This window comes from Leiobunum rupestre, chromosome 8 (genome assembly GCF_980474605.1).
Source record: "Leiobunum rupestre chromosome 8, qqLeiRupe1.1.hap1, whole genome shotgun sequence".
Taxonomy (NCBI): domain Eukaryota; kingdom Metazoa; phylum Arthropoda; class Arachnida; order Opiliones; family Sclerosomatidae; genus Leiobunum; species Leiobunum rupestre.
Window position 1 is genome coordinate 36868390 of NC_143391.1, and position 144179 is coordinate 37012568.

Sequence of the window (144179 nt, forward strand, 5' to 3'; positions counted from 1 at the left end):
GATCGATAGTATGAGAGATAACAATTATGGTTGTTTTTATTGCCTAGAGATGGGGGAAAGCAACTGGTGATTAGAAGGGGTGAAAGCAATGGGGGGAAAGGAGCTGGTGAACGAGAGATAAAGTATCCAGTGAATGGGGGGTTGGGGGAAAGCAACCCGTGAACGGGAGAATCTGGTGATTAGAAATTCTGGTGATTGAGATGGGGGAAAGCAACCCGTGAACGAGAATCTGGTGATTGGAAATTCTGGTGATTGGAAATTCTGGTGATTAGAAATTCTGGTGATTAGAAATTCTGGTGATTGGAAATTCTGGTGATTGAGATGGGGGCGCGGGTGGGGGAGGAACGGGAGAGGCGCGGGTGAACGGCGGGAGCCAAGCTCTTTGTGTCCTTCCGGTGATTGAGAATGACCCTTCTCTCTTTAAAAGAACCTTTTGTAACAATTCCAATATGTAAATATAGGTATAAGGATTGAAAAAATACTTAAAGTGGTTTTACTGATAAACTCTAAAGGAATTTAACTTTAAAGGGTATCTTAGATTATTGTTTTTAATTTTATTCAAGTTGAAAACGTATTAAGAGTCCTTCAAAGTACTATAAAAGGATTTTATTTACGAACTTAATTCATATTTTCTTCAAACTTTCAATTCGCTTTTATTACTATTTAAATACGGTAAAATATAATTCTTATACACAAATATAGTCAGAAAGATACTATAAAACACAAAAATTAAAATTAAATTAAATTTGTGTGGATAAGATTTGTAAATATCATTTTGAAACTAATAACTTTCACGCTTTATTTAAGTCAAGCCAATAAAAACAATTACCTATATTTTAAATACGGTAAAATATAAATACATTTCCGATATGTAAATAGGTAGAATAACACTATGAAAAGTTCCTTTTTCTTCTTTTAATACGACAACACACAACTCTGATACGCAAATATATAAAGAAAATATAAAAAAAAAATTACTCTACGTTCGATACGTTAAAATACATTTCCGAAACACACAAATATAGATAAAGAAATACTATAAAATGTAAAAAGGTAGAAAAATACTACACATTAACCATAATGAATTTAAGCTTACAACATCCTTCACGTATAGAGCATAACATATATGTTCAGAGTTAACTTGTTTCCTCGTTATCTTTATCGCATGTGTTTTAAATAGCGTATGGAATAAGTTAAGAATGTACTGAAATGGTGTATGTTTAAACCTCGTAGAATAAAGAGTAAAACATATGTTCAGAGTCGGCTTGATTACTAAAGCGAATAACACAGAGACGTTTCCGGTGTAGTCACGTAGGAAGAAAAATACTACAACACTCTCTATACTCTACATTCAACACGTTAAAATATACTTCCGAAATGCCAATATAGGTAGTAAAATACTACAAAATCTCTATACTTTACCTTCAATACGTTAAATTACATTCCAATATGTAAATATAGGAGGAAAAATACTACAAAAGCCTCTTTTCTTGGCGTTCAATATGTTAAAATAGATTTCTGAAATGCAAATGTAGGTAGTAAATACTACAAAATCTCTATACTCTACCTTCAATACGTTAAATTACATTCCAATATGTAAATATAGGAGGAAAAATACTACGAAAGCCTCTTTTCTTGGCGTTCAATATGTTAAAATAGATTTCTGAAATGCAAATATAGGTAGTAAATACTACAAAAGCCTCTTTTCTTGGCGTTCAATATGTTAAAATAGATTTCTGAAATGCAAATATAGGTAGTAATTACTACAAAAGCCTCTTACTCTACGTTCAATACGTTAAATTAATGATATGCCTCCGATCGAATCGTTCATTTTTTCCTATTTAAATATACGCATTTAAATTAGAATTGCTTCTAGTGTTCGGCAGTCGATTAATTATTATCCACAAATTTTCCGATTTATTTAAAAAACGTTGGTAAAATAATATCATTTTAACTTATTTAATTGTGTTTTTTACCCAACCAAGCATTTATTTGAATAAAAGTGGTATTTATTTAAATAACCAATAGTTAAATAAAAATTGTTAAATGTTTAAATAATCGAAAGTGAACAAGCCTATTTTTTAAATAAAACAAACAGACTTTAGAGTTGATAAGATTTGTAAATATCATTTGAAACTAATAATTTTCACGCTTTATTTAAGTCAAGCAATTACATTTTTAAAAATGAAAGAAGTTAAACAATATAAAAATTTGTAAATATTGTAAATATTTTTAGGTAATAAAGAAATTAAGAAATGTTTTAATTAAAATATCTTTCATTTTCTACTACATTTTTAAAAATGAAAGAAGTTTAACAATATAATTATTCAAATATAATTTCAAAATCAGGTATTATTTAAAGTACAAATGCATAATTTAGTGAAGCAATTCTTATTTAAATACTTTTATTTAATTAATTTGTGTATCTGAAATGTATTTATTGAAAAATAAGTGGGTTTTACTATTTATCACGAGAGCATGTACTCATATAACATATTTGTGTGCGGCTTTGTTAGAGACGTGTTAGTGAAAACAATTGGACATTGATTATGCTGTTCGCTTTAGAGAAGTAAAAACTGTCACTGGTATTGCAGCATACTGGTCTGTGCCTGTGACAAAAAAAGCTTCATATTCTGAAATTTCCAAAATGAACCTCAGTGCTGCGTCCGTAAAAAAAAACCAACTAGATGGCATATTAGAAGATGCCATTAATGTTCTTAAAAAGTCATGCGTGTTAAAGCAAAACTCTGTTCCTTTAATAACCAAAGAAGAGCACTCGAAATTAGAAGATGAACTGTTTAAGGTAGGGCTTAGTTGCTCTTATTTTAGCATTCACCGAAAGTACCAAAAAAGCTACATCCCAAAGTGTGTTAGCGTTGGATTTCCAGTTGCTCTAACTGAACTTTATGATCAAACTAAGTGTGGGTTAAAATTTAATCAACTACTTAATGAATGTGAAAAACTAAAATTTCAATTCACCGAAGATCAAGTAGAGCGGGTGGAGAGGGAAACAAAGATGCAGGCAGCAAGCAAGTCATGGCATCGCTTTCGGGCAGGTCGCATAACTGCATCCAACTTTAGGAAATCATGCCACAGTGATCCGGCTATGCCGTCAGCTTCTTTGATAGCTTTAATTTGCTACCCAAACACGAAAACATTTGAAACTGAGGCTACAAAATGGGGAAAAATGCATGAAGAAACCATGCGAAGAATTTACAAAACGGAAATGGAAGCCAATCATCAAAACTTCAAGGTAGAGCTTGCGGTCCTCTGCTTAAATGTTACATACCCTCAACTTGGGGCATCCCCTGATGCATTAGTACAGTGTGATTGTTGTGGCAAAGGAGTCGTCGAAATAAAGTGCCCTTATACAATGAGAAATAGGTCATGTAAGACTTTCGATTCTAAACATTGCTTAGAAAATACAGATTCTAATAAAATACAGTTAAAAAACAAACATGAGTATTTTTACCAAATTCAAGCGCAGTTGTTTATAACGGGACGTTTCTACGCCGATTTTTGTGTATGGACAAATGTGGATTTTCATATTCAACGCATTTATCGAGATGAACAGTTTTGGAATACCATGGCACCAAAAGCTGAAGCTTTCTTTAAGTTAGCAATTTTGCCTGAGCTTTTGGCCAAATTTTTTACAAGAATCTCAAATGCACCTCCAATTAACCACGGTTCCAAAGATGCAGTGAATTTTGACCCTACTACCGCAAATATATCAATACCAAACCGGCTACCGCAAATATATCAAAACCAAACCCTGCTACCGCAAATATATCGAAACTAAATCCTACTACCATAAATATATCAAAACCAAACCGTACTACCACAAATATATCAAAACCGAAGTTAAATAACGCTACCATAAAATCAAGCCTGACTAAAGCTACCATATCAAAACCCAATTTAACAAAGCCTACTATGTCCAAACCAATCCTAACTACGGCAGCCAAATCAAAACCCAAGTTAACTACAACTACAAAATAAAAACCAACTTCCACTTCAGCAACTGCACTCAACTTAACCAAGACTTTCATCTCAAAATGTACACCTTCAGGTAGCATTTCCAAACCCATTCAAACTTTACCTACCGTATCAGAACCTGACCGTCATGTGGCTTCTGTATCGAGAACTCAATTAACCTTGGCTACGGTATTGAAACCAACAACTTACAGTAGTATGGCCATTTTATCTCCAAGTAAACAACCCAATAGTTGTTCATCACCGAATAAAATGGGCAATTCAAAGAGGTCACTACAATCAAAAATAAATAGACATAAACAGAAAGTTTCGCATTTGCGGTATTCTGTACCTTTCCCTTTGGTTTCCATGAAATCTAAGGTGCAAACCCCCAATGCTTCCCACCCTTTGAGTGCCACCCAATCAGATCGCCTGTAAAGCATTGGAAAATTTTGGTCGGAAATTTGTAAAAGTAGTGTTTCGCGATGCTAAACACCCTGGCGGGATTTCCTATAAGCTCTTTCGATCGTCCGCTTAATTTTCAGTTCTAAATGGCTCGGAAAAAAACCCCAGCATTAATGCCAGAAAACTCTAAAAACCAGGCAAGTCAATGTAATTTATACATAAAAGAGTTGCATACGACTGGAGTTCGAACTGAACTCGTTGAAATTGAAAACAATGAAGATATTTAAAAAAAAAGCAAAGCGTTAGAAGACCTAGATAAGGTAGACCTAGGCTTAGTAACTGAATATCCAAAATCTGTGGAAGAGAAAGAAACGAACACTGAAATATTCGGATTTATAATTCCTTTAAATAAATGGGATGAAATAAATACGTTTACGTCTTCAGCATAATTCTTAATAATAACATCCATAACTCTCCGAGAATTTTCCATCATTATAACACAAAACTAAAACATTGAGTTTTGATTTCGGTACACACGTGCGCGCGGAGACTACGAACTTAGCTGCTAGCTATTTCGCGGAGAGCGACGTTTTTAAAACCAGTTTTCGCATGTACCTCGTGCAATGCCCTAAATTTGTAACGGTCCGCGAAGGGGGTTGGCACCGCCGAAAGGGGTTAAAGTAGTTTCTCAGATTACATGGCGCAAACTTTGCCTCCAATGCGAGACTTTCTGTTTATGTCTATTTATTTTTGCTACAATATATTTTATCGCCTGTCAAACAGGTCTGCCATACAGACAATTTATATCACAGGAAATGGTGCGAAGGAGATGAAGATGGGGAAATGATTTTTTATGAAGGGGAAAATTGCAGAAATAATTGGTTTCACACAGAGTGTTTGAAAATTAAAAGAATCCCCAAAGGGAGATGGTTTTGCCCAGACTGTGCCAAAATTAACAGAGAAGTGAAAAAGAAAAAACTAAAAACTGCACCAAAAACTTAAATAAACGATTTGGATTTTAATGACAATTTTTATTACTAAGAACTCATGAGACAAATAAAAAAAAATCTGGAATAGTAATTGACTCTCATAATTATTCTATACATTTAGTACTAAAAAAATTATTTATCAGCTAGGGGGTATTTGATATTAGTTAAGTAACAAAAATTGAATAAAACAATCTAATCAAAAGGAACAACTGATGGGGTGAGATTTGTCAGGGCAGCGCAGACTACGGAAATTTTGTCTAGAGTAGCCATTTCTTCTTCTGGGGCTACGTGAAGTAAATCAATTGGAATTTTGGTAAACAATATTGTGTATTTCTGGCGGAGATGACCTATTACCCTCTCAACATGAATTCTGACGTTGGCAAGTTTTCTAGTAGATTCGACATCTTGCGGGGATAACTGGCTCTTTCCTTTCGTAAAGGTTGGGTATTTTATAGTCGCATAATAGAAGCCTACAGAATCATCAATGTTAAATCCCCTATCAGCTAAAACAAGGTCCCCAGGTAACAACTTATTTAAAAGCCCAGAATTTTCTGTTAGGTGCTTGTCACTAACTCTTCCTCCCCATCCTTTAGAAATGAAGCTTATCGATCCTTGCGGAGTTACACCAATGACGAATTTTACGGTGTTACAACTTTTATAGTTGGAGTAAGTTTCAGCCCGACATTTAACGCTTGATGGTTTATGGGTAAAAACCTCAAAAGAATCTATGATGACAGCACATTGCTTTCCAAACTTTTCCCTAAAACACATGGGCATTTTAGCGCATAATTCATCTCTTTCAGGCCATTTTACAAATTTTTGAAGACGGTTGTACATAGCGTTTAAACAATTGTAAAAAATTCTCCCAACTGTTGCTTCAGATACCCAAAAACGAAAACCTAAATCTTTGTTTGTTAGAGCTAGTCTTAGCTTCATGATCGTTAAAATGACTTGCTGAAAATTGGTCAACTTTGAATTTACTAAAACCAGTAAAACTTCCAATGTCTCAAGACCAGTGAAGTACTTTACTTTTAAATTACCTCTATCTCCTCTAAAATAAAATTCAGTGTAGTTATGTTGGCCTAACTCGTCTTCTAGTGTGCCAAGCTCGGATACCAATTGCTTTATGTTTTCACTACAAGAGTAAAGCAAACTATTGGCTTCTTCTAATTTGACCAGAAGTTTCGAAACGTCTTCGGAAGATTCTGTATTTTTAATTTCTGCACATTCTAGCTCAAACCTTTCGCAAACCCTGATTATAGTCTGAGAAGAACCTTCCGCTAATAATGGCCCCGCTTGAGTAGAGCTGTGTATCATTTCTTTATTTATTTTATTAATAATTTCGGTTAAAGCCTTTTGGTCTAATTCAGTTTGTGTACTAATTTCCACATATTCTGGGATTATTTGAGTGCTTTTATCTATAGAACTATATAGAAAATGTTTGCGTGGCAACGCTGATTTTCAAATTTTCACCTTTGAGAACTGAACTGCTGTAGTTTTTTGGGGAGTCTAATGAACCTATGCCTTCATCGGAAATTAACACAGAGTCAAGTGTAGAGGTAGCACCTTCCCAAATTAACGAATCTCCAACTTCATCAGAGATAGAAGAAATACCAACTTCTTGGGAAATTTGAAAATCTGTAGCTTCTTCTGAGAATGTAGATGTAGATTTTGAAATGGTGCTATGATCTAAGAAAAATCGAATAATTGAATCTACGAGACTAGGGAGTTTATAAGCAAAGGCGTCCTTACTAAGTGAGTCCTCCATTTAAACACACATGCTAAGGGTGTTGATACGGCATTTGGATTAAATAATGGTAGCTTTTGTTTGGAAAAAACTGGTGTTATGCATTGAAAACGATTAATTCTTCTATTGTGCCTCTGAAGTTTTGCATTCCTATCCGCAACATCGTTGTATGATTGATTGAGTTTATAACCCAAATTCAAGTTTGGTACCCAATCTGGATGGGTTTTATCATATAGCTTTGAGGGTTTACCTACAATATATATATATATATGTATTTCTAGGATACAAAATTATAATTTTTGAAGAATATAGTTAACATACCTGAGTAAAAATGTCTTGAACATATTTTCACTTGGTCCAAATCTTTAAAAGAGTTAAGCCTTAGCTTTCTCAACCACATGCTTTGTCTATTAGCAGACAATTCTTCCGTTTGTACACCCTGGTTTTTTATAATGGCTGGTATTTTAAAAAACCCTACATATTCTTCTTTTCCTGATATTTGTTTTCCCCCTTGACAACTAGCCACATAACAACGACGATGAGTTTTACCCATTTCCTATGATCTAAGATACAAAAATTCCTCACAAAATGGCGAACTAACAACTGAGAAAAATAAACTGGAATTCGAAGGCTGGCAGTAGCGTAGATTTTTGGCCCCCCCACCAAGTGTGACGTTCAAAAATCCGCGTTGAAATATCTCTATATAGTTGACACCACTAGAGACAGATGCCGCCACGGTAGAACGATAAAGTTGATAAAGTCTCCTTATGGACAAAATTGGTCCCGCGCCAGCCAGATTTAGTTGTACCTCTATTTATTCCCAACTCAATGGATGGAAAGCGTGCTCAATTTTCTTTTTTTTGCCACCGAACTTTTGAGCCCCTTTAATTAGAAGAAAATTTCGCCTCTAGTGGCGTGACCAAAGATAATACTAGGACGTCTCAAAACCCGGAGCCGGCATTCTCGACAAAAACTTGAGCGGAGCGTTTGCGCTACGATAATCGTGAATTACGGAGTTGTCGAAGAGTTGTATAACTTTAGTAATGTCGTATTTATGTTAATTGAACATTAATACCAAAAGAAAACTAAACGAATTTTATTAAGCTACAAACAGTTTATTAGTACAAATAGTACAATTACAACATTAGTAATTTAAGTCTTTCTAGTTCTTTTTTTTTGGCGGAGAAGCCGCTCTTATTGTTTACTTTTAAAAGCCGGTCAACTCTTTATTTTTCGCTTAAATTATATCCTGAACGGCAGTGCCTTGTCAACCCCTGTCTTTTATACGAAATGAATTAACTCTGCCTCCATGAGAAGCTTTAAAATTGCCCGGTATTATAAGAATATTACAAATAATTTTAATTATTTATACCATAATAATAATATTATCTTCTTATACTTAGTTTTAGTAACATTATATATTTTACCTTAAAATATATTATCGAAAATTAACATTAGTACTGTAACGAAAATAATTCGTATATTGAACTTTATACATATTTATGGGTGTCCCCCGTGTTTTAATACATCGGTTGCCCATGGTTTTCCCCAAGTGCGCGTTGGACTCTCGCGGAGTATTGCTTCACCTGTATCAACTCTCGAGTTTTGGGAAGACTGTTTAAGATCCCGTAGTAGCGATGGCACACGAAGAGCTTAAATAGGGCCACGTGCGTGAACCTTCTCTCGACCCAAAGATGACCACAACTTGTCCTCTCGCTCCTTCGTGACAATGGCGACCGGCTCGCCGGTCCCCCAGTTCGTGATTTTCCATCTTACTGTTTCGCGGTAAACGAAACGAGTAATGTGTCGGCGACAACTTTAATTCGCGTCCGAATAGTTTACGCATTAATGTATCGCATTCCGCGTTTCGTTATGGAGCCCAGGAACTTCAGCCGATTGAATCATCGAAGGACTATTTTTCTATATGTAAGAACAATACGTTTAAACAAGAGCCATGTTCCATAAACTGTCTTCATTAGTGGGGCAATAACTTTTATATTTGTACTTGGTTACCAGCGTAATATTAATTTGATCGTTTCATTAAACCACGTGTGTATTATCTCTAATGCTGACACTTTATTTTAGGATCATTTTATACCCCTAGACAACCTGACCCTAATTCTTATTCATATATTTAAAAGTGTCACTGTACGTTCCTTATACACGTGAACCGACGCGTTTCTTATCTGACGCAAAATTCTCATGAGGGCAAAAACGCGTCTATAATGGCTTATATATGACTGTTCGGCTAGCCATTCTAACCGTTTAACCGACCAACCGGAAATAGCTCCTTCCCAGATGAATTTGGAGAGGGGAGTAAAAACCGAGTATCTTTTATTGAAGCGTCCATTGCAATATCTTTGCCACCACTAGAGACAGATGCCGCCACGGTTGAACGATATAGTTGAAAAAGTCTCCATATTGAACGAAATTGGTCCCGCGCCAGCCAGATTTAGTTGTACCTCTATTTATTCCCAACTCAATGATTGAGACCCCAGGAAAACCTATCTTTCCTCCATGAGAAAGGTATTTGCTTGAGTATCTGGCATTCCTGTAACTTACAGGAATTCCAGTTACCTTCCATCAAAAGCTTTTGCTTCCATGGAGGAATGAAAAATTATCAGGAGTTTTGGATAAAATAAATAGTTTTCATTACTTTTGAAATCTGATGTGCCCCGCGTATTATCTTAAGCTTTTTTTTTTCATTTATAACATTAAGGTTACGAAGGGAAAATAAAAAATTCCTAAAGTGGAAGCACTGCCAATACTTGCTTACAAGTTACATTCTCTTTGGTTACATTATAACACTATGACTTCTTAGCGAGGATCCAGTGTTTGTAGTGTCCAGAGTGTTATTCGCTATTTTATTCTTCGAAAAGTCCTTTAATTTTACATCTATTTCTAAGCATATGATTTTGAATTAATTTTCATTTTAAATTATTGAGTACTTCCTTTGTCTATCTCTTAGTCCTTAAAGCTAAACAATACATGGTCGAAACTATAACAACAACCTAGGCCTATGGCAAATCACCCCCGAAGAGTTCGTTGCGTGGCTAATTGATTAATTGCAGTAAGATCAACTTTAATATTCTTATTACAACCTATATTTTTGCATCTTTGGGGCTAGTATATGACGTTCCTAAGTTATACAGTTATGCAGTTTTTAACTTATTCCTTATGGCTTCGTAGTGCTCCTACGATTTTGTGTCATTATTTTTAATCTAAAAGTACTTAAAATTGTAAACACTATTAGTGCTTGCTCATCATCATCACAGTGTTCATTTCAGTACCCCTAGCCTGACCCCCACATTGGTATCAAAGATAAGTAAATCAAGACTGGGGGAGGGGGATAATTTTAGGAAACCAAAATTTTTACTTTTTAAACAATTATAAATTATATTTTTAGTCTTAAATTCATATTTTACCTGTTAAGTTGAAGCAAGTCTTGTAAAACTGGCAAATTCTTATGAAAAGGTACTTTTAGATGGAAGCCTATTTAACAACTGACCAAGTGGTAATTGAGATAAGCATTGAGAACACTAATGCATTTTTTTTGAGTTAGTGAAACCAAGGAAGCTTAACTCACCATGGTAGGCCTGCGCTAGAAAGTTAATAGACATGATGTGTAAAGTGTGCACCAAATCTTTGCCTACTATAAAATGTGCTCTGCCTACTCTCATTTTAGCTTAGGAATATCTTGTCTATTTACCACATTAATCAGTAGCTTATTTACTATGCTAGTAAATTATGTCAGGAGTTGTTTGGTTAAGTGGGAACATGTAAATGTTTCATGAGAAATCATCTTAATATCTACATTTGATATACCCATAAGACTATCAAGACCCCCCCAAGTTTGAATCGAATAGAAAGCGGGAGGATTTATTAACTAATATTCTTTAGAAGAGCTCAAGTAAAATGTCTGCTTGGCAAATGCCACTGGCAATAAGTCCTATGATACCTTAAGTAGAAACTGTTATGTGCAATGCTCCAAAGAAAAACAGTGGAATGCATTTTCTCTATCAAACTAGTGGTTCTAAAATAGACCTACTAATTAGGGAAAAACATGGAATTTCAATGGATATTAGCCTTCTACACTAGCAAGTTAAGACTAAAGTTTTAAGAACTGTTTCAACTATATATATAATAACCAGAATGTTTTTAATAGGAATTACATTATTATGATGGGAAAATGACAACAAATAATCCAAATACTGTACTTAATGCTTCTTCTGCGAATGGAATACGATCAAATGACAGCAAAAAACTTTTTCAAATACCAGTATGTTAATTTTTCAATTTTTTATATCGAACAAAGTCAAAACAATGGGAAATTCTATGTTACATGGGTAGAACAAAAATTGAGTTACATTAGCATGCTAAACAAAAAGTGATAGGCAAAAAAGAATAAACTACGCATGTTTTCAATATAGACTAGAAAAGCAATTAATAAAGGAATATGGAACAGGAATCTATACCTCAAACTTAGCATGAATTATTGTGGTAATTTTTCATGTTGATCTCATAGAGCACTTCAGCCATCCGGTATCAATTCTTGTTTATTTTTGTACGTTTCATTGATCCTCTATACTCCTATAAAAACGTTACGCCAGGCTTTAAAGCAGAATTGACTATGGAAATGTACAACAAAAAATCTAATTATCCGAACGTTTCTAAGACATTTAGTCAGGCTTCATAAAATAATTCAAATTGGAGTAGGAAACTATATTACAAACTTTGAAATTAATTTTGTATTTGAAGTATATTGATTTAAGTAACATGACCCTTGGTTTTATCAAATAAAAAAATATCCAAAGAGTCGCAGGTTAGATTGAACAAGAAGCACATATGTGAAAGAAACAAAATAAGCATTAGGTATAGAAAAGCGTGAAATTAACAATAACACCACTAATGAATTTTTTAATATGCCTATACTTAGGAGAATGACTTAGGTTGAGAAGATTTACTCTATTACTGCCATTACTAATCCCATCTCCGTCGCCATTTTGTAGTGTTTAACGTAAGATCATTAATTAGGCATAGTTAATTAATATAAAGTTTATTACTACAATTATTAATTAAGAATGAGATTTACATGGTCTACCTCTGGAGAGGTCCCGAAATAAGAGTGAGAGCTCAGACTCCTGAAACCCTATAGTATCCTGACACTCCCCCTAGTGGGTGGTGTAGCATTCTAGCGCCATCTAGCTAGTCTTATAATTAATTTATTATTGCTTGAACACAACAGTACCCTCTTGTTAGTGTAAAAGTTCTACAGTTTTAAGAGTATTACAAATTTAAACGAATAGGGGCTTTTATATACCGCTGCGGTCTTGATGTGGTTTCTCTAAGTCTAGCTTCTTTAGATATTGATCTTTTAAGAATGTTGGAACTCAACAAAGCTGGATTTTTCTGGTTAGTCTTTGCTGATGGTTGGTTAGATGGTGTCATAGTTTTCTTGGATTGAAAATTCAATGGTATTCTCACTTCCTTTTTCTTGCATTCCCATTTTTAAAGGGTTGCATAGGTCTAATCGTGTTAGTATATTTCTTCCCCCGTACATTTTGTCAAAAGGAGATTTTCCTTGAATTATCGGTGCTCTTCTGTAGTGCATCAATACCCGGGCGATGCGGGTTTCCAATCTCCCCATTTTGAAATTTCCCAAACCTTCTTCTATCACTCTTGTGGCCTCGCTTATTCTTCCAGATATTTTTCGCAAACTGGATTTCATGATTTGGACGCTTCTCTCTGCCGCGCCATTAGATGCCGGATGATAGGGTGCAGTCATTACATGTGTGAACCTATTTATCCTCGCGTATTCTTGAAAGTTTCGACTTGAAAATCATGTCCCGTTGTCCGTGAAATTGGATAATTCCGAGTGCCTTTTGTAATATGTTTCCATATCTTTATCATTTTCAATATGTTTCCACCCATTTTTCATGAGTTTGTGTAATTTTTGGAGTTCTTCATTTTCTTGAGTTACCTTGTCAAGGTCTTTGACCGTTAATGGTCCCGAGGTAATGTCTTTGATCACGAAGACATATTCCGTGGGTGCTGGAGTATCTTGTGATGTGGTGGGCAGTGGCGATCGACTCGGAGCGTCAGCATTCTGGTGATTACTTCCTTTCTTATAGCGTATTTCATATGTGTAAGCGGCTAATAGGAGTGCCCAACGCTGTAAGCGAGCTGCAGCCATTTGTGTGATCTGTTTGTCTGCTGCTAGGAGTGTAACCAGCGGTTGGTGGTCTGTGATGAGTATGAAGCGGTGTCCATACAGATAATCTCTAAATTTCTTCACCCCGTAAACAATTGCTAGGGCTTCTTTATCCAGTTGAGAATAATTTCGTTCAGCCTTTGTGAGGCTTCTGGATGCGAAAGCTATTGGGCGTTTGACTCCTGTTAATTCGTGGGAAATCACTGCGCCTATTCCTACCGGCGAAGCATCGTAGGCTAGGCTAACTTGCTTAGTTACGTCATAGTGAACAAGGATGTTCGATTCTTTGAGTGTGTCTTCTGCAGTCTAGAAGGCTAAGTCCATTTGGTTTCTTTTGCAGGAGGGAAGAATATAAAGGTTGTAAGGGACTAATTTAACTTAGGCAATAATTTAACAAAATTATTAGTATTAAAAAAAACCCTTCCAGGAGACCACAAATGAGTACCATCCCGAGGCTAAATGCCCAATTATTCTAACAAACTATATTTTCGATTATAGAGAACAATATTTATGTTCTAACCTTACAAGGTGCAAGTCTCGTTGAATTGTTGGGTAAAAATTTTCCATGATAATTTAGAAGACCAAGAAAAGATCAAAGTGTTTCCAAGTCCTTTGGAGCTGGTGCTTTGGTGATTGCTTCCATCTTTGCATTCTGCGGATGCAGCCCTATTCCTTCTGCATAAAGAAATCAAATCAACCCAATACCTCATTAGTTGTTTAAAACTTACGTTTTCCGACACATTTGAAACACATGTTATTTCCTCGTCCAGTGTTATGGGTAAATCAGACCATGATGCTTGCAGATCATCTCAACATAGTCATTCTCTGTAAGAATAAAAAAATTAATTATTAATATCCTTTAAACATAATTAATTATATTGCCACTTGGGTTTAGATGTAGTACAGGCGCACGTATGACATGATTCATATTCAATAAATAATTCATTTTAAGACCTAGGATCACTACTCTAGAATTACTGCTAAATGCACATCACATCCATACAATTTAAAAGTTTTTCTTTCTTTTTAGGCTGTTGTGGCGCCTAGAAAAATTATTGTTCCTGTAAATAACTTTGGTCAAACAGTGGCACCTAATTGCCCATCTTTGAAAAGATTTTCTAATGGTGATTGTAAGACTTCACAAACACATAATCCTATTAACTCTGAGAGGTAAGAAAAATTTCATCTAGCATATGTTCTAATGGTAACCATCTTAGACTAAAAATAATAGATTTATATAAAAATAATTTTACATTAAATCATTGTTAATTCGCTTACTAATACTAATAAATGTGTAACATTTGGATTTAATGGCCTTGTTTTCAATTATTTTATTTCATTTTTAGCACTGCAATCAGTATTTCCCAGCAAACAGTTTTAATCAATACAAATACTGTTACAGGAAAATCTCCTTCAAATATACCTGTAACATTTACTGCTTGTGGTAGTTCAACAGGTAGTGTGGTGGTAAGAAGATATTGATTTTGATCATTTTTATTTGATACCTATCAGAAAATTTAAATTTATAGTTCAAATTAATTAAATTAACTGAGAAAACTCGTTAGTTTAGTGCTTTTATGGAATAATGCCCTATTATTTTTTCTTTTTATTTCAGCCTGCAATTTTGTGTCCAAATTGTGGTCAGCATGCTAAATATTTCAATCAGTGTGAAAGTTGTAAAAAGGTTTTATCTCATCTGGGCCCTACAGTTAGTGTGATCCGCCCTGTTCGAAGTTTAACTACGGTTATGTGTTCTAATACTAATAATTCTGTGACCATAATGCCTTCAAAAACTACTGCTACCTGTGCAGGAACAGCAGTAAATACTACCACATCGATTTTAAGAACTCGACCAACTATTATAGCCGGAACAAAGAACGTGCCAGTGATTCCTATGGGTACGTTTTATGGTGACAAACTCAACTCGAACACATTATTTAGAGCAAACAGCACCTTAGAAATACCAGTGTCTAAGACTTCTATTGCAAAAACTGTAACCAAAATATCTTCAAAGTCAGCTATACTGAAACAACCAAGGCCTAGAAAACAACCAGCTAAGAAGCCAGCTGAGCCAGGCAAGTAATTTCCAACCAAGAATGTATTTATTTATACTTCGGGGTTGCTCCTAATCCCCAGTCATGCTTGAATATTAAGCTCATTCCTCCTGAAAAATATTATCAGCCTGGATTAGGGTGTTCCAAAAACAAAAAAGTTGTAAAAGTTTTAATGCTCACAGATTTTCTTGTTCTTTTTACCAAGTTTATCAGTCTTACGAAGTTTGAATATGAACAATTAATTTTAAAAGGTTGCTCAAAGGAGTTGAAGTTTTAGGAAAATTCTATATATTAAGCTTTGCGTTTAGCGCTGTGTATTTCATTATTTTTTTAATAATTAAAGAAATAATTTAGGCAAAATAGGATATTTTATTGAAATTTAAAACCAGTTACATGTATTTACAGTTTCATTAGATTCATCGTTTTTGGTAATGTTGTAAAGTTTTCTTTTTTACATCTGGAACTCTTCTCCTGTGGTCTTCGACAACTTGCAACAAATTTTGCATTTCACTCTCATTTTTTGTTATTGATTCGTTAAACGTAGACATTAACGCAATAGTTCGTTCGGCTGCATCATTAACAACTTTTAGAGAATTTATCAGCGTCTTAGCTCTTTTGTAATCTTCATTATCGTCCCATTTTTCGGGATCGGTATCGAACAAAAAGTCGTTTGATATTCAACGATTTTAAAGCCGCCATGGAAACAGGATTTATTAAATCGCTCAATGTTTTATGCGCTAGATCTTTAAAGTTTTCAAGTTTAATTCCACGTTTAACCCATGGCCCTTCTTGCTTTTTCATTTCATTTAAGATATGAAGTTTTTCTTGACTTGGGACTTTATCGGAGAACAAAGAAAATGGAACTATTTCTGGTCCTAGGTACCATAAGTGCCTTTCAAACTTTGAAATAGCTATTTGAGATATATTTTTATTGAAAGGGAGGTATTCTTTTAATTCCTTGTAAAAGTTTAAGTCGTTAAATGGAGCACCACATGTTTTTGTACAAAATATCCAAAATCGAACGTACAAAAGACTAGCAAACAAACGGAACTCCTTTAAACTTTTTTCTTCTTTTGATGTTAATTTAAATTGTGATCTTAAAAGGTATATCTTAAAACAGTATATTACTTTGGCCATCCATCGAGCCATGTGATACGCTCCGGGTATTCTAAATTTGTAAGGTTTATTTCCGGTTTTTTCTCCTAAAATGAGGAGCGAAAGATCCAATATTTCTTTGTAATCTTCTCTTGGCATACTGTCTTGGTTTTGAAGAACAGTTTTAATATCACGAACGACCAAACTTTTTAAAGTCATTAGTTTTGAACTATTTAATCTGTCATCGTTTAAGGGCGTATATTTCTTGTGGTTTAATTCTGGAAATTGTTTTTGAAATCGTTGAAAAAGTGGAATATTCGGTCCACTTGAAGGCCCTAACAACAATTCGAAAACACTAGATATTATTATTTCAAAGACGTGGTGCCTACAAGCCAAATGTAAAAGTTTTTTCCCATCATTTTTTCTAAAAGGCAACACGCTCCTTTCTTTCCTCCAGTATTTGAAGAAGTAGTGTCAAAACTCATACAACGAATATCATTTAGAACATCCCACAGTATCAGAAGTTCATGAGTAGATTTAGCTTGCATTTCTCCCGTTCCATTGGGTATTTTAACAACGCCGAGTATTTTTTTCAATACAATACCCAGTTACAACTACTGCTAAACGATCAATTTTAGACTTCTGTTTAGCTGCTGAAATATTAGTACTATCTTTCATAAGTTTTCCATCCCGATGAACCACTAGTGGAGGTTTGTCTTTGGAGCCAAACTCTTCGCGAATGCTACTTCGAGACAATGTTACTTTTGATATGTCCTCTGAATTAGCTTTGGATATTGCCGCTGCTAATATAGCAAATTTGTTGTTTGAAAGATTGATTCGATCAAGGGCTGAAGAAACATCAGGAGAATTTAAAATGTTATCAACTAGTCGTTCTTTTTTGTCTTGTAGTGTATTTTGTATTGCACTTGTGCTAGCTTCACAAATTTTTCTCTTTAAGTATAATGGAATTTCAACTTCATAGCCGTCCGATTCGGTACTGTCACTAGCAGTATCACTGTCGTTGTTGTCCGATGACGACGCTTGAGTTGATGGCACGCTTGAAGATAATTGTTGCCTTTTATTTTCTCGTTGTATTCGTTCATCCTCTTGTTTTTTGCGTTTTAGAATTCGAAGCTCTTTCTGCGTTAAATGTTTATCTTCGCCGGCCATGACCATTTTGCGATCTCCTTTCTGATCAACCAAAAAACCCTATACTAAAAAAAGCGCTGGGCCGTCTATAACGCGACCGAGAGGACAGTACCTAGCCAAACGCACCTAGTATCGTCCAACCGTCAGGTGTTCTACGTTATCTAAAAATTCGAAATCAGGAATTTTTAGTAAACATCCATTGAAAAATCTAAATTTTTAAAGTTAAATATCTCAGCCGCCGCATAATTCTTGCACCCAAATATTCCTCATCGCCCAAGGTATCAAATAAATATAACACTTGGTCGAAAATCTCGTGTGTCTGTGTACCTTACTTCACCCTAAGTTTTTACGAATTTTTATGGGCAACATTAAAAAGCTTCGTTAACTCGGTTTTAAACGTTTGCACTTTACGTATTTCTGTTTCAGTTTTCCTCTTCTTATTCTTTTTAAGCAATTTGTATTGATTAACTAGAGACTGAAGCTTTCTTAAAATATTACGTTTTAAAGCAGTTGGAATTCTAGCTAAATTCCATACATGAACAAGTTCATCCACTGTTATATGTGAACTACTAATAGCTGACTCTTTTAGTATTAAATTGTGGTAAAAAAACGTTTTCAAAACATCATTGACTGTTGGAAGGACATTATGTGGAAGTCGTGGTTGAAGTGAGCCTATCAGCCAAAGAGACGTTTAAGTCTTGTATTTGACACAATAGATGAAGTTGAAGGCTTGCTTGACGCCATATTTCTTTTAATTCTTATCTGTTATGCACAATTGCACATTCTAAACTACATAGGATTATAAGTTCGAAACAGAAATATAAAAACCAAAACATATGCACATTACCGTCGATAACTGAGTCAATCGCAATGAAGAGAAACTAGTTAAAATATGGCAAAAACTAAAAACTTTGACGTCAATGAGCACCTGTAAAAAAACATTTAAAATAAAAACCCCGATTCACTTTTTCCCTTCTCTACAAATGGAACAAATATATCAATGAGCACTTTTGCAAAGCAATTTTTTTTTCTCATCTATGGAACTCTGAAACACCCTAAGCCTGGTATCTCATTGGTTTTCTGAACTGACATCTTCTGACGCTATTGAAGCTCATGCCTGTAACGTTTCTCCTTCCCCCCTCTCATGCCAGAGAAAAATTTTACTATGATGCTCGCGAATAGTTTCAGCTTAGTAATTCTCCCTAAGTATAACTAAATGCTTTCTTGTTAAAACAAAGTTTTTTCCTTCAATTTGAGAATAATTTACATACTGGAACATTTATAGAATATTTCCAATTTTAATTTAATCTAATTCAAATAGTTAAATGAAAATTGTCTACGTGACTTTTATTAATAAGAAGCTAAATTTTGCTTGGTCCTTCTAAATTGATGGAATTTAAAACCAATTTCAATCAAACCTGTAATGCAACAAAAATTTACTATTAAAATTTTTAGAAATTATGAATTATTATTTAGCAATTAGCAATTACTGAATTTCAATAACTTTTTTTAAAATGTATATTATGTACTAGAAAAGGTGTATTGTTAGCAAAATGGTGGTAGGACCGAAAGTCTACGGGTTTTAGAGGTCATTTGAAAAATTTAAATACAAAATGTTCATGACAATGTTTCCTACGAACCAGTATTTCAGAGTTACAAAACAATTGATGTATGAACTGTACCATGACAGCAGATGCCATTCTATTTTATTAGGCTTAGTAACGCTTGTACTTTCAGGCTTTGTGTGCAGCAGAGGTTATGTGCCTTTTATTGTGTTACCTGAGTAAAAAGTCAAGCAAGTCTCTTTTTTTTTTGAGAACAAACTCATGATGTTGGCTAAAAGTCTTAGACACCAAAATACAAGTTAATAAAAATAAAATATAAAGACCAAATAAAAATAACAAAAACATGATTAGTAAAAACAAGCAACACAGATAAAAACTAAGTTAAAAGCCGGCAACCAAACTAAAACCTGGGAAGCGCAGCCAGAAATTCCACCAAAGAATGAATATATGCTGGCCAAGGGCGATCCTTGGGGAAAAGCAATTAGTAAAGAGGACAATGTATTCCCAAAATCAGGAGCCATATGAAGGGCCCTCAACGACCTCTGGAAAATATCACGGGCGAAAGCGGTCCCAGGCAAAACAGCAAATAATGACTCAGCACACAATCAGGAGAAGAACAAAGACCAAAGCGCCAGGGCACCGGTAAGCGACCCACTCAGGCCAAAGGCAAAAGACGCTCCTTGGACCACCCTAATTGACAGCCCCACACCATTGAACGAGCTAGGTGAGGTTGGATCGAAAACAAAAAACGACCAGTCGAGGAGGCTACATTTGCAACAAAGCGCTGAAACACTGCCCCTGAATGTACAAATTATTCCACATGGGAAGGTGTCGATAGCAATCGAAAAGAAGAGGCAGGTTGCTCAATAAGAAGGCAATGAAACCGCTGGACGAGCGGGTCCGTAGAGCAAACATCTGACAGCACAAAGGGCCAAGCGAGAATCGGAGCGCACAATAGCTGAGTGAATATCATGATCAAGGAGCCAAGATACAGACAAGCACAAAGCACACAGTTCCGTACGGGAAATAGAATGGTTTTGGGAGCAGTGAAAAAGCTGCCAGATCCCCAGACTGGGAATAACAAAAGCAAACCCAGAGAACTCGTAATCTGGGATACGAGCAAGTCTAAAAAACCCCATTTGTGAAAAAAGGTTTTTTTTTAATTTTTTTTGTTTTAAATTTACAAGTGTGACCAAAGTGAACTGAAAGAAAGTTAAAAATGCTTTGAAAAAATCAATAAATGAAGCGGCCTAATGTACAAAGGCTCTAGAATTCTCATTTCTAATATCTTTCAAAAGTCAGGTATCTCGACTTGCTTGACTCTCTCAGGTTGCTAATGGTTCTTCGCCATATGCCATTTCAAAATTGTTGTCTAGCTAAAAAGTCATTTGTAATTAAAACATTTTATTTCCTTAGACCAGCCTATAATTTGCTGCAATAGGAAATGAGTGTATGGCTTCTGATATTTTAGTTGTAATGAGTAGTTGTATCTTAACAAATCAGAAGTCAACAATTGATTTTTCTTGCTTTACTAAGGTGAAAATTAAAAAGGCCACTAAAATCAAGTAAAATTTAGAATTAGGCCTAATTAACATTTATTTGGCTTTAACTCACTAAAGTCATCACAATAACTAACAAATTACTCTTCTTTAAAATAACTATTACAATAACTGAATGATTGTGATGTGTAAAAATGTAATGATTGATTAATTAATAAGAAAATTCCCTCCTGTGTATTCCAGACGTAATTCTGCGCAGCGGATTATTGCAGGTCAAGAACCAATTGCTTCTCCACTTGCTTTGAATAACGTAAAAAGCATAAAAAATCTTATCCCAAAAACCTGGTGGCCATGTTCTCGGTCCCGCTAAACCAAACCATCGCTCTCCAAAGATCTCATCTAGATATGCCCGCACTAAATTAATAAGGGGGCATTCGTACATCAATTGTTTTGTATCTCTGAAGCGACAGCCTGTTGGAAAAAATGTCATGGAACATTTTTGACCCAAATGACCCTCTAGAACCCAAAGTTACTCTCTATCCTACCACCATTTTTTAAAAACCTGGTGTATAGAAGAGTAATTATGCACAATTTATAGTAAATATAATGTATTAAAAGTTTTTTTATTAATGTTTGAAAAAAATCCGTGTTTTGAACCTGGGCCATTCAATTAGAAAAAATACCTAGTTCCACACTTTTTTCTGCTACATGCAGATGCTAAAGCTTGGCCAATATTACATTCAAAGTTCTTAGGCAAAGTTAAAGTCATGCAAAATTTGCACACATAAATATCAAAATAATTTTTCCTCTTAAAGAGGCCACAGAATCATTTGAATTTTGAAGGTAATTACTGGTTTTGAGAAACGAGACTGTATGCTTGAGTCACGTGATGATAGGTTGGAGCTATTTGAAATTCATCACGATTTTTTCAAACAATTCTGTGGACCATTAAGCCTTGAAATATTGAAAAACCCCTACATTTGGTGTCAATCAGCTTTTTATCTGTCATTGAACAATTTGCAGAGAAGGGCGGGTTGCATGGTTCTACCATTACGATTCTGATGGATACGTCTTTGTTACAGAGTGTTTGACATTGTCATCTGATGAGGATGAAGCATCTTCACAGGCCTCTGTGGCTACTAACACATCCTTACTAGAAAATGAAATTTCTACTACTGGTAACTTCAATTCCGAAACAAATGAGGCTAAACAATCCTTGGATATGGATGAAAATGGAGAAAAAGTAAATTTTATTTATGACTCACATTTTATTATACACAAGATCAAGGTCACATGGCTGCTAAAAGCTACTATTTAACTAGTCCTTAACTTATCCCCAATAATCAAAAAATAATTTGTAGTCTCAACTTTTAGGCATTTTTTAATTTTAAAGAGGGGATCATAAATATTTTAATTTTTCATTACCAGTAGTACAATTGACTCTTAAATTGAAAAAGATTCCATTTGATAAATTGAACTTGGATCCTTTTTCTCTTTCAAGTTTTACATATTCAATTGAAACTGATGTGTTTTAAGTCCTTTTTGCATATTGTTAGTAAGTCACATCATAATGAGCACCTCCTTAGAATATTACTTATATAATAAATCATGGAAATCATTAATCATTATATAATAAAGTTCTGTTTGAGATTCACAATGGCATAAAAGCATTAGATTTAAAATCCAGTTTATCATATATGCCACTAAAGAGTGGGCTGACTTAAAAGTACCTGTGGCCAAACTTTGTTAAAATAAGTAAATCAACCCTTGTTTTATTTCTGCAGTACAATTTACATTGATATCTTCATTACCAAAGGGAAAAAAAGCTGCTTTCTCCAAAAAAATTAAAAATTAACTTTTAATATCTTGATTTCTCTAGATTAGTTTATCTGACTGCTCAATATCTGCTAATGAACCTATTAAAAACAATTTCCACACATATTGTCAAGACCCGGCAAATGGTGGCATAAGGTTAATGTGCAGGAGTATTAGAATAGGATCGTATAAAATACAATCACCAGATCCACCAGCTCTCGCATTGGATATCACAGAGGATAAAATATCATTTTCAGTTCCTGTTGTACCTAATGGTAAATGTTTTTATTCGTGTTTTCCTGTATTATTTACAATTTTATTGCTGCTTTTTTTTTCCTAATTTAGAAAATGAATCTGTGAATATTACAATAAACCGATCTCAACTAGCATCTATCTTAGTGTGTTTTGAGAAAAGACTATTCGTCTTATTTTTATACACAGATGCCGCTTGTGGAACTGTTATTCGAGATAAATTAAAAATGACTAAGGACTCTGTTTATTATGATCCAACTTCACCAGGTACTATTTTTCATTTATATCTAAATTGATCCGAGTGTTAAAGTTTTTTTTTCCTTCTCAATTATTCGGCTGCCTATAACCATAGAGAAAGAGAAGTGTTTTGCAAGAACGTTGGTATATTCTCAGGAACCATAAATGTAGAAATTCAACATAAGGAAGATAAACTTTGTTAAAGTTGCATATATTTAAGTTTATATAAATCTAGTAGGACTAGAGGTCTGACGTGCTAGTACCTTAGTACTGGGTGAAAAACTCGGAACTATACCTTCTGCGTAGAGTTTGCAAGTTCTCTCCCCACTGGTTAAAGGGTTTCCCCCCAGGTTCTTCAGTTTCCCCTTTCCATTAAAACTTAACGGTAATAGTTAGTGTAGGGAGCTGTTGGCTTACATGGCATGAAGGGCTTGCCACCACCCTCCTATGCATTGGAACCCGGCCACCTGTTAAAGGTATTAAAAGTCGGTAGATAACTTGGGCCTAAGGAGGTGCCTAGCTGATTATTATTATTATTATTATTTAGTTCTACTAGGTTTAATTTTTAAATAAATGAAAATGTAATTAAAAAATTAATCTTATTTTGAATTACAACTCCGAAAGGTAAGGACTCCCTCAGAATCGCGCCATGTTGTATAGAGAGTGCTCAAATAAATAGTCTCTAAGCAGAGATGAGTAAGTGCCTTCACTCTTTGAAACATCTGTCGTCTTTGAATCAATTCATATTAAGCAAGTTAAAAGAAAAAAATAGTTTTCATGGGTTTAGAAGTGTAGTAATAATTGAAATAAAACAAAAACCAAATCTATAATTATCTATAAGAACAATGTCTAAAGTGTGACTTAAAACGCCTATTTTAATAAAACACTTAAGGGTCAAAATTTTGAAATGTGTCCTGAACAGATTTCAATTTATTACCTATTTAACAGAATAAAACAAACCAAATTTTACACCATTCTGATTGAAATTGTCAAAATTATAGGATTTACTCAAAAACATTTTGTGTAACCATATGGTTATTTATAAAAAAATTCCAAAATCAATAATAATATATTTAGAACTCCGCAAATCAGTAAATAAAAACAACTTTTTAAGGGTTTTTATTCTAGACTAGTCTAGAGGTTTAGTTTTACTTTTGGATTCGAAAAAATTAGGCGAAAATGTCGCAAAATTTAAATTTGCTAACCGTATTAACCATGGAATGAAAGCCATTTTTTTTTCTTAAAAATACGGAAAAGTTTCCGGAAAAAAGACCATGGTAATTTTCCGGAAAATTTTCGTACTTAAAACTCCAGATAATCCTTAAGCATAGTTTCCATTTGCTTTGAAATGTAGAAAACACATTATTATAAGCAACAATTTAAAATTATCTTGCATTTTTCCTGTTGGCGATTTTAAGGTAATAGTGATATTACCTATTCAATGCACGCATCCTTTATAAACCTATGGTTATTAAATAATTGTTATTGTTATTATTGGCTGTGACCATAAATATAAAATTGAACTATCGATAAACTATATTGTTTTAAATTTGTAAAAAAATTTAAATTTCGTCGTTTTTTAAAAAAAGCTAGTAGCTATACTAATAAATGAGGATTTTTTAACTAGAACACTTAAGTTATTAATAGAAATAAATTTTCGGACACTTTCATTATATGCATGAATAAAATTCTTTATGTACATTTTAAAATGTATATAAAGAATTTTGTGAATGAAAGTGTCTGCAGCATGAAGATTCACCTATTTCGCTTATTACTTTAAAATTTAATCTGATTGAATCTAATTTTTTCAGAGGAAACGAAAAAACGAATTACAATTTTACCTGCAAATATATCAGATGCAGAACGAAATTACCTCAGGAAGGTTTTCGAAAAACCAAAAATGGTTGAGTTGGGACAGAACAAAGCCAATGAAATTCTAGTTCGATCAACGCCAGTTGGAGTGAGTAGATTGATTATAACTTATTTATGTCTGGCTTAAGTGTATTGAATATAGGTTTCAGACAGCTAAACTTTTGAGTTATGGTTGAGATGGTCTATATTAAAATATTAGCACTAGTGTGAAGTAAATTTGCAAATCTTCATGATGATAGGTAGGTGCGGTCTGTAACGCCAAACCTGTTAAAAATTATCAGTAAAGATGCTTTAAGTATTCGTCAATTTGGAGGAATTATTCCTCTTTCTTTATTATTTCTTTCATTGTAAACAATGTCTTTTTCCTGGTAATTAAACTTGAAAGATATTTATGTGACTTATATAAATCCTCAAGGAAAGAGGGAGAAAACACGAAAACAGAATTAAATTTAAAATATTTAAAAAAAACTAACCATATTTTAGCAATTATCTGCTAAAATACATGGAATATTTTAAAGCTGATTGTTTCAGCGGTGTTTATATTGGCTAGGTGAATGTATAGGAACATTCTATCTGGCACCTTGACTCTGTTTTTGTCCTTAAGCTGTGAAATAGGTGAGAAAAATGCATCCTCACTCACCCAATCTGGGTGTTGGTTGGGGTCATACGTAGGTGGCTGCAGCCTTCGTCTCCAGTCTTCGACCTCCAAGAATATCATGCCGACCGCAACTAGATTTTGTAGCAGACGCCTAATGTGATAATACTGCCATTTTTGAGTTTTTTGGAGACCAGAAGACATACCTTCCAGCGGAGACTGGAAGACTAGAGACCAGACCGTCCAGCTGAGACTGGAAGACTAGAGACCAGACCGTCCAGCTGAGACTGGAATATTGGAGACCAGACCGTCCAGCTGAGACTGGAATATTGGAGACCAGACTGTCCAGCTGAGACTGGAATATTGGAGACCAGACTGTCCAGCTGAGACTGGAATATTGGAGACCAGACCGTCCAGCTGAGACCATAAGACTGGATACCAGACCGTCCAGCTGAGATTGGTAGACTGGAGACCAGACCGTCCAGCTGAGACTGGAAGACTGGAGATAAAACCGTCCAGTTGAGAGTGGAAGACTGGAGACCATAATTTAAATAACCTAGTATTTTAAATTTATTTTAACCGAATTTCACTAGTGAAAGTCAGCTTGACTTTAACTAGCTTCCTTTAAGTAAAATATCTCCCATTTTTTTTGCCTGTTTCATTTACTGACTTAACTATAAATTTTATGTTTCCCTTTTTATTTGAAGGCTGGAGGATCGCAGCATATGGTCAGATTATCAGTAGCAGACAGTAACACTGTGATCACACGATCAAAAGATGTAAGCAAAGCTAACGTGTGTTTGTAGTGAAAGCTGACAGTCTAGTTAAATTAGACCTTAAATTCCGATAATTTTTAGCGTGATCCTCATTTTGTAGATAAAATAGGAAAGAAATTTGAAAATATTTTTTTTTCTTTATAATATATATATTTTTAATAGTTTCTTGAGCTTTTTTATACTAAATTCTTAGAAATAATAAGAATTTTAAGAATTTTGTTATATTTTTAGTTAGGGTAGTTGAAAAAGCAAATATTCATTTCTTAGGAATATGGCTAAACCGTTTTTGGACAACTTAACATATTCTGTTATAAGAATAAAAAGTTAAACATTTTAATCCAATAACAATTGCTGAAAATTAACAATGAAGGTAAAATTTTGTCAAATCCTCTCTACGCTATGTAACATTATAAATAAAAGAATGACATTTAGCTGAAATTGTCACCAAACTTGCCCAAGTTTAGTTAAGTGCTGATCCTCTAGTGTTAAAATATGCCCAATGGGCGATATTCTACTCAGTTGAGTTGCGGGGCGAAGTTGGAGCTGGGCATGAGTGTCAGTGTAGAAAAAAGGTTCAGTAATAAGTTAACATTAAACCATAGGAAGTGTCATACTTATGGATATTGATACTTATGAGAACAGTTCTGTGGATCTACCTTGAAATTAGGAATTCGCTTTCTTTTATTGAAAAATAAACATAAGAATAAAAATTTATAAAGTTGCAGTTCTTTGATTTTTTTTAACTTAGAAGACTTAGGACCAAAATTTAAAAAAAAAATTCCCAGCTCCAATAAGAATTTTGGGAGTTTAATAGTACATCTTTTCTTTAAACATTTTAGGTTGAATCTTCAGAAAGCACAAATGAAATTTCAATTGTAAAGTAAGTATTTTCTTCATTGTTCCTAATTTTTTATTGCTGCATTCTGTCTAAGATATATAAAGCTGTTGCATTAAAGCCTTAAATGGCTAAAGCTTTTTAGCTTTTAAGCATTTAAAATCTTGAAAACAGGTCATAATTAATAGAATGAAACAAGTAGATTGCATATCAATTTTCAGGTCAAAGTACCGGAACTTTAGGTAGATTATTATTATAATTAGTAGGGGTTGGGTGGTTTGGTTAAGCAATTCACATGGCTGCGAACCAGACAGTTGGGTATTGGAATAGAAGGCTCAGCACTAAAGAACCTAGCCTCCACACCCTCCTTGGCCAGAGTGTTTAGCTTCTCATTACCATGATATCCCATATGGCCAGGCTCCCTATTATGGGTGCGCAATTCTGAAAGGAGATCCAAACAGCTAAGAGGTGATACTGAACTGATTAAGAGCCTTAAGGGCAGTCAGACTGTCCGAGAAAATCATGACAGATTTGCCCCGATACTTCTTTTTAAGATGGAAGTCTGCACAGAAGAAAATAATAATAATAAATTTTTAATGGAAACACCTTTTCAGCTTACTCTGGTTTTCAATAGGGTCCTAATTATTGATTAACACTTAATGCAAGTGTAGAAATAAATTAAAATGGTGAATTTGATAAATTTAAAATATTTCAGTGATTTTAGATTTAAAGACTGTTTTTGATTATATTGTTTTTACACTATTTGGAAAGCTATTCCATAGGGTGATCTCCTTGTACTTTACGCTTTTATCACACAGGAAAAATAGTTATTAATTAATTAATTTCGTTTTGTATAGTTTTAAAGAGTACTGTTTTCAAATATCCTATAGTGTAATTTGTAGCAGGTTTATATTTGACTGTATGCATGAACATCAGCAGGTGTATCTTATATATTGCTTGTAGTGATTTAATCTCGCATTTCCCTTTAGCTTCTACAGGGACTTGGCAGTATGACCTATATAATACGTCACCCATGCTTTTTCCAATCGGAAAAAAAAGGTTACCAGCATGGCGGCCATAGCGAAAGGTACAGTGTGATGTAATGCTGCCAAGTCCCTATTACTGATGAACGTTTGCGTGTTTTTGTCTATAGTTTTTCTTGCTGTTATTGTAGAAAATGTCGCTATATTCAAATAGTATGGAAATCATAGTGTTATATAATTAATAGCTGAATTCTCTGCCTGAAAAACTGTGGCCAAAACACGAAGGCTCTCAAAAAATCCAAACTTCTTAGTTTGGCAGTAGACCCAAGCCCCCAAGTGAGTATAGGAGCCATCCGTGAGCCAAACAATTTCACCTTAGGTTCTGAAAACTGTGTTACCAGTCCAGTCTAAACAACTTGGCAAGTGAACACTTAACAGCTTCAATGACTGGAGTATTGCCAAAATAATTTGGTGTGGTTACATTTCTAATTAGCACACCTCCACCAACTATTATTAAGTAACCGATAGGCACCCCTTACCAAAAAATAAGCTGGTTTAAATAGCTCTTTATATGTACTAGGTTAGTACCTAGTTTTAACCTTGGATATGTCTCAAGTACCATAATAATACTATGTAAATACTACCTTTCATAACCAGCTTCATACCATATTGACAAAATAGTTTGGTTTAAAACTAGGTCAATACCTATTTGATAACCTTTACATTACAAGGTCGCTACCCAGTTAAACTAGGTCAATACTAGTCTTAAACCAGGTTGATACCAAATTTATACTAGGCTTATACTCATCATTAATTAGTTTGATACCCAGTTTATTCCAGGCCTATACCCAGTTCATTCCAGGCCTATACCCTACCTAAACCAGGTTGATACGCAGTTTATTCCAGGCCTATACCCTACCAAAACCAGGTTGATACCCAGTTCATTCCAGGCCTATTCCCTACCTAAACCAGGTTGATACCCAGTTCATTCCAGGCCTATACTATACCTAAACCAGGTTGATAACCATGTAATATACCAGGTTGATACCAATTTCATACTAGGCCTGTTACAATAGTTCATTAATAACTTTAGGCATATGGTTATTACAATAAGTGGCTTACTACAGTTGAGACAGAAATATAGTTTTATTTTTCTTCAAGAATTTTAAACACTTGCGTTCAGTTTTTTTAAAGCTCTGCGTTCGGAAGCACACTTCTCATTAATTGTAGCGGTAACATTTTCCAAGTTTATTTCACTCTCCGAACATTTGTTTCGGACAAAAACTAGAAGAAACAATAATTAAAATATATATCTCTGAGTTCTGGTTTAAATTTTTGATAATCACTATACCTGTCATGGCTCGCAACAATTCACGAGGAAGACCTACTCTTTTACTTCCTTTTTTTGTGGTTTTACCATGGGCTGTCATATTACTTAACTCTTTCTTGCTAAAAAGTGTCGTCAAAATGATTCTAATAACTTTTCCAGGGTCATCACACGGCATCAGGTCAAATATAGCCTTTTGCTTATCAGTCACTTTGACTCCTAACCCTTGGACTAAGTCGACCTATGAAAATTAACATGTGTAATTTAGTTACAGGTAAACTTAAAAATGCAGACATAACAAAAGATTATTGAACCAAATACAAAGGATTACCATTACTGGCGCACTTTCTGTAATTTCAAATCTGGGGGACTTTTCAAATGTTATCTTTCTAGCAGCCTGAAATATATAAAAATTAATTTTAATTATTTTGGTCCCAACAGTACAATAGCAGAACTAACCATTTGTGGTTGACCATGTGCCGTAGCTTCTTCTATAGATGTATTTTCAGCTTTAAAGCAATCGAGCATCAACTCCATAAACTCAATTTTAGATGGAGTAGCTGCAGTTCAAAAAAATTGTTTAGAAAATTTATATTCATATAAGTAAAACCATTTAATAGGCATACCCAGTTGTTTTAGCCGCTGAAACTTAATGTTAAAACTATGGATAAATGTTTTTAAGTTATTAAAACAATTAACAGTTGGATTATTTTTAATGAACCTCACTTTTCATCATCCTTAAATTCAGGGCTTATTTCCGCACATCTAAGATCATCACATCACAAACATTCCCATCACTTCTGTCTTCTTCTTTTATGTGGGATATTGGTACTATGCTGGTTTTAAACTCTTTATGCCAATAGACTAGTGCAAACCCTTTGGTTTTCTTTATTAAAATTGGTAGCTTATTACTTCTGTTTAACAATGCCTCAATCTCATCATCAGTTGGCTCAGCCATGATAATCAAATATACCAAAATTAATAAATTATCCAAAAACTAATCCTATTGAATAATTACGAACCGCGCGAGTCTGAAAATAGAGTAAGCAATGCTTTGCACAAGGTGATGCAATACTGGCCATGCCTGTAAAAATACAGGGCTGCCAAAGCAAACAATTTCATGTTCTTTTCCATAAACTTTATATTTATTTAATATAAATTTCTGCAATTTGTATAGTGAGAATTTCTGCAATTTTAAACAATTGCAAGTAATTTGAGCCTATGGATCCTTTTTTGCACAGTCATTTAAAGAAATACCAAATTGGGTAAAACCATCAAACGCTCGTTTTTCCCGACTTATTTCACCCTCTTCAACATTCTATGGACCATTGTTAATATAAATAAACTACTAAAAATGTCAACACCTTTCCAAAATGGTCCAAATAGGGAAAGATATTTTGTAAATCACATAAGAAAGATTGATAGCGAATTGACAATACAAGCAATCAATATTGCTGGTAATTGGAATTTTTTACCATGTTTTTTTATAATTCCTGAAAAAGAGGGAACAATGTTTTTGGTTGAGCCTGCCAATTTAATTGAAGCAAATTAATTGTATTTAGTTATCCATCAATAAAATATGAACTTCCTTTAAATCAAATGCATATAATTATAATTATTAAAATTTTAATAAATTAAAATTTTATTTTTCATATTCCCAAATTGTATTTATGTTAAGAAACTAATTTTCTATAAAAATGCAATTAATACGTACACTTTGAATAAAATTCATTAAATTAAGCTAGAGCAATATTAATTAATATGGCTCTAGATTAATTTAATTTATTTTAATCCATCAATCAAGTGTATATGTATAAATTAATTATGTCATGCTTTTTTTATTAGAAAATTAGTTATTTTTTAACATTATACGATTTGGGAATATTTATTATTAAATAACATTTTAAATTTAGTTAATTATATACGCATTTTTTAAAATAAAATTTTAATTTGCAATATGCTTATACCTTCTTGCAATCAGCAGGCATAAAATATTTTTAAATTACCAGGTGCAAATACTACGTAAAAACTAGTTTCATACAGTAATTTTCTGACCTAAAATCATTAACCAATTGAAAAACGTTATTACCATGTCGAAATCTATCAACTTGATGGGATGGTTTTTAAACCAGGTTAAAACCATTAATGTTCCACCTAATAAATTTAAAGATTTATCTGGCTAGGTAAGGATGATTTTAGTTCGAGGTATAAACCAGGTTGATTTTGTGGAAAAATCAAAATTCAGCTTCATACCATTTCAATACCAATTAACAAATAGTTCAAAAAGTATGAAGTTAGGTTGTGCCAGGTGAATACTATATAATAACCTTCTTATTTAAGGAAAACCAGGTTAAAACCTTAATAAAACCAACTTATTTTTTGGTAAGGGACCCATAATTTATAAAGATAGAGCAGAACAATATTCAGGAGCACCTCCAGATAAGCTCTTGGGGCAATTCTCATAGCTCCTGTAATGCCGACACAGGCCAGCCTTTGCACAGTGCGTAATTCTGCCTGTACTAACTTAAGGTCTACCCTGTGCCACCGTGCACTGCTGCATATGTCAGCATGGGCCTGATTATCATAGTGTAGATCCAATTAACAACTATTGGGCTAAGACCCCAAGACTTGCTTATGAGAAGCCCTAACCCTCCAGAATAACATTTTAGCCTTCCTGATACTAAAATCAAGATAAGGGTTCTTTGTTTACCTTAGGGTCGAGAATGACGCTTAGATATTTTACCTCAGTCAACAGGATCCTAAAACATCCACATTCCCTTAAAAAATTCATAAGAAACATGCATTTGTCACACTTAAAACACATTTATTTATGGTAAATGATGTTTAAGATGAGACAAATTTTCATAACCATCATTTCTCTGTGAATTGTTTATTAATTTATCTTTAGAATAGTTAATCATTCGCTTTAATTTTTGAATGATTGAATTTATAAAATTTTAGACTAGTTACTTATCCCCCACCTCCTCAAACTGGTGGAATTCTGGTTACTTCTGAAGACCTTCTATGCTTGAATGAAGGAGAATATCTCAATGATGTCATAATTGATTTTTATTTAAAGTAAGCTTTTTAAAAATTCCATTTTCACTTTAATATCCTTCAATAAATATTATTTTATAAATATAAGGTCATTTGGCTCCTGTAGTAGGGCGCTGTTTATTTTCTAATAACATCAGCCATGACAATTAGAAACATATTTATCCATTCTGACATTTATAGTTAGCTTAAACACACCCAAATGGTATTACTTGTCACTCTTTTTCTTTCTTTTATGTATTTGAACCTAGAGCAAGTGCTACACAACAGCAGTCAATCTAACAACTGTTAAAGCTAAATAGTTAATAGTACCACATAATTTATCCTTTCATAATATTTCTATCAAAAACATAATTTATCAGATAAATTTTATAGCGAACCTTGTTAAAACTATCAGGCAATGTTGGTCTATATGTTCGGAAATAAAAAATATAACCTCAGTCTCAACCAAAATTGATCTCCATGAAACTGACTCAGCAAAACCAGAAATGTAAAAACCATTTTAAAAACAACAGTGAAACCGTTTTGGTTGGAAGGGAAACTATAAATAAGTTTCTAGATTTGGAATATTTTAGTCACAGTGAGCCATAATTTTTATATAAATAATATGCTTAGAAAATTACTATACTCATTTTTAATTTAATTTGGGTGTAAATTTGGTCCATGGTATGTCAAAAATCTGTGCCTATTTATGGGTTTGGTTGATTTTTACATAGTTAAAATCTTAAATATGGATCCTGTATAACACATTAAATAGGGCATGCACAAACCATCAATTTAAAGTAATTTCTTCTGACGAATTAAAAGATGGTAAATTTTGTGCTGAAAGATAAGTATCAAATGAAAACAATGGAAAAATGATTTAATGAGAGGAAATTTAACTTAAAAAACTGATTGGAGACCAAGAGAAAAATTATTTGAACCACTCAATGGGAAAAGTGTGAGACCAAGTAAAATTCCCAAATGTTGTATCATACTACTTTTTGCACTAAAGTCCACTATTAGATATCTATAAGATTTACTATTATATATAATTCTTTTTAACATTCTTTTTAGGTATATTTACCTAGAAAAATTATCTAAAGAAGACCAAAAACGAACATATATATTTAGCTCTTTCTTCTACAATCGGCTATCGCAAACTCCAATTAAATCAACACTGAAGAATTCAGCAAAATTGAGGTAATTTTCTTTTTAGATTTAAAGTTTTGTTTCTAAGATTTAAATGAGAGAACACAGTATTTGAGAAAACTATTGTTAAGTAAATATAATAGTACAGTATGCTATTCAATGTATTTTTTCTTATTGGTGATTTTTAATCCAAAACTGGAACTGAATTTGCCATTTTTGATGTTTTTCTAGTCCAAAGGAAATGAGGCATTCTCGAGTTAAAACATGGACCAGACATGTGGATATTTTTGAAAAAGATTTTCTAATTGTTCCTGTGAATCAGCAATCTCACTGGTTCTTAGTCGTAATATGTTTCCCTAGAAAAGTTTCCGCCGACTACATTCCAGAAGCCAAAGAAAAAAAGAAAGATGTAAAATCAGAAAAAGAGCTTGATAACGTACAAGAATCTCAGGTTTCAAATAGTGATGAGAATATTGAATCCAATTCAAGTGAACCTGCTGGTATGTAGGTTTTGTATTTCTTAACGTTTTTTTCAGTGTTGGGGTTTAATATCCTGGTTGTCAAATTATGCCTAATTTTATTTGTGAACTCGCATCAAATGTCTTGGTAGCATGAAGTTGGAACTAACAAAATTCTTGATTTTCCCACTGCAAAACTTCCAAATAGCCAACATTATAAAAGTTTATTAAATGGATAGTAATAAACCTAAACATGTACAAAAATTATAATCACAAGTTTAAATATTGTTTGAAATGTTGTGCTTACCACTAATAATTAATTGAATGTCAGTATTTTGGTAAATATTGAATGATATGAAATGAAGGGTATAGTAAAAATAGATAAAAAAATAAAGATTTAGCAATTTTGAAATCTCATTTACATTACAAAGACATCTGGAAAGCTACTTTGAGTCACTGATTAAATTTTTTTTTCCTAAACAAATGATGATAATTCATTATTTGCTGTTGATGTATTTAGTTAGTGTAGTGGAATTTGGGAGATTGAAGTTTGAACATGTTTATAAAAATAAACATGTATTTTACTTTTAGAAAGTTTTTGATTTATTTAAAAAAACATTTTCTACTATATTTACCCCTTTGTTCATTTTTATTACAATTTTATAATCACCTGTTTAATACCACCAGTGGCAGTGCCAGGATAAGTTTTGAGGTAGACAAAAAGGTAGGAGAGTAATGGCAATCCTATCATTCCCTACCCTTTTTATGGAAGGGAAAATCCCTTCAACCAGGGGAGAGAACTTTCAAATTCAACGCAGAAAGAGTAGCCCAGATTTGGCACCCAGTGCCACAACCTGCGAGGCGTGAAAGTGTTAACCACTCCACCACCTCACCATAAATCTAGCTATAAGTTTTTCTAAACAGTGTATTGCATCACTGTGTACTCTGCTTCTCTAAAAATTAAACAAGCCAAAAATGCTGCTGAGAGCTCTGCTTTAAGCAGACAGCAATAAAAGATAGAAAAGTATATCTTGTAATCTTAACAAGTATATTTTTGGAATTTGGTTTTTAACCAACTTGGAGGTCCCTCACCTTGAATTTTGTACGCCCCTTCTATAACTCAAATCGTCAATGCTAGCACTGCCACTGAATACAACTTTGAAACATTGATTTGGCTGCTAAATTGTACTTCAAATGACTGCCTGTTTTAAATGCATTTAATGTAGTTATTCTCTAATTTTCACGTTGATAAATGAAAATTTTTAGAAGTTACTAGTAATATTCTTATCAACTTGTGTCTGAACCTATAAATAAAATGTTTTTTAAAACAGAAGACCCTGAAAATTCCACTGAATGTCCAACAACTGTTGCAACTGATGGTGGTACAAATAGTTCAGAAACTCCTATGAATGTTGATACAAATATACAAAATACAAGCTGTACCAGTGAAGTTTCTAACCAAAGCACTGATGCCAGTCCAACACTTTTAAATCAAGATACCAATTCTAATGACAAAATGCAGGAGTCTAAAACACCTCAAGATAAAAATGTGTATGATATATTCAAGTTTGTGTAGTTTACTCAAATTAAAAAATTTGAAAAATAATATTTAAACATTGTATACTTTGTGATTGTACGTAGTAGGCTATCAGTGTAATTGTTATTTTTACTGCTTTTAGACCTTGCATTATAATCTTTGATTCACTTCCTGGAGCAAGTCGATGGAGAGTTGTGGCATCCTTAAGGGAGTAAGTTTAGTATATTTTTAGAAGTTTTTGAGAGAAAAATCAAGTAGTCAAGTTTAGTTACTAATTATAAAATTTGGGGAGGTGGTTTATTTACATAAACAAAATTTTACCATGTTTTTCGGAAATTTGAAATTCTGGTCGAAGGGTTTATTATTGGAGTGAGCCTGCTGGACCAGTATCCGTTATTTGGTCTTCTACCAACTTAAACCATAAGCAACTTCTGTCTACTTTTGTAGACTGACCTTATATTTCAACCAACTTTCAATTACCACCTCAAGTGGCTAAATTCCAATGTTATGTCCATAAACAGGGGTACTCGAGATTTAGGAAAATAGGTGGTGTGGGGTTCTATCGTCCAGCTATCCAAGATGGCGGACGTCGAGATTCTGAAAGAGTTCATATCTCCGTTTCTGTTTGTCGTACTTCGTTGTGCAATACAACAAGCGAAAGCTATTTAGAAGTTCTACAATTCGTATTCAATGAAAGATTGTGATATATGGCGCCATCTAACGCCTAGCATTAAAAATGTGATTTTTGGTTTTTTAAAAATCGTTTATCTTTTTACATAGAAAATTACAAATAATATATTTTTTTAAATATTATATTCTGAAAGATACGGACTTTTTATATTATTTGATGCTACATTGAACTATCTTGGGTAAATAGGGGCGTATTTATAAGTCAAAATATACAAGGGGGCGACGATTTAATTTAGGGTAACTTTTTTATTCATCGTGCATGAAATAAAATAAAAATTATCATATAAATGTGAAGTTAAAATTTTATTTAACATACAATATTTAACTAATCATTTTAACTATCGGAAGAATGTGTCTTCCGCGTTTTGAACGTATTGTTCGTCTTCTTCGACCATATTTGTGCAAGTGGAACTTTTGCAAGCAGCTGTACAATTCAGATTGTTTATTATACAAGTACACTCATTTGGATGACAAACACGAGGGCACTTGCAAGCCAATAAAGTTAAGTCATCCACAGGATATCAAGTACTTCTCTGTCCATTTTCCAACCGTAACCATCTGTTGGTTCAGGAATATCTGAAAATGCTTCAAGACTTCTTTTCCATATTGTAGCTTGATAATTTGCTCTCAGTGTGTGCTGTTTTAGCGTATCAGTGCAAGGTGGAAGATGCCCCGACTCAATATTCCCTTTCTTAGCTCGAAAAGTTTGGTACCTGAGTGTGTTGACATTTGTTACCTTTGTGTTATTACAGTTCATTTGGCATGTTAGTTCTTGAATTCTGTTAAATGTCTCTTCAGATAACTTCCAATTAGTACCTAGATCATCGCACGCGTCTCTGTATTTCTCATTTTTATTAATAAGATTCAGAGCTTTTAATTTTCCTTGATTGGCTATCGCAATAACCGTATTTGATCTGCAAGCTGGTCAAACGTGTGGTTTTCGCCTTGAATTTTCTGAATTAGTGGCATCGCGTCTATGATTATAGCTCTCAGTGAAGGAACCACAGAAATGGGCGCTACTTGGCTCTCTAAATAATTTGTTGGTTTTTTTCATCGTTCGTCTGCCTTGGTTAATGTCCACGGTAACGGACCTAGTAGGTGACTAAAAACGTCTTGTTAGTTAATTTATTTATTTGCCATAAGTAGACCTAGAACTGAACTATAAACAATTTTGGTTGGAAGCCCTGTTGTTCCGCACATGTGGTACCAGAGCGTGGTTCTGGAATTTACGTCTTTTTCTTTAAACTTTGGTCAAGAGGAGCGTGTGTCTAGCGATAAGTTTTCTTTTTTTCTTTTCTTTTCTGAGATTAGATTCTAGTTCAAATCAGTTCAAAAAGTCATGAACCAGTTCATAAACTGACAAACTGAACTACTACAAGGAATATATATAAATATATATATATATATCTAATTATAAACAATTGTTTCTATCAAGTTCCCCTTAATTAGAAATTTTGTTTTTTCACGAATTCCTCAATGATATCACAGTAATCTTAATAAGATACAAAACTCTAGGAACCTTTTCTTTGGTATAACTTTTGTAAACAAATCAGCTAAATTTGCCTTAGTGTCACACACATTGAAGTACTCCGCTTAAAGCATCGTAGTGTTGCTGTGATTTGTTATTTGAGAATCTTGATAAACTGGAAATAGCATACATAATGTCCAGTCTTGTTCTTTGCACCAAATATGAAAGTGTTCCAATAAGTTGTCTATAGGGAAATTCTATTTTTCGGTCTGATGAGGAACACTTTTTAATTGAAAATTATTTTCCAATTGGTAAAGTTACTTCTTGTTTCTTCTCATTAATTGTCACATTAAATGTTGTTTGTAATTTGTCAATATAGTTTCGCTGGTGAATAATCATGTTTCCATTTTCTAAAAATTGAAATTCAACTCCCAGAAAATATCTTATTTCTCCAAGATCTGTGACTTGAAAGTTTTTCGTTACTAAGCCACATTTTCTTCATGATTTCTTGGTTTTTGGCAAGTGTTATAATATCATCAATGTAGATAATAATTACTCCTTCAAGTCCGTAACGATATGCACAATTACACCCATTTAGTTTGGTAAATCGCATTGTGAGTAGTGTTTTATCTAGTTCTGCAAACCATTGACGGCCACTTTGTTTAAGACCATACAATGCTTTCTTCAGATGCCACACGTGACTTTCTTTGCCAGGAACTTTAAATCCTTTTGGTTGAGCTACATAAATCTCTTCATCGATAGTTCCATAAAGATATGCGTTTTTTATATCTAGCTGCTTGAGTTTCCAGCCCAGACACACTATAAAAATCAATAGGAACATCCGGATTAACATGAATGTAATCACTGGAGCGTAAGTATCGTGGTAATCTTGGCCAAATGTCTGGGTGAAACCTTTTGCTACTATTCGTGCTCGGAAATGAACAATTTCTCCAGTTTCTTTCCTTTTTAAATCGTAGACCCATTTACTCCCGATTATTTTTCTTCCATTTGAATTGGCCACAAGTTCATAAACTTCTCGTTCGTTCATTTTATTTAATTCAGTTTCCATAGTTTGTGTACACTTATCTGCTTCTTTAGATATTGCAGCTTCGTGATATGACATTGGAATTTCAATGCAATGAACCTCTATATTTCCCATTGGTTTAAAATGGAACTTGTTTTCGTCATACGGGATATTTCTTCCCTTATGATATTGTTGCATTTCAGTATTCGATCTAATTCGCTTCTCATTTGCATCGTAACACTAAACATCGGTCCGTCCAGCACTCTTTCCAGTTTTTCTGACTTTCCACTCTTCTCCAATTAATTGGTGTTACCTCGTGGGTGTTTTCGGCATTACTTGTTTTATCTCTATTTCTAGGTATATTAAATGTTACTGTGTCATCATCATCTTCACAAATTGTATCTTGCATTCCATATCTCTCCATCTTTGTCACTTTGTTGTGACGTCTCGTCTTCATCCTGTTCATCATCAGTTGACGTTTCATCTTCAAACTTGTTGTACACATAATATACTTCATCTTCACCTCTTATATCATGTACTTGGAACTCATTGCTCCCAATTTTGGTTTCATCAAACTTCACATGTTTGGACTCCTTTACTTGGTCTTCTGATGGAATATAAATTCTATATCCACGGGTGTGTGATGCATATCCAACCATAATTTCAACTTTTGCTTTGTCTTCCAATTTATTTCTATATGGTATATATATATATATATTTCTATATGCCTTAAGAATGTCACCGTAGAAACAGTGTTCAATCATCTAAAATCTCTACCTTCTAGTAAAGCCTCTGGAACTGATGGTCTACCTGTCAACCTAATAAAGGGCTTAGCAATTATCATTGCTCCAGTCGTTACTGAAATCATTAACAAATCATTTAACTCTGGCGTTTTCCCAACAAGATGGAAAGAGGCTAAGGTCATTCCAATCTACAAAGCCGGGGACCAAAAAGACCCGAACAACTACAGAGGAATTTCTATTCTCCAGGGCTTATCTAAAACAGGAGAAAGATGTGCTAATGATCAACTGTTAGAGTATAGCCTTACTAATAACATCTTCTACTCGATGCAATCAGGATTTCTTCCTTTCCACTCAACTACAACAGGCATCCTAAACCTTCATGAGCGCATCCTTAGCAACCTTGAAGAGGGTAAATTTGTGGCAGTTGTTTTCTTGGATCTGTCTAAAGCGTTTGACAGGGTGAACCATAAATTACTACTTGAAATTTTAAAGCTTAATGGAATTAAGTCAGCTACACTCGAATGGTTTAAATCCTATTTAACTAACCGTACGCAAATTGTATCTGTTATTGGCAAAACTTCAGACCCACTTACAATTTAGTCGGGAGTACCACAAGGAAGTATCCTTGGCCCGCTCTTGTTTAATCTTTTCACAAGCGACATCCATAAAATTATCAATAACTCAATCTCTATGGAATATGCGGATGATGACGCACTCTTGAATTCTAATGCTAATCTCAAGGTTGCACTAAAAGACCTTGAAACAGATGTACTCGCGCTACGAGATCTTCTACAGGCTAAGGGCCTTATCCTAAACGAAAGCAAATCCGCTCTAATGATTTTCTCTCCCGACAAACAGAAGAAAGTGACTGCTGCCCCTATCTTAAATCTAAACAACACCAGCATAAAACGAACTTCCGCCTACAAATATCTGGGGTTATATTTTGATGAGGACTTTAGTTGGTCACATCATATCGACTACACCTTTAACAAAGCAAAGCAAAAGCTTTGGATATTTAAACCTTTTCTCAATAGCCTGAGTAAAAGCAATCTTTGTATTTTATATAACTCATTGGTACAATCAGTCCTTGACTATGGTGATATTTTTTATAACCACGCATCGAAGTCTAATTTAAAAAAGCTGCAAATCCTACAAAACAACAGTGCCCGTTCCATTCTACACAAACATTCCAGATCATCTGCCACAGATGCCAGGACTGAGTTAGAATGGATGAACTTAAATCAAAGAGCAATATATCACACACTAATCCTTATGTATAAAATTTATCATAAAAGTTGCCCAGTCTACATTACCGACATATTCATACAAACACTCAACACTAACCACACCTATTGCACAAGAACTTCGAAAATCAATTTCAACGTCTCCACAAAAACCAACAAATATAGTGAGAAATGCCTTAGAGTTAGTGGTATCAAGCTCTGGAATTCACTACCCCTAACATTAAAAAACGAAGATACGCTCTTAGCGTTCCAGAGAACTCTGAAAAAATATATATATGATTGTCTTTAACTTAATTTAATTTTTTAATTCAATGGACCTCTATGTAAACCAGTTACAAACTGATAAGAGATATCCAATAAAAAAGCTTTATTATTATTATTATTATAGGTTGGTGAATAAATGCTAGACAGCCATATCTTCGAAGGTGACGAGCTGATGGTTTCTTTCCTCTAAATCTTCCTAAATCTTTGTATGAGGCAAGCTGTTTGATAGGTGAATAAAAGCATGCAGTGCTTCTCCCCAAAACTGTTGTGGTAATTTGGCCTCTAAGCGCTCAGCTATTCTGTTCATTTGAGGTGTACAAACGTTTGTTCTTTCAACTTTAACTCCTTTTCTGGCATATTGCCCAAAGTAGTTGGTGCAATGTTCCATCCCATTGTCTGTTCCCAACCTTTTAAACTTCATTCCTAATTGGCGTTCAGACCAGGCCTTAAATTCCAAAAATTTGGTAAATGTATCATCCTTGGTTTTCATGGTATATATTGTTGCCTTTCTTGAAAAATCACCAATAAAACTAATTAAGTACCTCGCTCCACCTCTAGATGTCAGTGGTGCCGGTCCCCATACATCTGAATGTACCAACTCAAGTGGTGCTTTCATCGTTATAGTATCAATGATTTTTGAAGGCGCTTTTGTTGATTTTGATACTTTACAGGCAACGCAAATATCTAATTCACCCTTTACTTCTGGAATTCCTTCTAGCATCTCATATCTTGATAACTGTTTCATTTTTTGTAAACTAGGATGACCTAATCTTTGATGCCATAATTGATTATCGGCCTGACAAGCATTAGCACTTTACATTTTAAATGGGTTTCATCTCCCAACCTCGGTATTCCATTTATATCCGTTGCCACTCTGGCATTTACGACAAAGATTACTATCTCCTTGTAGATAAGCTTCCATTGTCAGTTCTTGCTGTTTATTATAAGCTTTCACGACACCATTAAAAATAACCTTTATCCAATAAACGTACCGAGAGCAAATTTCGACAATAATTCGGCAAATGACGTACATTTCGAAGGTAAATAATTTTTTCTTCGCTTCCTATTGTAACTAATAGAGCAATGTCTCCTTGACCAACTGCTGTGGAATTTCCATCTGGTGTATTCACCTTTGTTCCACTTTATTGGTAATTGAAAAACCATTGCCTTTTAAAGCAAAAATGGTGGGTTGCAGCTCAATCAAATATCCAGTCATCCATATTCCTTTCTGATAACATTGCTGATGAATAATACGATTCTACATCTGTACTCGATTGTCTTGGGTTCCTTGGTAAATGTGATTGATTCTGTTGCCTTAAATCTCTTGTTTGATATGACCGGTGTAACGTTTTGGAATGTCTATTTTGTTGAGTTGATTGTTTACAATGTCTTGAATCTTTACGATTGGCTCTGCAATCTCTTGCAAAATGTCCGGGTTTATTGCATGTGTAACACTTTTGGCAGCTACGTCTGTCTCTAGCTTGATTATCTGATATACATCTTGAATTCTGGTTCCGAGGTGAATTATTTCTCGAATACGATCTAACCTCCGAAGAAAAAACAGCTGCAGTATTATGTGTTCCGTCTTCATCTTTCAATGCTCTTCTTTGACGTTCATATTCCGCAATGAGGAATGGCTTTATCTTCGCTGTATTTTCATATTGAGAAGGAAGTCGATAGATCATCTGATATGCAAATTCATCATCAGGGAAAGGTCTTCCAGCTAAAGATAATTTTTCAGCTATTGTCATTATCCGGGATATGTACCCTGACATTGACTCCGGTGGTGTAAATCGCAGGCTTATAAATTCGGAGCGCAGTGCTGCAACCTAATCACCACCCATTATTTGACTTATATTAATTCGTCATTATGGTGATTTTAGTGACGCTTGTTGGAAATTTCTCCTTCTTCTTAATTTTAATTTAATTTAATTAATGTGTAACTGGACTCTTATGTAAAGAAGTTGTAAACTTATATGATGATCCAATGAATAAATCTATTATTATTATTATTATTACTCCAAACTGGACTGCTAAATCACGAAGCCCGGCATTGCCAAACATTTTCCCGATGCTTGACATAAAGTTGCACATGGTATGAAAGTTTCCCATTATTAAATTCCAGAAAACATTATTAGCCCATGCTATTTCGGTGCCTTCGCGTATAAAGCCTGGTCAAACACAACAGCAATGCTACTTAAATTTAGTGAAGTTTTAATATTGAAGGAATTGCGCAATATTTCCTGAACAGTGGCCATTTTGGTTGCTGGAGCGTTAATAGTAGGAAGATATCCAATTGTATTAGTGGCGACTACAATGTTATTTCTTATCAAAATATTGAAATCAGTCCAGGAGTTAATTCGTTGACAAATTTTCTCAATATTATTAAAAGTATATTAAATTAGCTTTGAAAATTCTTAACGATTAGTATATATAATAATACGTATTGACCAATTAACAAATGTTACGTTTAGTCACATGATTCTACATCTGAAGGTCATTGGTTGCCTTGCTTTTGCACACATACCCAAGCAGAGACGACAAAGTAAATTAAACAATAGAGCTAAACTTGGAGTATTGGTTGGGTATGCTTTCAATACTCGTGGCTATAGGGTCTATTACCCATATGAAAGGACGGTGATGGAAACCAATCACGTAAAGTTTAATGAGAAAATCATGGGTATGGAATATATAACTAAAACTAGGAGAGAAGAGGGTTCGATTTTTCCTTGGCCTGAAGGCGAATCCGATGAAGAACATCGTGCTGAAGTTCCTCAAGTTGAAGCCCCACAAAGGGTATATAGTCCAGACAGAGAAATAACTCCAACGGTCCAGAAGCAAGTGATAGGGGGAAGGGGGAGCATTACCTCCACAACTACCGGACAGTTGGCGCAGAGATGTAACTATTAGGAAAACTGGTGCAACGAAGGGTTTTGGCTGATGTCTACTACTATGATGCAAATGGAGAGCAGTTAAGATCAAAACCCGAATTACAAAGATATCTTACGCAGAATAATTTGAATCACGACATTGCTGCATGAGATTTTTCAAAGAAAAATACAGCAACATTATTATACACAGCAAGCAAAGATGACAATACAACAGAGGTATTTGAAGCTCATTGCGCTGAAATTATCATACCAAAGACTTATGGGCAAGCAGTAAAATCAACCCAAGAGAGGGAATGGAAGTTAGTGATGTATGTAGAAATAAATGCATTACACGAGCGTAGGGTAACAGAATTCATTGAGAGACCTAAGGGAAGAAACTTCGTAGGCTGTCGATGGGTTTATACCATTAAAAAGGACCACGAGGTCAAGATATTGTTCTACAAGGCCAGAATAATGGCACAAGGGTTCAGCCAAGTTGAAGGTGTCGATTACTATGCAACATTGGCACCTGTCATTAATTTTACCCTGATAAGATTTTTCATTTCTCTTTTCGCGATGGTTTTTGGATAGGCTCATTGTCACATAGACGTCAAAAACACCTATTTATACCTGCAGCTGGACAGAGACATATACATGAACCAAATACCAGGCTATGAAGAAGTTAATACCAGTACACATTGCTTGAAGTTACTGAAATCGCTTTATGGATTACAGCAAAGTGGTCGCCATTGGTATATGGAGTTGGATAAAGCGTTCAAGGAGCTGGGTTTCAAGAAATTTTTGGGAAAAAATTGTGTGTACTATATTCCTTACCAAGCCATTGTTTTGGTCTATGTCGACGACCTGGTCGTCCTAGCAAAGAGAGAAGAGATTTTAGATTAAATTTCTATGCGGCTATCTCGAAAATAGGATATAAAGGTCTTAGGTCCTATTAGGAAAATACTCGGAGTACAGTTGGAAAGTACAGCCAATGGAAAATTAAAGATGCACCAATCATCATACATCAAACAGATAAGAAAGAAGTTCAACATTAGTCAAGATGATCACGTTAATTTTCCAATGAGTACAGGAATCGTGTTAACATGCAGAGACTGTCCTACAACCGAAGACGAGAAGGAAAGAATGCAGAATATACCATATAAATCACTAATTGGGTCCCTACTCTTTCGTCACTCAGAGAACCCAGCCAGACATATTATTCTCTGTCATAACTCTATCCCAATTTAGCAGCAATCCTGGACTTGTGGAAAGTTACCATAAATTAAATCGTCGCCCCCTTGTATACTTTGACTTATAAATACGCCCCTATTTACCCAAGGTAGTTAAATGTAGCATCAAATAATATAAAAAGTCCGTATCTTTCAGAATATAATATTTAAAAAAATGGCAAAATTGAACTACAGCGGTCTCATGTAATTTTGCTTTTTTTGTGGAGAATGTAGCACTTGACGCGTAGATTACGAAGTTATTTTTTTTTTTGGGCCGCAAATGATAATTTTTTTAATTAACTTAATTTTAAAAAAGTAGTAATTTTAGGGAATTACCGTTTTTTGTATTTTTTTGGCGGAGAATGTAGCAATTGACGCGTAGGTTACGAAACAATTTTTTTTGGGCCGCAAATGATTATTTTTTTAATTAACTTAATTTTAAAAAGTAGTAATTTTAGGGGTTTACCGTTTTTTCGTTTTTTTGGCGGATAATGTAGCGCTTGACGCGTAGATTACGAAGTTATTTTTTGGGCAGCAAATGATAATTTTTTTAATCAACTTAATTTTATAAAAGTAGTCATTTTAGGGGATTAGTAACGTTTTTCTAAATAATAGTTCCGTCGTGTATCCGTCGACACCACTTTTTTGACGCGCCCTAGCCCCATTCCGAGCATTGACGGTGGGCCTTCTGTAATCGTACCTAGTGGCATCGTAATTAGTGAAATCGTATCAACTTAAGTAGTAACAAAAATGAGAACAGGTTTGCTTCCAACACACGTAAAAGACGTTACTAAATTCCCCGTATTGGCGCCTGACGGCGCCGCGCACTTACTTCGCTCAAGCGCTGGGGGCGCGCGGCGCCTCCCCAACCCCATACTAAAAAAAGCGATCGGCCATCTATAACGTGACCTAGAGGACAGTACCAAGCCTTACGCATCAAGTATATACTTTTAATATCAACCAGAAAAAAGCGATTGTGGTCCAAAAAACAAAACACTTAGAAAATGAACAAAAACTGTATTTGATTTTATAAAGTACCGGAATATCACGTGGAAATTATTAGGACACCGAAACTGTGGTGTCGGCGAACACACGACGGAAATAAGTACAACGAAACACGTTAAAATACCAAAAAATTAGAAATTTTTAAAATTACATTAAAAAATTAAATAATCATTTGCGGCCAATATAAAAAATACCCTCGGCATCTACGTGACAAGGTCTATCAGGCGCAACCAAAATTAATGATTATTTAATTTTTTATTTTAATTAAAAAAAAGTTTTTGGGCATTTTCACGTTTTTTGTTGTAATTATTTTCGTCGTGTGATCGCCGACTATAGTTTTGGTTGCCGACACCACATGTTTTTCAGTCCTAATATTTTCCACGTGATATTCCGGTAGTTAATAAAATAAATTAAAAGTTTTGTTAATATTGGGCAATTTCAAAGTGTTTTGAATTTTTTGGCCGCAAACGCTTATTTCATTTTCTAATTGAATTTAAAATTTTGCACTTTTTTGGCCTTTCCACGTTTTTTGTTGTTATTATTTAGATAATTTAAAATTATATACTTGATGCGTAAGGCTTGGTACTGTCCTCTAGTTCGCGTTATTGATGGCCCACACGCTTTTTTTAGTATGGGGTTTTAGAGGCACCGCGCGCCCCCAGCGCTCGAGCGAAGTGAGTGCGCGGCACCGTTAGGCGCCACTACGGGGAATTTTAAAATTTTGGATGTAATTATCTTCGTCGTGTTGTCGCCTACACAGCGGCTTGTTACTAACCGTTTGTTTCGGTTTTCACTCTTTGTTTCAGTTAGTGTTACTTTTAAGTCTTATTTTTGATTCCGTGTTACTTTTCAGCAAAATAAAATTGAAAGTTTTCGCTCTGTTGATACGATTTCACTAATTACGATGCTTCTAGGTACGATTCCAGATGGCCCACCGTTAATTATCAGAATGGGGCAGGGGGGTGCCAAAATGTGGTGTCGGCGGATACACGACGCAACTATTTTTCTGTAAAACGCTACTAATCCCCTAAAATTACTACTTTTTTAAAATTAAGTTAATTAAAAAAATTATCATTTGCGGCTCAAAAAAATCACTTCGTAAACTACGTCAAGTTCTACATTCTCCGTCAAAAAAAACATGAGGCTGCTGTAGTTCAATTTTGCCCCTACCTATTCACCCCTTGGGTTTTCTATGGATGTAGTATATAACCCGTCGTTAATAATACATGGTGTCCACTAAAAAACGATCCAGGGCCAATATCTCAGAAACCGTTTTCTCTAGGAATTTAATTTTTTTATGTTACGTAGCACGTGCAGGGGGCAAAGAAGAATGATAACCTCGATGACCTTGAACCATGTCTTCAATGTCATCCAAAAACTATCTCGAGAACCGTAAGTGCTAGAAAGTTGGTTCCAATTAGAAAAGTGTTCCCCGTCACGTTTTATGCCTACTTAGCGTGAACATGATCGGATTCGACCAATAGTAAGTCGATAAAATTGTTACCAAAATCACAAAGGTCGTAAAAGGGAAAATTGCAAGACAGCGCTAATAACTCCAAAACAAGTCGTGCTACATTATCGAAATTTGCTAGACAATCGCATCATGGTAGGATATTTTAATATTTGGAAAATTGTACGACCTTGAACCATGTCTTCAAGGTCATACTAAAATTATCTCGAGAACCATTAGGTTTAGATCAAAAATTCCAATTAGAAATTATAATTTAAAGTTCTTAATACATAAAATGTGACGAAGAACAACTTTCTAATTGGAATTTTTGCTCTGAACGTAATGGTTCTTGAGATATTTTAGTATGACCTTGAAGACAACGGTTCAAGGTCATACAATTTTCCAAATATTAAAATATCCTACCATGATGCGATTGTCTAGCAAATTTCGATAATGTAGCACGACTTGTTTTGGAGTTATTAGCGCTGTCTTGCAATTTTCCCTTTTACGACCTTTGTGATTTTGGTAACAATTTTATCGACTTACTATTGGTCGAATCCGATCATGTTCACGCTAAGTAGGCATAAAACGTGACGGGGAACACTTTTCTAATTGGAACCAACTTTCTAGCACTTACGGTTCTCGAGATAGTTTTTGGATGACCTTGAAGACATGGTTCAAGGTCATCGAGGTTATCATTCTTCTTTGGCCCCCTGCACGTGCTACGTAACATAAAAATTTCAAATTCCTAGAGAAAACGGTTTCTGAGATATTGGCCCTGGATCGTTTTTTAGTGGACACCCTGTATAGTCGTGTACCCTTCTTCATTCAATATTTCACTTTATTTTATCTACTGTTTTTCAATAAGAATGATTTTTTTTGCTTAGGGTTTTTCCTATATTAATTGCACCTCATTGATGTGGAACTAATATTACGGCCTTGCTTGGCTGACATCAATAATCAATAATCAGCTAGGCTAATACCCAAGGCACCACCTTAGGCCTAAGTCATGAAGCGACTTTTGAAGCCATTAATTCAGGTGGCCGGGTTACAATGCGTAGGAGGGTGGTGGCAAGCCCTGCATGCCACGAGAACGAGCCAACAGCTCCCTACACTAACTATTACCGTTAACCATGCACTTCCTAGAAGATTGTTCTTGGTCAGTGTAATACTAATGTCAAACACCTATCATTCTGTTATCATACTGCAGTCACTTGAAACTAACTTCTTGATTCGATTATTTGGCTTATTAGTAAAACACTTTTCAGAAAGCATTTCTCATTTTAATCTGAATATTTACTTAACCAATTATTTACTCGAATCTGAATGACTTTTTTCCCTAGTGCATCAGGAACATGAAGCAAAAAGGTTCCACTGGTTTTTTTAATAGTTAATTGTTTATGTTTAGATACCTTGAAATTGAACATCTCGTGAAGAAAAAGGTAAAAAAGTTCTTTGACAGAGAATCTATGAAAGGACTGAATGCCAAAGTTTGTCGGCAGACTAATTTTAGTGATTGTGGAGTTTTTCTTCTTCAATATGCAGAAAGTTTTTTTGAGGTAATATATTTTAAAACAATCTTGTAAATTAGTTGGCCGCTTTACAAGGAAACTATCACAGGTGCAGCGCACAAATGTTTTGCTTTGTTTACAAGCTGTGAAAGGAATAGAGAATAATTTAACCTCCTTTTTGTTTGCTATTAATTTAATGAACAAGAATATAGATAATCTGAAATATTTGATTTGTTACGAGTTAAGTGAATTGACGTTCCTTCGCAATTCGTCTTTGGGTTTTTCACTAAAAGGCATTTCATAATTTGAGTCAACCAAATTACTTAAAGAAATTATCTGATAACATGAGCTAGTACTTGTTTTTAACATAACTAGCACTAATCATCACTATTATTTGTTAAACGTGGTGGCAGAAATGTGAAATTCATTGATCCACCATAAGTATGGAAGTTCATACTTGATTTAAGGAAGAAAAATTGGGTGAACCATTTGTGCCAACAAATTTGAATGAAACTAAACTTTATTAGATTTAACGTGGTATACTTGGTCCAACCAGGCCTTATTTGCAGAAGGATCAGTTAAGACAGTGAGAAAAAAGCTTCAGTGATATCATGAATGTATTTATTTATACAGAGATAATGTAGTGCATTATGGTCTAATTTAACCCCGCATAAGAGGGGGAGAAGCAAACACAACTGGTGTGGAAGACACAAGTTTTAGAGCAACCCATTGAGATACTACTGGGTTGATTTTTTTTAGGGGGAAGAGCTTACTTTTCTAGCATGAGAGGTAATTGTAACAATGATAAAAATTGTCTCAACATAGTAATTATTGGTTGTAGATTATACTTATGATAAGAGCATAAATAGGGAAATGTTTTGATCCTTCAAACCTACTTGAGTCGGCATTGGCAAAAATCAGGATGAAAAAGTCAGTTCAGTTTTAACTAGTTTGAACTGATTAAAATGACCAGTGAAACAAGATTTTTTACAGGGCTGAAAGGGGTTACATAATTTTAATACCAAAGCTTCAATTTAAGAAACCATTTTTTCTTAGTTTAATGGTTTTTTAAAGGAAAAAATAATCTTGATTTTAAGTGTAATTTAATCAGATTATGGTGGAATTTACTTTTTACTATAGAGTAGTCTTTCAAATTAATACTCTTTGTTATGTTAGTGAAGGTTAGTTAATAATACCCCTATCGCCTAAAAATGTTTATCGGGAATCCTGGATTCAAGCGGTAATTGAAATATCATAGTTTTGCTACATCACATTCAGATTATCATCCTCGAAACGATGAGCATAAGTTGCTACCTTAGTTCCAAAACCAATCTCCAAACTGAGGGAAAAAATATTTTGTGCAATACTTTATTTTAGTGGAAAATACATTACTTTGAAACTAAAATAGTACTTTTTAAAATAATAAACTTACTTACTTTTGCAACTAAGATAGCAAAGAACAAGTTGAACCAGCTCTGCCTTTGTTTATCTTAATACTAATAATATTATCTTTTTAATTGAAATTTTTTTTTTAGGACCCATTAGAATCATTTACTATGCCTTTAAAGGATTTGTCAAATTGGTTCTCCATGGACATTATAAACAATAAAAGGGAAATGATCAAGAAATTAATTTTAGAACTTTCTAATTCTAAATCAAAATAGACACATGTGGCTATACTAAAATTCTTTAATTATACCGTAGAATAAAACTGGACATATTTTTTAATTATTTTGTGTGCAAGAAATTATTAAATGATATTTCACCACATCATTTTTCCAAAGTAAGCCTGGAAGGTTTGTTTGAGCATATCGGCTTGTTGGATTGCATGGGGTAGGGAATAATTGAAGTGAGTGGATCCTAGTTGCGACTGAAGAGAAATTTGCTGGCGTCGTTGATTGTTCTTTTTTTTAAGCCATCTGGAAATAAATGTAAATACTTAGTGTAATAAACCGTGCATTTTTTTATGTAAAATTGGTTTTAATATATAATGTAGCATGGCCCCATATAAGTTGTTTAGGATATATAACACATTTCATGAGTTTCGTATGAAATCAATAGGTTCAATAATACCACCATTTGCTGTGGTAACGTTTATTAGTTTGTAAAAACGTTAATGATCAAATTATAATTCGATTTTACATAACATAAGACCAAATGGTAACGCTGTTCTTCCACCTGTTCGGGACTTAAAGAACTATATCCCAGATTCCCTGGACAAGGCCATACTTCATATGTCTACCCTGAAAATTTCCAAACGAATTATTTTAGTTTTAGAATAAAAGCCCTTTCGGAGCAAAATCAGATACCCTGTATACCTATTTCCAAAAGGCCAACTCCTAGTTTGTAGCTGTTTTGGGAAAACTTTTATGTTTCAGAAAAACGCCGGTTACTTAGGCTTAGCTTGGATTAACTAAACACAGAGATATCCCGCTCCAATTGAAAATTTCATTTTTGGCCTAAACGACTTTTTTTAACTATATAGCGGTGGAACTCAGCGAAACAACCAAAGTGAATAACGCGAAAAGTGGATCAGATTCTAAAAAATGGCTTAGCGCTACCAGTGACAAAATTGTAATTTAGATTGTATCGTATCGTCTGGTAGTAGGCCTAGTTGGTGAAAACTTGCCATTTGCTCGAGGGGTCCGACACTCTTTCAAATTTCGTACACGCCAGTGATTTTAAAATTTCCAAATTTCAAATTTCTGATTAAATTTTAGAAAATCTTTTCAAATTTCTCAAATGTTTTTTGCAAATTTTACAATTCCGACAAATTTCTCAAATTTAATAAATCTTATGAAATTTGATGGTTTTCCCCAAATTGTTATGAAATCTTGCAAATTGTAAATTTGATTTGAAATTTTAGCAAATCTTGAGAAAATTCATAAATTTCTACGGGAAATTTAAGAAATCTTCAAATTTACAAATATACAAAAATCGCAGCGATATTTTCTCCGCCGTCGCTAAGATATCCGACGCAATATCCGAGCTCGGCTTTATAGGGTGGGTCCGAGGGTGGGTAGATGCGGTCGGCCCTCGGATCTACCATAGGCTTTGCCGAGTGTTCGTTCACATACTATATATTTGTAAAACAAATGGGATTTCTACCATCAACTTCGAGCGCTCAACTTAGTCTAACATTGTATAAATCGTAGTTCTACTTCACCCACCTATACATCGACCTTAAATTTTGCCCCGTTTTGGTTTTTGTCTCAGTTGTTCGCTCGTTTTTACACACAATCCTAAGGATTTGTGTGTATTAGTCTCACGTACAGTGTAGCCGATGCTGATTCCGCCGTGTCGCGCATATCTCTTCCACGGCTAGGGCTAGAAGAGTCAATGATATCTCGTTCGAGTGTACATATCTCGCCATTGATAGACTTTCATACTTTCATGAATTTTTGAAATTGAAGCCCAAGAAGTTGGGCATTTGCCCAATTTACCAACCGTTTTTGCTAGTTTGGCTTTGTGTGGTAGATATTTTCTTAAAAATTAAGTCCGGTAACGTTAAAAAAAATATTATTGGATAGGTTAGGATTCAACGGAACTATTCCTTCGGTTTGATCAGTAAATATTAATGTTAAGTATGGTTTCGGGGTAATTTAACGGACCCCAATGTTCGGGGTTTTATATTTCCGCCTGAAAGTCGACATACAGTTCCTTAATTTAAGTCCAATTTTCACGAAAGTTATATTTTTGAATATATATATATATATATAGTTATATTTTTTTGAATTTTTTGCCATATAACCCAGAATTGCAATTACGTTGCTTAATTTTAATTCTAAGTAAGGTTTTTTGGACAGCGTATACCTACCCCCTCAACTTCCAACATTGAAAATCCGCGTGGTTATAGCAAAGATAATTTAAACTCGTACCCTAGATTCGAATACTGAGAGCTTTCCCATTGACGGTTTTGTTACGAAGCGTTTACCCTTTTCCGGCACGTGACCTCAGAAAAATCGGGCTCCATCGGTTGCTGTAAGGCGCAAACCATGGAGCGAATTTTTTCTGCGGGAAGGGGATAAACGCGAGAGAGTGATTTCGAATCTAGGGTACGAGTTTAAATTATCTTTGGTTATAGAGACTTTACGCGAAATTCCCTCTAGCGTTTTTCAAGGCCGTTCAGAGTGTGCCGCGCTTTCAACGTACGACCAGAATTAACAATTCAGTATGGCACTGATCGACTGAGTTTTCGGCGTATGACCAGAAGTAATAAGTGTGACACTCAACGTAACAAATAAGTGTGATCAGAAGTAACAAATAAGTGTGATCAGAAGTAAAAAAAAAGAGTGACACTGATCGAAGGAATCTTCGATTCTTTCAAAGTATGACTAGAAGTAACAAAAAATTGTCTATATACAATTATGTGTGACCGTGGATATATATTGGTTATGATACCGGCGTTGCAGGTTGCTGTGAATAGCTCAAACAAACTTAAAACATTAGAAGGATTGTGTGTATTCTGACCGTCGTACGTCTTGTTCAGTGGCGTCACCAGGATGATAATAATAATAATAATAATCAGCTAGGCTAATACCCAAGGCACCACCTTAGGCCTAAGTCATCAAGCGACTAAGCCTTTAATTCAGGTGGCCGGGTTACAATGCGTAGGAGGGTGGTGGGCTGGTGGCAAGCCCTGCATGCCACGCGATTGACTAACTATTACCGTTCAAAACTGGTCGCGCTTAAGCTATAAGCACTGGTCAAGGGCGTCTCATTGAGTTATATGGGGGAGGGGTGGCTCCCTAAAAGGTTTGTAAAGTTGAAACATTGAGGGCGACTAGGAAAAATGAAATTTTTGATGCCCATTTTTAAGTCTGAAGAAACGTTTGCCAAGTTTAAAGGAAATAATTCAGAATTTTAAGAGGCGCTTTTCAGAAATTTTAGGTGGCGCTTCAGAAATTTTTCAGGTGGTTCAAGCGCCACCTCTGAAACACCCTAGCGACGCCACTGGTCTTGTTGTTTCTCGCTCGGTCCAGAATTAAAGATATTTCGTCGAATTTACAAATTAAAAAGTACTGTTAAACTCTTGTCTATCGAAAAAATACTACCTTAATATTACGGTAAAATCCGAGCGCTAAAATCCCGGACATGTTGGTAATATCGAAATGTTGATGTACTACTCTTTAGTTATAATTAACCGAGTTATACACACTTTTAGATTGATTAGTTAAGTAAATTCAATAAAATTGGCCTCTTCACATTTAAACGCAATTATTAACACACCTTTGGAAATTCAAAAGCTTATAGATATCCCTTAAAGAAATACTTTGGCTTCGTTGCTTTAAAATTATATAAATTTCAAATTTAAATAGCTAACTGCAGTAAGTTTCCTAAATACAATCAAAATTTGCGTTTCTCATAAAATTTTGGAATGGTCAATTTTTTTGAGCCACTTCGGTAGAGTGATCGTTGAAAAAATGAAATTATACTTTTCAAAATTAATTTTGATTTCTCAAAACGATCGAAAACGGTTCTCAAAGTCTCTAGTGTGAAAAAGACTTGAATCCCGTTCACACTAGAGACTTTGACGAAATCGGTTTGAAACCCCTTGAATCGATATGAGATAATTAGAGAAATGTGAACCGAGCTCGAAATAGCTATATTTTTCAAAAAACAGTCAAATTAATGAAATATTAAAATGGCGATCACGATCAAATCTAATGAAAATTTTAAAATCCCTATCAAATCTTATGAACATTTTCAAATCCGTATAAAATCTCGTTAAAATTTCCAAATCCCTATCAAATCTCATCCAAATTTTCAAATCCCTATCATATCTCATTGAAATTTGCAAATCACATATAAAATTTGGAAATTATGCAAATTTTGTAAATTTATGAAATTTCGGTCAAATCTTCAAATCTGCACGAAAAGATTTGAAGATTTTCAAATTTCGTACGCATTTTAGACAAGTGTCGGACCCCTCGCATTTGCTTCATCATTCTGTACGTTATCTTGGGGTTTAAAATACGGGCTATTTTGAAAGAATAGGTCCCTCTCCTATATATTTGTTTTGATTGTGCTATAATATTGTATTTTTCGCAAGGAATCTATTGCCGTTAAAATTATTTGTCGGAAATAGATACTTAAGGAGATATAGTTAATTCTAAATTATATATAATTGGCCTACTCTTCAAAATAGCCCATTTTGGGTTAAGTGTAGAATAGCTGCCCCACCCTATTTGTTTTATATATATTTTTTGGATAGAGGGCAAGATGGGGATTATTTTAATGTTATTTTTTGGCGGAAATAAATATTTACAAAGATATGAATTTTTAAACATTGGCCTTTTTCAGTGAATTTTCCCTAGGACGATTCTTTAAATTCCTAGATTTTAATGCGTTTTGGATAACGTGGGGCTGATGACGAAAAATAAAAATGTGGTAATGCAAAACATTACTAACTTATTTTTTTATTTTAGGTATTTCCACCGTATTTCAACGCATTTTAGGGGTTTTGGCGGGGAAAATAGGTTAGGTTAGGTTATTTATATTATTAAGTTAGTTGGATTCATATCGGGTTGACGATACTTGATGCGTCAGGCTTGGTGCTGTCCTCTAGGTTGCGTTATAGATGGCCCATAGCTTTTTTTAGTATGGGGTTGGGGAGGCGCCACGCGCCCCCAGCACTCGAGCGAAGTGAGTGCGCGGCGCCGTCAGACGCCAATACTCCCAATAAAATCGACGTTGTTTAAGTCAACATCACACAGAAGACATATAATATGACATAGTATGGTTTAAAAAAGCGTTGAAATGCGGGGAAAATTCCTAACCCTTAAAAGTGAGTACGGTTTTGCATTTCAACCTTTTTCTTTTTCATCATCAGTCCTTCGTTATCCAAAAAGTATTAAAATCTAGGAATATAAAAAATCGTCCTCGTCATCAGTCCTACCTCATCCTACACGTACACAAATCTCGAAATATGTCGTATTTTCCGTTGTAAAAATTGCTGGCAAGTAACAATTTTACATTGATCATATCTTTTTAAATAATAAATTGCGGCTATAACTTTTTGCGTAACTGTAATCCTTGACAAATAACAAACCAAAAAAGTACCTATTGTTAAAAAATCCCCACTTGAATACTCACAAGGAGAGTACCCGAGGTGTTTATTGCCGATTTTGTTCAAAGTCGGGCGTAATGTAGACCTATTTGAGATATGAAATTTCTCAAAAGGAGACGTTGCACTATCCATTAGATTTGCCATGGCAACCGAAATTGTTTTTGACCACTTAAAACCAAAAAATCTCCATTTAAAAAGCATGGGATTTTCTCGGTTTTACAGGGTCCTAACTACGAAAATTTAAAAAAAATTTAAATCACGAAATGGGTAATTTGGACCTTATTTAGGTAAATGTCCTCAAGTTTGGGTAAATTGGAACATTTTTTAGGTAAAATTGTAACAATTTTTGGATGTTTTAAGTGTTCAAAAACATTTTCGGTTGCCATGGCAAATCGAATGGGTAGTGCTACCTTGGAGAAGAGAAGTATTCTGGAGTGGAAAATCCCATAGCGGTAATAAGAACGTCCTTTCCCGCCTATTGCTGTTAGAATTACCGAGACTACCCCGGTTTTTGGTCGGACGTCAGCTTTATCTGCCATCATTCTGGCTTGATGACGTCCGACCAAAAAGTGCATGATGAGAATTTTACAAAGCCGCAGGTGGCGCCCGACTTTTCCACTCCAGAATACTTCTCTTCGCCAAGGTGCAACGTCTCCTTTTGGGAAATTATATATCTCATATAGTTCTACATTACGGCCGACTTTGAACAAAATCGGCAAAAAACACCTCGGGTACTCTCCTTGTCAGTGCAATGCTCGAAAACATAGGGAACAAAGGCTTAACTTTGAATTTCCATAACTCCACGAATTTTTGTTTCCCAACAAAAAATTGCACCATTGAATCCCTAGCATCTTAACCTTTTTTTAAAAAAAAAATAAAAAAAATTGGGCTCAGGGACCTATAATTAAAAAATCTCGATAAAATTTGACTTTAAACGGTAATGTTCCAGAAATACCTGGTTTTTATGAGATCTTTTATTAGTACAAAGGCTTAATTTAAAATCAACATGACTGGTATAAAGAGATGTGTTAAATCTAAGGGTTTAGTAATTTCATTATCTGCTTTATTCTTCCGTTGTTTTGATTTCTTTCCTGTTGGGTTTTCCTTATTCAATCTACAATTTCATCAACAAATACTATAACATAAAATATTATTTGAAATACTTATTTCATGAAATTAGATTAGTTACTAACGTTTTTCCAGGTTCTTCATTCGTGTTTTTTTTAACCTTATTACATCTTCTGCCAGGCGTTGAGCCTACGCTTATTATCAGTTTTTTTTTCATCTTAATATTGGGTAAGATTTTAATTAATGTCATCTTAAAGTATAAATTTCTTTTAATTGAGTTCTTACCTTTGACTAGGACCGCGTTTACATGGTCGCACTTTACGCGACAAACACAGCGATATTTTTTTGGGTCGTCATGTAAACGCAAAAATTCGACAGAACGTATCGTTCAATTTTTGGTAGAAATGTGCGACAGCATGAGGTAGACTTTTTCAATTGGAGCAAGTAGCGACCCGAAATCGCCATAGAGACGCTGTCGAACCCTTTCGTAGAGGTTTTTCCATAAAAAATCCTCCGCAAAAGATTTACCGATTCGGAAATTAAAGCTTTGATTAATGTTATTCATAAAAAAAGCTGCTAAGTATTTTAGAAGGGATAAGGCAGAAGAATGCAGACGTTTTTAAAAATATCGATAAAGAGTTGAAAAAATTAGGGTTTAAAAATAAGGATTGGCAACAAATTAGAAATAAATGGATCAATACGAGCATTGTTAGATTCAGGCTCTCAAGCCAGTTTTATCTCTGAACAATTCTGCAAGAAACTACAACTTAAACGAAAACGTCTCACGGTCGCCATATCAGGAGTTGGAGCCGGCGACCTTGGCACTTATCGAGAAGCGTCCAGTTTACCATCAAACTAAACGATGTAGATGGCCCAATCCAGGTTGACGCATTGGTAATGAGAACTGTTACTAACGATCTACCCAATTTTCCGAATAACATTAGTTCCTGGACTCATATCAAGAACCTAAAATTGGCGGACTCAACATTTCATCAACCTGGTCCTATCGACGTGTTGCTAGGTGCTGACGTCTATCTTAATCTAGTACGAGATGGTATTCGAACGGGACGACCGGGCACGGCCAGAGCATTTAACGCCGTCTTCGGTTAGGTGATTTGCAGTCCGACGGGATTGATGAGTCCAGAACAACGACATCCAATGGTCCAAATTCATTCGTGTACAATCGATGACAAATTGTCTAGATTCTGGGAGCTAGAAGAGATATGTCCGAAAAGAACATTCACTGTCGACGAACTTCAATGCGAAGAAAGTTTCTCAAATTCACCACCCGCAACAAGGACGGAAGATACGTAGTTCGTCGTTCATTGAAGGGTCATCAAGAACTTGGAGAATCCCGACACATGGCGGGCAGGGCCGTCTTAAGGCATGGGCTAAGTGGGCTACAGCCCAGGGCCTCCATGGTAAGGTTATCCATACCGCCTCTACTCTAGGGATAAGGGATAAGTTAATAAAATATTATTTATACTCATTTAATATTATGTATCTCTTAGTTACGTCTAAAGTAATTTGACTCATCGCCACATCGCGTATCATACGGTACCAACAATTTCTAAAACCTAACATCAGCGAGTCACTGTCAGTAAAAATCTTATTTTCAGTAGGACTATGTTATACTCATTGAATTGGGAATAATACTGCTAGAATTACAATTACGATTTCGGTTGCCATTGTTACGCGGGACCTGTTCTGAGAAGACTGTACGAAATTCATCTTTATAATTAGGCGGTAGCGCCATCTATATTTTGTAAAGTTATATGATTCGCACAAAAATTCAATTTCAATATAGTTGCCACCACTAGAGACAGATGCCGCCACGGTTGAACGATATAGTTGAAAAAGTCTCTATATGAAAGAAATTGGTCCCGCGCCAGCCAGATTTAGTTGTACCTCTATTTATTCCCAACTCAATGGTTATACTTTTGAAATTAAAAGCTTTGGTTTGATTATTGTGTAGTTCAATTTAGACAACGGACATACAAAGGCTGACCGTTGGGGATCGCAAAGGTCTTAAGAAATAATTTAGCCCATGCCCCCAAAAGGTCTTAAGACGGCCCTGATGGCGGGATGAAGATTTACGAACCAAGAGAGACGACTACAAACAAATCCTGGTGTATACGAAAAATATCGGACATTCGTGAAATAGTATATCGACCTCAGACACATGTCCTTGCTCTATGAAGAAGAAAGAACTGTTCATAAGGGATTCTATTTACCACATCACGCCATTGTCAAAGAGAGCAGTAATACTACAAAATTAAGAGTAGTTTTCGATGCGTCAGCTAAATCAACAAACGGGTCACCACACAACGACCTCATGCTTGTCAGGCCCAAACTTCAAGACGACTTAATATTGTTATCGATTCGTTTCAGGCTACACGCTGTCGTAATGATGGCAGACATTGAGAAAATGTACAGACAAATCTTAGTCCATTCACAGGACACGAATCTACAACGAATTGTCTGGCGCACAAGTCCATCAGAGCAATTACGTGACGACAAGTTACTAACAGTCACATATGGTACTGCATCTGCTCCGTTCCTTGCAACACGAACTCTCAAGCAACTAGCTCTAACTGAAGACTTCTATGTCGATGATTTGATGACCAGAGCCGATAACACCGAATGCGTCAAAACACTCGGTCTTCTATGGACACCGGCAACAGATACATTCTCGTTCTCAGTCACGGTAAATACAGAAAAAACAATTATAACTAAACGAGTCATTCTTTCTGAAGTAGCGAAGATCTAGGATCCGATGGGACTCTTAGACCCGATGGGACTCTTAGACCCGATGGGACTCTTAGACCCGATAATCATCAAAACGAAACTCTTACTTCAAGATTTATGGAAAATCAAGTTGGATTGGGACGATCATCTCCATGAAGGTGTTAACCAGAATTGGAAGGCGTTTCAGATAGACCTGAAGGAGATCAAACGATTAAACAGTATGTATACTGACCAGAAATCAGGATGGTAAAGTACAAACGCATTTGATCGCAGCTAAAACCAAGGTAGCACCCCTGAAACAAGTGTCATTACCGAAGCTCGAACTTTGTGGCGCCGTGCTTCTCATTCGTCTAATCAAGACGCACTTAAGAAAACCACCTTAGAAACTTACTGTAGGACAGACTCGATGACGGTGTTGGGATGGCTTGCTTCACCACCACAACGTTGGAAGACGTTTATCGCTAACCGAGTATCAGAGATCTAAGGTTCGGTCACCATCATGTCAAAGGTGAACACAACCCAGCTGATTGCGCCTCTAGGGCTATGTCCGCCGTTGAGCTCCACAATTATTCATTATGGTGGAATGGGCCGTCTTGGCTCAATCAGGCTACGGAATCCCACCATCAAGTCATTCCTGCACTTTCTACGCTGGGTAAGGTAAATGCATCCTTATGTTAGGTTTTGCCTGTTTAAGCCTTAGTTCTGGTAAACTAGCTTAACAATAAATTTATCTAACTCACTCAATCGTTTACTTTCAATTTTATAGGTCTTGAAACTTCTAATTAAATCGACAATCTTTTAAGCATAACAAAGTCTAACTTTATATTTGTTTAGTAGAACTTTTACTTTTAGGTTACATTGCAATGAAGGTGGCTGATCGGTTCCGTTTCTGGCGCGAGATTAGCGGCAAGGATTAATATATCAAAGAATCTAGAATGTTCTTGTATTCACAAACGTAGCGTCATCTGGTGTTATGTTCTGGAAACATGACACCTTACTTGATAATTACTCATCATTGTCCGTGTTACTTCGAGTTACGGCGTACATACATCGATTCCTGAAAAACACTCAAACGTTCAAACCTAACAGGACAACTAATCCGTTATCTGCAACCGAATTCGACTCCGCACTCAAATATTGAGTAAAGACTGTTCAACAACAAAATTTCAGTGAAGAAATAAGATGTCTAAAGACATCTTCACCAATTCCGTCAAAAAGTAAATTACTGTCATTAAATGCATTTCTTGATCCAGATGAATTACTTCAAGTTGGGGGTCCGATTCGAAGAGCAAAAATTAATACCGATCGACTCCATCCGATGATCTTACCACGAAGAAACAAATTAACAGATCTGATACTTGTCCATGAACATTTAAGGCATTTACATTCCGGATCGCAGCTGCTTATATCAGTCATTCAGCGACGCTTCTGGGTATTCGGCATTCGAGATGCAGTCAGATTTCATATTCGACGATGCGTGCCATGAGTCCGACAGAAAGCGACCACCCTCCAGCAAAAAATGGCAGATTTACCAGCAGCACGCGTCAACCCAGCTAGAGCGTTCTTACGATGCGGTATGGACTACGCCGGACCATTTCCCCTCAAGGTCATGAAAATTCGTGGACAAAGGACTTTCAAGGCGTACGTAGCTCTCTTCGTTTGTTTTGTAACCCGAGCGATTCACTTTGAAATTGTCAGCGACATGACTGCAAATGCCTTGAGACGAATCACAGGTCGAAGAGGAAAGAGCTCCAACATTTATAGCGACTGTGGATCCAACTTCCACGGTGAAAATCGAGAACTTAAGGAATTTCTAAAGTTCACGACAACACGGAGTAGTCGCAGTGCAATTTCACGGTGGACATCGAATGAAGGTATTCGCTGGCATTTTAATCCACCCAGCGCGCCAACCTTTGGAGGTCTCTGGGAGGCTGGAGTACGATCAATGAAGTTCCATCTAAGGCGAATCGTGGGACTGACTGCTTTGACGTTCGAAGAGATGAATACCTTACTATGCCAAGTCGAAGCGTGCCTGAATTCTAGACCCTTGTCAGCATTATCAACTGATCCCGACCGCCTTTTGGCTTTAACACCCGGACATTTCCTGATTGGTGACGCCTTAACTGCAATTCCAGAACCAGACCTAACGACTACCTAAACAAACCGTCTCACACGATGGCAGTTGGGACAACAACTCCTTCAGCACTTTTGGCGTAGATGGAACAATGAATACCTCACCCGATTACAACAACGCCCTAAATGGCTTTCAGTCAAACGAAGCTTACATGTCAACGATCTCGTCCTACTTAAGAGCAAAGATCTTCCTCCGACCAAATGGAAGCTGGGCAGAATACCGGAGATACATCCTGGCGCAGACGGTTGTGTAAGAGTGGCCACCGTCAAGACAACTGACCGTGTGCTGAAGCGACCCATCAATAAATTATGCTTACTACCAATGGAATAATGTAATCTGAATAATTAAAAGGAGATTTTAAGGACACCGGAATGTTCGCCACTACACGTTTTTATTATTTGTAATGTGTTTTTTAATCGCAGAGTAAGATGATTGTTATCTAAACTTTATTTTTATATTCTGATTTTCTGTATAAATATCATGGCCTTTCAATTTATGGGCAGTATTGTTTAATATTCGAAGTAGACATGAACGATCAAAAAATTACTGTTCGGTACTTTTAATTCGTGAGTTATTATTTATGTCACTTACTGGGTTGGTATGCGCAACATTATTGCGATGTTACAATTTTCAACAATTAACTTGTTGTTTTCTATGGCTTGAAACTTGACCATAATAAGTACATAGTACTGGAAATTATTTAAATATCACAAAATTATAGTTATTTTATACTTGGGTTATAACTTAAAAGTTGAATTTCCATATATAACCCCTCAAATACTTCATTACTTAGGTAATTTTTAAATAGTTTGTATGAATAGTTAAGCCTTGTCGGATTTTAGATTTGACGTCTTTTAAAACAATTTTCGCGGCGGGAAATTCGAACACTTGATAATTACTTAATGCTGAATTATATTTGATTAATGTAAAAAGATATTTATTTCATTTTTCAATTATTATTTAAAGTTGTTACATATCAATAATTTTTGTATAAATTACCCAAAAATGCCTTAGAGTTGTGTTCCCTATGGCACATCTGTAAAGGGCAAAACACCTAGAGTGTCTTTCCAGAGTCTCCTTCTGATGGGGCGTTGAGAGGCATGTGGCTAGAAAATATCTCTCGGGATAATTTTCAAATAAATGACAGATCAGAATCGAGCGTTGTATGTAGTTTACACTTTTGTGAAACAGATTACCGTAAAGGTCTTAAATTACGAAAGCTGGAAAAAACGGTAATACCTACGGTATTCCCACGGTATCCAAATTATATGATACCAAATGCTTTGAGTAAAGAATTATATAATTAGCGAATAAGTAGATTAGTCCATGATGAAAAGGGATAATAAAGCTAAACCCTAAACAAATTTGAAGAAATTTAAAAACTTCAAATTTGTTTAGGGTTTAGCTTCATTATCCCTTTTCATAATGGACTTATCTACTTATTCGCTAATTATATATTCCTTTACAATGCAGTCCATAGGTGGTTCCTTTTAACTTAATACTAATCTCCACCACTCTCCCCCTATTCGGCTTTCCGTTGCTTTGAAACTCGTTTTGAAATTTTTCATATTTAGGCTTAGTTTCTCTATTCGGTGTTATAGTCGCAAGCCAGATTTCCCGCACGGTACTGACGAGTCCCAAATAGGACGAAACCAGTCTACTGTTGGAATTTCTGGCTATTTAATTTAGTGCAGTCCATAGGTGGTTCCTTTTAACTTAACTTTGAGTAAAGAGCCTGACAGGCAACGAACCACTTTTAAATTGGCAAGTTTGGCTTACGTAGCTGGTTTTGTGGTACAGTAAATGGAGCAAGCTGAATTTTGTAGCTTGTGTCTCGAGTGCATTTCCGTACCCCCTGCTCAAATTCACCACTTTTAGACCTAATTAAAACATACGACCGAGGAGGCCTTAGTTACCCAATTAAGGATTGTGTAATGGTTCCTTCTGTAGTGTTGAGCTTCATTGAGGCAGCAGTTCCTTATTTACGAGAATTAGCGAAAATATTGAAGCTCACGTGTTGCTGAGACTTACCAGGTGTCCAATTTTGCAGTGCCTCAATATCTGCCAAATTTATCTGTGACAAAATGATACCACCCGTAGTTGATAACATAACTAGGACAATTTTATTTGAGAAAGTAAAGGAACTAGTTTACAAGCCTCAATCGAGAAAACTTCTGAAAATGTTAAGGGCTTTCATTTTCATTATGGATGTTCATATTTTGATCACCATACACCAGTGATATTTCATTGTTTTCCTGAAGTTTTCCAGGATTCTTTCATATCCACCAAAGTTGAGCATGCTTTTCATCCCCCACAACCCCTCACTCGGCCTTGGCAGAGGCGGGAAGAGTCAACCGTAAATTTCGCACTTGACTGACTTTACCATTGAATTTGGAATAATACTGCTAGAATTACAATTACGATTTCGGTTGCCATGGTTACGCGGGACCTGTTCTGAGAAGACTGTACGAAATTCATCTTTATAATTAGGCGGTAGCGCCATCTATATTTTGTAAAGTTATATGATTCGCGCAAAAATTCAATTGCAATATAGTTTCCACCACTAGAGACAGATGCCGCCACGGTTGAACGATATAGTTGAAAAAGTCTCCATATTGAACGAAATTGGTCCCGCGCCAGCCAGATTTAGTTGTACCTCTATTTATTCCCAACTCAATGGACTTTACACTCATTTTGCCACCGAACGTTCGAGCCCCTTTAACTTTTACGTCAAACAAATTATTTCATAAAGATATTAAAAGTATTTTTATGTTCGTTACACTAAAATTTTAGTTGCATCACTTTAAATATCAGTTTAATAGTTTATCTACTTGCCATCAAATAGTTTAAAATCCAACCCAAAACGATTGATGAAACATTCCACGTCGTTTTGTTTACATTCCATTCTAAGCACGTGATTTTCACTGGCGCCTGAGCGGTGGCACTTTTGGAAATAGTCGATCTCGGCGGGAAAAATGAATTATAATATTTTGAAAAGGGTTGTAAATCATGCAAAAAGGTTTATTCTACCTCTGACATCGACGAATATATCGAATAGCTTTCAATAAATTCCTTAAAGTAACGAAACACCATAATCGTTCCATTCGATTCAATGCTAATAGTTAGGTCCGGAGGGGGCGCTAGCGGCAAAAAGCGAATTTCGCTATTTTTGATTTTTTGGGCAGGCCGCCTGGTGCGAGCGTAGTGAGCTCGCGAAGTTGGCCATGCCCCTGGGAATTTTCACCCCTCCCAAACTGACACACTTTTCGCGCATGTCCGTTTCCGATTTCCGGCCGGTAGCCGATTTTCATCGAAAGAGGGTTAACGGCAATCGTTTCCGCGTTTTGGCTTCTGTGGGATATCCCTGTGTTTAGTTAATACAAGGGCTTAGGGACTGTCTCAGTCCTAAATCCCTAATATGCTTCGCCTGAAATAACGTCTGCTTATGAACACTATCTACAAATTTCGACAAAAGAGGGCGTAGCAATAGATTTTGGTTGGTTTTCTATATTATCCGGAAACTATATAGGTATACACTTGGAATGTCTAAGTAAGATTTTTACGGCCGAGATGAAGCTCGTAGAAATGGGCGTGTCTTAAAGCGGGAAAACTCACGATCTCGAAAAACTCTCGCGCCTCGCTACCCTAATTCTACGAAAACTCGTCATTAAGCCTAGTATTAGCTTACCTGATTGTCTCTTTATAACCATACAAATACATGAAATTAGGCATCACGGCTATTTTTAACAATAGGTTTTTTTTTGGGTTTTGTTTTTTTTTGTGTATTATTTGTCAAGGATTACAATAATGCAAAAAGTTTTAACCGCAATTTATTATTTAGAAAGATATGATAAATTTAAAATTGTTACTTGCCAGTAATTTTTACCTCGGAAAATACGACATATTTCGAGATTTTTGTACGTGTTGAATGAGGTAAGACTGATGACGAATTAGATTTAACGACAAGATATTACTAAATTTTTAAAACGTGAGCAAACCGAAAATGTGTTTTCTACGGCGAATTCAATTCGCTAGATACTAGGTACGATTTCACTGGATACGATGTCCGTAGGTGGGGTTAATATATGCATCCAGGAGGAGGGAAAACTCCTTCGTGTGGGATCGATTCATCTCTCAGTCGCTCTCCCTTTAATTCGCACCACAAGAGACTATACTAGGTACTGTCCTCTAGGTCGCGTTATAGATGGCACAGCTTGATTAGCAAGAATGGGGTTGTGGTGGCGCCGCGTGCCCCCAGCGCGGCGCTCAAGCGAAGCGAGTTCGCGGCGCCGTGAGGTGCCAATACTTCGTTTACGAGTCCAATTTTTTCTTTTAGTTTGGAACTTGCTTATAGGTTGTAGTTTTGCTTTAGACAGAGAAATTATGTTTTGCTTTTCCTTTCGGTTACTTTACCTAGTCAAAATTTCACTGCGGTTGTGTTGTTGTGCGTTCTTCTGGTTCTCTTTAACTAAATTTTTCTTACATTAAATTTAGTTATATCTTGCCGTGAAATATATTTCGTCATCAGTCCTACCTCATCCAACACGTACAAAGATCTCGGAATATGTCGTATTTCCCGTTGTAAAAATTGCTGGCAAGTTACAATTTTACATTGATCGTATCTTTCTAAATAATAAATTGCGGTTAAAACGTTTTGCATTATTGTAATCCTTGACAAATAATAAACCAAAAAAAAATAAAACAAAGAAAATTAAAAAATCCCGGTATGACTACACTTCTTTCGCGAAGAACATTATAATTACTTTAAAATATTAAGTACGATAACAAATTGAGGTTTTTAAATCCATTGTTTTATAAGCCTATTTTGCGCGGGAAGATCGCCTATTTGTTACCATGACGACGCATTCTTTTCGCGTCAAACCTCGAGCCAATGAATTTGAAATATCGTGTTACGTCTAAGGCTGGTTCACACGGGCAGTGTTTTCCTGATTTTTTCTATTTTCTCGTTTTACCACCTTTTCCCGTTGTTCTGGCGCACGGGAAAACGACTGTACACACGGACAAAATTTAACGTATTTTCCGCCGTCAGCGCTGCCGGTAAACGAGAAAACGGAGAAAAAAATGTTGAAATATCTCTACTTTATTTTCCCGGTTTTTGAAGCTCTTTGAGTTCAACTAATCAGCGAGCGTTTAAGGAGCGATTTTGAAAGTTTTTAAAAAGTCGCTTTAAAAGTAGGCTTAAGAATTTTGGCGTCTACCACGTGACGGCATAACGCTCGCTGACTGGTCGAGCCCAATGCCCCTCAAAAAAAGGTTATCCGTTTCCAAGGTTAGTAGACAAGCAGTATATAAGGTTGCGTAAGCTCAAGCAATAAGGAGATAAGAAATTTAAGATTTAGAAACCTTTTAGCAGACTACACAACATTGTACATTCGGTTATGGCCTCGAATGTACGAGTTTTAAGGTTCTTACATTATGGTAAGTTATTAATATTATTATTATTATTTAATATTTTCACTGAAGTAAATCAATATTAAATAATATAGGATATATGTTATTAGTTTTTTTTTTAAATTTACGCTACGATATTTATTTAGAACTTGTTTCATTGAAACCTTCAGACTGGCCAAGGACAGAGTTTAAATTAAAATTTTGTTATTGTTATTAATCTGAGAGCATATTCAAACTTCTAATTTTTCTATGTTCATTTAGCGATAAAGGGCTGAAGATATAAAATGCCTGGAACAAGGTGTGCTGTGGCTTTATGTGATAATAGCCTACAGAAGACTCGAAAAAGCCAAGAAACAGCCCACATTATTTATCACACTTTTCCCAAGGATAAAGCAATATGTAGGATATGGATTGCCAAGTGTCAACGTAAAGACAGTTTTAATCACCGCACGAGTCGCATTTGTTCGGAGCATTTTATTTCATTGATTATAAGAGAGACCTGCAATCAGAACTATTAGGTTTACCACTGAAACATCTTCTAAAACCAGATGCTGTACCATCCAAAAACCTAAGGGACTCTTTAGACGAGGTTGGGTGTCATCTACAAACAAGTAGCATTAGTAGAAAATCAAGAGCTGATAGAAAAGGTCGTGTACGTCTAGTGAATGAACTGATTAGTAATAAAACAACTACAAGTCCTAATGAAGCTATTAATGAAAACCAAAGTATTAATCTCCCAATCTCTGCTAAAGATTCAATTAAGGAAATAGCTAGTCATTCAAGTTCAACAACACCTTTAAGCAGCGAGTGCAAATGTAAAAAAAGAGATAAAATATTGGAGAATATAAGAAGGGATAAGAATAATCTTGCAAGAAGCTACAGCAATTTAAAGTTAAAGAATATAAAGTTATTGTAGAAAATAAACGAATTACAAACACAATTAGCCCAGGAAAAACTTATAAGAAAACATGCTACCAAAAGATTTAAAGCGCAAGATCAATATAGCAAGAAGACTGCAGCGGATAAGGCAGAAGCGGAAAGACTTTTGAAAAAAGTGTTTTCAGAAACCCAAATAAAGATCCTAAGTGGTAAGAAACAATTCAAGTGTTCACACGAAGACCTTTCAAAGGCATTTACGCTGCGATACTACAGTAAAAGGGCTTACAATTACGCAAGAACTGTTCTTAAATATCCCCTACCTTCAATATCAACTCTTCAAAAGTATGCGTCAAAACTTAGCATTGGTGAAGGGATTTTGAAAGATATTCTTAATATTATGAAAGTAGCTGGGGAGCATCTTTCTCCATTGGAGAGATTGGCAGTATTAACATTTGACGAAGTCAAAATTAAATCTTGGATGGAGTATGACCAAAAAAATGACCAAATTATCGGACCTCATTCTCAGATGCAAGTAGCTATGGTGCGAAGTTTGTTTGGAAAATGGAAACAACCAGTCTACATTGATTTTGACCAAAAAATGACAAAGAAAATTCTATTTGACATAATTACTAGCCTAATGACGTCGGTTACACTGTTGTATCATGCGTTAATGATATGGGTGGCGGAAATATGGGCCTCTGGAGAGAATTAAGCGTATCAGTTAATAGAAGTTGGTTTAGTTACCCAGTTTTAGACAGAAAAATCTACATGTTTGCTGACGCTCCACATGCTTTGAAACTTACTCGTAACTGGTTTTTGGACGGAGGTTTCATACTAAATAGTGTAGAAATTTCCAAATCACCAGTAGAACATCTACTAAATAGAGACAAGAATGAAGTCAAAATGTGCCCAAAATTGAGGAAAGACCATTTAGAATGTCAAGGTCCGCAACGACAAAATGTCAGAAAAGCTGCCGAACTAATGTCACACTCTGTTTCAACAGCCAGGGCTTCGACATTTAAAGGGGCTCCAAAATTCGGTGGCAAAAAAAAAGAAAATTGAGCATTCTTTTCATTCCCCCCCCCCCCTCACTCGGCCTTGGCAGAGGCGGGCAGAGTCAACCGTAAATTTCGAACTTTACTGACTTTACACACATTTTGCCACCGAACTTTGGAGCCCCTTTAAAGCCTGAAATTAGCAAGTATGAAACTGAAGAGGTCATTGATGCAACTGCGAACTTTATTTCCACCATAAACGACTGGTTTGATGTAATGAATTCATATACCAAGCATAATTCAAAACCAACAAAATGCGCGTACGGTGTTGAATTAAGAAAACAAAATTCTTCACTCGATAAAATGAAAGACACTATGGAGAAAATGCTGTGCGCCAAAAAAAAAGAGCTCGCAACTATTCCAGAAAGGAATCATAATTTCAATCCAATCCCTGAAATCATTATTTTACGATCTGAAGAGTAGTCACAACATTGAATATTTACTAACCCACCGCTTAAACCAAGACTGTTTGGAGAATTTTTTCTCACAATTGCGTACCAGAGGGGGTCTGGACGATCACCCCACCCCACTGAATGCTATATATCGTATTCGTATGATAATTCTTGGAAAAAATCCAGGTTCAACAAATATATTGACTTCAAATACAATATGCCTGAAGTTCCTACTGAACCTTCAAATGATCGCCAGTTTCTGTTAGGTGAAAATACTAGTCCTCTAACACCTACAATAGGTAGTGAAAATATTTTTCATCCTGAACAACGTATTTTAGGATCACCGTTGAATGTTTTAAATAGTACCGTTAGCCCAAATAATCAACAGAATAACAATAGTGCCTGCGCTTTAGTGAAAGATAGCAATGAGAAAGATATTAATGAGTATGAGTTTGACACTTGTTACGAAGGAGCTTTAGAAATTTTGGCTGGATGGGTTGCAAAAGGAAATTATGAACTTTACCCTGATTTAGACTTGGTTTTATACGATACTCCAAATATAAGTGAGCACGATTATTCCTTTCCTTCTTGGACAAAAAGGTTATCTTTAGGCGGATATATAACTCCATCAGTTTCATTTTTGAAAGATGTTAAATGTTTTGAAAATAAATTCAAAGATTACCACCCCAAAAATAAATTAAGTAAGGAGAAAGGGATTGTTTCTAACTTATCTCGTGTAATAAAGGAAAAATGGCCGCAATATCCCTTAAATGTAATTTCATCATTTGTTAAAATACGGACTATAATCAGAATGGACTATTTAAACTTTGTTATGGTTGACGAGTCGAGAAAGAAGGGAAAAAAATGGAAAAAGATACTTACTTAGCTTTTTACACAGCTATCACAGTTATAACAAGGCGTAAAAAGATAATTAAGTATCTTTTTCCGCCTTGTTATAACTGTGATAGCAACACTACCTAGTCATTGTCATTAAAATTTAAGAGTTCCTAAAGTAGTTTTAAAACTTAAGTATATTCTATTACTTAAGTTGAACAATATTTTAAATGTTTAATGTTATCTCATTTATAATAATTTCTCATTTTCGTTACTGTGTTTTGATATTTCATATTGCCATAAGAAACATTTATTTTTACTGAAAGAAAAGATCTCACAAATTTTAAACATTTGATAATAAATCCGTTAATATAATTAAGAATTTATAATTATATGTTTTACTTCTTTAAAAAATTTAGTCTAATCTAACATACACCACTTGTCTACTAACCATGATATTAAATACTCCCGCCATAGCTTCGACCATATTTCTATTGGATAATGGGTCTCTTGATGACGTCACTCGCGGAGCGAACAGCACCGCCGCTGGAAAATGTTTAAAAAAAATCCCAGTCGGGCAACGTTGATCCGTTTCCTCGTTCCTCGGCGGCGGCAGCGCTCGCTGTGATAAAATCCGGCAAATTTTGTCCGTGTGTACAGTCGTGTTCCTACGCGCCAGAACCACGGGTAAAACTAGAAAATATAGAAAACCAGGAAAACACTGCCCGTGTGAACCAGGCTTTACACTTGACGTTGTTAAGCCCCGCCTTTTTCTCGACGCGCTTTCGTATCACCGTCCCAATGGAACCTTAGACATTCCAAGTGTATACCTCTATAGTTTCTGATATTATTAATACTCCCGTTTTATAGTTATGTTGGTATTAATTTAGGCGTCGAATTTATTGGACTGCAAACAAAACTAATTTGAAATCATCGGTTGCCCTCAGTATCTGAGGTAGTTTTTCTACTAGGTAGAAGTTTAAAGGCTCTTTAAACGGATATGTGTAGGAGGGTACGGTTTGTAAAAAATAACTCCAACATTACTTTCTATAGGCTCTCTTGCACTGTTCTCGACGAGCTCTACTAGTTATTTCCATTTTGCATTCCTCCAAATCTTGAAACTCTTGAAGAAATCGATCTTTCTTCTGTTGGTTTTCTTTTTGCTCCATCCATACCTGGAAGGCCTCGTCCGAAGACGGGCAGTTGGAATTGCCCTAGAAAAATACAAGCCCATTTACTTTTTCCCAGCGGAAATGAGAAAGAAGAATCGTTCGTAGTAGACCACCATTACACTCGCGTTCAGGACATTCCCTTTTCCTTGTGCCTCATGGACGTCTTGCAGATGGGGCAACGCTGGTTATATGGATATACAACCTACGGCAGTTTGAAGCTGTTCTAAAAGGGAGTAGGAACTAAATCGAAAATTTATCTGCTAACACGTCCTACGACTACTTTTTAACTTAATTAGTGCAAAACGGCCTAGCTTCGGTTATATCTGGTGGCAGAAATGTAAAATTCGTTGATTCACTCAATGACGTAGAATAAAGAGATCCAAACAAATCTGTGATTCGCGGGACACGTTTTATTTGAGAAGGAGAATTAGGCTTAAGTTTCAACTTTATCCAATCGTGTTGGCGCCATCTGTTTCTATAAACAGACACTTGCAACATATATTAAGGTTTAGTTTTCCAATAACACGATAGATGGCGCCAACACGATTTGATTAAGTTCATTTACTAGGCCTAACTCTCCAACTCAACAAATACTGTTCCGCGAAACGGTAGGTCCTGGAAGGCGGATTTGGATCTCTATTTATTCTACCTCATTGGATCCACCATAAAAACTCGGGTCTCTAAAAAGTGTTATTTCCCCAACGAATAACCAGCACGCGGTAAAACTTTTTATTATAGAAAAAAGACTGCAGTATCGTTGCCTGTTAATTGTTTCGATTCTTTCAATGATAAATTGCAGTACCGACAGTCATTGGCATTTCACCTTGATGGAATTGAAAAACTGTAATCGCTATCTCAGGCATACATAAAACGAGATAAAATGTAACTCGCTAATGAATTGTTTTTTATTAATATTCAAATTAGTTTGTTAATATTTATATTAATATTAGTTCGTTAATATTTATATTAATATTAGTTCGTTAATATTTATATTAATATTAGTTCGTTAATATTAATATTTATATTAGTTTGTTAATATTTCTATTAATATTAGTTCGTTAATATTTATATTAATATTAGTTCGTTAATATTAAGATTTATATTAATATTAGTTCGTTAATATTAAGATTTATATTAATATTATTTCGTTATTATTAAGATTTATATTAGTTCGTTAATATTTCTATTAATATTAGTTCGTTAATATTTCTATTAATATTAGTTCGTTCATATTTATATCAATATTAGTTCGTTAATATTTATATTAATATTAGTTCGTTAATATTTATATTAATATTAGTTCGTTAATATTAAGATTTATATTACTTCATTAATATTATTTGTTTTAATCGCTTAGAGATGGTGCGAGGCGAAAATAAACCCTACTCCGAGGGCGGGACTCCTGTGACCCTTCAGCCACTGGTGAAACCGATGTCCCCTCCCATTCGCGACTTCAGTAGGCTTTATTTCTAAATATTACTACTTTTAATGAATTTAATTTTATAGAAACTTCTAATAAAGGGAATCTACCACTAGGTTAACAGCAGCTAGAGGTGATTAGCGCTATAGTTACGTTAAAAACAAGTTTTAGCCCGTGATAGTAGACGATTTTTCGATTGAATTCCGAGTTCCGACTGCCTTTAATTTTTGATCCAACAGTTTATAGCAATTAGAGCGTATTTACTTGTTTATTATGGGTTTTCCTGTCGTTTTTATTAAATATTCGTGTCTTCTGCGTTTCGCTGTTTTTTTTCGCGTCGAGCCAGGCTTTAAACGCTAATTCAGCTTCTTCCTTTTTCTTTCTCCGGTGCTCTTCGAGATCGTTCTCTTTCAGTTTCTTCTGAAACTCTTCTAGTTGCTTTAACTTACGGAACTCCCGCTTAAGTTCCTCTGTCACGCCATACTTCGATCTGGCGTTTCCTTTGTACGAAGGCAGGCATTTGTCCGGTTTCGTCGGTCGCGAATTAGCGGAGCCCATATTTTTCGAAATAACGCTAATTGACGACGAAGGTCGGCCAGACAGGTTCAGAGGTGGCGCGCGAAGGATTGTTGCGCACGCCGCGCTTTTGGAACGGTTCCTTTCGTGGGACTTAATTCCGTTGGATATGTTGGAGGAACTTTGCTGACAATTGACTTCCGATTTGGGGGTGTTTTTATTATTTGAGAGGTTTTCGTTGTACCGTTCCACTTTATCTTCAGTTCGCTTAATGATTGCGATACTTGATTCATTGGTACTGCTAGTTTTTGGGTCTTTAGCCGTCTCTAAATTTGTTGAAGGGGCGACCATCGCGCGCGGAGATTCCACGGATACACTCTCCTCTTCGCCGCTTTCATCTTTCTTTTCAGAGTCATTCGCATTTTCATTTTGACGCGTATCTTCTTGGTTTGTTTTATGGGCTTTTTCAGTGTCTCTTTCGTTTTCATTGGCTTCGTCCTTATCTTCGTACTCGTATATTTCTTCCGTCAATTTCCCGTCTACGTAGTCAGTGTGGTCTCCTTCATAGGTCTGTTCTCCGTCGTAGGTCTGGTCTGGGTCGTAGTTTTCCGATGAGTAAGGATGGTTATTCATGTTTTCGTCTACGTATTCGTCGAAGTCGTCATCGTCGTCGTAGTCCGCGTCGAAGTAATTATAGTGGTTGAAATAAGAACGAACGGGTGAAATGGGCACGACTAGATCGACCACCGATTCCTTGAATCGGACTTTTCGCATTCGGTCCGATTCAATCGGTGTACTGTCATCGTTGAAGCGGCTGTTCACTTCTTTCAGTTTCCCGATGATATCGTACTGAGGGTCGTCATAGGCTAAAGACAAGAAGAAATGAATAGAAAAATTTGATGTTAGCTTGTTTTGTATCCTGAACAAAATTTCACCATTTTTTAAAGGGACGCAACGGAGTTGGAAGTTTACTAGTTTCCCGCGCGGGCTTCAGAAAAATCGCCGATTATCATTATCAAGATTTTCTATAGCAGATTTTTAAACTCAGGTGAGGCCCTTTGAGTATTACAAAAATTTCCCACGTATAAGCATAGCCCCAGGGGCTGGTATGTACCATTTGATGCCCCTCGGTTCAATGTTATTATGGGGTCTGTTTAGCACTTCCTCGAGACTTAAAAGAAAATGTTTCAATGTTACGTCTATATGATTGGTGCAATCCGAGGGGCTAACCACTCTTAGAAAGTCTGTACACCGGATTACACTTAGATTACCACTGCCAAAGGCAGGGACTTCAAAGATTACGCGTAATCCCATTAGTGCAGTCAAAGGTACGGCTCTGTACACCGATTACGCGGAGTGATCATCCCCTCGGTGCAATCAACTTTCAAGAGGTTCGGAAGAGGTGGAGCTACTGGATTTTCACTCAAAATTGTTGAAACGCCGGTGTAGCCCTTATAAAAAATATAAAGCATCTGTCTGGGGTATTTCACCTTATAATTGATGCAAATAATTTAAAGCTATACGTATCCAATAGGGTTATACAAGTTACGCCAACAAGTCAATAAAAAATTAAGTTTTATGTTATACCGGAAAATCCTTCTTCAAAACCATCGTCAAGTTCTTCCAATCCAAGCTTTCTGTAAAGAGTTTGAAGTTCTTGGGTGGCTTTCCTTTGATCGTCGGTGAAGTTGTAGTCGTCATCTAGAGTAGGGTTGCAAGCGCTGCTGCTATCTCCATTATTGTTTCCCACAATCTCAGTGTCAGCGCTCAGATCTTTCATTTAGTCTCTCCTGTGGCTTAATTAAATTAGGTCAATACAATATCTTACGGAAACAACGAGGTGCTATTCACTCCCTGTAATCGCTGTACAAGACTGTACTAAAGTGATTGCGTAACTGATTACAGATTTAGCATTACCAAAGGCTGTACTCAGTTTCATATGTGTGTAATCGGTGTACAGAGTCTTAGGGAGTGGTTAGCCTCTCAGGGAAACAATTCTCGAAATGAATGGAAGTTGAATATAGTTTGAGAAGCGCTACATTCAGGTGCAATCTTAGGAAAGGGATTCAAATTGTAATAGAAAAATCTCTTTTAAATAATTCGCAATTGACTTTGTTTACCACTAGCAGGTTCTATGATAAACAGAAACGTCGACCATCGAAATTCGAGATTCCCAAAACAAAATTAACTTGTAATTCCCTTCCTGACTCGATCACTCGGGATTCTAGTGTTGCCCAATATAAAGGGCTTTTAAAGAAACATTTTTTTAATTTAAATTCTTTCAATTTCAATTTATAATCAAGTTATTATTTTTTTTCGGATTACGATTGTACTAGGAGCTGAATGGTTTTATGTCCTAGCTCGTCAAACAACCTTTGTCCAAAATGAAGTAGACTTTTTCATGTCTACGTTTTCAACTATGTATAAAAGCTTTAAAACTTAAGTAGTAACAAGTGATAAGCCTCATTACTTCAATCTTTCAATAAATATCTTGCGACCGCGCGGGCTTGTGAAAGTCGATATAATTTAGGTATTTTCAAATTCCATACCCATTTCATCGTCCGTTTAATCCGTCAATTAATAGTGGACGAATACTTTTCATTATTAAAATTTAATTTCCTTTTATCGATTTACCAATAATAGAACTATCGTACGATATTTGCAATGGCCATCGGAAAAAAGGCTAGTTTCGCTTCTACACATAAATACAGCTTCGTTTGACACAACACGCAACAAGATGCATCGTGACCTTGCCACTACAGCTTGTATTTAATCAATATAGGTTCGTTTTGAAGGTAAACTTTAGAGACGCTTCTTACTATAGCTATTACGATAAACCCTAGTGCACGCGTTTTAAAACTAGTTCATGGATACCGTAATGATTTTTTGCCAGAAGGTTAAGGTGCAGCGCTACTGACGCTTCGGGCCCTTGACCCTCCTTGTTGATTGTTTGTATAATTTGCAATATTGTACTGTAAAGGTTTCCATAACCATTAGCGAAACGAACAAAAGGGATTTCAAAAAGCGTTATTACAGCCGATAAATCAATATTATTTTCAAAAGAATTTGCTACGAGACAACGGAGTTTAGTAAGAGCAGAATATATTACGAGATAAGTAATCCCCTCCCTATACTACGAACTTTATTCGCGTGAAACATGCACCTTGGCAAGTACCCGTTGGATTTTTCAAAATGCGTTTCGGAAACGTTTTATTAAAATTATTACATCGGGAAAAGATGTTTTATTAATAAGTGAATATCCCTACACCGGTGGTATGTTCAGCCGTAATGAATAGTAAACATCGGTGGTGGGAAAATCACGTCCATTGGAAACTACCTAGAACCTACGAAGATACATGTTTCAATTTTGTACCGTAAATAGTTATTTCTCTCATTACAGATATGGTTTATACTTTTGATAATGAGTATAGCTTCATGTTATATACATGTGTCAAATAATCGAAATAATTACTGTTAGCATAAGTCTATAATAATGTTCCATAAGTTTAATATTTTACTGAGAGCTAGTAACGGAGTGACGTCATCACCAGACGGAAATCTCCCCCTAGCGAGACGGTGTCAAAGGCTACGTGTGACGCGTTTGCGAGCAGACGCAAAACGGCAACAAAGCCCGTAATGCAGTCTGTCTTGTGAATAGCTCTCAGTAAATCTTTTGCATGTGAAGAATAGGAAGTGTCACACTTATGTAACAATATTATACACTTATGCTGTTAGCTATGCATGAGCACCATGAGGTGACGTTGAATTTACGACATACCCAAAAATGATAAGCGACTCTAGCGAGAAAATACCCAACTTAAAACTCATTCTAGAAATGGCTGTCAGTAAAACATGCTGAAGATAGGGAACTGACGCTCTTATATAAATATAGTTATATATTGATGATATACGTTTGTGGATTTCACTCTTATGAGTGGCGTTGACGTAGGGGAGACTGGGAAATTTCCGGATATGGTGCCAACTAGGAGCAACGAACACAGCAGCCCACACAATGAGAGCGCAACCCGTCAAAAGTCTTGGATTTTCTTGGGTACGATTTTCATAGGTTAGACGCTTTAGCCCCCGTAAAACGTTCAGCGTAAAGGTTAGTCCAATGAAATTTGTACACAACATGGCGTTAGCGTGTTTAAAGGTTAGCTGCGTTCTCCTTATGGGCCTAAAGTTATATTTCCACTACGTGTCAGAACCTGTTCAAAATGCACCGTGACCCTGGAGAAAGGGGGGGGGGAACTGTGGCATGATTTATGAAGTCTAGCTGTGGCGCTGCCGTACAACGCCAAAGCGTCACGGTGCTGCTTGAGCAAGTTTTTCCACATCGGTTTCAACACCCCACTTTTATTGCCCCAATAAACTGTTTTTCTATTTACATATCAAACATTTTTCTAGGGCTAAAATAGTTTTAGTGCTTTAGGTTGATTAATTACCACAGTCTCATAATATACTTTATTTCATAACACGAACAATAGAGTTTGCGATAAAAATAAATTAAAATGTGGTTTGCTATATTTTCTCTAAGCTGGATTTCTTAGGATGCTTTTAAACTCAGGTAACGCGTAGTGGTTTTTCGGTTTTCGAAGAATTAGGCGAGTCTTCTAAAATTTGAAAAGCGAGGACCTGGGTAACTAGGCATTAGACAATCCTATTCCTAGGCAAGTTCTTCAAAATCTAATTATATACAGCATTTTTGAAAAGATTGATTGAAGCGTGTCCTTATTTACTAATTATTTTTAAAATTTATAAAGTAATATTCAAAGAAATTAAAAAAATTCTGAAAATTATGTAATAACAGAAAGAGGGAAGTAACCATCTAGGAAATTAAAATAAAACATGTACCATCAAAGGCTTAATGCAGATTCCGATCATTCCGTTGGGCGTTAATTTCCGCCAAATCGCGATATTTTTTATTTTCAATACAGCGACAATAAAGTCAATGACTCAGCGGTAAACAATTCGCCTGTTATAAATATGACCCGGCTTCGATTGTTGGCCACGACCGGGTTTTATTGTTAAATAATTAATTAATTTTAATTTAATTTATAAATATCAAAAATAATATAGAATAAATTGGCGGTAATACGTTTATAAAATCGTAAAGGAAAACGGACTTTCGCCAAAGCTGTTCTAAATAGCATTGTATTGAATTTCTTCTACGCAATAACTTAAATCGAACACGAAATTTATATTTAAATTGGAAAAAAAAGTAAAATTCTATTGACTATTAATATACGCTTCCGCTTAAGCTGAATTTCTATTTTTCAGTGAAGTGTAATAAGCGTCGCGTCGGTGGTTCTATGCAGGAGGGCTCCGGTTCAAAACCCGCACGATGCTATAGCAAATTTATAATATGACGTATACCGTGAATATTTGGTGGAAACCCTGCCATTCGGATGTTTAGACGTTTACCGTAACCCTAAGCGTTCGGTCCGCCTCAAAAGTTAAAAAATAGAAGTTGGAGAGAATAAACCCCGTACATACAAAACACAAACACAACACCCACACACGTCACAACACGAACACACATAAACATTACAAAAACACGAATTCGAATACAGGCGTTTTAATAAAAATAAACCCTTTTCCAAAATTCAAGAAACTGCGAACATTTTAACACGATACTACGAACGCGTTTCCACAACCAGACAGACATATAAATTCGTTGATCGAAAGAGATATATTAAAAGCTTCTGAGACTGATGGTAATAATAGCAAATTCCGGAGTAGTGCCTCTTTACTTTCGTACGAAAACCGTCAAGAGTTGCTTGGCCCAAAAATATTTTAAATTGATAGTGCTAATTTTTGTTACTAAAAATAAATGAAACATGTTTATGCGACATTTTCTAGGGGCGTCCTCATTCTCCATTTTCTATAAACAACGACACGAGCCTAGACTCCCCGTTGAGGGTCAGTGGGAATTTCGGTCTAACGGAGACTAGGGAGTAGCAGCGGCGGCGATCGTAAACATTTCCTGTGGAGGCCCGGACCATTATTTTTTATTCAAAAATGCATATGCTTAAAACTTGAGCAAAACAATATACAGCTCTAAACCTTTATTATTATATTTAAAAAGAAAATGTTCTTTTCTAATATCTCATCCGTAAATTAATTCATTGATAACGAAAAAGTCGATTTCTTCAAAAAATCTCCCAGTACATGGCTAGATCATTAAAGGCCTAGTATTTCTTCTTAAGTTCTTCCTGTAGGTATTAGGTATTTTAGACTATCTAGCATAACTTAAGATAAATGGGTAAAACTTGTACACGCCGAGGCGATTTTCTGTTTGGACGAATCTATCGAAATTAAATGTATGCTTATTTCATCTTAATGTTACTTGCATCTTCAATATCAAAATAACTTCTGTAAAAAGACTGAATTAGGACAAAAATTCGGTCAATGAGTTTATAAAATAGGTCCGGGTTTCTATTTATCCCCAATTTAATTTCTGTGGGGCTCCGCCCCCGTATGTTTTTCCCTGTGGGGATCGCGGCCACTGCGGACAACAATGTTCAGGCCCGTAGGCCGTAGCCAGGATTTTTTAGTTGAGAGTCCCCGACAAATTCCTGAGGGGCACCCTTCAAAATCAATTTATCTCCTAAGACCTACGAGTGTATGACTACTCTAAAATGAGCTTATAGGTCCACACGGGCCACACTGGCGTTAGGCATTGGAATACGTGGTTTAAATAGATGTAAATTAAATTTATATAAAAGGTAAAGCGAAGTTGAATTTCCAAGCAGATTAGTTTGAGCTTAATTTCTTTGGGCTTTAACGACAAATTTACTAACAATTGCTTGATTAATCTCATACGAGCCGATAGCGAAACTAAAATGGTGTAATTGTTGATGTAAGCCGCAGTTAGTATACTTCGGTAAAGCTGAATAAACGACGACACGTACAATAGCATATAGACTACAGTACTACGGAAAATTAACCTTAGTTAATTATTAATTTCGCATTGAAAATGTGTGGCAGCCCTGTTTTCCAGCGACTTATTAACAGGGTTGCGATACATTTTCGGTGTGAAATAATAATTTAGAACGAAAAATGCATGGCAACCCTACAATAGCATATAGACTATAGTACTACGGGAAATTAACCTTAGTGTAGTCTAATCAATATTTCTACTTGATTTTAGTTATTTTTCGGATAAGAAAGAAACAATGGTTAATATAGCAAATAGTAACTGGGCGATATTTATTTTTTGGTACACTTTACCAGGACGGTTCGTCTTTAGGTGAAGTAAAGCAAAGATAATATCCGTACCCTATATTCGAATTCTGAGAGCTTTCTGATTGACTGTTTTGTAAGGAATCGTTTACCCACTTCCGGTACGTGACCTCCGAAAAATTGACTGTTTTGTCCAATACACTCTTTTATATCCTTATTTGTGAGAGCTGCCATTTTATTACAGGTCTGATTTCAAATAGTGAATGCAAGGCCGCTTCACGTGGTCAAGTGCACGCGACGTCTCGAGCTGATGAGCACGTGCAGGCGCCCTTGTCTGTACTATTTGAAATTAGGCCTGTAATGAAATGGCCGACTTCGTAAATGAGTGTATAGAGCGTCATCTTATCTATAGTTGGTTACCTATAGAGCTAATTTTTTCTGAGTTCCCGCAGTAAGTGAGTAAATGGTATTGACTAGGCAGTTATTTCCAATCTTGGATACGAGGTTTATATTATCTCAAAGCAAGTATCAAATAGTTCTTTTGTATCTTTCAAATACTTTCCTTCCGCCGCCACTGCTTATCAGCCACTTTTTTTAGTACAAGTCTGCCAGTGATCAGCTCAACCGTAGCAATTCCAACAAGATTGCACATTGTCATTGCAATACAAATGTCAAAGGCAAATGTTATAGCAGACTCGCAGTGACTTGGAATTCCCTGATTCGATTACTGGAACTTCTAGTGAAGCCCTATTTAAATTGCTTTTGAGGAAGCATTTGTCAATTAGCCCTTTCAGTTTACATAGAGCCCATAGCGGCCAACGGTAGAAGTTCATAAACCGTTGGATTTTCATTTGCTAAGCAGATAATAATTCAGAAACGTCTGCTTAAGAGACGAAAATCCATCAGTTTATAGCCTTCTCGATTTGGCCACTATCTAATCTGAAAAGGATAATTTTTTATTCCCGATGTCCTCGGAGCTGAATGGATTTCTGCCATAACTCGTCAAGAAACCGAAGCAAAAAATGCAAATGCGTTTACCCTGAAACGGGGCGAATGACTCTGAAACAGGGATTATTGACGGAAAGCGGCATCGCGCTTTCTTCAGTCACAGTCTCAAAGGCGTTTGAAAAATTATAAAAGCCGTGCATGACCAGTCTTCCCTCTTTAAGGTTTGGCGGAGTAAGCGAACATATTTCCTTTTTCAAGATAGTGTGGAAACCTACGTTACTACGTTAGTGGTTTTCTCTTGAAGTTGAAAAAGGGTAATTAAGTTACATTTTGATTGATTTCATTTACCATAAATTTATAATAACGTTTCCCATAACTATGCCAGTTGACAATTTTTCCCGTGTTAAGGTTTTTCTGAGAGCCATTTCTAGAATCACCACACATTTTGGGAGGACTTCAGACTAAGTGATTAGGCTCTTAGGCGAGGCGTAGGACCAGCGAGTGTCAAGTTGGGTGTTTTCTCGCTGGAGGCGCTTATTTTTTTTCGATAGGACCTAAATTCAACGTCACTCCACATTTTGTTATCAGTAATTATTTTGACGAAGTTACACACTTATATCATTATAGACTTATGGTATTACCCATAGAGAAAGAATGGGACACTAAAGGCGTTCAAAATTCAAGCTGTGAAACCAGGCGAATTTTGTAAACGTAATCCTAATGTAAATAACGCTATACATAGTCTTCATCTCACAAATAAAACAAGGTCAAAGCATGAGTAACGTAATATTACGCTACTTATGGTCGAAGTAAAATATCTCTAAAGTATAAAGTATCGTAGTGTTATCTTGACCAAATGTCACCAACTGCTTTCGATGTTCAAAAAAAAGTGACCAACTAATGCGCAACTCAAATCCTTTTTGTTGTAAATAAGGGAAATAACATTTCTTTCACCAAGTTTAACAGAAGCTTGGTCTATCTGGTGCTAGATACGGTAAAATCACTTGCACCGCGTGCTAGCAGACGATTTTTTTCTATTTAGAATATACTCGAAATCGAAGATTTTAAATGTACGCAATGAAACAATGTACAATAAAATTACAATTAACACGAGATACCCGGTATTTAAAAAAAAATTACAACAAAACGATTCGGAATTGCAATTACAGTGTTCATTTGTGCAAATGTATTTGATCTAGGCGTGTAGGGTGAAGGTGACGGAAGTGCTTGAAGGCGCTTACCCTTAAGACACACACTTCCCACTCGCTTCGGAGGCAGCGGATGGACTAGTCCGGCACGAGCAAACAAATACACATTATATCTTCTTTTTCAAAGTTTCATTTAAGGCAGGGGGTGTGACGGCAGACGACTCGGTTTGTCGCGGACGTTTTGAAAGCGGCAGAGACAGCCCCTTAGTTACTGCTTCGCCTTTACCTAGCGCCAGGTTTGTTATGACAACTGGAAATACGCGCTTATGGCCCGTTCTCCTGTAATGGCCAGAAACTAATCGATAAGGCTACGAACACCTTTAGCTCGCGTTGTTATTAGCCTAACGAGGTCTCCGTAGTAGCGAGCGCCGATATCTACTAAATACGAAGTATTTTCCTTCGTACGCTTCGTACCTAGTCTTTGTTCGTTTGTTTGGCGTGGTGGAGGTTCGAAAATCTATAGATAGCGCTGGGAGGCGAAATAATGGCTTTCCCGAAGGTTACACCAATCTCACGCTCCATAGATCGACCAGACCTCGTTCAAGTTCAATACTTTTGCTACACGCGGTGTTAGATGAATAATTGATGACGTTAAATTAATTGATTAAGTTAATAGGGTTACGTTAGAAAGTTGTTGAATATTTTACAACAAAGGAAATAGAATTACGTAATATGATTGCGGGCAATCTATTATATTTCTAAAACGGAAATTTCAATTTTTTGGCCGAATATTTTTCTGTTTTAACCTATGATTGGAACCGAGCTGGAAAAGTAGCAGTAGAGTAAGCCAATATATTTCTATGTCCATTCACGACTCACGAGTGAAGGAGTTCCATTTCCAAGGTCGAGGATGGCAGATAAATTCTGGCTAGCAGACGACAAAATCCGATTTACTTCCTTTACACCTCCTTTTCAGAGTAAAAAGAGTAGCCTTAATACTCCGGAACAAGCGAATAGTTTATGGGCCGGAGTAATTCTCATCCCCGGAACAGGCGAATAAAACGTTTTAGGATAAAAAGGATACACTTTTAGTCCGAGAACAGGCGAAAAGAAATCATCTATTAGGGCTGGGAGGACGTATATACGGGAGAGGCCGAAGGTATGCCGGGGGGGTCGCCAACTAGCTGTCTTAAAGTAGGTGTAGACTAAAATTCCAGAGGAGACTAGAAAATCTCTAGTGCGCAACTGCTAGCTGCTAGGCTGTTGACGTCAACGGTTTGTTTTGAAATTATTTTGCCGCCGCCTAGGCTTATCGTTTTAACGTTGTGTAGTTGTTTAACTTAAATATGGTTTACATAAAGAGATGTTGCTATTTAAACTGCAAAAGTAGTACGAAATTTAAAGATCGGGCGGAAATGAAAAACGTAATATTCCACCCATTTCCGAAACCAAAAACAAAACTGGGAGAATGTAAAATATGGATAAATGCTACTGGGAGAACCGATTTAGTGCCAGAGAAAATAAACAAAAGGCACTATGTTTGTTCAAGGCATTTTAATGAGGGTTCAAAACCCTTACCTGGCTTTGGTGTTTTTGATTGGGTGGTAAGTAAATAACTTTCTCAAATTGATTGCTAGTATAATTGTTAATTTAGCTATTTAAATTTTAAGGATAATGATGAAAATTCATCATTGCCGTGCAACACACCTTTAGATCTGTCTCTTAAAAAAGAGGAAAGCCCAAAACCCATCCTTCCAAATAAAAGAGACAGACCAAAGCTCTATTTTGCAAAAAAATTTGGCTCACATGGTAAGAGACTAAAATGAAATATGAAGATCGAGTTTTTAAAAAATAATTAAAATTTCATAGATTTTGACGAAGAGTTTTTTAAAAGCAACGAAAAGGAGTTGGTTGAAAATGTGCGACTGAATTTGATGAAATCCATTTCCTTGCCTAACAGTGTAAAAATTTTATTTGAAAATGCTTCAGTTCAATTGAACGACAATATTTTTTGTAAACTAGCCACTCTAAATGAAAAGCGTATTAAGGACAAGGCGACTTTTATGATACAAGCAAGAATATTAGGAAATGATTTTGAATTGCTAGATGAAATGGTAAATGTTTTTAACAAAATGGAACAATTTGAAAAATTAACGGAGGAAAATTTGGATTTAGTCATTGCAAATTGGGTGAGAACATTTCTAGAAGAATCTCTCCGGAAGTGGGTAATGTTAAAGCCAGACTATTCTCAGGGAGAGTGCAGCTTCACTGAATCTTGTGCACTTTTGACCAAAAAGGAAATTAACAACAAAGAAGATAACGTTATCCATCACATCGGAGGGTATATTATGAGAAAAATTTCAAAGCGTTATGAAGAATCTACATTAGAGGTACTTTTTGAAAATTGTGTAGATAAACAATTGACATCGGAATTGAGTTTTTCAAATTGGACTGATGTAATAAGTAGGGGAGGGTTAATACGCTTGACGAAACTAGGCTTTAATTTTTTCAAAAAGGTGGACAACGTAGCTAAACCATATTTTGAAACTGCATTAATTTATGTATATGATAACAAGGGAGGTAAACTGAAAGAGAGGTTGATGGAGAGTGATGTTAGCGAGGAATTTAACAGGCTTTGGGGTCAAGATGATGTAATTGGTAGGAATAGAGCTAAAACCATTTTGTATGATACTTACATAAATTGCCGAGGAAAAGCTCTAAAAAATTTTGCCAAAATCAAAATGAGCGAAGCGCAAAGAGCTTCTTTAGCTAAGAAAAAGGGGCTACGTAGAGCTATGAAAGATAATGCCACCACTAACACATGCTGTTGCAAACTTAAAAATAATAAATAGAAGCATTCATTAACTTGAAATATTTGAATGGGCCCAAAGTTCTAAGTCTTTCATGCTTTAATTAACACTAATATTGTTTTATTTTGAGGTTCCTAAATTTACAGTATTTTTAAATTTGAAGGGGTTTGTGCAGTATTTTAAATGTGATATGTTATTTGGCTTAATTTTGTGAAAGTACAAAAAAAAAACTGGCTTTTGAGGGAAACTACATTTAATTAGTTATTAATAAAATTTATTTTTCACCAAAGTTGATGTTTTAACTATTTTTTGATGTTCCTAATTTACAGTATTTTTAAATTTCAAGGGATTTTGCAGTATTTTAAATGTTATTTTGGTTAATTTTGTGAAAGGACAAAAAAAATAAACTTTTGAGGGAAACTCAAGTTACGTGGTTTTGGTTATCAAGCAAAGTTATTTACTTATATTTTTAACTTTTTAAATTTCGTTGTGTTACCAACTTTGGTCTTATTTATAATTGGCCTCATGATTTTAAATTTTTTTTCGCTAAACCCAAAATTTAACAAATCAGGATTTTCATTACAACCTGTGGAGCGACGGTGTTTTCCAAAGTGTCTTTCTAATGGGTCCTGATTGAATTTATCTGTTAACACAAATGGAGCTCCTTTCGATAACAAATATTTCACAGCTCCAATTACAGAAAAGACTAAAATACATAATAATCATAAATACGGGTTAAAATTCTACTACATGATTTAAATACCTGTTACGTGCAACCCTTCCAAAGTTGTTCGGCTCAGCTGCATTTTCGCAATTCCTTCTGCGGGGACATCTTGGCTTTCGGCCTCTTCTTTCCATTCTTTAAGATAATTAATGAAGTTCTCTTCTAACCACTATATATATATATAAAAACCTTATTAAGTATTTTTTAAATTTAAATATTTTCTATTAAAGTACCTTTAATCGATCATCTGATTCAGTTGTAAAGGCATTCAAATTTGGGTTTCTCTTCAGTTTGCCATGAATTAAGTTTCTCGTGTTCATGATATCGAAAAATTTATTGAAGAATCTTATGAATTTGACAGTTTCTGAAGCTTCTGGACCAACTAATTTCTCCATAGCAGCTGCTACGCTTGCGCTTAAAATTTGCATGGCCAGTTTTACGCTCATGGTACTAAAGCTGTTAAGTTCAATATGGTCCAATGTCAACTTAGGACACAATCTTAAATGTGTAGATGAGTCTTTTCTAAACATTTCCACTACGTGAGACCATAAGATATGTTTCCCATTTTTTTTAAGCAAACGTGTGTTACTAAAGGCACTGTGAGAAAAACAATTTCTTGCAGTTTTGATTAGATGTGGTGGATCAGATATATAGAAAATATCACGAGGGTCTTTTCTAGGAGCGTAAGGATTTCTAGATTTATATGCAACACCCTTTTCAGTGTCCATATCAGTACTCATTTTTATGAATTTTTGGTTGATGGCTGATTTATCACATACAACAGTTAATATTTTAAAACCACTATTTTCGCAAATTTCTATGGCTTCTTGCATAATAGAGTACAACTCTTCAGTTTTCATTTCATGACATGGAAAGTAGGCCAAAACATGTTTAAAGTTGGTTGTGAGACCCCTGACCATTATCACCATAACGTGAGACGCCACTGGTAAATCAGCTGATGGTTCACCAGTCTTTCTTACCTCTTGCAATTTAAGTTTATCACCGGCTTCATTCAAATGGGAAAACCCGACAATTTCACAAGTGTTCGCTTTGTACACAAGATCTTCTTTAATCTTCATTTCATCAACGATAAGAGAGAAATATTTCTGATGCTCATCAACTTCATGTAAATCAATTTTTTCCTTCATTTGTTGAATTCCTTCCTGGGTAAACCCACTTTTAGAAGATAATATTGCGGTATAGGTATATAAAGTCTAGGAGCTGGTAGTGGAATAACTTCTCTGAAAGCTTCATATGCTGAAGTTGATTTGGTTTTAACATAGGAACACCATTTAATAATCGCAGGATGCCACTTATGTGGGTTCTTCTTGTTTTTCTTCATCAACTCCATTTGCTGTTTCATTAAAATTTTTAGAAAGTTTTCCTTACTACAGAACGGTTCGTCATCGCTTATTCCTGAAAACATATCTCCAAATGGCTCAATATTCTCCTTTCGTATTAATTTTTCTAGTTTTCTTTGTAGTTTATTAATTCTACTTCTTAAAGCTTTTTTTTTCATTTCTAACTTTTCTCAGTTTTTCTCTAGATTTTGTTTTTTTTTCCTTTATTTTTTTCTCTCTTGAAATTTTCTTTGCGATGACAGCTCTTAATCCGATGCAATTTGTACATCTACGCTGCTGGTTATTACCATTGATAAGACCCAAGCAATTTGGTGAATGCAAGGCATTAGTATACCGATTAAGAAAGGCACATTTTTGGCTAGCTTTTGAATAATTTAAAAAAGCTTCCTCATAGTTTCCAGAGCATGGTTTGTATATATCCAAAAATGTTAAAATTTTATCAGTTTTGCAAAACTATTAAGAAATGGGAATTTTTCCGAAAGTTCTTTTTGATAATCATTTCCAATAACTTTACCAAAAATTTTCATTTCAAACTTGAAAGATTGATCAATTTCAATGCAAAATCCAGCTTCATTAAGTCTACCCGTGTTAGTTGCTACTAATCCGGGGAAATTTGGCTTTCGAAAAATAGCCCAATAAAACTCTTTATTTTCTAACTGAAATTTTAAAAATGAAGAAAACATATCTTCCACTGAGGAAAATATTTCCTCCTGTTGATGTAGTAAACAATCGTTATTTGAGAGTGATGATTCTACACAATCCACATCCAGAGATAATTGTTCATCAGAAAGTTTATCCGAAATTGAACTATCTCCCATCAATACAAAATTTAAACTTGGTTTAAAAACCGTTTCTTCTAACTGAACCCCGTTTCTTCTAGCTTGGTAAATGATATTATCTGGGACGGCATTTATGTCTGAGTTGAATGAAACACTGTGACTTTCGTTGGATGTTTGTATAGGTTCCTGTGATAATTTTTTTAAGTATAATTAGTTTCAAGTGAAATTATTCTAGTTTTTAGTAGTATCATACTTACAATCATATATTTTGTAGGGTGATAAACCATAGGGTCTGGAAACTTGGTCGTTGGTCCATTACTACCCACAAAATGTTCAGAACATATAAAATGATGCCTTTTAATACGATCAAGGGTAAAGAAATCTGGTCTACCACAGTTATTTATCCAACGATTGCATTTATCGAGCTGAGTTTTCGGTTTTGGGAATGGAAAAAAGGCTATTCCTTTCATAAATTCCTTGTCAGACGACAGACTACTGTTTAAACAATCTTTGTAATAGCACTTTTTATATTTAGGCATTTTTAAATTGACGGACGTTTTGTTTCTTTACTGATTTATATAAAATAAGAAACAATTACATCTAAGCCTTAGACGAAAAAATTTAAAACTATTAAACTGGCAACTGCCGACGACACGACGCCACTAGAGTAACTACGTCACGAAATAACGCATGCGCGACGAAGAGAAACTACACTCCCCTAGCTACTCCATGAATAGAGATAAAGCGCCAGCTTTTACAAAGCGAACAGACTTCTCCCGTATATACGTCCTCCCAGATTAGGGGAAAGTTACTCAAGCGAAAAGAGGTTTCGTAGTGGAAATAGTTCTTTTTATAAAATAACCTTGGCCATCTTGTGAAATGTTGCCTCCCCGCTTCAGCTGTGGATCCGTTTTATCTCCCACTAAAGAGTTTATGAACTCATTCTTAGGCATTGGCTGAACTATTCCAGGGCAACATTTCAACAAGTTGGGCAAGCGTAAAGACATTTTATAAAATCAACTATTGACACTTTTATTGTTATTAAAAATACCGCGGCCCTAGAAACATTTCTGTCAAGAAAAATATATGTAATTAGACAGGTGAGGCCATTCCCAGAAAACGTGTAAGGAGAGAACTTGTAGTAACAAAAGCGACATAAGATCTAAAAGTGTGTCAGATTGTTATATTTTCCACTAATATCTTGTCGCGAAGTAAAAAGAGAGTGTAGGAGAGGGGCTAAAGTCTATAATATGTCATCAAAATTTTCAATGTTCGCCACTCCAGCGCCACCAAGTGACGAGTGTCTCAATCTAGATCCTGTACGCATCTCTGATTCGCTGTTTTTCTCGTCTGCTTTCGTGGCGTCGTCTGTTTAACGAAGAGGCATTTTAGTCTCCGTCGCTTTTATCGAAGATTTTACTTCAATTTATCGACGATTGATAAAAATTATTGTTGCGGGTTTTGTTCTAAAGAATTTAATACTAGATTGTCTTTAACCAGTCATTTGAAAAGAGTTCATACCTCAATAATTTCTAACAGTTTAGGAAGGAATAATAAAAATTATACGTACAGAATCATGTCTTAAAAATATAGCATTGTCCGCTATTAGCTTACTTCTTCAATTTAAAATTTATATTGTAGCTAAATTTCTATTTCAGGGGTGAAAATTTCTAGAAAATAAAGTCAGTAAACTGTGACAGTGTAGGAAAGACTAAATTCCTATAATATTTACAGATATTATGAAAATATAATATAATTTTTAATATATTGCATTTTCCACTATTAGCGATTTAGGGGCCCTAAGTCGCTAATAGTGGAAAATGCAGAGACGAAAAACTTTTTCTAAGACGCGTTCCAGAGACGTTTTAACGAGACAAAACGTCTAGTATTTTTACGAGAGCTACTGAGGTTAACGGTAATAGTTAGTGTAGGGCAAGGGGGGCGCATTCAACGAACGAGTTTTGGAGATTTTCCGAAACGGCTCGGAGAGAGAGAGAGAGTGTGACGTCATACGTGGTCGACCCATATTCTTCGTGTTAATTTTTAGTCAAAAAAATAAAGGGACAAATCTGTTTGAGAAATATGATATGGATGGTTTATTTTAACAAACTCTTTAAACAAAGTCATTAAAGGCACACTGTTTTTAATCCAGGTGGCGCCACTGCTGCGTTGCGACACACTAGAAATATTTATTTATTTATTGGCAAAAATGAACTGGATAGTGTGCCTTTAATGTTAGTAATAGTTATCATTAAACAGAATTATCAATTAAAGTGATAAATAAAAAAAAAGATTTTTATTTTTATGGTTCCTATAAACGTTTTTTTATTAAGGGCAACTATGGCTCTCTGAAAATATTTTAAATAAAACTACATTAAAAATGCCAAGTTTTGAAATATGGTAATCTCTCTAAACAAATCTACGCTTTTTAGCTGCAGCGATTAACTCGGTCTTATCAGGACAAGGAATTGGAGCCATATTAGTTTTTTTCCTTATTTTTGGCAAATCTACTAGAGGAATATCCTCTTCGTCCATCAATTTTCTGTTCATAATGTTTTCTAGGATAGTATATATGAAACCATATGTTTTAGGCTCTTTAAGCGGCCTAGCGTGCCATTCACCGGTAGCTTTTTCAAAATAAAATTTTTGGCTGATGTTAAAATTGTGGTCTAATGCAGTCAGCATGGTTCTAGCTTCCACGTCACTGTCAAACTCTTTCTGTTTAGGACAATACTTTAGCATTAAACTGTGATATGACTCCAAAGTTGATGTATGTGAGAATGCATTTACTTGTTTAAGGTCTTTTAGTAGATTTTTGTTCAGAACAATGTTTACAAGTGCATCATGACTAGGTGTGTCAGCCTTAGGCCATTTTTTTTTCCTAGCCGCATCTTGTGATAAATCTTCATGCATGCAAGATTGATAGTGAGGAAGGTTTGGAAAAGTATGTACGTTAGTGATGTGAAAGCACATTGATTTCCACATATCTATTAATACATCAACATTCTGGTTACAGTGTTCTGAACAATACCACAAATGACGACTCAACGATTTCACCCATGGCTCTAGCTCATGATTTGATTTCTTTCGAGCAATTAATTTCAGTTTCGTTCTTATGTTCTTAGATAGATGCCAAACATCAAATTGATGATTAATCTCAGTATAATTTTCTCTGATAAATTTCCTAACTTGAATATGGCGATCACTTGTTAATTGACTAATTTTGACTCCAAATTCATCCAACTTTTTTAAGCCTCTTTTAACTCCTTCCAACTCCATATTAGTAGATTTGTAGTTAACTTCCGACTTGTTCACGATTTCAAAATGCACACATTTGTTTGAGTCTTGATCCATGAAAGTTACACTACAGTACTTTGCGCTATGACCTACCGAGTCAAATCGACCATCAACAGCGACCTTCTTTTCTGACATTTGCTTTAAATCTGCTATAACCTTGGAGGAATAAAACAAGTATACAGGAGTTGCGGAGAGCTGCGAAATCGGTTTCGTCAGTGACCGTGATCTTGCGCGATTCGGAGGGGTTCAAACGCGACTAGCGCCAACTGCATTCGGGATTTTGTAACTATTCTCATTTTATAGCATTGTTTTCGCGTCGTCTGGTTTGTTTTATTCCTCCAAACAAATACGAGTCATTTTGGAAAAAGGTGCAAAGAATTTAGAAATGTTTCAAAACAAACCAGACGACGCGAAAACAAGGATATAAAATGAGAATAGTTGCAAAATTCCGTATGCAGCTGGCGCTAGTCGCGTTTGAACCCCTCCGTCTCGCGCGAGTTCACAGTCACTGACGAAACCGATTTCGCAGCTCTCCGCAACTCCTGTATACTTGTTTTATTCCTCCAAGCTATAACACTACCCTTACAAAAATTTATGGCTGTATATTTGCTGCAGTTGGGCTGTTATATGGCTACTGGTCTGAAATTTAGCTGCAGTTGGTCTGCAATTAACTGCAATGGGAGCTATTTCAATGGTCGTATTTTGACACTTACTCATGAGTAAGTCTATGGAGCTTTAGGCTGGAGCAGTGCTGCCAGACATAACATTTTTAGAAAGGCTAGCATGTTGCTACAAAGACGAAAGAGTCAACAATTTTAGAGTCCTGTAGGCTTTATAATGCATTTGAATTGATATTAATCTTTGGATAGGATTTGATTTGCTGCATCGACCAAAGAATCAACCAACATGTTGGGACTCCGTAGGATTATAGGATTGAAAATAAGATTTTTACTCTTTGCTAATTTCTTAATAATTTTGTCAGCGAATGTATTTAATTGTTCTTATACCGTTTTTTGTTATATATTACGAATTTAGAAAGGTAAAATGTTGTTTTTATATCAATATCTTGGTTATTGTGTTTTATTTACACTTTTTTAACTTCGTGGAATGGTTTTCATGTTGTTTTAGCTCGTAATTAATTTTAAAAACCAAGGCTTAATTAGTTAAAATATTAGTTTTTAACTATTTATTACTTGGGCCTGCGGTATTAATTTAATTAAGTACCGCGATAATTAAGTGGTACTATAGTTAATTAGGTAGTACTATAGTTAATTAGGTAGTACTATAGTTAATTAAGTGCTACTATAATTAATTAAGTAGTACTATAGATGTGGAGAGAAGCACATTGTGAAAAACTAATTGAAAAGAGACTTAAAACCGTTTTAAGTCTCTTTTCAATAAGTAGTACTATAGTTAGTTAATTAAGTAGTACTATAGTTAGTTAATTAAGTAGTACTATAGTTAGTTAATTAAGTAGTACTATAGTTAGTTAATTAAGTTGTACTATAGTTAGTTAATTATGTAGTACTATAGTTAGTTATTTAAGTAGTACTATAGTTAGTTAATTAAGTAGTACTATAGTTAGTTAATTAAGTAGTACTATAGTGAATGAAGTAGTACTGTAGCTAATGAGGTAGTACTGTAGTTAAATATTAGTTTTATTTAGCATGTTAAAGAAATTATTGACACATGCATTAAATAACTTTAGTTCTAGATACAATGAGATGAATTAGTGAGTTTTTTTAATAAAATTACAACAAAGACGACTTGGACTAGATGGTATTTAATTGACTAGCAGTTTCTGTTAGCTCGCTCTTAATAAAGCACACTTTCTGATACAGTAGACCCCGCTTAACGTGATCACTTAATTAGTTAGAATATTAGTTTTATTTTGCATGTTAAAGAAATTATTGACACATGCATTAAATAAGTTTAATACTAGATACAACGAGATGAAGGCAAATACTAAAAAGCCAACTAGCCAACTTGGCCAACTTGGCCCACTAAATAGCTAAGGTATGTGGGAACTTGGCCAACTTTGGAAACTTTGTTTATACATGATTTTTACGCGACAATTAAATGTTTTTCATTATAAATGAAATTTTATTATAATTTCAATAAGTTTTTATCGTTTGAAAAACATTTTTGTACCTTTTGGGGGAAAGACTACCTTCCAGTTGGCCTTTTAGTAGAGAAATGGCCCACCCGATGTTTACGTCCCTTTCGGACGTTTTAGGAAAAAGCCAACCGCGCAATACCGAATTAATATCGCGAAAATAAGGTAATTAATTTATTACTAATTATATTTTATGCGGGTCGAATACGTTTCTAGTCCTTTTTCGACAATTGAAGATATGGCCAACGCGGTGTTAACGAGTCTTTCAGACGTATTACGAAAAAGCCAACGACGTCCATTCGCCGAAATGGTTTACAACAGAGATATATCTGGCATACGGTAGAACTCGCGACGGAGGAAATAAATAAGTTTAAAGTGTTGGACAAATCTATCCAATATTAAATAGTTATAAATTGCAATAACTTCACCATGAAAACGTATTTGACACAATGTTTTAGTAAAATTATATATTTAAATTATTATTAATATTGTAAATATTGTTGATTAACATTTAATTTTATATTATAAATGTTATTTATGAATATTGTTTTAGCCAACCGTGTTTTGACATTTCAAGAAATGGCCAACCCGGTGTTACCGTCCCTTTCGAACGCTTTCGGAAAAAGTCATCCGCGCCATACCGAGTTAATATCGCGAAATTAAGGTAATGTTTTATTACTAATTATATTTCGCGCCGGTCAAATACGTTTTTAATCATTATTGGACGTCTCAAGAAATGGCCAACCCGGTGTTAACGTTTCTTTCCGACGTTTTAGGAAAATGCCAACCGCGCTATACCCGGTTAATATTACTTGAAACACGTCTTAAGTTGGTTTTGGACGTTTGAAGAAATGGCCAACCCGGTGTTTACGTCTCTTTCGGACGTTTTAGGAAAAAGCCAACCGCGCCATACCGAGTTAATATTACTTCCATGTCCTTTTTCGACGATTCAAGATATGGCCATGTTTACGAATGTATAGGCCTTTGGACGTATTGCGAGAAATCCAACCCGGCTTACCTTGGTAGCATAAATAATTTAATATCTAGTGGTAGGCCTTTACCTTTAAATTCATTATTGAAGTTATTTTCGGTTGTTTTTTAAATTGGCTAGTATACCGTTGCCTAACGAATTAAAGTTATTACAAGAAAGTTTTAATTCACTATCTTGAAAAGCGACATATAACCCAAAAAGTTTCCAGAAAACGTTTTTGAAACCTGGGACCTTAAAACCTTTATCCACCGAGTTTGCCTTTTTGGAATGATTCCTATGCCTTCTCGCCTTGTATTGTTGCTCGTCTCCGAGCCACTAGACGGCCTAAAAATATGATAGATCTTTATTGAGAGCTTCGTTGTCAAAAACATTTTTCGTTGCCATGGCAAACCCGTTGCCCATTGAATAAAATCCCTTTAAGATTTTTCAAGTTACATGAAGGTCTACCAATCCCCCGAGTTTGAACAAAATCGGTGTGTAACACCTCGGGTAGTCTCCTTGTTAGTAATTACCCAAATTTCGGTAACCCCTGTTAAATTCATTTAAAAGGTATATTTGATATATTACGAAAACCAGGACTAGTTGATCTTCCTTCAACTTGTAATCCCCCCTGGCGTCTTTCAGTTGTTTATTTATACTTTCTAGTGCATTAATTGTAGGTACTTGTTTACCATCTCTAAATCGAATGACTCGGAAGACCCGGAATTAAGCCAACCAGGAATTATTAAAAGAACTTAAATCTATCAACAGCAAGCTAAGTGAATTAACCGTCAGCGTAAATGATACTAAAGACGTCGTCACGACAATAGAGGCTAGGCAGACTGTTATGGAAAGCACACTACAAAACTTACAGGTAGCGATAAGAGACATCGGAGATATGAACGTCAGATTATTGAATGTCGAATCAGACTTAAAAACAGTAGACATAAATGCCATTAACAGATCGGAAGCTAACCGAATGCGCATTGAAAATATTGAGGTTACAATAAAGCGAACCAATCTAGTAATCAGGGGCTTTATAGATAAGGAAACCGAAGATAGACAAGAACTCGCTAAAAATATCCAAAACGTATTTAAAGATAAATTGAACATAGAAACTACCATAGCCCCAAGTCAAACATATCGCATGGGTCCATTTAAAGCTAATTCGACTAGAAATATAATTTATCGAGCTGAAAGTTACGACGCAAAAATGGCCATCTTATCGAAAAATACAATGTTTAAAGGTTCGCGTATCTATCTTGACCACGACTATACAATGAACCAGCAGCAAGCCAGATACAAATTAAGACAATTTTCCAAAACTCATTTACCACTCAAATATAAATGGGTGAACATTAACTCCATTTCCATAGGCCCAGACATCTATAGATTCGATTATGCAACCGAAAAAATTGTTAAAATAACTTGGTCTTCAACCTAATACTATCCATATTTAAAGTGTGTTCGTTAATTTTTATATATGTTAAATTTAATCTACAGCAATGTACGGAGCGCTAAAGCCAATTTTGCTAATCTTCTCTGTTCCTGTGAAACTTTAATTAAAGACGAAATTCAAATATATGCAATAGTAGAAACATGGTTTAAGAGTAACTATATTAATAATTTAATACGAAACGCAAGGACTATGTATTATAAAGAAGCGCTGGAGCTTAATAACCTAAGTTCAAAAAATCTTGGAAGCTCATCAACGAACTTCTTAACCACAGTAAAAAAAACGAAATTAGCTCTTCAGTAAACATTAGCCCGAACGCCTTTAATGATTTTTTTAATCCCACCCCAACAAATATACTTTTCAGTGCAGACTACGATAAAAATTTAGATAAGATAGAGAAAAACCCAAATTCTATGGCATTATTAGAAATAGATCAATCCGAATTAAAAACAGTCATAAAAATTTAGATCCCGATTCTTCCCCCGGTTTTGACGGTATATCTCCCAAAATCATAAAAATAACGGAAGTTCAACTCATAAGACCTCTCCTGTTTTTAATAAACCTATCTTTTTATACGGGAGTCTACCCTGATATCCTGAAAAGAGGAATAATTATACCTATTTTTAAAAATCTCGACAAAAATTCGCCGAACAACTATAGACCGATTACTCTTTTCTCGATATTTACGAAAATTTTTGATAAATGCTTTTATCTCCGTCTTTTAGATTTTCCAAAAAAATTCGAGTTAATATCAGCTAAACAGTTCGGTTTAAGAGAAAATTCTAATGTTGAGTTGGCCCAAATTAATGTGTACAAGAAAATAATAGACCACCTCGACACCAATAACTATGCTCTGGGAGTGGTTCTCGACTTGAGAAAGGCTTTTGATACGATAAACCACAAGAGACTCTTAGCAAAACTGCATATAAAGGGCGTAAGAGGAGTCCCGTACGAATGGATCAAGTCTTATCTCACAAATCGAATTTGTCAAACTAGAATACACGGTAATTTGTCAACAGAAAAATTAATAGCGTAAGGAGTCCCTCAAGGCTCAATATTATCGCCATTATTTTTTAACCATTTTATTAACGATATTACGGCTGTAGACGACATAGACGCACTCACATTATACGCTGACGATACACTAAACCTACAGGGTGGTCCTAATTTAGTAAATCTTATAGGCGAAACTAACGTTAGTCTGGATAAAATCGATAGGTGGCTTCGAGACAACTTCCTAAAATTAAACGAGGAAAAAACGGAATACATGATCTTCTCCAACATAAACAAAAAGCGTAATCATGAAAGTCTAATAAGTATGAATAACACACGACTAAAAGAAGTTTCGGTATATAAATATCTAGGTTTACACTACGATCCTCACCTCAAATGGTCCAACCATATAGAAAAAATTGCAAAAAAATTGCACATGGAGTATACCTAATCGGACGCAATCGACACATATTTAGTAAAAAAATTTGTAAACAATTATATTACGCATTCGTGCACTCCCACTTAACGTTTTGTTCTACAGTATGGGGAAACACCTCTAAGAATAATTTAATTAGATTACACCTGCTACAAAAAAGGGCCATGCGTATAATCGAAAATCTACCACTACTAGCACACACCACCCCACTCTTTCAGAACCACAACATACTAAATATTTTTCAACTTCCGGGTTTTTTTAAATACCCAGCCCAGTGGGTTTTTCCGGGTTTTATTGGGTATTTATGGGTTTTATTGGGTTTTTATTTTAAAAATATTAAATATATTATGTTTATTAAATTATTATTGTTTATTAAATATATTATGTTTATTAAATATATTATGTTTATTAAATATATTATGTTTATTAAATATGTTATGTTTATTAAATATAATAACAATTTAATTTTACAATTTTACATGTGAAAAGGCAATGAAACTTGTGAAAGTCTATATATATTTCCGCGCTGAACCAAAACACTGGTAATAGGCTAATAGTCTAATAGAGTAGTAACACTCTGTAGCTTTGGCCATGGTAGCCATTTTGGTCGCAAATGTTTTATCTATAGACTCTTAAACGCGCCTTCCCAATCGACCGCCATTACCTTACAGTCTACGGGGAGGGTGATAAAAAAAAGGTTTTGGGGGGATGAAATTTCTTCGGTAGAGGGCTTGCTCGTTGGTTGTCTGTACGATAATGGCGGCGCCCAGTAACCGTTTCTAAAAAGAGTGTATAGGAAAGAGCATGGGTGACGTACTAGGACGTCACAGTGCCATTACTCTATAAAGATTTAGATATAAGGTTGTTTAGATAATGAATAAAAGTAATAATAACTAGTTGTAAGAATATTTTTAAATTTCTAAAATAATAAATATCTAAAAATTTTCCACTCGTGTTTTTTAAAATTCAAAACTTTGAATGGGGTTTCTTAAGTGGGTTTTTTTAAGTGGGTAATACCCAAAAAAAGCCATGGGTTTTTTTTTAATTCGAACCCTGCTAAATAGTCGCCATTTTATTTAAATGTTTTTTTTTGTCTTGTGGCACAGATAATTAACGGTATTCACGGGTATTCAACGGTATTCGATGCTAATCAACGGTACACAATAGTAATAAACGGTATTCATGAGATTTCACAGGTGTTCACCGGTATTCAAAAATAATCAGGGAAGCAAAGGTATTCACTGGTATTAAAAAAAAAATCAGGAAATCAAAGGTAATCAGTGGTATTCACCGCTATTCAAGAGAAATCACAAGAAATGAAAGTAATCATTGGAATTCACTGGTATTCAAGTCGAAATAATCGTAATCACCGAAACCACAGTAATCATTTTGGAATCAGTAGAAATCAAAGATAATAAATGCAAATGTTTAGTAATCAATAATCAGGTGTACAAAATATAAACCAGTGAGTAACCCCATGGTTTTACCACCAAGTAATGATTTACGTGGTTTTAGCTCTAAGTAATGATTTACATGGTTTTAGCTCTAACAGATTGTGTTTTAAATAGCACTTAATAGTATTTAAAAAACCCGAAAAATGTTAAAAAGTTCATCAAACAAGGCGGCCAGGGCCGTAATATTAGTTCCACATCGATGTGCTAAACTCAAGTCCAACTTTCCGATAACTAGCTGGGAAGCACGGTCTTCGGCCGGGCCCCAGCTCGATGCATTGATCGTAAAATTCGTAAAACCTCGTACACCTATTAAAACCCATTGCATCCCTATAAAAATGAACGTAGTCCAGTGGGCTTACCTTTGACTGTACTAAATTTTACCCCCTTCTCGACCCCCTCTTAACATTCATACTAAGATCACGCCCATGCGAATTTCTGGCTACGCCACTGCCGTAGTCTGTATCCCACAATAAGAAACCCAGTAGGCAATTTAACATAAACCTTCCGAGTACTCCTATAGGAAACTGTGTAGAATGTTTTAGACCTAGTATACAACTATTTCGGAAACCCAGCTAACCCCTAGCTTCGCCTTGTACCTCTATAAACATCGGTGTACTCATATAAATAGCGCCATGAACATTTTTAAATCAAGTGCAAATGTTTTCGGGGCCCGAAATATTTTTTTTTTAAAAGCGGATCTTTTCAGTTTGCCATTACTCTAAATACCTCAAAACCTTTTAAAAAATGCTCACGGATCCAGAAATGGATTCTACCCAGTTTCAAACATCGGAAACCCAGCTGATCCCTTGCAAGCGGCGTAATTTAAGAGCGAAGGGCCCCGGAAATACGTAAATACGTGCATTTACCTAATTTATCTCTAAAACGTCCAAGAAGGACGTAAACACCGGGTTGGCCATTTCTTCAAACGTCCAAAACCAACTTAAGACGTGTTTCAAGTAACATTAACTCGGTATGGCGTAGTTGGCTTTTTCCAAAAACGTCCGAAAGAGACGTAAACACCGGGTTGGCCATTTCTTCAAACGTCCAAAAACAACTTAACAAGTTTTTGAAGTTATTAACTGGGTATAGCGCGGTTGGCTTTTTCCTAAAACGTCCGGAAGAGACGTAAACACCGGGTTGGCCATTTATTCAAACGTCAAAAAACAACTTAACAAGTTTTTGAAGTTATTAACTGGGTATAGCGCGGTTGGCTTTTTCCTAAAACGTCCGGAAGAGACGTAAACACCGGGTTGGCCATTTATTCAAACGTCAAAAAAACAACTTAACAAGTTTTTGAAGTTATTAACTGGGTATAGCGCGGTTGGCTTTTTCCTAAAACGTCCGGAAGAGACGTAAACACCGGGTTGGCCATTTATTCAAACGTCAAAAAACAACTTAACAAGTTTTTGAAGTTATTAACTGGGTATAGCGCGGTTGGCTTTTTCCTAAAACGTCCGGAAGAGACGTAAACACCGGGTTGGCCATTTATTCAAACGTCAAAAAACAACTTAACAAGTTTTTGAAGTTATTAACTGGGTATAGCGCGGTTGGCTTTTTCCTAAAACGTCCGGAAGAGACGTAAACACCGGGTTGGCCATTTATTCAAACGTCAAAAAACAACTTAACAAGTTTTTGAAGTTATTAACTGGGTATAGCGCGGTTGGCTTTTTCCTAAAACGTCCGGAAGAGACGTAAACACCGGGTTGGCCATTTATTCAAACGTCAAAAAAACAACTTAACAAGTTTTTGAAGTTATTAACTGGGTATAGCGCGGTTGGCTTTTTCCTAAAACGTCTGAAAGAGACGTAAATACCGGGTTGGCCATTTCTTCAAACGTCAAAAAAACAACTTAAGACGTGTTTCAAGTAATATTAACTCGGTTATAGCGCGGTTGGCTTTTTCCTAAAACGTCGGAAAGAGACGTTAACACCAGGTTGGCCATTTCTTGAGACGTCCAAAAAGGATTAAAAACGTATTTGACCAGCGCGAAATATAATTAGTAATAAAACATTACCTTAATTTCGCGATATTAACTCGGTATGGCGCGGATGGCTTTTTCCGAAAGCGTTCGAAAGGGACGTAAACACCGGGTTGGCCAATTCTTGAAATGTCAAAACGCGGTTGGCTAAAACAATATTCATAAATAACATTTATAATATAAAATTAAATGTTAATCAACAATATTTACAATATTAATAATAATTTAAATATATAATTTTACTAAAACATTGTGTCAAATACGTTTTCATGGTGAAGTTATTGCAATTTATAACTATTTAATATTGGATAGACTTGTCCAACACTTTAAACTTATTTATTTCCTCCGTCGCGAGTTCTACCGTATGCCAGATATATCTGTTGTAAACCATTTCGGCGAATGGACGTCGTTGGCTTTTTCGTAATACGTCGAAAAGACTCGTTAACACCGCGTTGGCCATATCTTCAATTGTCGAAAAAGGACTAGAAACGTATTCGACCCGCATAAAATATAATTAGTAATAAATTAATTACCTTATTTTCGCGATATTAATTCGGTATTGCGTGGTTGGCTTTTTCCTAAAACGTCCGAAAGGGACGTAAACATCGGGTGGGCCATTTCTCTACTAAAAGGCCAACTGGAAGGTAGTCTTTCCCCCAAAAGTTACAAAAATGTTTTTCAAACGATAAAAACTTATTGAAATATGGATAATTCAAAAGAAATTAAAATAAAATTTCATTTTTAATGAAAAACATTTAATTGTCGCGTAAAAATCATGTATAAACAAAGTTTCCAAAGTTGGCCAAGTTCCCACATACCTTAGCTATTTAGTGGGCCAAGTTGGCCAAGTTGGCTAGTTGGCTTTTTAGTATTTGCCCGAGATTAATTAGAGGTTTTTTTTTATAAAATTGCAAAGACGACTTTGACTTGATGGTATTTAATTAATTAGTGGAGTTTCTGTTAGCTCTATCTTAATAAAGCACACTTTCTGATACAGTAGACCCCGCTTAACGTGATCACTTTGGGACCTAGCATAATTGATAACGGTAAACGGGTGATAACAGAAAGCGGGTTATCAAAATTATCGGATTTTGAAATGTTTATCTACTACACGTGTAAATCAACCACATTTTGAGGAATGTCAGCCGAAGAAAACTTACCGATAATGCGGATTACGTCGTATTTATAGCAGCTGAAGCGAGGATATATATGTTTTCTTGTTCCCTTACCCAAAAATAAGTGGTCTAGGAAATACTTTAAGTTGGTATTTGAGACAAATACCAACTTAAAACCAACTAAATACCAACTTAAAACCAACTTACAAATAATATGTCATTTTCTGACCACTAAAAACCAACTAAATACCAACTTAAAGAAAAAGGTATTTTCCCACCAACTTAAAACCAACTTATTACCAACTTAACTAGTTTACTGAAATATGCTGACCACTTAAAACCAACTTAATATCAACTTAAATGTTAATAGTATTGAATACCAACTAAATACCAACTAAAAACCAACTTATTTTTTGGTAAGGGTTAAAATGTTATTTTTCGCGGTAGTTTAAGTTGTCTGCTAGTATTTCTATATCTTTTTCTCTTGTCACTTTCCACGATTAGGTCTGTCCCACGATTAAGGCGAGTAAATTTTAATTTTACAGACGGATTCCTAAAAAAATGGAATGATTGTTATTGATTATTATTTTAAAACGTTTGATTATATGTTAAATTAATTTTTCGGATTTAATAAGAGTTGGTTTCAGATGTTAATCGCTAATGGCAGGTAGCACGCAGCACTATAGCGAATGAAGTAGTACTATAGTTAATGAAGTAGTACTATAGATAAAGAAGTAGTACTTATGTTAATGCAGTTGTACTATAGTTAATGAAGTAGTACTATAGTTAATGAAGTAGTACTATAGTTAATGAAGTAGTACTATAGTTAATGAAGTAGTACTATAGTTAATGAAGTAGTACTATAGATAATGAAGTAGTACTATAGATAATGAAGTAGTAGTATAGATAATGAAGTAGTACTATAGATAATGAAGTAGTACTATAGATAATGAAGTAGTACTATAGATAATGAAGTAGTACTATAGATAATGAAGTAGTACTATAGATAATGAAGTACTATAGTTAATGAAGTAGTATTATAGTTATTAGTTAATGAAGTAGTATTATAGTTATTAGTTAATGAAGTAGTACTATAGTTAATGAAGTGGTACTATAGTTATTAGTTAATGAACTAGTACTATAGTTATTAGTTAATGAAGTAGTACTATAGTTAATGAAGTGGTACTATAGTTATTAGTTAATGAAGTAGTACTATAGTTATTAGTAATGAAGTAGTACTATAGTTATTAGTTAATGAAGTAGTACTATAGTTATTAGTTAATGAAGTAGTACTATAGTTATTAGTTAATGAAGTAGTACTATAGTTATTAGTTAATGAAATAGTACTATAGTTATTAGTTAATGAAGTAGTACTATAGAAGTGAAGAGAAGCACATTGTGAAAAACTAAATGAAAAGAGACTTAAAACGGTTTTAAAATTCACAAATTATTTATTTAGAAAATCCAACGTTTCGGAGGAACTGTTCCTCCGAAACGTTGGATTTTCTAAATAAATAAATTATGAATTTTAAAACCGTTTTAAGTCTCTTTTCAAGTAGTACTATAGTTAATGAAGTAGTACTATAGTTATTAGTTAATGAAGTAGTACTATAGTTATTAGTTAATGAAGTAGAACTATTTCATGAGTTCTGCTATAGTGTAGCTCCTATACTAAAGTATACCACCTTACGATAATACTTAAGGTTTCTTATCAAAACCCGAACTAGCTGTACGGGGATTTGTTTCGCCCAACCTGGTGCGGTAGCGTAGCTAGACCTGTTTTCTACCCAGGGTGGTCCCAATGTTATCCACGTACCCTCTTAATATACACCAGATTTCAGTCTCTCTCTCTCTCCTCTACCTATTTCCAAGGGTAACTCATGAAAAATTCTGCCCCCACAAAAGTACCGCCTGGGGTGGACCATCCCTTCCTCCCCCATTGCTATGTCACTGACCTGGCGTCACTTACACAAACCCCCAAGACCCCTGCTTTTGTATCACTCCCCCCTAAAATACTATTTGCCTGGTGTACAACAATGCCTGGGCTATGGCCATGCGCATAGGTTGGGATAAGTTTATCTGAGGCCAAACGATGTCTAACATAGGACAGAACTAACTTGTCACTGATGACCATTAACGTATGTCTTACTGCTAAGGCCATACCGACAACATTTACACCTTTTCCCTACTACCAAAGATTTTATTATAGCTTCAAAAGTAGCTCATTCTTCTTACGCTAGACTTGAAAAACAGGAGGAAAAAAATAAAGTAATTGCAGGCAAAGAAGGGAATAACTGATTTACCATCTCAATTGTAGTATCTACAAAAATCAAATAAAAAAGAAGAGGAAGTTGGTTATAATTGGTTTGAACAAGCTACCACTAAACTTAAAGATGCCATTACCATTGAAAATCTCGCATTTTTGTAAAAAAGTGAAAAAAGTTCATAATATTGTGACATTTTTAAACTAGATAATTTAACCATAAAATGTTTGAAGCTTAACATAGTTCAACACTAACTATTTATGTATGTGATATTTTAAAGGGAAAAAGTTTTAACTATGAAATGTTGAAAGTTTAACGGTTATAAATTACATTAAAATAATTAATGCAACGCTTTCTGTTAAATAACTTGTAAAACTCATATATTTTTGTATTTTAACCATATAAGACCCCTATAAATTGAAAATAAGTACTGTACTTCTCCTATAATTTTGGAATTTTAATCGTATATTTCTCCGACAATTTTGTGATTTCAATCCCATAATTCCTTAACTTTAATTTTCCTATTAGCTGGAAACACTGCACCTTATTTTCCTCTTGATTCTGGAAGAATAACCACCGCTCTTATCTTTCCCCATCGAGTCTCATAGTTTCAGGCTTTCTCTCTCGCCATCTATCCCAGTCTCTCTTTCTCAGGAAACTATTTGCCCTAGTGATTACCACCATTGTTTTACTCCATCAAAAGAGTTGGCTAAGGGGTTTGATACTACCACAGTAAAAACTAATTAATATAACCAAATTGAGACACTTATTTGTCATAGAATTGAAAATTTACACATGAGAAAATACAGAGCTTGTGAAATTTATTATATGGTACTTAAATATTGTACTAAGACAAACTGATTAAGCAGGAATCCCCGGAACTCAACTAGATCTTGGTTTTTAAAATTTCCAATAGTGAAAAATACCAACTGTGAAGTAATTTTAAAAATTTTATAATATTATATGATTATTTTTCATTTCCTCCTGACTTAGATAAGTAATATTACTGTTGGGTTCAAGTATTCATAGTCATATTCTTTTTACTTTAGTTACAGAGATGTCTAAACCATGGAAATTGTACCCTTCAAAAGCTATGACATCAAGAAGTGATGGATTTTCTGGCCACACTGATAGAGCTTTGATTCCAAGGAAAAATAAATATGTTAAAAGAAGTGTATTAAATAAAATGAAAGCAAAAGCGAGAGATGAAGATCAGAGCCATTTATCTTTTTCACAAAAGTAATGTGTTAAACTGTATGCTACATAAATTATCACATCTGCGGGGTATTTGTATAGAAAAATTTGTGTATGACATCAGTGTATCCCAAGTTATTTGAAACGAGCATCAGTATGCAGTGTTTGGAAATGGAAAATTCCAGGTGGCCATAAGTTTGGAAAATAATGGAAATGTCTGGCCTGGACAAAACTGAATTAAGGGGCTCATTCGGGAATGTAACATCAAATCTCCGAAATTCACTTTCCTTCTATCAATTGTTTTTAATTAGACTGAAATTTGAAAGTAGTTTATATGAAAAAATTGTAAAGTGTATGCTTTTCATGGGGAGTAATAAGTACTAACCCACAAAAATTTCTTCCAAAATATAGTTCATTTAATTATTTCCAGCGAAGGAAAAATTTCCCCATTGAGCTGAAATGATTGTTAGCATTTTTCTGTATTAAATCCTCAATTTCATTATTTTGAGAATTTTTTACACATTGCTTGTTAATGTGGGGTTACAATAAGTCTCTTATATTGGGGCTGTTGATGGTTATATATATCTAATAATATATCTAACTTTTTGCAAATCATATTAGACTTAATACCAACGATTCAAATTTCATAAAATGGAACCATTTCTTCAAATAACTGTTCAATGTTAAACTAGAAACTTTATCAGATTCTGATTGCATGAGATCAAACTTGTTTTTTTTTGTTACAAGGTAACAAGTATGTTTTTAAAAAAAAACTATTTTGATAAGCCCATGCTGCCACGTCGTCATCAACTTATTTGGATGGTGTATCAGAGAATTTCAAATTTTTTCTGTATCTTCTAGTCTACATAACAGATAATTGAGTCTTGCATAATGTTTGAGTTGAACTTCTTCTGTGTATAGTTAGATCCATTGGATTGGTATTCCTCAGATCACTTCGGTTCTTTTTTTATAATGTAGTGCCCCATCAAATCAATATTGGGCAAAGAACTATTATGAAGTTGTTACTTGCACATTTATTATTATTTAGTCACTGATACTAGTTAAAATGGAAGTTGCGCTTACAAGTCTCATGCATTCATACACTATCAATAACTTAGATTTACAATTAAAGTAGTATAATTTTTTTTGGTTTTAGGTTGATGACACAACAGCTTACAAATAGGAGATTTCTAAGAATGGTGCTATATGATGCCATGTACAAAGAACACAATTGGTTCATTTTGTTAGATTTTAATCTATAACCAAGAACCTTAAAAGTAACTACATTAATCCAATAACAATAATTATTTATTAAAATGAACGTTTCTTTTTAATGGATAACGATTTATAGTCTATATATTTTCTTTTTACTTTTGAAAATTTAAGTATAAAATCATATTCAAACTTAATCCTGATCTTATTTATAACTTTGTATTTTAGGAAACCCCAGTTTTCATACAAGTTATTTCTAAAACGTTTACAGATTGTTGCAAAGTGGTATTGCAGGGTTTGTGTATGAACCGAGAAGATCAGTTGATATTTGGCACATCGTCAGAGCCAAACTGTTCATTTTCAGGTAACAATTAAGTTCCTTAATTAATTTTTGTTTGATAACATTTTCACAGTATGGGAGCTATTCTTTACATAACAAACATTAAAATTGATAGTTTATTACTGTAACCAGTAGCTTAAACATAAAACTATTAGGGATGCACCAATATGGGTAGAACCGACCCTTACCAAAAAAAGTTGTCTAGGAAATACTTTAAGTTGGTTTTAAGTTTGTATTTGAGACAAATACTAACTAAATACCAACTGAAAACCAACTAATTACCAACTTAAAGAAAAAAGTATTTTCCCACTCAACTTAATAACAACTTATTACCCCTTTAACTAGTTTATTGAAATATGCTGACGTACCACTTGAGCCTACTTAAAACCAACTTAATGTCAACTAAAATGTGTATACCAACTAAAATCCAACTTATTTTTTGGTAAGGGGATATATTGGCTGACCGATATATTGGCTATCCGTGGCCGATATTAACAAAGTCATCCATCATAACAGTAGTGTGTATGATAAAATCATTGTAAAAGACGGTTCAGTGCACTGTCATACCATTTTATTCTAATTTTTCATTAAAAAGGTTTGCAAGAGCATATCAGAATATGTTTCTGTCCTGTTAACGTGATACATATTATCACAAATCTAATATCGTTGATTTTATTTGTTTAAACTCGAAACCCCCTGTTAACAAAAATGGTCTAGCTTCTGAAGTCTGGTGTACGTGGCGCGGCCAATCACTCTTTGGGTCTTTTAAAAACGTTCTTTGGTCTTATGAGACATGTTTTTCCTGCAAATATTTTTCGGATACCAGTATCGGCCAATATCAACTTTAGTTACTGATATATCAGTGCACCCCTTAAAACTATAGTTGTGTTTATGTTGCTTAGTTCTCTGAAACTCATTTTTTTATTCTACCTTAAGTTATTTCAAATTTAATTTAATCCCTGGGAATTATTTTTGGTTGTTGATATACTTTCATCTCCACATAAAGTACAAAGAAATATAAACAATTCACAAAAATAACCATACCAAATTAAGTGTATATGACCTACAAGTAGCTACGCTATAAAAATACGAGGAGCTAGGTTTTTAAAATTTCCATTTTAATAAGCACTCATAAATGTTACTATACCTACATTTTCAGAGTTTGTTAATCAAGTGTCCTATTGTATACACGCTTCAGCTGCGGAACAATTCATATTGATGTTTTTTTGAAAAAAAAGACTTAGACCCAACTGATTTTTGTCATTGTCTAATGCAAGTATTGGTAAGCTAGTATTCATTAAAATATATATATATATAAATATAGTATTTGTTTTTTCATTGGCTAAAATAATGTAAACAGTGACCTAAACCGTTCAAACTATAAATTTTTTGGTTTTATATTTACTGTACAGCTTATAAAAAATTAATATGCACCAAAAATAAATTATTTTTAACACAAAAGTCTGGGACTCAGCTTTGATCGTGGTTTAAATCATATTTACCAATTAATGATGCAATGTTTTTCTTGAAGAGAATTTAAGAATGGAAAATTAGCTCAGTTTGTAAAATTTATATCAATGGAATAAAACATGCTCCGCCGGGCCCTTGAGTCACGCTGCACGTACAAGATAAATTTTCATTTATTTCAAATCGAATGAAAAAAATTTAGTTGGGACCTACTTAGGTTAGTCATTCTGCAAAAGAATAGCCAAAAATCTCTAGTCGCCCCAAAATAAGAATGAAAACGGTATTATTACACTTATGATTTGGTTTGACAAAGAACTTTGGTATATGCTGTCACGAAAAAGACCTGAAGGAAGCGCGTCAAATTATATCACTTAATAAATGCCATGTAAACCTCAACAGCCGCAGTCCCAGACGTTCTGCATATAACATAATTAATTTTAGGCAAAACTTATTAAGTGTTAGTGACTGTCACGAATCAGTTAATTGAAGCCTTAAGCTGAGAGAGAAATTCACTTTATTAAACTTTTAAAAATATATTATATTATATTATGTTATATTTAATTATAAATTTTATAAATGTGGAATTCATTTTGTGACCTTATCATACTTAAAAATAGTTATGAAATACTATTTAGTCTAATTAATATTTCTTATCCACATATCAAAGTTATAAAAATGCATGTTTGGTTGAAATTCTTGATGTATGAGTTCACGAAAATGATTTTCCATCTACCCATAGTGATATACCATTCCACCCCCTAGACATTTGTCACTCTTTTCAAATGGGTATTGTATCTAACGTGAAATTCAACCATCCATTCATGTTGGTATAAGCCACTGTAATAGTGGTGCTCAAACTAAAATAAAATTTTATATTCATTAGGAGCTCATAATTGTAAAAACGTCTTATCTGAAGCAGCTATTGAGGTAATTTAAAATTTAATTATTGGTTTAGTTCTGTTACGGTTACAAGTTGCATTCAAGTCAAGTCAATTGATGTTTTCAAAGTAGGATGAAGTATTAAACAATAATTTTTGTTAGGAGTGATCCTCAATCAAAACGTTATTATGATCCTGATAGTGTTTCCGTATGTTATGCTATTTGGTTGGTAACGTGGCCCTTAGAGGCTTACAATGAGACTACACAGTAACTATTCTAGTATAACAAAGTACTAATAACAGGGTCATTCCATGACAAAACGACCTAGTTTTTTTTAATTTTAACACCCGACCCCTTTCGATTTCGCCAAAATTTTGTATACAAGGTTTTTTGGGCCTAGGAAAACGATTTTGACAGTTTCATAACGATCGGTTCAGCCGTTTACGAGATACAGCATACGCGTTTTTTCAAAAGTTCGCCTTGACCCCCTAAATGTTTTCTAGTATATCTTATGACATAATTATCGCAAAATCACATGTAATACCTCATTTTAAAGACAATGCGCACCCTAATATGAATATTTAATCAGAGTTGTCATTTGACGTAAATGTCATTAAAATCTGGGCCTTTAAATAATTTGACCTTTGACCTTGCCCAGACACCTCAGTCGTAGGTCAACGATTTTAGCATTTTTAAAATTCCCACTATCGAATACATAATAATCACTCAAAATCTCAAAGTAATATTTGTAGTTTTCGAGATATTAATTTTTGAAATTTACCCCACCACACACAAAATGAAATACCAAAACCATTTATTTTTATAGTTTACACACCAATTAATTTTTTATTTACACAAAACAGCTTAAACTTCTTTATACATGGAAAAGGCTTTGGTAATTTTATTTTTATCGTGTTCTTTGATTTGATAGCCTTTCGAATTTGGTAAACCTACAAGAATTTCAATTGCACATAGAACATTTTCACTTGACACCCAACTGCTATCGATCCTTCTGGGCCATGTGTATTTGTCCGAAATACCAGGGGGACGCAAAAAGTTTACAAAGAAGTCTCCAAACTCTTCTGATACTTCCTCAATTAATCCAACGTAAAGTTGGCCTTTGTAGACGCTGGCTACCAAATTTCCCACTTTAAAGTTTTCAGCCTCTTGATTTCGAGTATCTGACAATTCTAAAGTCGAAACCTTAACTGTGGTTAGCGAATCGTCATTAGATAACGGAGAAACCATGATTTCATTTAACGATTTCGGAACGAATTTATGAAACCCTCGAGTTCCTTTTACTGTTATGGCTTTAGAAAACCTTTCTTTTAAAAGTTCCTTTTGTCGCTCAATTTCTTCGTTTTTAACATAGATGAACTTGATATTTTCGAAGTTTGATAGGCAGAAATTAAACATATCTGTTGGAGTCAAAATCTGTCCAGTCACTGGTCGCTGAAGACTGACTCTTGCTGTTTTACGCTTCACTGTTCCGCCAATTCCGTCACAAGGTCCCTTGCCATGAGATGTGGCAAAAAAATGCCATTCAGCGTCCAAACCAAAATCTTGTTTGTGGCAACAGAGATTAGAAAAGTTGTATTTGTTTTTATACTGTCCAGCACATCCATCCGTAAAATAAATTAGCTTTCTAACATTAGGAACATGTGTTTTTATATTTGGAATTAGATAAGTTAAAAAACTGTGAACAGTATTGGTTGTATGTGTTCTGGTATCACTGATAATACAAAAATTTAAGTGGTTAAGTTCTCCGTTTTCGACTACCCTGAAGTAGATTACGAAGGGATGCACTGTCGCTTGAGAATTGTCCCAATGGAACCCTTGTGCTTCGTCTTGAATTACGAAGGAATAGTTCTCCGCAAAATCACCGAGAACAATTACGTCACCAGGTTTTAGAGTTTTTTTGAGGTTTTTAAGATAATTAGATTGCGACTTATATGTGTAATGATGACGCGTTAGTTCAAGTAGTTTAATGGCCAAAGAGTCGAAAAAGTTTTCAACACTCTCGCTCAAGGTCATGAGCTTTGTGCTGTCAGTTGTCACCCATTGCATGAACTTTATATTTTCAAAATCTTCTAAAAGGTTCGTTAAATATTCATTTTCAAGTAGACCATTTTTCCCAGGACAGTCCTTGCACACCCTCATCATACAATTCCTGTTTTGAGTGTCACACACGGTGAGCGCCATGAAATCGATATCACATTTTAAAGGACAAGGAGACGGTAGAGCTGATATCATTAGCTTGACATTTTGGTGATAGGTGCAGACACACACTGAATGTGTACCTGACGAACCTGCTAATACACACCAAGGTGGTCGTAGATAACAAAATGACGAAAATCCTAACGTCAAATCATGCTCTTCCTTGAATTTGTTATAGAGCTCTCTCAGGTTCAGCAGTACAAGCCTCTTTTGATGATGTTCTTTTTGACCTGTCTCGTGGTTTCTAACTGACACAAACTCCTTTTGTCCAGGTGTCATACGACTGTTATCGTCATTTTCGTAAAATTCAACGACCTTTGATTTAACGTCTTCGGTCAATATTAATCCCTTCGATTGTTTCTCTGGTAGCGAAAGAATTCCTTGACTAGATTTAAGATTCCTGCTTCGTTTGACCATGTATTCTGGTGCTCCAAATTCCTCCATTTTCGTTGTATTCCAAATGGTGACAAGGTCAGGATCTGAAGCTTTTCGCCGTATGATGTCTTGGAGTTATTGAATTTCTCTCTCAGTTCGTTCAAAATATTCTCATATAATCGATGTTCTTCGTTCGAGCTTTCTAAAAACATCGTCCGTAACCATATTATCGTCTGTTTCATCAAGAGAAATTTCCATTGACTCTTCTAATTTGCGTTTCAATGAATTGTTCACAGCGTTTAACTTAGTCCTGCTTAGAATTGTTTTTTGGCGAGATGACAAACCTTCTGTACAAAAGTTAAAAAATATATGTATTTATATATGTATACATATATAAATTCTTTCAAATTGAATATATTTCTTACTTCTTTTAACAGGAGATTCTCCCAAGTTTATTAGAGTTTCGTTAACTGCCACTAAAGCTATAGCTTTGTCGTCTTGCGTCGCATCTCCCGATGAACAAGGTTGACTAAATGAAAAAGAATCGCTTTCTTGTGATTCTTGTGCAGTGTGAACTTCTGAAACGTCCAACTGTATTTGGAGTTCATCCTTTACTTTTTTTCCAGCAGACATAAAACACTGGATGCACAACTTATTTCCAGCGATAACTTCAATTCCTCGTAACTTTAATTTTTTGAACAAATCCAATGAAATAGTTTTTAGTCCACTCTTTCTTTCAGCGTCGTGAGTCCCAAAAGGATTCATACACTTCTTTTGACTCGTTGAATACCTTTTCATAAAAAGTTCTTCATGGTGACGACATATGTTTCTTATTTTGGACATAGGTATAGCTGTTCGGCTGCTAAGAACTAATTTGTCATTCTCGGACAGATGGTTGTTGATACCAACTGTTTTCGAAAGTGTTTGCAAATGACATTTACTACTGTCTCTCCAAAACGAACAATTTCGATCCATTTCAGGGCTTTGTTCGAGAATATACAGTTAAATAAATTCTATTTCGCTACTCAATTATCGCTGTTAATATATTTAACTACTCAATTATAACTATTATATATTAAAAAGATATTAAAACATTTTTACGTTATTAAAAACGTAATCGATATGACTAAGAGCAATATTGGGTTTTCTTGAGATATCTAGCACATTTCCATTTTAGGGTGCAGTAAGATACGCTACAATAATATTGAACGCCAGACTATACTAAGGACAAGCAATTTAGTGATGTCTTCTGTCTACAGATAACATGCAAAACTAAAAATAATATGTAAATAACTCAACTTAATTTAAGAATTAGTGTATTTGATATTGTAAACTCAAAATTACCAAAATAATAATATTTTTAATTTATTTAGTAGGTCAACTAGTTTCGTGTATAAAATAGCATTTTCATTAATTTGAGGGGTAAATTTCAAAAATTAATATCTCGAAAACTACAAATATTACTTTGAGATTTTGAGTGATTATTATGTATTCGATAGTGGGAATTTTAAAAATGCTAAAATTGTTGACCTACGCCTGAGGTGTCTGGGCAAGGTCAAAGGTCAAATTATTTAAAGGCCCAGATTTTAATGACATTTACGTCAAATGACAACTCTGATTAAATATTCATATTAGGGTGCGCATTGTCTTTAAAATGAGGTATTACATGTGATTTTGCGATAATTATGTCTTAAGATATAGTAGAAAACATTTAGGGGGTCAAGGCGTACTTTTGAAAAAACGCGTATGCTGTATCTCGTAAACGGCTGAACCAATCGTTATGAAACTGTCAAAATCGTTTTCCTAGGCCCAAAAAACCCTGTAAACAAAATTTGGGCAAAATCGAAAGGGGTCGGGTGTTCTGTGGCAGGCGTTTTGTCATGGAATGACCCAACAATTAGTTATACCACAAAAGGGAAGAATATGCAATCTTGCAGCCACTAGTTGGTATTTAGTTGGCATTTGTTCCAAATACCAACTTAAAACCAACTTAAAAAGTTACAAGACCACTTATTTTTTGGTAAGGGGGTTGGACAGTTTTAATAAATTTGGGTTTAGATGAGTGTTTCTTTTGAAATATATTTTTGTTTCTTGGACAATATTGTGAAGGGTGTGTCTTTTAATCTGATGTGTCGACCTTATCCTTGAACTTTTTTAATCATTATTTTTGGAGTCATCAAATAATAATCAGATCCCCTATACAAGAAATTGAGGTAGTCAAGGAACCCATTAAAATTAAAAGATACAACACCAAAGAGCCTTGAAAATTAATGAATACTTCTAAGGCCTTGATGAACTGTAGTAGCTGGTGCTTTACCCTTACTATTAAAACATTTAAAATTATAATTCAGAGGCAAGCGTGTTTAGTTTAGTAAGGGCTATTTATGGTGGACTATAAATTTCCTCTTAGTTTAATTCGATATATACTTTTATATGTACACCCGAATGAACAATGTTTTTTCTATAATGAAGTTTACGTATGTTTGAGAAAGGAATCTATTGACAATAACATGCCATATCTTTACGAACACTAAATCCTGTATAGCCAAATTACTAAGCCACAATGTTTTTTATATGACTTATGCAGGTGTATGTATCACATTGCATTCTATATATGCACACATTAAAATGTGTAAAGTAAACAATTAAATTTTGACTATTAGTTTTGCAATAATACTGCTATCTTTTTAGGATATTTTCCCAAGAGTTTTACATGTACCTTTTTGCCATGGAAAAAAATAATTTGGCCATAGTTAAGATGAAAGGTAATCAACTACAGTGCTTGTCATGCATCTTTGGAAATCATTCACGCAATCATGTGGATTCATGTGTAGAAGGAAAGCACTTTCTTTTAGATCCATACCATATGAACCAACTGTTGGTGAAATAGAAGTATTCAGAAAAGGCACTTGCTTTTATGAAGTATTAGAAAAAAGTAATAGTAATATCATTTTTCCGTTTGTAGCTGTGTTTTTGAATTTAATGGTACGAATAATTATTCATCCCTTAACAAAGTATTTAGTCCTGGCTTTTATATAATTTTGACCGCATTAATGTGAACAACTTTTATAATTCCAGAAAGTTTTGAATTATTTTATGGAAGCAAAGAAGTACAACTTCACTTATTAACTGCTGTAAAAAAATGTTATGGTAAGTATAAAATGTATATTTTCTAGGGTTATGAAATTGGCAACAAATTGGTTTTACATATTTTTAAATATTTTTTCTAAGAAATTATCAGTTGACTTAATTAAGTAACATTTAAAGCGGCATAAAACCGAAAAGTGTATCAGCCCTACTTTGGCGCCTTTTGAAATATCTACTAAGAGCTAGTCTCGCCATGAAATACAAAGCGAACTAGATGGCTATATGTAATAGAGGTGTTCTCTTTGGTCTATTTGCGAATTTGTCTTGGCTCGATTTTCTCTAGTTGCGCATAGAGGTACTTATTCTTTACCCCCACTTCTACACTCTTTTTACTTTACGACCAGATCTCAGTGAAAAAAATAACAATCTCATTGGGTCTTATATCGTTTTTGGTCACATCATTGCAACTGCTAATTGATCCGTAGTTTGTTTGGTTTAGCAGATGCTAGTGACTCTCCTACCTGATTTAAGCTTGAGTTGAAAATGTCAGTGACTTGGCTTATTTGTGACTTATTATTATTACCTATTTCTATAGTAAATAGTTTAACCACCACAAAATTCAACATCTTAACGCCACTTTGATTGGCTTTTGAAAATAACAATAAGGTACATTTTATAGGTATTTTTTTTTCTTTTTAGTCCCCTCCTTTACTTGTTCTAACTGCTTATTAAATCGCATATTCGATGGCAGCGATAATGCTATTTTGAACATGGGAACATACCTTGTAGGCCATGTGGTACTGCGGCATTATTTGGACGAATTTGAGTGTGGAAAGTAAGTTTGATGGTTAAATAACCTTTTTAAACTGATTATTAATTAGTGGTGTTACCACTGGAGTCGGGGGGGGGGGGGGGGGCATGTTGCACTAGGTATCATTCTGACGGCCCATTTTAGGGGGTGCCAATCGACTCAAATGGATTAATTATATGATTCCCTTAGTATGGTACAGTTTTCCTTCTAAAAATCCTCCAGAAAATTCTACACCTATATGAGTTTGTTCCATGATGTAGGCTTGCCCTTTACTCGTCACGCAACCATATACAGTTGTAGGCACCCCGTAGTGGGCGAAAGATTAGTGAATGACGTCAGCAGTGGCTGGCGCCAAATAATAGATAATATATATAGGAGGTCCCTCAAGTAATAGGAGACAGTAATCATTTGAGAGCAACTAACTATAGTTAGGCGTTAACCCAGTCGCCAGAGGTTGAAGAACAGCTAGGTGGAGGTATGAACTAAATAAAGTATTGTTTAAATAACTAATCAGGCGTCTTCAGTCAAAATTTTAATATACGACGTATAAACTCTCCGTTTTTACCTAACTTGGGAAGAGAGTTTATTACACAGCCAACTCCTCAAGATCAAAAATATAGAAATACCTGGGACTCTTTTTTTTTGAGTTGTTAGACATTGACTTCAATGTTGGTTTCACATGTGGAAAGTGTTTGGATCGGCAATCTATAATCCTCTGCAATGGAACATCTGTATGCTTTTTTTTGTGCATTGCAAGAATGCAACCTAAATTCCCTGAGTAATAATTTCAAATTTTCTTTAAGCTTATACCAAAATGGTGTTGTTAGCAGACATGCTTTTTCGAATTTATTTAAATGGAACCAACACTTTTTTTTATATTTCTAACGCTAGTATGGCTGTTTTAATAACTTTATACTAGGTATAAGGATCGGCTTCTAATCAAATTGGAAAAAACAAAATTGTTTGCACATTTTGCAAACTCAACGATTGAAAAGCAAGTAGCTACTGAGGAATATTCTTCACTTCTGCTTAATCTTGGAGCCTTCAAGGAGGGCTTGATTATAAAGGACTTTATTGTTTCCATTGTCAACCCTAAAGATATATTTTGTCTAGTTTGGTACTCAAGCTTGCTTCGAATAATGTCACTTACCTCACTAATTTGCGCATCTTTGCCTTTTTCTGATGATTTAATTTATCTCTTAAAACAATAAATTTCTGGGTTTGATGTAAAAAAAACCTGACATTTATGGCCTGTCTAATGAAGAAATGCCCTCTTCTTTATAAAATTATGGTTAATGTCAATGGTGATAATTTTCTGGAAGCCTTGTTAGATGTGTTAGAGTTGTTGATTGAATATTCGGGAAAACCTTTTGAAAACCTAATCCATTTGGATCAGAGATCATCTACATTGGAGAAGAAATGTGAAGATGACTTATCTTTTTTTCCTTCTCTTCCTAAAAGAAGAGAGAGAGGTTGTTTTGAAGCTGACAAAAAAATATAAGGGCTGAAGGTTGCATCAAAACCTTTAATAGACATCCCAAGCTGTTACCAGGTGTTTTCACCATTTACGGTGGTCACGGTTAGTCAACTCAGTTTCGTTTTAAACTGGTAAATTGTGTTCTTTATCGGAAACTAAACTTAAATTAACTCTACATAGTTTACAAGCAAAAATACGTTAGTGATAACCATCCTCATTCTTTTTAGGTGTCTGTTATGGATATCAAATAATGGCTCTTGCTGAGTCAGTAAATGTAACATTCACTATTGTAAAGACTAGGTTTGGAAAACGTTATGTATGCTCATTTACTTCATGAAAATTTCATGGGCTTAGCAGTAAACAGAACTCGATGCCCTTCCATTAAATTTAAAATATAGGTCAGTTGAATTTTAGCCCATGGAAAATGCTTTACCTAAATGGTCTTAATTTTTTTAACATTCATTTATGTTATTTGTCGTTAGAAGTGATCAAATTTGAAATTAATTTGAAAAATTTAATGCATAGTTTTAGATTAATATTTATCTGCCACTTTGAAAGGGGGTTTCCAAAACTGATTTCTTTGCCTTTCCAGTCACCAAAACAGTTCTATGCATGCTCTTGTAAAATAATAATCATCAGACCCAAAGACCACCCACATGATATGCCAAGAGTGGGAAATACTAAAAACATATGCACTACATATGCTTGGGCACCAATCACAACTACTAGGTGTCATGTGGATCTAGCGAGGGTCACTCAGTGCCATAAAAACTTAGTGCATAGATGGGAAATTTCTATTTTCTATGCCCTAGGTAGTGTTTGGCTGTAGTTATATTTTCACATTTTTCTTATTATTAGCTATAAATCTGGTTTTATATACCCATGCTTGTAAGCTGCATGCGTTCACTTTGAGTAGAAGCCCTTTGGAGTTCAAAGACCCCAGGTTTTTAATTGACCAAATTTTTTATGCATGCTAGAAAATAAATGAAGCCTACTTTCAGTGACAGAATGTATTAATGAATTAGGATGGTTTACGCTAAGAGAAGCTAGATATAAGTTCCACTTGTCTATCTTCATGCATAAAATATTTTATAAGAAAGTACCACTTAATATAACTGAAATTTTTAATGATGTACATATAACACTAGACTTTTCCATAACTGATCTCCCAAAAAAATACTATACAATATGTATGAAAATGGTATTGGAATCAGTTACCAAATGAAATTAGAAGTATAAATAGTGTTAACATATTTAAGTCAAGGATGATGGACTTTTTAAAAATTTTAATTGGATACATACCAAAGGACCCCACTGTAAACCAGTTTCAGCTGAATGGGAATATCCCATTTGCTTTTTCTCTTTGCAAATAAAGCTTTTGATTATTATTATTATTAATTGCGTGTAGATCCCATAATAGAGTCAAAGCTTTCTCTCTATTTTCGAAACTGAGAGGCTGGCTGGACACGTAGAGAGGATTATAATTTTGGGCAGATGCGAGCAGAAGGTCTAAATTTAGGTTTCATACACTTTGTAACACCAAAAGTGCTCAACCCACTGGTTTTTAAATTATTTTTTTTTACTGTTGTTTTAGCAGTAAGCATGATCTGGTCTGAAATACTAAACTCATCCCCATGTCCCTACCTTATTAGATTTTGTCTGGTGGTAATTAACAGCTAAATTTATTTTTCCTTAGGCTGCTACGTGGGATACAATTTATCAGAATATCCTGAATTATTGTCTTTGAATAGTCAAGTCAATGAACAAGTGAATGCAAGCTTACAAAAAATTAAACATTTTCTTTCATACATGAGCCAAGGAAAGCTTTATATTTGTGGTTCTACACCAAAACTTTTGTACAACGAACTAGATGAAAGCTTGAAGAAAATATTATTATGAACACAAGGCAATGATATGTTGTACTGTAATTTGTGTTAATATATTTATGTATTCATTGCTCTTTAGCTTCTACGAAAAACCTAGGCAATATGATTTGTACTTTAAGCAATTAAAATTAAATTAATTGTATATTGTCAGTTAGAGTGAAAATAGTTGCAATCTGTTAGTAAAGTGAATGTAGAGGTTTCGAAATAATTTTTATGTACTTTAATAATTGTAAATTTAAGTGTAGAATTATATTTTGGATTTGTTTCTTTTTGAATGAGGCTCCAAAATATTTACCTGTGCTTTGATGGCAAGAAGATATAAATTTTCATATACTTTTTTTGGTGTCTGAAGCTCTTTAAAAATTTTAAATGGACTTTACAAAATTGTTTACTTATTTAGGTCTCCAAAAAGCCTTAAGTGCTGGATCTTAACTTGTTTTTTTTTTGTTTGTTTTGGAACCATGGCTTAGATTATTACGACTATAAATTCAGTGTACCAACAGCTGAAAGCTTAGACTTGTCTTTACCCAAACTTATACACATCACCTTACCTGGAGAGAGTATATGATGAATAATTATTGGATTTATTTATTTTTCTTATCACAATGTATTGTAACAGAAATCCTTGGTATATAGTTATTTTCAATTCCTATTCTTTTTGAGAGATGATTTGAGCAGTTAGCCTTGAATGTAGATTTCATATTTCTTGAGCTGACAATGCGAGTAACAGGGAAATGAATAATTATCGAATCTTTGTTACAAAATTAGTGCAGAGCTTACCAAAATTACATTCTGGAAACGCATGGGCAAGGCTTACTTTTTCACTAAAGATATAAACTAAATACTAGTTTTAAATTTGAATAGCAATATTCAAATTGTTATTCAATATTCTTCTGACAGTACTAAATATTTGAAAACCCTATAATTATATCAATTTGTGTTAAAAGTGCCAGATTGACAGATTCAACAATATTTTCTTTAAAACAGGATACACTAAAATTATCAAGCATGTATAGATAAAACTACTATGTTAAAGCTATGTGGCAATTTATTAAGCAGTACTAAATATTTGAAAACCCTATAATTTATAGGAATTTGTGTTAAAAGTGCTTAGATTCGACAAAATTTTCTATAAAACAGGATATACTCAAATTATCAAGCATGTACAGTTAAAACTGCTGTGTTAAACTATGTGTAAATTTATTTTAATTTTTCAAATAAAGCCTATTTTATGGTATTATTTATTGTATTTACTTTTTTATAATTTACTTTAAATATTTGTTTTTTAAAGACAATTTTTAAAATAAACAAGTTAAAATTTCAAACTAACTATTATTTGTAGCCTAGCTACTCCTTGGCAAGTTACATGGTTGTAGATGCAGTTTTACAGATATATTTGTTTGTAACAGGCTAGGGGATAACATGCCTCAACCACATAAAGACGACGCTAGGTGAAAATAACCCGGATTGTGTGAGTGGGAGTTCAGCAGCTTGTAACCCACTGGTGAAACAAAAATAGCCAGCAGATTGCTACTCCTGCATACTGTTTTTCTCCAAGGAGAAAATAACATATTTTGCACCATAGGTCTAGATTGGGCCTTTTTTAGTGAAGTCTTATTGATATTTGGTTCCAGGATTATCTGTGGACAGTCTCAAATAATCTCTGCAGGTTCAAACTTTCTATAAGAAAAAGAGCTCTTAGTCTTAATCACAAATATTAATTCATTTCTAGTAGTTTACTACTATTTCCTAAATCTCTGTACTTGTCAGTGGTAACAATATTAAAGGTTTGCAGTTCAATTTCTAAAACTGCAATATGATCTACTCTACTTCCGCTTTTGACCTGTCCCAGCTGCAAATTCTTCACAGTTTCCAAATCCCACCGAACTCACCCTTTTCCCCCCTGGATTTGTAGAAGGTTCTTCAATGCCTCTGGGCCGTAGAGAGATGCGAAATGTTTCCCTGCTTTTGGCAGTTACTGTGCCACATTAAGGAAATTTTTAAGACTGGTAAATAGTGATGATAAGCTAATATAGGGGCGATGCGTTAGCATTCCCTTACCTAAAAATTAGCTATTTTAGTGCTGATTTTACCTGGTTGTCTTTAAATAAGGTTTGTGAATAGTTTTATTCAGGCTCAACCTAGAGTGCTTGTTTCGATTATTTATACTAGGCTGCTGGTAGGAAGCTGACTTCTGATTTCTGCATAAAATTACCTGGAATAGAAAGCTCATCAAACTGGTTTTTCACTATCTCATCAACTTCTTCTGTTAATTTACACATGGTTTTAAGCTAGTTAATGGCATGTTGGAATAGAACAGTGCTGTTTAAAAGTGGTTTTTATCTAATGAATTTTCCCAAGGCTGAACTCCAGGTTATTTTGGTATTAATTTTAACTTAATTTACATCGTGGTTTACACCCGGTACTTTTCAAACCAAAAGTATTGATCAGGTAAAACATTTTATGTGTGTATTGCCAGCCCAAATATTACCTTCCCATAGACGCTGATACAGACAAAGGCGAAATAAAACATTAATAATAATAATAATAATAATGAGCTAGGCTAATACCCAAGGCACCACCTTAGGCCTAAGTCATCAAGCGACTTTTGAAGCCATTAATTCAGGTGGCCTGATTACAATGCGTAGGAGGGTGGTGACTCAACACCACTAAGTAACAGTCAGTTAAATTGAGTTGATTCATGCAAATACGTAGTAGTCCACTTTTTACGGACCCTGCCCATATCCTATATCTATTCAGTATAAATATATCACCATTTGATTTGAGTTAAGCACTTATTATGCATAAATTTTTAATTGTCAAAATTGTAAAATAAACTAGACACCACGACCAGTGGCGTAGCTAGGGGGAGGGGCGGCCCCCACCGTGTGCCATCCCCAAACGGGTGGCACCCGACCGTGAAAAAAATAAACACTTACACAAACTAGAGAAATTCGAAAAACATTTTATACACGTTTTGACTAGTAAGTAAGTTTCAAATTTTAAACAACAAATTACAATTAATAAAATTTTCTGATTATTGTGATAGGTAAATTTAAACAAGTTTTACTATTAGTGGTCAATATATAATTGAGCTAGATTACGGTTATTTATAGTTCCCGTGAGTCGCGAAATTTCGCCCTTTCCAATGGGAAAAAAAATTATTTGTAAAATTTCCAATTTCTTCAGTTTCCAGCACTAAATAATATACATTAAATAGTTTAGGCTCACACTAAACGTGTAGAAATAAAAATTAATTTTTTAGAAAATAGTGTTTCAAAATTGACTAAACGCCTGTAATTTCATTCTTCACGCATTGCATAGGGCCGTACAGTGTAGCTCACCACCAGTGTTTAGCTTAGTATTGCCTTCACTATAGAACCCCTGTAAAGGTCTCACACCGACTGAATTTGGCTGCTCGAGGAGAAGTTGAAATAGGTACCTTAGGTGAAAAAACCGTGAAATTTCGCGTAGTTCATGAAAAATACGACTGTCGCTATTTCAGTTCATCTACAAATTATTAATTTGTATTGTGAAAGAAATAATTTAAGTTTCTTAAGAAATTAAAATTATAAAATATCAAATAATTAGTAAACGACTACGAGGTTTTGGTTTGTAGGGCTTAACGTGAAATGAAAATTTACCTTATTTTGTTGTTAATTTATAACGAGTGTAAAACCCAAAATGGTTATTAAATTAATTAAGAATTGTGTGAACTTAAACTTGGAATAACTCGAAAAGGTGATCACGTTTCATATCAGTGGTAAATAACGAAATATTTCATTCATAATTATACGCACACGCAGTTTCCAAGTCATACCAAGCTCATTCAATCCGAGGGGCAGGTCACTTCCTTGATTAACGACGCACCCCTCGAAAGATTAATTCCGATTTACTTGTGATTATTTTGTTATATTAAATTTAATCACGAATATGTTGATTAAATCACGTTTAATCACGATTAGAATGTTTAAATCTGATTTAATCATGATTAAATATGATTAAAATTATTAAATCCTGTTTGAAACGATTAAATCGTGATTAGTATAATTGAATCGCGATTAGAAATTAGAACGATAATCAAACACAATTGCGATAGAATCATCAATATTAATAATTAATATTAAATTATCGTACTTTAGTTTTGATTTTAATTATAAAATCTCGATTCAACCGATTACATTGATTAAATCTGATTAAAATGATTAAATGCTGATTAAAATGATTAGATATGATTAATATGATTAAATTATGATTAGAATGATTAAATTATGATTAGAATGATTAAATTATGATTAGAATGATTAAATCTAGTTTAAATCGTGATTAGATTGATAAAATCGTGATTAGATTGATAAAATCGTGATTAGATTGATTAAATCGTGATTAGATTGATTAAATCGTGATTAGATTTTCTAATCTTGATTACATTTTTTAATCTGGATTACCTGATTTAATCATTTTACTATGATTAAGACGCATCCAAAATGGAAGTGATTTGCCCCTCGATTCAATCAGTAATTAAACTTTGTTGTTTACCGATATTCAATACCCAATAAATCACATGTAGTCATTTACTGAACGCGTTATATATAATTATACTTACTTCATAAGTTAATTAGTAATTCATTAGTTCAATTATTTATATTTACCAATATAATACCAACTATAAAATCGAGCCAGTTTGAAAGCTGTCTAGCGTTTTCCTTAAACTTGAAATTTCACCGAAAGTACGTTTATGTGAACTTCTCCTCGAGCAGAAAAATTCGGCAGGTGTGAAACCTTTACAGGAGTCCTTTAGCGAAGGCAATACTAAGCTAAACACTGGTGGTGAGTTACACGATACGCGCCTATGCAATGCGTGGAGAATGACATTACAGGCGTTTGGTCAATTTTGAAATTATATTTTCTAAAAGATTATTTTTTTATTTCTACTTCTTTAGTGTGAGCCTAAATTATTCAATGTATATTATTTAGTGCTGGAAACTAAAGTAATTGGAAATTTTCACAAGAATTTTTTTCACCATTGGAAAGGGCAAAATTTCGCGATTTACGGAAACGATAGAAAGGGTTTCCAACTAACCCCATTTACTAAGATAATTAGAGATCCTAGGACTCCGTTAATTGCAGATTTAATTTAATTTTACCGATATTAATTAAGTGTAATTTAGAGAAATAGCTAAAAATGAAGCCAATTGCACTCGTTAATCATTGTTTTTAAACACATTCAACTTCCCGAATTCAAATTTCCCGCCGACATTTCAAATTTTGGGATCGCGCTCAGACTCAATTTGACGATTAAATGCTTTTCTTTGTATATAAATTTAACTACTTCATCAACGCGACTTAAATTTTCGTTCATAAACGCTAAACTAAGTGAATTACGGCTTTATCTCATATTTAGGGAAATCTACGATTTGGCGGGAATTTGAAATACCTTATTTGTTGACAAGCTAGCAGTAATTTGTTTTATTCTTGGTTCTGTTGAGTCACCTTGGGTTACTATTTTAAAAGTCAAGATATTCTGAAGATTATAGAAGCCTTTGAACAGTTCATAATAAAGAATAATTTCTTTAATTCAGACTAATAAAAGCAAAAATTTGTTTAAATAATTTATTAGCATACAAGTATGACTGACTTCATATCATTTATATTGAAGTTTTTAACTCTGCAACTGGAACTTAACTGGTCCTAGAAATAAGAATGTTAGTAAAAATTAAAGTCTCTCAGTCTAAAGTTTTCGTATTTTACAATTGGTTTCTCTGAAACAATTCCTGTAATAGTAGTTTTCAGGCCCGGACTGGCTCCTTTGTGGGCCTTCGGCTAGAGACTGAATAGGGGGCCCCTTACCAGGCGGTGTGGGGGTATGGAATAAAAATCTAAATGTTTATTTATAGGACAACAAATAACGTTTAAAGTGTAATAGATTCTACGTGCACATTAATTTGAAACGTCAAACGCGTCTAAAGTATATCTTTAGGAAAAATTTATTATAAGCAATTTGGGGCCCCCTTGAGCCGGGGACCCTCGGCGATCGCCAACCAGCCGATCTGGCCAGTCCGGGCCTGGTAGTTTTAATCTTAACCATCCATTATGTCTGCTAATTTTTAAAGCAAGTTCGCTAGAGTTACTTTTGTATGAAAAATATAGTATAAAAATATATGGACAATTTTCGAGGCAGCAAAAATGATGGCACTATACAGGGTGGAAGCCTCATACGCGTGGTCCAGCCTCGGTACTTCTCCTAGTACACCAGAAATTTTATTTCTGTATTCACTCCTGAGAATCAATTTTTAAATTTTTTACTCCCTGTTTCAAAAGGGGTTTGTAAAATCAAAAGGAAAATAAATATGTAGGTATGTATGGAGCTCTACCGACTGGAAAACGTCTCCGTGAAATCTTAGGAAATGATCCAGCGTGCCTCTTACGTGGGGAACCCAACGAAGACCTGTGCCATAACGTTCGTGAATGTCCAACAATCGAGGAGAAAAAGTTGTCGAACATTATTTGTTACCCCTGGTGACCATATTTGCCTTCGACAATGTGGGAGATCGCCATCTAATTGAAAACACGAAGTACCTCCTGAAGCAGTGGTGGTTTAAAATAAATGACATCAAGCGGGCCAACTAACAAAACAATAAACTGCCATATATAGAAACCTTTGTAAATAATTTGTATTTATAATATACATAATTTTAACAATTTCAATATAAGTTCTAACATAAATATATATATTTCTAACTTGTAATATAATTATAGCCTGTGAGCTTTGCTCCTTCCTCGAAAAGGAATTTGCCAAATAAAAATTCATTCATTCATTCTGCGGGTGAAACAGTCGCTGGTAGGCCAAAATTCCACACTGCTCTCTTACACCAGCAATGGTTATTGACAAAGCGGCAGATGGGAAGAAGTAATTTTTTATCGTAGTTTATAAATGTTTTACTTATTCTTCAGAACAAATAGTTCTTTTTATAAATTCAGCAACGCTTGCCGAACTTGTTTTTATGTTGCTCCTACGTCACGATGTCCTAGCTTTATTAGAATAGTTTTGACACGCGAGGTTTGCACGCGCACGTGGAAATTCGAGGTTTCTCGCGCCCTGAGCGCGCGCTCGCAATATAACCAAAGTTAAAGCAGTGACGTAGTAGCTACATACAAACAAGAAGGCCACGTTAATTTATAAAAACACCAATTATCGCTCGCTACGTAGTTATGGTAAAATTATCGCGAAATCGTTATTTTCCAAACTTTTTGAATTCAAAATAAGTAAAACAAACCGTGAATCTGACCTCTCCAAATGGCCACTCCTAGAACTAAAACTGGAGCTTCAGTTGCAAAAACAAACACAGTCACACATTTATCCAATCGCCCGAAAAAGCATTTGGAAGATGCGCTTCTAATCCTCATATTGGTCTATTTTTGGCCTACCAGCGCCTGTAGAAGTGTTCTACCTGCAGCACTCTAGTGTACTAGGAGAAGTAATGGGGCTGGACCACGGCTGAGGCTTCCAGACTGTAAAGATTACGCGTAATCTCATTAGTACAGTCGAAGTTACGGGCTTGTACACCGTTTACGCGGAGTGACTAGCACCTCGGCTACTATTTAATGTAAAATAAAACATAATACAGTATAATCATTGTGGTCAATTGATATCAACCTACATTTACGGTGGTAGTGAGGAAAAATGCAGGGATAAGGTTAGAAGTGTTATACTTATGGATATTATGTTACCTATCCTTGCTCATAGAGCTCTTTTTCTGAGATTATAAAGTGCTGAAACTTGGAGTACTTTTCTGAAGAACATTAAAACACTTTAGTGTAATTAATAACGTACCTGATAGTGTCAAAATTCCAACACAGAAAACTTTGCGTTTGACCCAGCAGTAGTTGAGGGCAAATTCCAAAGGATGAACATGATAGTTAAATTAAATGTGACTGTACAACATGAAGGATGAGCCAGATACTGAAAGGACGACTGAACTACTTTTGTTTATTGATAACAGGTTTATCTAACAATTTTTTTTATTGTGATACAATGTACTAAATAATGACTTTTTTTATTACAACAAAATCATACATGGACCCCAATATAGCCTTAATGCTAGTGTCACACTCCTCAATAGAAAATGTGAGACATGGTTGGAAATTAGTGATAAAAATTCTGATAATCAAATAAATTTCCCTCTTTCCATTGACTTAGTTTGAATCCAGCTTATTTTATTGCTATCGCTTGATTATTATATTAAGTAAAGTAAAGTACCTATCTTACCCCTTTTGTATTTCATAAACTACTGGTATCTAAGTAATCTTATTTTTTACAGGTAGAGAATTGTTCCACTGGATATCGCCTAGAGCAGTACAAAAATACCAGAACATCAACTTATTATTATTTTAATTTCAGAAAAAAATTCCTTTAAATCCATATTTTGAATTTTTGTGCTATGGACCAAGAATAAGAAGATTTAAAATCAATACAACTAGTTTTATGAATCTTAAACTAACAAAACCTGAATTATAAATAATTATTGGAAAACAAACTAGCTATAGTCAATTCAATGACTGTGGTCATTGTGAAAATTATCAAAGAATAAGGCAACTACTTACCTATAGAACATTTGTAAGTACGCTACCATACAACGTTTTTTTCAAATACTGTGCATACCACAGGTATTTTGATAAGTAATGGTAAATAGTATACATAATATGTAAAATTAATTATATTTAACAGTTTGCACCATAATGTTATTTACCATTATTTAACATCTGTTAAATTTCACTTTGGAACACTTAAGTGGAATAGGCTCATTAAAACATTAGGTGGTTTTTTTTCGCCTGCTCTGGGTTTTTTGAGCAGGTTAAAAAGTGTAGCCATATGACGTCATTTTACTTCAATTCTGTCTTGACGAAAAAAATTATTTAGAGTAAGAAGGGAGTAGTTAATTAAAGGTTAAAGGTTTTTATTATTATTATTATATTTTCGTGAAACGCAATTTAAACAGACGACAAAGCTAGATTACTCCCTCTACACCTCCTTTCGAGGAGGAGTAAAAAATGTAACCTTAGAACTCTGGAACAAGCTAACAAAATTCGGTACAGGATAAATCTTACCCCGAGAACAGGCGAATAAAACGTCTTAGGGTAAAAAGTTTACACTTTTTGTCCCCGGACAAGCGAAAAAAAAACCACCTAATAAAGAACAAAAATAATACAAACTACATGTAGGGACTGGTTCCTACTCTTACATTTCCCAGAGACGTTTCGAAATGTTTTAAATAAAACCCCAAAAATGTTTAATTCCATATCAATGTTTATGTTATTTTTACTACTTGTTTAAAGAACCATCAACTGTTTTTTTAAATTAATACGCCTAACATTAACAGGATTTTGAGATTTGCATTATTTTTTGCATGTTCTGCTAAGCCGGAACATAAAAAATAATCAAATTAACAAAATCGATCATAATTATGTTTAACTAACTTCAAGAAAATCTCCAAATATTCTAGATCCTAAAAAAATGCAATGTAATTTTTAATAGTAATGACAGCCTGAGTTCCATTTTAGCTAATTTTTGGAATATGTAATCAATTGGGATATTTAAAAACGCCCTCACGGGTGCAGGCGATGCTAGAGCCACCCAAAACATTTCTGAAGCGCCACCTAAATTTCCAAAAATCCCCTCCTCTACAGGAAGAAGCCTTGATCTGGCCAACTATACTGACTTTTCTTTTTCACTTGACAAAAAGTTTATTTATTTTGGAAAAAATGCTTCCTAAAAAAAAGGCCACCAAAAACTTAATTTGGCCAAGTCAGCCTTGATTTTTCAACTTTACAAAAACTTTTTGGGGGTTTCCACCTCCCATCTCCTTAGAAGGGATGCCCCTGACCAGAGTTTATGGCTTAAGCTCCACCAATTTAGAAAAACCTGGCGACGCCACTGCTGTACACACCTGATGAAATTACTGAATGGTCAACGAAACTAGTCTTATAAAATATTTTGTTTTTATTCTTAGTGATTTTAATACATATTGTTATAATAACCGTATATGGTAGGGTTTCATTAGATTATTCTTTTATAACCTATGGTCAGTGGTAGAGCTCGGCATTTGGATAAAAATTAACCACTTATTTTATTTTTATCCATAACCTACAATTATCTGAAAATAAATTATTTTTTGCATGTTAAATCTTTTTTATCCATGGATAATATCCATAAATAAACAGTTAACCAAAATATTTACGATTAATCGAAATTTTGTCAGTTAATTTATCTGTTATGCAGAGCTCTAGTCAGTGGCATCCCCCTCCCTGCCACTTAAAAATGTTGCGCTCTTTCATACATCATATATAAAAATCCTCCCCAAAAAACTCGTGTCCAACCTTTAGTTGTGTACGCTGCAAGATATACACGGCCATCACTGGCTCTACTAGCCCCATTTATTAAATTATATTAAACCAACAAAACAACCAGGGTTAGTTTCAAAATCTAACTTTTTAATTAGGTTTGGCAAAATCCTCTTAATTTGGTTTGAAAACTTCCTTATATTTCCAGCTCATAATCTAACTAACTACCATTTGAATTTTAGTTGCTTTCTGTAATAGTGAAACATTAGATTTGACAGTCTAGCTTTTACATGCATGCTATTAACCCCTGAAATAAAGGGCAGTTTAATTAATAATTGCCAATTTTTTTTTCTAAAATTTTAACTTTATGAATAGTAAAGTGATGTAGAATGGATGCCATATCCAGAAAAATAAGACCCTATAGTGGGCAAAATATATACCAAAAATATTATCTTGCACAAGTTCTACACTTCAGCACAGCTCACTATGATGACAAGCAGACTGGAGGACTAGAGATCAACATAAATAAGAAAACTAAGCAGTATCTTTGTGAAACCTAAGTAAAGGATTTCAATTAGCAAAATCTATGTAACAGAATTATGTTGGATTCGGTTAAACATTCAGTATTTTTAGTAAAATAAAATCACATTCAGAGTAATGACATTAAAAATTTAAATGCTTTTCAATTTCTCAGAACTCAAAAATCCTCCAGTCACCTAAAAAAAATGTTTTAATTAATAGTACACAGTTTTTATAACTTCTAACAATACAATAAGTCATCTCCGTTTGTTTATTGATTTTCTTCATTAAAGGGATAGTAGCAATTGTTTTTGCTGATAATGCATGTTAGTCAAAGTTGATTTATTACATAGGCCCATATTGAAAATTTATTTGTCCAATTCTCAAAAAACATTTTTTTTTCCTTCAAGTGGATTTGAAAATTAAAATACAAACAAAACCTCAGATTTATTTTCTTTGAAATACTCTCGAGCACTTTGGTAAATTTCTAAAAGCATAGCACGGCTCCAAGTTTCTTTAAAAAAATATCACTGAAGACACTTTTAACAGAAAAATTCTCGTTGTGTAAAGCAAAATCTTAAGATATTAATATGCTGTAATTATTATGAAACTAATGGCTGTAAAATTATTTAGATACAAAATTAATAATAATAATAATAATAATTCGCTACGCTAATACTCAAGGCCTAATTCAGGTGGCCAGGTTAAATTGCGTAGGAGGGTGGTGGCCAACAGCTCCCTACACTTACTGTTACCATTAACCTCCACAAGTTTTAACCTGGTTATAACACAATTTCTAGATAAGAATTGCATAGAAAACCTGATATTAAAGATGTACGACTAAAATTCCTGTATTTGACAAAGGGGACTTGGTAATTAGAAAAAATCAACTTGGAGTTCTATTGAGTTAAGGAAAAGTTAAATTTGAATTTCATTGAGTTGAGGAAAAGTCAACCTGGAATTCCGTTGAGTTGATGAAAAGTCAACCTGGAATTTCATTGAATTGAATTCCGGGGAGTTGAGGAAAATTTAACTTTGAACTCCGTTGGAGTTAACAAAAACCAAATTAACGGATCTGAGTAAAGCAAATCAAATGACAAACACAATACAAACATTTAAATTAACAAACTTAAAACCAACTTATTACCAACTTAACTAGTTTACTGAAATATGCTGACCACTTAAAACCAACTTAATATCAACTTAAATGTGAATACCAACTAAATACCAACTAAAAACCTTATTTTTTGGTAAGGGACAGAAGAATAAATAGATTAATTTTTAATCTCGGGACTTTGTAATAGTTTTATATTTTAATTTTGTAAATATTCAATTTGAAACGTTTGATTCCGTAACTATGTCCTATTTCCTTTTTAGCGTTATTTTTATTAATACCCTTTTGGACATTTATTTTGTGTTTTTAAGTGTAGCTCCTTTTAAAGTATTCATTTTCCCTTACCAAAAAATAAGTTGGTTTTTAGTTGGTATTTAGTTGGTATTCACATTTAAGTTGATATTAAGTTGGTTTTAAGTGGTCAGCATATTTCAGTAAACTAGTTAAGTTGGTAATAAGTTGGTTTTAAGTTGGTGGGAAAATGCCTTTTTCTTTAAGTTGGTATTTAGTTGGTTTTTAGTGGTCAGAAAATGAGATATTATTTGTAAGTTGGTTTTAAGTAGGTTTTAAGTTGGTATTTGTCTCAAATACCAACTTAAAGTATTTCCTAGACCACTTATTTTTTGGTAAGGGATTATATCCTTAAATTTATTAGTCTTAATTTTGGAACCGCCTTGAATTAAAGGCATATTCTGCCGAAGTACTGCGGTTTTTTATTAATTATAACGATCCTATTACCATTGTTTTACTTTATTAACCAAAGGATACTCTAAAGAAGCAGCGGGAGAAAAAGTCTAAGAAATAATGCTAAGAAAATCTGAAACTTGTCAGAAAATTAAAAAAATATGAAGCTATTAACTCAAGTGGATTTCTGTTCTAGAACCAAAACTAAATGTGAGGGCGCCCCTCTACGCTCACAATCCAATGAAAAAAATCATGAAAAATTGCTTACCTTCAAGGTTTACACTACCAAAACACATGTCTCTTGGCCACTACTGGCCTACGTTTCAGAAACACATTATCGACCATTGACTTTTTGAGTTTGAATGCTTCTCTTACTAATTTTAGGCGCCGATTCTAAATTTGAAGTCCGTATTTTTCTATCTGGTCTAGTTTCCGAGATGAGAAAATGCAAAAACGCATTAAAATTGAAAAGTTTTGTTACTCTGCAGAAACGCATTATGTCGTAATTAACCAATAAGAGTCTTCATTTTGTAAAATTTCGTCTGCTCTAATTTCTTTGGCTGCATTCCCAGGGTAACAGTCACAATGGCCATTACTCAGTATTATTATACCACAATGCGTTTCTGCCAAATATAAACGTACAAAACGCATTATGTCAAATTATTCTGAGATTTACTTAATTTTGGGGATAGTCGTTGTTATATTTATATTGCGGACTAAAAGAAACCCCTAACAACTAGTTTTCAGTTACCTAAATAGTAGTAGTAGCATTGTTATTATTCCCTTACCAAAAAATAAGTTGGTTTTTAGTTGGTATTCACATTTAAGTTGATATTAAGTTGGTTTTAAGTGGTCAGCATATTTCAGTAAACTAGTTAAGTTGGTAATAAGTTGGTTTTAATTTGGTGGGAAAATGCCTTTTTCTTTAAGTTGGTTTTTAGTGGTCAGAAAATTGCATATTATTTGTAAGTTGGTTTTAAGTAGGTTTTAAGTTGGTATTTGTCTCAAATACCAACTTAAAATATTTCCTAGACCGCTTATTTTTTGGCAAGGGTTGGGTATTAGCCTAGCTGATTATTGTTATTATTATTATTATTTTTAATAAGAATTAAAAAAATCGATTTATCTTGATATGCCATTTTTGGAGATAATATAGGGGTGTGCAAGTACTCGATCATCATTGAGTACCCGACGTTTTTTGAGGTCGAGTACTCGAAACTCGAACTCGAATAAGAAAATTTAAATACTCATCGATTATCGAGTAGTAAAAATTTGCCTTATTCGAGTACTCGACTACTCGAATAAGCCGCTTGCTAAACTCGTCGAGTTATTTCCCCGTCGATAATATTCAGCCCGTCGTGTAATCGTCTAAAAAACGCCACACTCCCCCTCTAAAAGAGTCTCTTTCTCTTCGTCTACCCTTACCAAAAAATAAGTTGGTTTTTAGTTGGTATTTAGTTGGTTTTCACATTTAAGTTGGTTTTTAGTTGCTATTTAGTAGGTTTTCACATTTAAGTTGGTTTTAAGTTGGTTTTAAGTAGGTTCAAGTTGCCAGCATATTTTAATAAACTATTTAAAGAGGTAATAAGTTGTTTTTAAGTTGTTTTTAAGTTGGCTGGAAAATACTCATTTTTTGAAGTTGGTTTTAAGTTGGTTTTTAGTGGTCAGATAATTCCTTATAATTTTTAAGTAGGTTATAAGTTGGCTTTAAGTGGTCTTTATTAAGAAAGCTTTTAGTTGGTTTTAAGTTGGTGTAAAGTGGTTTTTAAGTAGGTTTTTAGTTGGTATTTAGTTGACATTTGTTCCAAATACCAACTTAAAAAGTTACAAGACCACTTATTTTTTGGTAAGGGATAGCCCTTTTCTCCACCGATGAAGCGGCTGCACAGTACACAGCTATGATATTAATAAATGCCATCGTTACCTGGTACTCTTAGGCATACGGTACGATGGCTAGCTTTGAATTGGTAGTAGTAACAAGTAAGGCGGGCTTCTAGAACTTTCTCTAAAGTTTCGGTTTCGAATCGAGCTTCACTTAGGCGGTTTTTCACGACTCTGACAGCGGCGTTTTTCGGGTGTTAGGCTTCACGTATTCTTTTAACAATTAAAAACCGTACGGAACTATGTTAAAGCTAAGTAGAAGAATAATATAATTAAGTTAATTTAGATTTTAAAGTTATTAAAATTAATTAAAATTTTTAATTAGCTACTGGTTTTTCTTCAATCGACAACCCCGGGCGATTTTTCAAACTACTCGAGTACCTGAACGATTTTTCTTAAATACTTGATACTCGAATAAGGAAAAATTTTAGCTTAATCGAGTACTCGACTCGACCAAAATATTACCCGACTCGACTACTCAACGAAAGCTTGTCGAGTACTCGATACCCGACTCGATCACCAAAAACCACTACTCGCACATCCCTAAGATAATATGTTTCTGAAACGTAAGGCAGACCAGTCTGATCTAGAAATTTTTTGATAGACTCCATGCTTCAGAACTACAAAAAAAGTTTTGATAATTATATCTTAGTGGTTATGAAACCTTCCCAGTTTTTAACCCAAATTTTTAAATCCAAATTGTTTTGGGCTTTCAAAAAAAAATGCATGCATGGGTCTTGCTTAATAGGTAGTGCTATTACACTGCAATAGTTTACTATAAAGAAAGCCAACACAGAATTAATGAATTCAATAAAAATTCAGAAATAAATATTTTGACAAAAATATTAATTAACTTTTGCCCTTTTTTTGATGCACAGTAAAACTTCCATAGGTGTTTTTGTTAAAAGAAAAAAATTATAGCATCATGTTCAGCACATAACTACATTTAAAACAAAAAGGGATAAATTTGCACATTTTACTACTTTTTACTTAAGATGTTGTTTTAAAACCAATAAATTTTCCTTTGTGGTCGGAATGTGTATTATGATACTTTTCTTTCATTGGCTAGGCCAATATTACAACGTTCTTTTATTCTAAACGCATTAGAAATACAACTTTCATTGTTTGAAAAAACCTTATAATAAATCTTTAAATTTGAAATGGACTATTAGTTTCCACCAATAAAATTTGTTGCCATTAAAACCCTTAAGTCGTCTAGCCCCTACCAAAAAATAAGTAGGTTTTAAGTTGGTATTTAGTTGGTTTTAAGTTGGTATTTGTCTCAAATACCAACTTAAAGTATTTCCTAGACCACTTATTTTTTGGTAAGGGATCGTCTGTGATAAAGGAATGATCATTCAGATATAATGAAACTGAAATAAATACAAATGGTACATAAAAATTGCTCCCCATTATCACATTATCAATGGAAACATGACTAAAGACCTTTTCACACGAGCCAACTTTTCAAATCAAAATACTGAGTCAGCAAAAATTGATCAGTGTACTTTTTTAGTGGATCAACTCATCGAACTTTTATTCACACGAACGAACTAGTTGACTCAACTCAAGTTTACTCATCTAGTTGGGTCAAAAAGTTGGCTCGTGTGAAAAGGCCTTTAGTGTTCTTTATTTTCTAACTCATGCAATACATCAGAAATTCCAAGAGCTAATGTGTTACGCATGATTTTTTTCATTACTGGTATTGCAATTTATTTTTATTCTATAATATTTATAAATCTTGAGGAGCTAGCCATGCACTTCCTAAAAATCTGCACAATGATTACAGGCATATGAAACTAAGTACAGTCTTGTGGTTATACTAAATTACATATCACTTTGGTATCTAAGCATTTAACACAAATATCATTGGCTTTGTCTTTTTATTCCAACAACAGCATGTAGTTTTGTTATTAATTTATTTTTCCTGTGACACGGCAACATGAATTCCTATATCTGTGGTCTCTTTTCACCAAAAGCCAGCGGCAAATCTAAGGGTTGGCTAAGTTCAGTGCAATAAATAATGTGACAGCCGGACCCTCACATGTTCAGAAAAGGCTTCAAATCAAATTTAACTATTGAACGCCAAGGACCTTAATAACGTTACTGACTAAGTTGGCAATGGCCAACTGTAAATAATTGAGAGACCTGCTTTAAATTTACTTATTTTGCATAAAACTTAAAAGAAACTAATAATAGTTACTACTCACGCACTGGCTTAAGGAGAGTTATTAGTTCCCTCAACTGAACTGTGTACAGACTCCACCTTAGAATTTAAAAAAGAAATGATTGATCATCTTGAAAATATACAATTAAGGGGGGAAATATTAGTTGGGCAAAGCAGCCTAGGACCACAAACTACCCATAATGTTCAATAAAAGTGGTAATGGTAATTGGCTGGCAATGATTTTCTTTGATTTCTTCATTGAGATAGATCCATTAATTTTTCTATTTTGAAAACATAACTTTCCAATACATCAATGAGAGTTATTCTCATGCTGAAAATATACCATTATCAAGTCAGTCCAGGAGCTATATAGTCTAAGACTTATATTTATTTCTCGCCATGTTAAAAATCACAAATAAACAGTTTCACTTAGCTCTGAAGCTTGGAATAGCAATTGAATATATAGTGACAACATTTTCATGGAGCATTTTATGTTTATTAGAAACTTAAGTATAAGCTTTAAACTATATATGTATACGCGTGAAATATCTAAGGAAGACTATGGTGCCCTAAGAGATTTCATGTGAATCTAAGAACATTACCAAATTATATCTTCAAATTCACTTCTTCCTGATGACGCCTCAATAATGCCATTTAAGAAAACGTTTTTTATTTCCAATTTCATTTTGTTGTCCAATGAACAGCCATAAACTAAAAAAATTACTTTATTCTAAGCATATTAGGATGTAATGGTTAAAACTAAATTTAATTATGCTAATTTTATTTAATTATACCTAAGAAATAAACCCACACTAGTTGGCACCAATAGTGCAATTTCTGTACATGTTTTATGAAGTAGACATAAATAGACCTGGATAACGGTTCCAAAAATTTCATTGCTTCGTAAATTACCTTACATCCAAAATAACTCTTGAGCGCTAGTTCTTAGCAATGAACTTCTAAGAAGCATGCGACCAAACTTAAAATTTACTATCTTGAATAATTTTGCTGTTACCTGGTACAATGTTGAAGAAATGCCCCATACACGGCCAAACCACACACTTTTAAATGAATGTACCAAATTTCAATAATACATCCCATAAGTGCAATTGATCATTGAATTAAACAAAAATAAAATAGCCAAGATAGGAAAAAGGATAACAGAAGACTTAGTTAGGAGGACAAGCTTGTCTGTCCAAGAGTCTAATAGTGTCGATATGATACTTTGCTTTTGTGTTGAAAAGAAAGATAAAGAAATAAACTATCTATTTCCACATTATTGGTATTGCATACTAAAAGACTAGGCGCCTTGGTATTTTGAAACAACTCTTTTTGCTATAAAGCAAAATAATACAGATTAAACAGAAGAAAACAATTGAGCTGATCAAGCTATCAAACATGATTTACACTTCCATACATTATGTTTCACACTGGGAAGGTGGACAGGACTTACTAAAGGTTTATTATTTAAGTAGGCAACAAGAGACCAAAATATATTTCCAAAATGATGACCTCTAGAATATTTGCATGTTTTTAAACACTTTACTCCTTTTAATTTTGAAACTTAAAATTGCCAGTTTTCAGTTCAAAAGATCAAATTTCTCTACATGGACAAAAGGCATGGTGTAGCAAATATTCTAGACTTTCTACAGAAAATCCTACCTCTAATTTGCTTTCAGCACTAATAAAAATTTACTCTCCAGAGGTTTCCAGTGAGCTACTACCTCGTCATTAGTATATAATCTTTAATACTGGAAAAGGATAAATGCCGTGTCGACTCAAGGATAATGTGATCTTGGAATGCTAAACTATGGCTAAAACTCAGTGCCTAGAAACTCATAACCCAGTTATTGGTTTCATTAGCAATGCATGTAAAGAATACTAGTCAGGCGTTAAAATTCAGGCTAGCAACCGATATTAAGCACAAGCATAAACCATTAATAAACACATGTCCCTTTAAAATCAATTTTAATTTAATTAAGTAGTCTTGTGTATAGGCCAAAACTTACTTTCTTGCCGGGTTGTAATACATAGGAGGGTGGTGGCCATCTCTTCATGCCACTAGAGAAAACAGCTCCCTACACTTAATATTACCATTAACCTTTACAAGTTTTTATAGAAAGGGGAACCCGAAGATATCGGGTGAAACTTCCAAACTCAACACAGAAGTAGTTGCTCTAGCTTTTAACCCAGAGCCACAAACTAGTATCGAACCTGGCTACTCTTGCTGAGAGCTTTATGTCATATTGTTAGAAAATATTAAAAAAAAAACATTTAACTAGACTAAAATTCAAAAATTAAAAATAAAAAGCAAATAGCTTTTTAAGTTCTGACATGGAATTGCATAGCTAAAATGGCCGCCTTAAGTAATTTAAATAAGCACAGTTATGTTAAAATAACTAAAAAATTAAACAAATTCCTTTTTAAAGATAATGAGGCATAAGCTTACTTTCTTTCCTTTTAGTACCATAGAATCTCACTGCCTTAATTAACACTGGCGATTTCCGGTTAACCAATATTTAAACCAATTACCCTTACCAAAAAATAAGTTGTCTAAAAAATATTTAAACTTGGTTTTAAGTTGGTATTTGTCTCAAATACCAACTTAAAACCAAGTTTAAACCTACTTAAAACCAACTAGAAGTATACTTAAAACCAACTCTGATTTCGCTTAATGGAGGCAACTTAAAGCCAACTTAAAAATAATATGAAATTTTCTGACCACTAAAAACCAACTAATTACCAACTTAGAAAAAAGAAGTATTTTCCAGCCAACTTAAAACCAACTTATTACCCCTTTAACTAGTTTCTTGAAATATGCTGGCAACTTGAGCCTACTTAAAACCAACTTAATATCAACTGAAATGTGTAAACCAACTAAAAGCCAACTAAAAACCAACTTATTTTTGGTAAGGGTAGTTGTATCTAATTTTTAGGCCTAGAGTTTAACTTATTTTCTGTAATTAACACAAAAATAATGAAGATAGACAGGTGTAAAATGAAACTGACAATTTAATAAAATATCACTTAATTTATAGCAAATAGGGCTTATACTAAGCCACAGTGATTTTAGACTAAAAAATTATAATTGAAGTGGAGCAAAACAAACTTTTAAAAGTTTGCAAAGTAATCGGAAATATTTATAAGGAGAATCACGATACGTTTTTAATGATAAATTAAAAAAAAGGTTAATTAAAATAGATTGCTCTTACCATAGAAAAACCTCTGTACTAATTAGCCTGACAACGGCGCTAGTATTGGCGCCAAAGCGACCGTAGCTTAGTTTTGTAAATTAAGTAATTAAAATTAAACCTCCAAAGAGTTTTTGCTAATTTTCATTTTTTAATCCTCCTAGGTATGATTTTGGTTTCCTTTTTTTTCTAGATTTCAGGGAAGGCTGAGTAACCATGTTATATTTTTTATTTTATTTTAGGGGCGGCATTTATATTTTTCACAAGGAAATTCCTAAACCTAGTAGAGACAAAAGTAAATTACAAGCTTGTTGACAGTGAAATCAAATAACTACCATGCCCATAACTGGACATCACTGCTTTTATCAAAGATTTCTAAAAGTATGTATTTAAACCTACCATGATTTCTTCAATTGCAAATTGATTCCTTTCACTTTAGAAAACACATAAGATCTTTTGATTTTGCTAATTCAACTTCTCAATGACACAGCATTAATGCAAAAACACTCGTACCATGAAAGTATTTTGGTATGCACAGGCTTTAAACGAGCGATCTTTCCAATACCTTGGTGAAGCAAATTTCGCGCTGCGTTTCAGACACTGGGCTTTTCCATGTAGTCTAAAAGGCTGTAGCTGCACAATGGACCTCTGGTCGAAGTGCAGGGTTGCGCTTGACCCAACCACCCGGCCCCTACTAATTATTATTATTGAAGGGGTGGAAAGCCTCGCACTTCGACCTTAGGTCCATTGTACAACCCCAGCCTGTGACTTTAGGTTGGGCCGGGATGTTGAAGAAGTCATGCGTCTCCAACCGATGCATACCAAGATGCTCAAACCTTTGAGCCGCATAATAGTCACAGCTACAAAGAATGTGATAGGCAGTTTCCTCCTCGGTTAGACAAGCCCTACAAATTGGGTCATCACTGACTCCAATAAGATTTAGGTGTCTGTTAAGTTAGCAATTATTATGTTTCGTCTAGGCGTTGAATAAAGACAACAAGGTTGACTTACTATAAGTTATTATAATTAATTTAAACGAATACGTTATATAACAAAAAAGAATAATTATTGGTATAACAATAGTAATTGCATAGCTACTCTCTACATCGCCCGGTCATTCTGTTCATCATCGCTGCTCGCGAAGATTCGAGTAAACCCAGGAGGTTTGGATGCGGTAGAGATAGCGCCATCTTTTGCTCAATACATTTCAGCAATGGCCTGTAAATAGGCCAGTTACCAACCTTATATTCGTCTTAATGAGCGAGAGTAGCTCTTTTGCTCTCTGCCTAGAGGGGCCAGGGATAAACTCCTTGTCCTGCCTTTGACCATTCATCTCAAGCCAAAGCTTGAGTTGAAAATCCGATATATACTTGGATGTCACGGGGGATGGGAAGAGCAAATACAGGCCCACTAAACCCAGCTCTTGCACCCTCCCGTCCCAAGGCGTCAGCCTTTTCATTCTAGTATACGAAGTTGTAAGTTTTTTAAATCTAGAATCGTTCTCTTAATAGTTTATTTTTTATTGCTTAAGGTTTTGCAGAAAGATTACAATTTGTGTCACCGATTAGAATCGGTTCAGTATTAACGTTTCGAAGTAGGCTATCTATTTACCTCCGAAGTACCACCGTTAGACCCTAATTAAAATGTTGAGGAGTTATATAAAGTATACCAATATTGAGTTTGCAAAAATTTGGATAAATGATTGTTACCATTATTTTTGTATTGAAGCTCGTATAAAAGCCATCACTAGCTTTATAAGCGTTTTCACTGGGTAAATAAATAAATAGATAAATATAAAATTGTCATATGGAAGAGAAGAACTCGATAGTGGCTTGTGGATGTGAGTAGACTCCAAAAGAAGTCTAGACTTTCAATAAATGGCATAACAACTTAATTGAATGACGTACTACATTACTACACAATTAACTACAATACTACCTCATTAAATACAGTACTACCTCATTAACTACAGTACTACCTCATTCACTATAGTACTACTTAATTAACTAACTATAGTACTACTTAATTAACTAACTATAGTACTACTTAATTAACTAACAATAATACTACTTAATTAACTAACTATAATACTACTTAATTAACTAATTATAGTACTACTTAATTAACTAACTATAGTACTACTTAATTAACTAACTATAGTACTACTTAATTAACTAACTATAGTACTACTTATTGAAAAGAGACTTAAAACGGTTTTAAGTCTCTTTTCAATTAGTTTTTCACAATGTGCTTCTCTCCACATCTATAGTACTACTTAATTAATTATAGTAGCACTTAATTAACTATAGTACTACCTAATTAACTATAGTACTACCTAATTAACTATAGTACCACTTAATTATCGCGGTACTTAATTAAATTAATACCGCAGGCCCAAGTAATAAATAGTTAAAAACTAATATTTTAACTAATTAAGCCTTGGTTTTTAAAATTAATTACGAGCTAAAACAACATGAAAACCATTCCACGAAGTTAAAAAAGTGTAAATAAAACACAATAACCAAGATATTGATATAAAAACAACATTTTACCTTTCTAAATTCGTAATATATAACAAAAAAAGGTATAAGAACAATTAAATACATTCGCTGACAAAATTATTAAGAAATTAGCAAAGAGTAAAAATCTTATTTTCAATCCTATAATCCTACGGAGTCCCAACATGTTGGTTGATTCTTTGGTCGATGCAGCAAATCAAATCCTATCCAAAGATTAATATCAATTCAAATGCATTATAAAGCCTACAGGACTCTAAAATTGTTGACTCTTTCGTCTTTGTAGCAACATGCTAGCCTTTCTAAAAATGTTATGTCTGGCAGCACTGCTCCAGCCTAAAGCTCCATAGACTTACTCATGAGTAAGTGTCAAAATACGACCATTGAAATAGCTCATAAATTTACAAAATGTACTAAATACGTATTCAAAATCTAAAATGTTTAAAAAAAGTACAAATGTACCGCCCGAAACATCAGTGATGCAGTGACAACTTAAATTAATTCTTTTACTTTTGCCGTTGGATAGCTATCTTTTAAACCTTGGAAATGTTTTACAGGGTGCGTCATAGGCCTAAGGCGTTATTTGTAGTTTCGTTTTCGAGATAAAGCTTTCGGGAAGTTGACATTGAGTTCAAGCAGGGAAAAACCGCGCTAGTCTAGCATTGAACTTTGTTCACGGGACACTGTCAGACTGCTGTGTCGGGCTCTCGGCTTAGGTCGGAGATATGATAAATTCTTGTTTGGAAACTGGAAGAGACGTTTAAAACAGATCGCCATGGTTCATACTCGCTCTCGTTACCTACTTTCGGACGTAAATAAGGTTTTGCTTCGATAGACTTGGTATTACACGATGAACATGGAGTACCCGGAAGAGTGCAAATGCACATTGGAATTCCTTCAGAGGTAAAGTTATGCTTTAATTGTAAACAGTATTTTTGGAAGTGTTATAAACTTCTCACAATTGCATGTTGTTGTTGGAATGAGCCCAGCTAAAGAAAGACCTGGCCGCTGTTTCAACATGGGCGGATAATCACGGAATGTCATTTAACGTCAAGAAAAGTGATGTCAACCATCTGGGCACCAACAACCCCCGCGAGCGTTATCGCGTAGATGTCTCCCCCCTTCTTAAGCCTGACGATCCGATTCACGATTTGGGACTATGGATATTGGATAGATACCTCCTTAACATTTAGTAACCACACAACACGTGTTGTCAAAAAACGTAATTCAATCACCGGCCTGACACGTAGAACGTTTTTCTTTCGCTTCCCGAAACTTATCCGCACGCTTAACAACTCCTTGGTGCTTGAGCAAATTAACTATACCTCCCGCCGCTGCTAGGCGACCAAACTCGACTAACGAAGGCGCATAATCGCTTCACCAAATTAACTAAAGGTCTTGCCACTCTACCGCCAGACGAATGGGATACGCGCCTTGGCCTTGATGCCCCGCTACTTCGCCACGCAATTAACGACGTTGTGCAAATCTGGAGCATGTGGTCTGTTGAATCTGCGCTAACCGCCTCAACTCTCTTCCAGTTCTCTACTCTCCACAAGACACTGGGCCATCGCGCTAAGATTTTTAAGCCACGTGTCAAGACTAATGTCCGCCGTTGGCACCTTGCGTTTCGTGCTGTCGAAAGGTGGAACTCACTGCCCCCAAGTGCCCTTGACTGTGTCACGCGCTCATTGTTATCTCCGTCTTAGTGTCACAACATATATCCTTTTGTATATATCTTTCTGGTACCCTACGGTCACAGAATGTTTCCTGTAAGGCTACACACAAGCTATAACTAGCTTCGTAGCCATATTCTTTTATTTCAAATAAATAAATAAAAACAAATCCGAATGAAAAATGCAAGGGATTTAAAAAGCCACCTCCAACACACCCAAAGGTCTTTCTCTAATAACAATAATAGGGAACTACGACTCAACCAATGAAAAGCGTGTTAATCATAAACATGTCATAATTATCTGATAAAATCACTAATATACTTTATTCTAATTTCCAGAAATTTAGAAGATGACTAAAT

The 144179-nt window shown here is 34.6% G+C and overlaps 5 protein-coding genes and 1 long non-coding RNA gene across 22 annotated transcripts; 2 read left to right on the forward strand and 4 right to left on the reverse strand.

The window, feature by feature from the left end:
* Window positions 1-5558: 5558 nt before the first annotated feature.
* Window positions 5559-7666, reverse strand: LOC149933330 (uncharacterized). The gene is made up of 4 exons (XM_090157272.1): window positions 7435-7666; window positions 7145-7363; window positions 6840-7055; window positions 5559-6760 (listed from the first exon to the last, which is right to left on the reverse strand). The coding sequence occupies exons 1-4, from the start codon at window positions 7664-7666 to the stop codon at window positions 5559-5561; spliced, it is 1869 nt and encodes a 622-aa protein (XP_090013398.1).
* Window positions 7667-9918: 2252 nt separating this feature from the next.
* LOC149933331 (sentrin-specific protease 6-like) lies at window positions 9919-50992 on the forward strand. The gene is made up of 18 exons (XM_090155204.1): window positions 9919-10183; window positions 11279-11392; window positions 14355-14494; window positions 14671-14791; window positions 14940-15399; window positions 21769-21929; window positions 22566-22776; window positions 22847-23020; window positions 24802-24950; window positions 26165-26236; window positions 27073-27113; window positions 32340-32456; window positions 33489-33614; window positions 33795-34063; window positions 35353-35572; window positions 35701-35769; window positions 48954-49104; window positions 50592-50992. Exons 2-18 carry the CDS (start codon window positions 11303-11305, stop codon window positions 50718-50720), a joined length of 2700 nt encoding a protein of 899 aa, XP_090011330.1. The 5' UTR covers window positions 9919-10183; window positions 11279-11302; the 3' UTR covers window positions 50721-50992.
* On the reverse strand, window positions 28689-30865 carry LOC149933332 (uncharacterized). Of its 2 annotated transcripts, XM_090155738.1 has the most exons (6): window positions 30105-30865; window positions 30005-30039; window positions 29838-29938; window positions 29710-29775; window positions 29403-29619; window positions 28689-29335 (listed from the first exon to the last, which is right to left on the reverse strand). In XM_090155738.1, exons 3-6 carry the CDS (start codon window positions 29913-29915, stop codon window positions 29217-29219), a joined length of 480 nt encoding a protein of 159 aa, XP_090011864.1. In that variant the 5' UTR covers window positions 29916-29938; window positions 30005-30039; window positions 30105-30865; the 3' UTR covers window positions 28689-29216. The 2 variants fall into 2 exon arrangements, with proteins under 2 accessions (XP_090011864.1, XP_090011865.1); XM_090155739.1 differs by having other exon boundaries at window positions 29838-30865.
* LOC149933333 (uncharacterized) lies at window positions 50765-84190 on the reverse strand. Of its 2 annotated transcripts, none has more exons than XM_090155206.1 (5): window positions 83916-84190; window positions 75343-75545; window positions 73504-74621; window positions 71692-71861; window positions 50765-50975 (listed from the first exon to the last, which is right to left on the reverse strand). In XM_090155206.1, exons 2-5 carry the CDS (start codon window positions 75533-75535, stop codon window positions 50819-50821), a joined length of 1638 nt encoding a protein of 545 aa, XP_090011332.1. In that variant the 5' UTR covers window positions 75536-75545; window positions 83916-84190; the 3' UTR covers window positions 50765-50818. The 2 variants fall into 2 exon arrangements, with proteins under 2 accessions (XP_090011332.1, XP_090011331.1); XM_090155205.1 differs by lacking the exon at window positions 83916-84190 and adding an exon at window positions 83130-83461.
* Window positions 84191-92996: 8806 nt separating this feature from the next.
* LOC149933334 (uncharacterized) lies at window positions 92997-120922 on the forward strand. Of its 5 annotated transcripts, none has more exons than XM_090155210.1 (10): window positions 92997-93046; window positions 105839-106028; window positions 107140-107260; window positions 107424-107559; window positions 108695-108817; window positions 109886-109929; window positions 115165-115238; window positions 115552-115623; window positions 116260-116395; window positions 119545-120922. In XM_090155210.1, exons 5-10 carry the CDS (start codon window positions 108806-108808, stop codon window positions 119579-119581), a joined length of 375 nt encoding a protein of 124 aa, XP_090011336.1. In that variant the 5' UTR covers window positions 92997-93046; window positions 105839-106028; window positions 107140-107260; window positions 107424-107559; window positions 108695-108805; the 3' UTR covers window positions 119582-120922. The 5 variants fall into 5 exon arrangements, with proteins under 5 accessions (XP_090011336.1, XP_090011335.1, XP_090011337.1 ...); XM_090155209.1 differs by having other exon boundaries at window positions 107467-107559; XM_090155211.1 differs by lacking the exon at window positions 107140-107260 and having other exon boundaries at window positions 107467-107559.
* Window positions 120923-130682: 9760 nt separating this feature from the next.
* On the reverse strand, window positions 130683-142346 carry LOC149933335 (uncharacterized). Of its 11 annotated transcripts, XR_016472825.1 has the most exons (6): window positions 142184-142346; window positions 140031-140058; window positions 137043-137151; window positions 136484-136539; window positions 132661-134893; window positions 130683-130791 (listed from the first exon to the last, which is right to left on the reverse strand). It is a non-coding gene; the product is annotated as an uncharacterized LOC149933335 (long non-coding RNA). The 11 variants fall into 11 exon arrangements; XR_016472828.1 differs by lacking the exon at window positions 132661-134893; XR_016472832.1 differs by lacking the exon at window positions 130683-130791 and having other exon boundaries at window positions 132407-134893; window positions 136488-136539.
* Window positions 142347-144179: the final 1833 nt, after the last annotated feature.

What these genes read in the sequence shown, in the direction of transcription:
- LOC149933330 (XM_090157272.1), bottom strand. Translation starts at nt 7,666, where the DNA reads ATGGGTAAAACTCATCGTCGTTGTTATGTGGCTAGTTGTCAAGGGGGA. An exon ending in TTCAAGACATTTTTACTCAG is followed by an intron (nt 7,364 to 7,434) that starts GTATGTTAACTA and finishes TATATATTGTAG; the next exon opens with GTAAACCCTCAAAGCTATAT. An exon ending in CGTATCAACACCCTTAGCAT is followed by an intron (nt 7,056 to 7,144) that starts GTGTGTTTAAAT and finishes GATTTTTCTTAG; the next exon opens with ATCATAGCACCATTTCAAAA.
- LOC149933331 (XM_090155204.1), top strand. Translation starts at nt 11,303, where the DNA reads ATGACAACAAATAATCCAAATACTGTACTTAATGCTTCTTCTGCGAAT. An exon ending in TGGATGAAAATGGAGAAAAA is followed by an intron (nt 21,930 to 22,565) that starts GTAAATTTTATT and finishes TGATTTCTCTAG; the next exon opens with ATTAGTTTATCTGACTGCTC. An exon ending in TTCGATCAACGCCAGTTGGA is followed by an intron (nt 24,951 to 26,164) that starts GTGAGTAGATTG and finishes TTTTATTTGAAG; the next exon opens with GCTGGAGGATCGCAGCATAT.
- LOC149933332 (XM_090155738.1), bottom strand. Translation starts at nt 29,915, where the DNA reads ATGGAGTTGATGCTCGATTGCTTTAAAGCTGAAAATACATCTATAGAA. An exon ending in CAGAAAGTGCGCCAGTAATG is followed by an intron (nt 29,620 to 29,709) that starts GTAATCCTTTGT and finishes TAATTTTCATAG; the next exon opens with GTCGACTTAGTCCAAGGGTT. An exon ending in ATTGTTGCGAGCCATGACAG is followed by an intron (nt 29,336 to 29,402) that starts GTATAGTGATTA and finishes TGTTTCTTCTAG; the next exon opens with TTTTTGTCCGAAACAAATGT.
- LOC149933333 (XM_090155206.1), bottom strand. Translation starts at nt 75,535, where the DNA reads ATGAAAGATCTGAGCGCTGACACTGAGATTGTGGGAAACAATAATGGA. An exon ending in GGAAAACCCATAATAAACAA is followed by an intron (nt 71,862 to 73,503) that starts GTAAATACGCTC and finishes GTATTTTTCTAG; the next exon opens with GGCAATTCCAACTGCCCGTC. An exon ending in TGCAAGAGAGCCTATAGAAA is followed by an intron (nt 50,976 to 71,691) that starts GTAATGTTGGAG and finishes ATTTATTTCCAG; the next exon opens with ATGGCTTAAAAAAAAGAACA.
- LOC149933334 (XM_090155208.1), top strand. Translation starts at nt 115,261, where the DNA reads ATGCATCTTTGGAAATCATTCACGCAATCATGTGGATTCATGTGTAGA. An exon ending in TGCTGTAAAAAAATGTTATG is followed by an intron (nt 115,624 to 116,259) that starts GTAAGTATAAAA and finishes TTTTCTTTTTAG; the next exon opens with TCCCCTCCTTTACTTGTTCT. An exon ending in GACGAATTTGAGTGTGGAAA is followed by an intron (nt 116,396 to 118,075) that starts GTAAGTTTGATG and finishes CATTCTTTTTAG; the next exon opens with GTGTCTGTTATGGATATCAA.